Raw genomic sequence first — 123,653 nt, 5'->3', positions numbered from 1 at the left:
CTTTGTTAGTTACTTTTACAGGCGGTAGATGTCGGTAAGCTTATTGAATCATGAAAATTCTGAAATTGTAATTACGCTTTATAGCTTATAGTTAATCTACGAAGCAAAAGTCAAAATTTTATCACTAAGCTCAAATCAAATCAACCATTCTTTTCTCGGTATCTCTCGGTGAAACGGCATTTCCACGACAGAACGGACTTATTGGAGGTATTTCTTGGTCGATCTGTTCACGTCGGATCTCGCGTAGGTGATGTACATTCATACGTGACTGGCATGTCTCTGCCGTTGGTGGCGTTGTTGAGGCTCGTTCGTAGGCGGCACACTTACTGAGAAATATTGTATGTGTGAATCTACTTAGCATTTGTATTGAGCTTTTCTTTCCGTTTGTTTCGCTTTTCTGAGCCAGGAAGCTTTACACAAATATTTTTGACAGTTTATGTTTTTACTAGAAATGGTTGGTAAATTTAGGTTAATTACGTTTTCTTGATTTGTGTAGAGACTGCTCCCTTTGAAATCTTTGCAAATTTTGGGTCATTTTTGGGAAATCTTACGTGGTAGGCCAAAATTTATGGTTTATTTAGGCGAAATTCTATGTGCAATTTAGGTGACACTTTATGGCGTATTTAGAGGAAATTCTATCAGGTATTTAGATGAAAATTTATGGTGTATTTAGGCGAAATTATATCAGGTAGTTAGGTGAAATTCTATCAGGTATTTAGGTGAAATTTATTAGGCATGTAGGGTGAAATCTATGAGGTGAACCTCTACGGCGTACTTAAGCTATGGGTGATTAAAGCTTATATCTTTGAGGTATTTATTATAGGGTCTACGAGGTATTTAGTATAGGATCTAATGATCTACGAGGTATTTAGTATAGGTCTATAGGATCTAATGATCTACGAGGTATTTAGTATAGGTCTATAGGATCTAATGATCTACGAGGTATTTAGTATAGGTCTATAGGATCTAATGATCTACGAGGTATTTAGTATAGGTCTATAAGATCTAATGATCTACGAGGTATTTAGTATAGGTCTATAGGATCTAATGATCTACGATGTATTTAGTATAGGTCTATAGGATCTAATGATCTACGAGGTATTTAGTATAGGTCTATAGGATCTAATGATCTACGAGGTATTTAGTATAGGTCTATAGGATCTAATGATCTACGAGGTATTTAGTATAGGTCTATAGGATCTAATGATCTACGAGGTATTTAGTATAGGTCTATAGGATCTAATGATCTACGAGGTATTTAGTATAGGTCTATAGGATCTAATGATCTACGAGGTATTTAGTATAGGTCTATAGGATCTAATGATCTACTAGGTATTAAGTATAGGATCTACCAGGTATTTAGTAAAGGATCTAATGATTTATGAGGTATTTAGTATAGGATCTAATGATCTATGAGGTATTTAGTATAGGATCTAATGATCTGAGGTATTTAGTATAGGATCTAATGATCTATGAGGTATTTAGTATAGGATCTAATGATCTATGAGGTATTTAGTATAGGATCTAATGATCTATGAGGTATTTAGTATAGGATCTAATGATCTATGAGGTATTTAGTATAGGATCTAATGATCTATGAGGTATTTAGTATAGGATCTACTGATCTATGAGGTATTTAGAATATGATCTAATGATCTATGAGGTATTTAGTATAGGATCTAATGATCTATGAGGTATTTAGTATAGGATCTAATTATGTATTAGGTATTTAGTGTAGGATCTATGAGGTATTTAGCATTGTAACCTAAGGTGGTGCCTTGGGTATTAGCCTAGCTGATTATTATTATTATTTATTATTATAAGATCTATGAGGTATTTATTATATGATCTATGAGGTATTTAGTATAGGAACTATGTGGTATTTTAGCAAAAATCAATGGAGTATTAGAAAATCTATTAGGTATTTAGGTGGTGCTCTATGGGGTATTTTAGCGAAAATATATGAGGTACAATGACGAAACTCTTTGAAGTTTATAGAGGGAAATGTATACATATAGGTGGAACTTTATGACGTATATAGGTGGAAATATACTAAGTATATAGGGAAAATATCAGAAAAATTTATGTAGGGAAACATTTATGAGGTATATAGGGAAAAATGTATGAGGTACATAGGGAAACATTTATGAGATATATAGGGAAAAATGTATGAGGTATATAGGTAAACATTTATGAGGTATATAGGGAAACATTTATGAGGTATATAGGAAAACCTTTCTGAGGTCTAGAGGTGGAAATATATGAAGGATATAGGGAAAAATGTATGAGGTGTAAGTTCTTAGTTATTCAAACAAACAACGTTTTGTATCTGTTTCAATCACAAAGTGAAAACATGAAGTACTTTCAAGCCACGTCGTGTTGTTTATCTATCTTTTCTATCAAAAGGAATTTCACGACGAAAAACAAAATTCACTTTATCTTTTAAACCGCAGTTGTTGCGTTGTTGTCTGCTAAAGACTCCATTGCTGACCTCTATATTCCGTTGAGAATTTGAGAGGTGAAACTTGTTTTTATTTATTATTATTTTTGGCGTGATTAGGTGGTGGATTTTATTGTGTATGCAAATTACTCGCGAGATAACTTGATGTCTCATTCTTCATTGTAAATACACAATACTGTTGACCCATTTTCTTACTTTACTCAATAGATAAATATTTGAATTTCGCGTTTGGACGTAATTTTACGCCTTGTTACTTGAGAGCTACAATAAACCTTGTAAACGGTGGTAAATGTTGATTGTTCACGTGAAATTTATTTGAAATAACATTAGTTATATCTAACAGAAATATCGTAATCAAATAATTCTTGTAATGAAATTTACTTTAACTACATTTTTTTTCGTGATTATTAATTTAATTATACCGTTTTGTATTTAATTAAAATATTTGAATTCAGGGTTTTAATAATTGTTTGTTTAGGTTTCTTATATAGGTGTAATTTGAAACAAAACATTTAATCCAATTTATTTCTTAAATTAAATAATAAATTAGGATTTTATGCAGTAAAGGTAAATGTTTTAGCAAAATATTAAAGAAACAATTTTTATATCGTTCATAAAATTTATGTTATACCGTTAGTAAAATTCATATTATAACTTTGGTAAAATTCATATTATAACTTTGGTAAAATTCATATTATAACTTTCGTAAAATTCATATTATAACTTTGGTAAAATTCATTTTATAACTTTGGTAAAATTCATTTTATAACTTTGGTAAAATTCATATTATAACTTTGGTAAAATTCATATTATAACTTTGGTAAAATTCGTATTAAAACTTTGGTAAAATTAATATTATAACTTTGGTAAAATTCATATTATAACTTTGGTAAAATTCATATTATAACTTTGGTAAGATTCACATTATATGCATGATAAAATTCATATTATAACTTTGGTAAAATTCATATTATAACTTTGGTAAAATTCATATTATAACTTTGGTTAAATTCATATTATAACTTTGGTGAAATTCATATTATAACTTTGGTAAAATTCGTATTAAAACTTTGGTAAAATTAATATTATAACTTTGGTAAAATTCACATTATATGCATGGTAAAATTCATATTATAACTTTGGTAAAATTAATATTATAACTTTGGTAAAATTTGTATTATAACTTTGGTAAAATTAATATTATAACTTTGGTAAAATTCACAAAATATGCATGGTAAAATTCATATTATAACTTTGGTAAAATTAATATTATAACTTTGGTAAAACTCACATTATAACTTTGGTTAAATTCGTATTATAACTTTGGTAAAATTCACATTATATTGTTGATAAAATTTATATTATATCGTTCGTAAAATTAATAATATATCGTTTATGAAATTTATATTATATCATTGGTAAACTTCATATTATATTGTTGGTAAAATAATATTATATCGTTGGTGAAATACGTATTTTATCGTTGGTGAAATTGATATTATAGAGTTCGTAAAATTTATGTCATATTTTTGTATTAAAATTTAAAATAATAATTTTTCCTTAATTTTGTAACGTTTCGAAAAATCGTTTTAAATTAGGCAAATAGATGGCGACAGCATCTCTAAAATATATTTAACGATACAAATAAATAATGATCTATAAAAGTATGAATCCGAACCAATTATGCGCATAAAGTATCAACTCAGTTCCGCAAATGTAAGTGAATAAAACGGATAAAATACATATTTCAACATCAAACGACTTTAATGCATTATAAACCTCATTAAAGTAAATATACTCCATCGGAAAACCCCTTAAAAAAACCAGTACGTCGAAAGCGCCAATTAATTATTCAGGAATTTTTTGCAACCCTAAAAAAGCGACTTTGCTAAAAATCATGTCTCAACAGTGAAAAAAATTACTTAAAAAAGTTACCGAAATGTTTTAACCTTTCGGAAAAAAATGATTTTTTTTAATGTATCTTTAAATTTAAAGGCTCTGTTCACACCGGACAATTACTTTGGTCAAAATCAAACTCTGGTAATTAACGAAAAAGCGTGACGTCGGTGACCTATGACGTTAGCTTAGGCTTATCTTTGTTGTCACCATACAAATAGTTATTTTTAAAGCCGATAGATGGCGGAGTGGTTATTGCAGGGAGACGTGCACGCGATAATTTGTTTTCAAGTTGCGCATTTTTCTCGCTTCTCTTTTTGGTTATGACGTCTATTTTAATTGAAATAACTGACACACATATGGACAAATTATAGACTTATGATGGTACTAATAAGAAGTAGAAATTTGTAAATTGTTAAGGTAAAGTTAGTCGTATCTACGTTGTAAACCGAGAATCGGGTCATATCATAAGTAACATACTACAAATAAGTATGATAAAATGATTACCGAACTGATCGATGTTCAGAGGTACTACGGAACCAAGGACTAGTTCAGCACAGAGCCCCCTAGTGTCTAAATATACGAAAGATTAAATAAACTACTACCAAGGACGATAATGTACTACTCAGTTGAGTTGCGAGTCCTTGTCGGAACTAGACGTGAGTGTCAGTGTGAAAAATTAGCTTTAAATGTGTCGTACTAATTGTTATTTTTTATTATGGTACTAAATGTACGACTTACGTGAGCTCCAAGATAGGCTCGTACGTTCTCGTTGAAGTAACTGCACTCTTGGTATAATAGTATCAGGCCAAACCCCCTTATAACAAGTATTATCCCGTTCTATCTAAGCTCAAAATCACACGGTGCGCGGCGTACTTAGTTGGACGAAATCTTCATAGATGGCGATAACGTCTCCGTAAGGCAGCCCCGAATTTCGCGAAATGGATACGACGCGTTATTCCCCTGAGGATCGGGATTAAGGGTGCGGGATTGAGAGCCGATGAAACTCTCAGACTCTACCCTATCAAACCTATATATTATAAACCAACGTGGCCGAGGCTTGCATAGACGGGAAGTAAGGTAAACTCTACGTCCTATACAAATCCAGGGGTTTACAACGGCCCTACCTTCCCAGATATTGACGCGAAAAGTTCGGAATTGAGAAGAGGGAGTTCGTGGCAAACAGTGTCTCGAAGCAGCAAAGACCTAACTTGCTGCCTTCAAGCAATAACGCGTCAAGTCTAAAATACGCGTATTCCACTTGATTAGAAGTTCACACATACGCCGTGTGTAACTTCCATGTAAGGACGACGAGGAATGTGCTTAGCAAGTTAATTTTTTTCTGGAGACCAAGGCCTAATGAAAATTGAAACGCTATCATAATGAAAGTTGACGTACAGTTATGCGAAATAATAACAAATTATTGAATGGGAACGCAAAATTAACGATTTAAAACATTCGCTTCGTTTCTGAAGATACTTAATTATTATGAAGTTGTCATCAATAACGCTTATTTATCGCCTAGTTGTCATTGTGATAGGGCCATTAAATAATTCAGTTACGTATATTACTCTAGCAACCGTTACTGTTACAACATGGGGTTGCCATCATCGTAAGATTTTAGCATACCTCTTTTAGATGTTAATCAAATTACAGATTATAGAAAAGGCTTATCTTGTAGTTTCATCTAAACCGTTTAATTTCTATTAGAAGTATTGAAAATAATGAAATTTTAAAAGTTAACAACTTTTTTTTACCTTTTGTGGTTCATAAATAGTCTAGATTTTTTGGTTTAAATTTGACCTGTTTTACGGGCTAGTTTCCAGAATATGATTGGTCGTATCTGCTACCACGTGCTTAATTCGGGCTTAAATGGGTTAAAAGGGCACACATTTGCAGCGAGCTTCCATTTTGTGTAAAAAAAATGCTTTCAAAACACTGTATTTTTGTTTTAAGACTTTGCATCAAATCATCCATTCGTGGCAACCATGAAGCAGACGTTATTTTGACAGGGTTGCCATGCTTTTTTCATCATAAATTAATCATTTCCCTTTGAAAATGTATGACATCCCTGTTATCTAACGAATGGAAAACAGGGTTGTCATACACTTTCGACGCGAAATTGAAAAATTAGAATGCAAAATGCGCGGCAGCCCTGTTAAAATAGCGTCTGCTTCACCATATCCAGCTTTAGGATAGGAATAATGAGAACTGAAACTGTACCACTAGATGTGGCCAATAGTTTAGATTCGACGCGAAACGGTCAAAATAGGACTTGTCACATTGTCGCTTTGAGTGGCAGTGGTAACAAAGGCTGTGCAAAATAGAGGCAAAGCCGTAGTGAGATCTACATAAACCCCCATTCGAATCGGAACGGCTTTGCGTACAATAGCCATCGAAATTAGATAGGAGAGGTCCCAGTCTGTTCGTTTTTTTATACATTGGTTTAGGCCTTGGCCTTCCATGCTTGTACTGTTGTACATACATTAGCTCATGTCATCTCCGATTTTAGTCGTTTTGAATTGCAGTATTTGTATTCTAGATTGTGATTTCAGATAATCTTGGTGAAATGGACAACTTGGGTTAACTATTTGCGACCGAAAACTATAGCAACGCCCCCTTTGGTTCGCCATGAAACCTAGATAGGTAGCGGTTAAAGCAGACGCTATTAGTTTTTCCTCGTCGTTATTCGTAAATTTGACTTTATAAATAATAATACTTGCATTTTAATATAATTTTTGCATCGTGTGCTTGTATTTTGATAAGTTTATTTAAGAAAAAACGTTCTTATTACTTTCTAATTTGTCAGTTGCAGACGCTATAACTTAGGGGCTACTTCAGAGAAGCTAGTGCCGTTACGCCACCTAGACTCGTTTCGGTCGCGAATAAGGTGCAACTACTTAATGCTTATGTAATAACATGGGACGAATTCCGTTTTCTTCGCCATCTATCAGTTGTTAAAATAATTATTTGATTTATTGACGATAGTAATTAAGACTCAGATTACGTAATAATCTACAAAAGGAAATTTGGGAAGCGTATTCTGAAATTGCATGAGAATCACCAGATTTTGTTTCTATGGTAATTTTTACCATATCAAAAGTAATATAATAATTTTAAATTTAGGGTCCCACGATTTTTTAGTTAAATTTGTTTCGGCAAAACAGTATTTAAACCAATCTTCGCTGTTTGCGTAATGATTCATTCATGAACAACATCCATAGTGTCTTAGATGCCTTGGATCAGTTTTTAATTTAAAAATTGGGGGTCAGTTGTTTCTTGGGACCACTTTTTTAATTTGAAATTTTCATAAAACTTGAGATGTAGCTAATTCCTTTGACAAGTTGATTAATTATACATTTTCATTAAACTTGAGATATAGCTAATTCCTTTGACCAGTTTATTAATTATACATTTTCATTAAACTTGAGATGTAGCTAATTCCTTTGACCAGTTGATTAATTATACATTTTCATTAAACTTGAGATGTAGCTAATTCCTTTGACAAGTTGATTAATTATACATTTTCATTAATCTTTAGATGTAGCTAATTCCTTTGAACAATTGATTAATTATACATTTTCATTAAACTTGAGATGTAGCTAATTCCGTGGACCACTTGATTAATTATAAATTTTCATTAAACTGGTCGCAAAATAAAAATATACGAGAGGTAAGTTAGTATCATAGGGGACGAAAATTGGAATTATACTAGCGCCATCTTTTATTTCGTTAACATATAATTAAACAGATGACAGTCTCTAGAACACCGCAAGCTTGGAAAATTAACAGTTCAGCAATTAATATAAGGATGGCACCATGTTCGCCACGCGTTCTTCGCCATGACAGGGTGGGATGCCGTTTATTGAAACTCGCTTATTTAATATTAATTTAAGCTTTTAAACCAGTAGAATGAAAAATAATGAAATAGCCTATCAGAAAAAACCCGTTTAACGAATCAATTTAAATGAAAAATAAGGCGAAATAGGAAATCATTAATAACGAGGTTATAAACGAAGGGAATACGCTTAAAACAAACCGTGACTCTAATCGTTGCGGATATTTTTTAAGCGCTGCCAGAAGAAAAAAAAGCTGCAGTTATTAGCAAGATGGAAACTCATTTTGGTGGTCTTTCAAATGAACGCTCCATCTCTTAACGCATGGCCAACCTCGTCCCATCCCAACTTACCCCGTACAAATAGTATTTTTTTACTACGGACGCGAAACTACGAGCTTAGATGTTGGAGCTATGTTCTCATATTCGCCGTCTAAAACAATATTATTTAGGTGGTTTCTTCAAACTTAACTTATCGTATATACTATTCTCCACCACTCTCCCCCCTTTTTCGGCTTTCCGTTGCTATATGCAACGCGTTTTGAAATTTTTAATGTTTAGGCTTAGTTTCTCCTTTAGATTTGACAGTCGCCAGCCAGATTTCCCGCACGGTACTGATGAGTTCCAAATAGAACGAAACCGGTCTACCGTTGGAATTTCTGGCTATTTGATTTAGTTTTTATGTAGTGTATTACTCGAAGATCTATTTGATCCGAGTTTCGAGTTTTCTGCTCGAAGACCTATTGGTACGAGTTATTAGTAAGTTTTTTAATTTCTTCAAATTTGTTTAGGATTTAGCTATATTATCCCTTTTAATTATGGACTAATCTACTTTTTCGCGTATTTTATCAATATTATTTAGGAGGTTGAGATAACCATTTTTAATTAATTTAATTCATTTATTTTATTATTAAGTTTTAGTATATTTTGGAGACAAACATTTTGAAGGTATCCCCATCTTAAAGTCGAGGTTGCCGTTTACTCAAGATCGCAAATTCGGACATCCCTGCCCTATTTGCGATCTAATCGAATGTAGGTGGCTCTGCATCACCACGTTCTTCCGAGGTAGCGCTTACAATAAAAGATAATATCGAGTTGCGTAGCCTAGATACGAATTCGGTGAGCGTTTACCCACTTCATGACCTCCGAAAAATTGGCCTCCATCGATCGCTGTATTGTCCCTTGACGGCCGACTTAGATCAAAGTTGGCCGTGGTCTTATCTATAGTTGTTTACCATTATAACTATGAAGCTAATGTTTTCTGAGTTCTGGCAGGAAGTGGTTAATACGCTATTTACTATTTCGAATCTAGCTGTTTTTGTGAAATAAGAGAAAAATCCCAAATCTTAACTGATGTCGTTTATCATGGAGGAAACACAAAATAGCGTAAAATTATAATTACATGCAAATATAGAACTTTTACATTTTCTATTTAGGGTATTAACATTGGCTGTTAAACGCTAATAGTGTCAGCTAATACGCTATCTAGTTTTCGACGGCGACCAAATGAGGGCGTAGCGATAGATTTCCGTCGCGAATAGACTTTGTTTCGCGGTAAAACGTGGATTTTAATATGATTACTAAGAATGACTCGTTCAGAGGTTTAATTTTTGAACAAACCGTTGTATACAGGGCAATTCTTATATATTAATTTATTGTGTGAGAATACCATTTATAATATTGTTACATTTTGAAATATATTATCTTTATGTAGGCTACGGTAGCTATCTACACAAAAGTTAAGTTTTGTCTGTAGATTTCGATTTTACCAATTTTAAAAAGAAAATTACGTTTTCCTGCCTGTAACTAAGTATGAAATAAACTGTTTATTAACAAACAAAGAACGGTTCGAGGCAATTGAGTACTAATTATAGTAAATTCGTCAGGTCATTGCGTACTTCAAATTTTTAAATGATCTCCGTTGACTGAAAAATGAACTAGGTTGAAGAATCGCAGAAACAAAATTGACATTTAAGACGCTTGATTTTCGGAAAGGAATATATCTTGAAAACCAAGGCAGATTCGTTTTCGATAACTTAAAATACTCATTTAATTTTGAAAAATAGTTCAAAATATAACAACTAGATGGTGCCCCTATTTCTCCAATTCTAATTTCCGGTAACAAGGTTCGCGTCCGAAGTTGAATTTTCGTCTCTTCCGACTTGTCTGTCGTCTACCCTTTAGTGTAAAACGTAAATAGATAGCGGGAAATTGCAGAATGTGAAAAAGTAGCCCGTTTTGGAAACATCTGCGCTTAAGTTTCGAAGCGCCTGAAAATGGAGATCAGTAATAGCGCGGGCACGAGGACATTTTGCCCTTAGAGCGCGCTCTGTTTTTACCTAATTAGGCCCGCTGGCTCATTTGTCCCCGCCTCTGCCATGATGGCATCGCGGGGTATTTTTACGTTCCCACGTTACTCGTTAGATGGCGTTTGTCTATCCCTTTTCCCTTATAGATGATCTATCGCGTTTTACCAAGAATCTATTCATTTCTACTTGAAAAGAATGACTATCTTGGGGCGATCGGGGCCTAGCTTTCGCCCGGCGTGAGATGGGGGAATGAAAAACGACACAACCGCGTGCTTAAATCGCGTTTGAAGACTTCAGTTTTAGGGAACCAAGGGCGGATTTTACTGTTGGAACGTGAGGGGGATTGGAAGCAACGCTAAAAATCGTTCATAGTCATTCCCGCCCCACTACTGAGAAAACAGCGGTTTTTGGTTGGCAACAAATTAGTTTGAGGTCACGGTCCCGTGTCGCTCTCGCTTTTTGTTATTTTGGATCTATTTGTGGTTGTTTTTACGGGTCAGGATTTCCTTGAGCTTTTGATAATTACCATTTTAAAATTCGGTTTAATTTTACGCTAAGAACCCAAGTGTAAAGCTGCTATTTTAGGGGTTGACTTTCGGGTTGAAAATAATTAACAAAATTTAAATTAGGTTTTTAATCGAGTGGACCTTCGATGTTTCCAATTATTAAATAATAATTATTAATAATTCAGGGTGTTATGGATAAGTATTTAATACATTTTAGGGCGAGTTTTTTGGGTCCTAAAATGCTTGGTTTTAGAGTTTTAAACCTACAAAAACCGGGCCACAAAATAACGGAATAGTTAGTATTGTGAAGATCGGTATACTGCCTTGAACCCAATTGTTTCCTTTTATTATTCATTGTTATTTTCACGATGAAACGATAAACACAAAAGCGAATCCCAAAAGTTCATTATTGAACGAGCAGAAGTGTGCTAAATCCTACAATGATTTTATTAATTATTATTATTTCAAAGAAATCGACAATGTTAGACATGGTCTGAAATTTTGGAAATAAGCAACTTCTTATTTTGGAAAGCGGAAAACGGAATGGTACTTTTGCTGTTGAAGACACTGAATGGTATTTGTTAGTTAAAGTTTTTAAAGTATTTGTTAGTGTTGAATACGCGAAATGATACTTGCGAATGTTTACAATGACTTCCAATTAGTAATCATTGGTTTTTTAATGGTGAAACGATAATGACCATAACTGATGTCATTAATAGACTTGAGCATTAAAAGTCGAAAATCCCAAAAGGTATTTTATAACACTTAGATAAAGTTTTTTAAAGAATCGACAGAAATGTTAATTACTATTGAAGTTACAAATGCAAATTGTAACTAAACCTAGGAGCAACAAATACAAGAAGAACGCAACGCGTCAAAAGTCGTGTATTTTCTTGTGTACATTTCTCATTGGTTAGACGGTTTAGCGCCTGCTGCCGTTGGAAGGGAAAAAATCGGAAATTGTGTTACCCCCCTGCTCGTAAAACGATCAGCGTAAAGGCTCGTCCAATGAAATTTGTACACAACCCTGCGTTAGCGTGTTTAAACGCTAGCTGCGTTCTCCTTGTGTTTGTTGCTCCTAGTGTAAACTAAGTCTTTAAGATAACGGTACGTCTTCGAGTAGCTCGGGTAAATTATCTTGCAGAAATAGGGGAAACTATTAAGTCCAGGGGGGCTGAAAAGATGGTAGTCACGTGAATTTTTGGAGAACTGCAGCGCCATCTATAGTCACGTGACGTTTTGGAGAACTGCAGCGCCATCTATCCTAAGAAATACGAACTATTATTCATTTTATTTGGCTAATGACGGTTTAAATTTTGATCGATTCGTCTAAATTATCTATTTATTATTATTATTTAAAACATTTTATAATATAAAAGTGTAAGTTAATTAGCTGTCTGCAGTATCTGGAAGGAATATTTTTTTCTTTAACGTCGCACGGCCAACTATTTACACGAGTTACCGAATCGAAGTTGGCTGTGTAAAGGTAGTCACGTGATTTTGTTTTCCCATTTTAACAAGTTGGTTAAGACCAAATTTACTTTATAGTTTCGCATATTGTATGCCTGACCATTAAACCTAGGCGGAAGGAAAAAAGGACCAACTAAATGGTCACCAACAATACCCCACCAAAACTTTAGGCTTAACTGCACTTGATGAGATCTTACACTAGTCACGTGGGGGCTATCTTGACTTCACTGGTGAGTGTTGTGCAAGTTGAGTATACCATCCAGGGAAAAATTGGCTTTGTCCACAAACCACTGAGAAAGGTCAACTCGCATAGGATGGTCTGCGTCTTTCAGAGCTTGAACTTTTTAAAGGTGATACGGGCATTTAGTTTTCTTTGGGGCGTTTCTACGTTGTGAGTAAGACTAGTGACGTACAGCGGCAAAAAAAACAACTAGGGGCTCTACTTTTCGTCTTCATTTTCCAAATCTTCATAAACGAATGACTCTAACAATTGTTATATCAGATAATAATACAGAGTTAAGCAGATTAATGTAAATTAAGTATATTAAAAATAGTCTTCTATCACGCCTTGCGACTCATTTTTAACGTAATCAGCGCCAGTTAAGGGGGGTTAAGTGGCCATTGTCTACTTTCGCGCTATTTCAAGCTGAACTCTCTTAATTTTGTATTTTAACTTATAAAATTAATATTTAAGTGTAGAACAGCCTCTTGTTTAGTGCTTAAAATAATTTAGACACTTTTAAATTTTAAAAGTAAATAAGTTATTACGTTTTAATTCGGACCCCCGGAGCTAAACAAGTTGGGCAAGCTCCCAAACTACCCTTTAATTAGGACTTTATATCTCGTTAACTATTAATATTATAATTATCAGAATTATTTTAAGCACCAGATGAAGGTTCAGCCTAATAAGAAAAATATAATTCAATTATGTAATTGTTAAAACAGAAACGTTCAGCTTGAACGAAAAAGAGGCTTTTACTGTATTCTTCCCCCTTAACTTGTAGAATCGGTTAACAATGGTGGCGGGAATGGAAAGTTAATGTTCGTAAATACTTAATTCTGATTTTAAGAGCGAATAGTTAGATTTTGTAAATGTGGACGGCACTAAAGGGTTGTACCAGCTAGAACTAATAAACAAACTAAAACGAGCTCAGTTGAATAAGTAGTTTTAGCTTCAAAATTGGAAGAAAAAAAGTGAAACCCATTGCTATTATTTATAATCAAAACACTCTTTAGAGATCCAAATCAAATGTTCGTGATCAAAAGATAAACCTCTCCTATTGACCAAAACGAAACGGGCTTTAGTATTTAGGCTCCGGAAACTGTTGACGTGACCTTTGTTAATTTTAAATTACCAAAATTACCCGAAGCTTCGTTCCCACGCGAATCAAACCAGCCTCTTCATTTTCAATATATTCATCTCGGGATGATTAGAAAATATAAACATTTCAACATTTCGTATAATTATAAAATATAACTCTCGATTTTTATATTCTACGTATTTCGTGTAGTAACAATTCATTTTTTCATATAATTTTTATTTTTCACTTTTGAATCTTCGGAATCAAAGCGGGCCAGAGTTGTCCGCGCGCACTTGACTATAAAAGGCAGATCTTTTCAGAAAGGAAGATGGATGCGTTTGATGGAACGGTCTATATTTTGTTTCACTCGTTCTCAATGCCCGTACATCCTTTTTCTTTCGCGCTCAATTATTTTTTCATCGGTCTAAATACAAGAAACCATTGATTTCCAACCCCCGAAAAAACACCCCAGTCACCCCCCCCCCGAGTACAGGTAGCTTCAAATTGGTCTTTACTAAAATGTTTATATTTCTGCCAAGATTTTGTATTACATTGCTTAGCGGAAAATCTAACTACTTTCCACTATTATGTAGAAAGTGGTTAGCACATTCGCATCGCAGCTAGAGGAGCTGGGTCGATCCCAACTGGCTGTAGACACTGAACAACTACGGGGTATTCACTCGAGTTCTTCGGTTTCCCTTTTCTATAATTACTTGTTGAAGACTATATACAGTGGCCATTGTCTACTTTCGCGCTATTTCAAGCTGAACTCTTTTAATTTTGTATTTTAACTTATAAAATTAATATTTAAGCGTAGAACAGCCTCTTGTTTAGTGACTAAAATAATTTTTACAATTTTATATTTAAAAGTAATTAAGTTATTACGTTTTAATTCGGACCCCCGGAGCTAAAGAAGTTGGGTAAGCTCCCAAACTACCCTTTAATTAGGACTTTATATCTCGTTAACTATCAATATTATAATTATAAAAATTATTTTAAGCACTAGAGGAAGGTTCAGCCTAATAAGAAAAATATAATTCAATGATGCAATTGTTAAAACAGAAACGTTCAGCTTGAACGAAAAAGGGGCTTTTACTGTATTCTTCCCCCTTAACACGCGAAAGTAATTTTAACAGTAATAGCAAAAGTGACATAATTACCAAAAAGGTGTCAATGTAATCGTTTTTTTTAAAGGGACAACAACCACAACAATCAGCTTTGTTAATACCCAAGGCACCTAAGTCATCAAGCGACTTTTAAAGCCATTAATACGTCATTCGGTCGCATTTACAAAGTTACCCTCTGATGACGTTTCAGTGACGTTTTTGAATCGACCCCTCACACCTCCCTTGAAAGTCCCTTTAAACGATTGGTACACGCGAAGTGAAAGTTCGGAGGGTAAAGTAGAAATAGTGTCGCCTGGCGGGAGCTTCGGGAACTAAAGAAACACTCGACGGAAACGCTACCGCGCCATCTATCTGCGTTTTAATCCTAGCCTAGCCTTTTATGTTGTCTATCTCGATAGCAGCATTCATTAAATCTTAAAGCAACTGTCGGCTCTATCATTGCTACCTGTATTATGAAAAGGCCCCTGTTATTAGAGATGGCTATGAATCTATCCGAATCTTCGAAAAAAATGACTTTCGTGGAGAGCGTGGAGCCATCTATTAATGGAAACGGAAGCTAAAATTCAAAACAGCGAAACAATAACGTCGCCAGAGAGCCATTATAGAGTATTATATTTAGACCACTTTTACTCTTCTTAGTGAACTTTAACCCATATAAAATATATTGTAAACAATTACTATAATTGAAGTTATTGACCAATTTACAAACGAGCCAATCAACGCGAAGCATACTTTTATGTTCCGCCTTTTGGGGCAAAATGTAGCTTCAGCATCTTGTTTTGATTTCGACGCTAGCGACATCTGTTGAAAAAAGAGCTACTTCACCTAGAGCCGACACTTGTTTTAAGCATTGGAAAGTATAGGAATTCGCACACTTTTGGTAATTATGTTACTTTTGGTAATAGTGAGTGTAGTGAGCTATTAGCATTATGTTATTGTCAATAATATTAGCATTGCGTTATTGTCAATAATATTAGCATTGCGTTATTGTCAATAATATTAGCATTATGTTATTGTCAATAATATTAGCATTATGTTATTGTCAATAATATTAGAATTATGTTATTGTCAATAATATTAGCATTATGTTATTGTCAATAATATTAGCATTATGTTATTGTCAATAATATTAGCATTATGTTATTGTCAATAATATTAGCATTATGTTATGGTCAATAATATTAGCATTGCGTTATTGTCAATAATATTAGCATTATGTTATTGTCAATAATATTAGCATTATGTTATTGTCAATAATATTAGCATTATGTTATTGTCAATAATATTAGCATTATGTTATGGTCAATAATATTAGCATTGCACTATTACCAGTGATATTAGCATTGTGTTATTTTTAATTTGATTAGCATTTGTTGGCTCGCTTGGCCTAAAGGGCTTGCATCGTTACCCGGCCACCTGCATTAAAGACATTAAACGCCGCTAGATGACTTGGGACTAAGATGGTACCTTGCCTTAGCTATGGCGTTTTTAAAGCGCGGATACAACGCGTAAAAGAAACACCCTGTATGTGGCGAAACATTCCCAGGCTCGCGTTATTATTGTAGATTCTGTGTCGGTCGCTATTGTATTTGAGCAGAGGCTCTATTGGCGGTTTCTGCGGTGGCGGGAGGGGGTGGTTTGGGTTTCGGTTCGAAGCGGACGCGCCAGCAGACGACGCTCGGGTGGGTCAGAGGTCGCGCTACGTCGCCATTAATCAAAAAATGGCCGGAGCGTTGTTCTTCCTCTCCGGAGGCGGAGACGTGGCTCCTCCCAGCGGACAAAATACGAATTCATCTTCGTGAAGTTTAATGCACGTCGTTCAGCCAGCGGCTACCCCCCCCCCCCCACGTCTCTAGATTGCAACAAAAAAACCGGCTATTTTTTATATCGGACCCAGCGTCTGTCTTTTACAAAGAAAAAATAAAAATAAAATGAAACACTTTCAAATCAATTGTCATGTAAATCGACTTACGTGGTTTTTGACTTAAGGCGTTTATATTGACTAAGTTTTATAAACGTTATTTGTATCTTAAAAAAAATCAGTGAATGCAAGTTGCCATGTTGTGTTAAAGGGAATGTAGCATCTAGTCAATGATTTATCTATTTATAGTTAGGCATAATGCGATGGCTCGGACATACAAAGATTTCCCGTATACTTTATAAGAAATCCTAAATCCCGAAATCTACGATAAATCCTAAAATCCAACGAGGAATCTCGAAACCCGACGATAAATCTCGAAATGCGACGAAACATCACAAAATCCGACGAGAAATCCTAAAATCCAAAAAGAAATCTCGAAATCAAACGATAAAGTTTCGAAATCCAACGATGAATCTTGAAATCAAACGATAAAATTTCGAATTCCAACGATAAATCTCGAAATCCAACGATAAATCTTGAAATTAAACGAAAAAGTTTCGAAATCCAACGATAAATCTTGAAATCAAACGAGAAATTTCGAAATCCAACAATAAATCTCGAAATCCAACGATAAATCTCGAAATTAAACGAAAAAGTTTCGAAATCCAACGATAAATCTTGAAATCAAACAAGAAATTTCGAAATCCAACGATAAATCTCGAAACCCAACTAGAAATCTTGAAATCCAACGTGAAATCCCGCATTTCCAAATCCCCTACACATTTTTGGGACGATGGTGAGTTGATTCTGGAATTTTGGGTGCAAAGCTTTAAATCATCACCAAAAATTAGAATTATATTTGTATTCGTATTTCTATTTAGTGCTTCAGATATCTGAAGGTAATCGGTTAGTCAGATCAGATTTATCTTTTTTATTCCCTCCACCCAGTAATCTTATAAATTTCAAATTCGATCTGATTCATTATTTAAAGTTACCGATCTGAACTCCAAGGGTTCACTTAAAAATATATAAAAAGGTTAAAAACCCAAATTAAAAATTTATAATCTAGCGGTTCTAGCCTATTCTACTTCATATTTGTACGGTTTTGATTTATAAATTGATAATTCTGCAGTGTTGTTTATAAATAATTATACATATTATTATTATTATTACTATAAATAATAATTAAATGTTTATAAATAAAAAACCATATATTTGAAATCTGAACCGTTTTGGTTTTCAAAAATTGTTTTTCCAAACGCTGAAGGCTTTCCCTCAATTATTTAATTGGTAAAATTTCACGGGTGCCGCGGATTGGTTTCTGATAGCGAAACATAAAGGGTGAAAATCACTGACAAGTGAGTTAGCTGAACAGTTATCGACCTTTTACGTTTAGAATACGTATAAATAGTGTTGTTAATTTTCCGGAAAAATAAAATGCGGAAAGAGTTTCAGAAAATCTTCAGAATTGCGGAAAATTTTCTCCAAATCGGAGAAATAAAAAATTGAACCATAAATTACTTTTTAAGGGTTTTTAATGTTTTTAACTTTCTATCGATATAAAATGTTAAATATCAGTAAACATACTACAAAACATTAATAGGGTTACGTTGATAATCAGTTTAAACTAGTCTAGAGGTTTAGTTTTACTTTCAGATTCGAAAAAATGAGGCGAAAATGTCGCTTTATTTACTAATCATGGAATGAAACCTTTTTTATTTTTTTCGAAAAATACGGAAAATGTTCCGGAAAATTTTCCGACTTTAACACTACGTATAAACTTCTGGACAGCAAATCAAAATAAACAGAATTTGTAATTTCAAATGGAATTTGAAAAGGGTACGTGTGAAATCGATATCTTTCTCTCTGTCAGCTTACGATCAATTCGGATTAGTTTGAGACTTAATCGTATCAACTGATCAGATTTAACTCTGGGCGTAAATGCGGATAATCTGATATCTACGAGAAGCTCACTTACTGAGTTAGATGCTGGATTTCGTCCTACTATCAGACGCTTTGTGTTTTCAAAATGTCAATTCGTCTGCTAAGATATATCCTAAGCTCAAGCTCATATATATAGATATCCCCAACCCGACCGACCCAAAAAAAATCGATTTGCTCAACTACCAACTAATATCATATAACATCGGTTACCTGTATTTTTAATCAAATATTTTGTTTTCAACAAAGTCGAAATTCATAATTTAAAAAATAACAAAATAAAACCAATTTCGGTATATTTACTAATTTCAGGAGTGGGATTTAAAATTTACGATTTTTAGTATCAAGGCATTGGCGCCCACCCAAAACAGTTTGAGCGCCCGAGGGGCAGGTCACTTCCAATTTGGGTGCGTCTTAATCGTAGTAAAATTATTAAATCAGAATAATCGTGGTTCAATCAGGGTAATCAAGATTAAAAAATCTAATCAAGATTAGAAAATCTAATCACGATTTAACCGAAATTTAATCATTCTAATCAGGATCCAATCTTTTTAATCAGGATTTAATAATTTTAATCAGATTTAATAATTTTAATCAGAATTAATCATTTTAATCAGATTTAATAATTTTAATCGGTCGAATCGAGATTTTATAATTAAAATCAAAACTAAAGTACGATAATTTAATATTAATTTTTAATATTGATGGTTCTATCGCAATTGTGTTTGATTGAAATGATTGAAAAATAACCTAATTTTATTTAAAACATCGGAAAACATCACAGCTTAGTAGTTAAGGTAACATTGTAATAGGAACTACTTTTTTTCATATAAAATTATTATAATCCACTCGTTCTAATCACGCACAATTATAATCATTCCAATCACCAATATTATCATTCTGATTATCGTTCTAATTTCTAATCGCGATTTAATCATACCAATCATGATTTAATCGTTTCAATCAGGATTTAATCATTTTAATCAGATTTAATCATTTAATCATGATTAAATCAAACATTCTTATCATGATTAAACGTGATTTAATCAACAAAATCGTGATTAAATTGAATTTAATCAAAATAATCACGATTAAATCGGATTTAATCAAAATAATCACGATTAAATTGAATTTAATCAACAAAATCGTGATTAAATTGAATGTAATCAACAAAATCGTGATTAAATTGAATGTTAACAACAAAATCGTGATTAAATTGAATTTAACCAAAATAATCACGATTAAATCGGATTTAATCTTTCGAGGGGTACGTCGTTAATCAAGGAAGTGACCTACCCCTCGAAGCGCCCCCAAGTTTTGGTGGCTGGTTACGGGTCTGCCTAAGCTAGGAACGCGTAAGAGCAACTTGTAGGGTAACAGTCTGCGCCAAATTTCTATCTGAACCTTATTCGCATCCGTTATTTAAATTTCCGACTTCTTCTAACAAATTCTCGCGTCGCATTGTTAGGGAAGCGGGCTGAAGAATCTCCGTCATTCGATTCAATTAAGACTCTGGTGTACAGAAAGGGGTCGGGGTTTCGGTGAACCCTTTGGGTCAGACAGCTCTCCAGTTGGTATGCGTAAAACTCAATTGTCATATTTGGAATGTTTGGGATAACAGCGGGCTGTTCCAACCTCTCCCGGGTCTCCCCGTCTCGCGGTCATTCCAATCTCCCTCTGCCGGAAGACGTTGTAGTTGGTTTGACGGTCGATCACCGTTGACTCGCATGGACATTCTGGCCTTTGATTGCGTTTATATCGCTTTTAGGGAAATAATAATTTTTCTCCATTTGTATCATACTCTCTCTATAGTGAGATAAATTGGAACTACTACTTTTAAATTGTTATTATTTTAATTTTTTTTAAATGTTTGTTGTAGATAATAATAATAATAATCAGCTAGGCTAATACCCAAGGCACCACCTTAGGCCTAAGTCATCGAGTGACTTTTATAGCCATTAATTCAGGTGGCCGGGTTACAATGCGTAGGAGGGTGGTAGCAAGCCTTGCATGCCACGCGAACGAGCCAACAGCTCCCTACACTAGCTATTACCGTTAACGTCAACAAGTTTTTATGGAAGGGGAAACCGAAGAGCTCGAGGGAAAACCCCTCGAATCAGTGGGGAGATAACTTGCAAACTCAACGCGTAAGGAGTTGTTCCGAGTTTTCACCTAGTGATATACACCTAGAATTGGTGCGCTTACGTTAGAATCAATATGTCGTACAATTTCGTATTTTCTTAGATGATACCGTACTACTTTGCACTTTTTTACGAGCAAATTTTATTCAAATATATTCCACATGATGTTGGAATGTTTTTCGAGTTGGTAAACGTTTACTATGCCTAATTGAATCGGTGATAGGAAAGCTGCGCTCGCTACGCTAACAGAGGTTTTCCACAGGCCAGTACAAGAACGAAAGAAACTTTATCATTAATTACTAGTGTTGTAAGTGGGAAAATATTCCGGAAAATGACCGAGGCCTTTTTCCCCGGAAAATTTTCCGTATTTTTCCGCAAAAAAAAATAAAAAAAGGTTGCATTCCATGATTAGTCTAATATATTGTTTGCAAATTGAAATAAAGCGGCATTTTCGCCTCATTTTTTCGAATCTAAAAGTAAAACTAAACCTCTAGACTAGTTTAAACTGATTAACAATGTAACACTATTAATGTTTTGTAGTACACTGATATTAGACATTTTATATCGATAAAAAGTTAAAAACATTAAAAACCCTTAAAAAGTAATTTATGTTTAAAATTCTTATTTTTCCGATTTGCGGAAAATTTTCCGAATTTTATTTTTCAGGAAAATTAACAACTCTTTTAATTACGTTTAAAGCCGGGAGTAGTGGCTCACTCCTGTAATCCCAGGCGTCCGGGAGGCAGAGTTTGTGGATGGCCGTGTGAGGACGACCACCAATCCCCCAACGGGTGGTAGGAATACTTCCGCCACGGGTGTCCCCACCCCTGTCCCCACGTATCCCCCCGTTGGCGTGGCCGTTACACATATCTCGCCCTGATTAATCAGATGGACGAGAGGACTGAATTGTCCCACACGTTACAATCGAATAAAAAAAAATTACGTTTAAATAATAATAAATTTTTCGGGCAAATTAAATACGTTTTCGGACATACGATCCTGTTTTCCGGCATTCGGACATTTGTACCACCGTTCGGCTGCTCCGTAATTAAGTCTGGCACGTTACCCTAACTTACATTATGATTCATATGATATTTCTTCGGTGAAAACATTGCTGATGGGAGAATACTTACGCTTAGTATGTTACTTATACCAATAGTAATTTACCAATAATTTTTCTGCGGGGTAATAAATGCCCAAAAATGTGCAACCAGAAGTGGATACTCCCCAGGTAGTAAATAAAGTAGTAATTTGAAAAATAATTTTCCATTTGGAAAGTGAACCGGATGATAGTGTTCTAGGCTGACCGTGAAAGAATTTAAATTAAAATTCTTTCCATTTCCACATTATATTACCGGAATACCAAAGTCAACAATTTTCTTTAAAATTTTGAAAGCCGTAATACTTATAAAATGATAAGAAATTTAAGTATACACCGGTATTGCTTGCTTGACTGATTTCACAGGCTATATTTAAGCCTTTGCTACCTGATAGTATAGCTATAGGCACGTATAAAGGGAATATTTATCTACATTCCCGCCTTTAACAACGCTTTGAGCTAGGCCTTGCCTGTTCACAAAAGGTTTAATATGATAGGTTTAAAAAAAAATTGTAATAAAAATTAAAAAAAAAAACCTTTTTTTTTTCAAAGTTTTTGACACTGGTAAAATTGATGGGTAACTTTTATTTCGGTTTTGTACAGTGATTTCAATTCTTTTTCAGAGACAACAAAAATGAATAGACGATATGGCTTAGCGATTTATTTTTTTAAGGCGTTTTTTACTGAACGCTCTGCCGAACTTCAATGTAATTCTTTTAAACTTCTTTAGCATTTTTTTTTTCCTTGGAACATAAATTTTTCTTTGTTCAATTTTTTTTAACATATGTTTAAAAGCGGAAGCGTAAAAGTTTTTTTTAGTTTTTTTTAATACTTCTTTTTAGTGGTTTTTTTGTATCTTAGGAGTTAGTTTATTTAGGAACGAAATAGTTTTTATTATTATTATTTTTTATTTGTTGTAAAAAATGTTTAATTTAAATAAATTATAGAGTCTGATTTTTTTTACGATATGTGAATGGTTTAAATTAGTGGTTTATGCCCTTTAAACGCTGTATGACGTAAATAAAAAAATATTTTACACCAACCGAGCGCCTCTAGTGAGATAAATTTGAACTAGCAATTTGTTTGAAAATTTTCTTATTTTAATTTATTTCGACTATTAATGGGTGTTAGTAGATATAGACCTAAAATTGGTGCGGTGACGTCATACTGATACGTGGCTTAAAGTAGCATGACGTCATACCACACCGCGGTGGTTAGAATCATGACGTCATACAATTTCGTATCTTCTTGTGATATCATACTACTTTTCACCTTCTTGTTATTACAACGCGGCGCTAAGACAATTGTCTATTTGTACCTTTATTTATATTAGGTCTATATCTAATTAGCCTTTTCGGTTTACAAAGCGCCACGTAGCGGCCAACGCTAGAAGTTCTTTGACAGCTGGATTTTTCTCCGCAGTCACTTTGTGTTGTATAATAACCAATCGAAAATCCAGATGTTTCTGCACTTCCCATCTTGTCCGCTACGTGGCGCTATGGAAAGGCTAATTCGTATTGATAATTAAATTTAATACCAATTATCTTTAATGCAATTCCTATTTCCAGTGCCACTTTATTTAAAAACAAACGTTAAAAATAAGTTATTATTCCGGGTAGTAATTTTAACCAATTTTCAAATTCGGGTTTTGTATTTATAGATTTTTGTTCGGAATTGAGCACGCGTAACTTCTGACAAAGCTTATATACTTTTGATCATATACTTTTAGGAAAAAATGTACATCTCATAAATAAGCGATTTATATATATATATATATGTGTGTATAAAAAAAGTTGGTAAACGTTAAAAAAACGAGAAACACGAGGCCTATGGCTGAAACCGAAATCAACAAGGAAATTCCAATGTATTTACAGATATATTTTCCGTAATATGTGCCCTTATGGATTTCTTTTCAACTTTTAAAAACAAAACTTGATATGCCGAGAAAATGTGTCTTTACAATTGATATAATACACTACTTGAATTACAGTCCTGGCTCTAAATTCCATAGATTTCTATTTGTTTATACATTTAATTTTAAACATGGCATAAATTCGTTTTTATAGTCACGCTGTTAAATTTTTTGATGCTGGTCAATTAAGTAAATGCTAAAATACAATATTTTGGCCTTTTTCTCAAAATCCACACTCTGTTGACCAATCGTGTAGTCCAACTTGGTTGGGACAACATTTTAGTTCCAACTTCTTAGTAAAATCCAGTTTTTACTCGCGATTATTACAGAAAATATTACAAACCATGAGAATATACATTGAAAACAGGCGTTAATATTAAAATGCCAATTATTTTTATAATTATTGGTTTTAAATACATGTATAGGTAGCTAAATTTTGATTAAAATGAGCATGTTTTTTAGGTTTCCCGTCTCGTTCATAAAATGCAACTTAGATGGCAAACACGATCGGTCAACTAAATTAAGGTAATAAATTCGTTCTTTCGAGAAGGATTTGAAAATTTGTTTCACAGGGGTTAGGCCCTTAGAGGCACATTTTTAAATACCGGAATTCTTAGCAGATGGCGCCAACAGTCTAAAACGTTAAAAATTTAAATTTTAAAAAAAAAATGGGAAAAATATTAATTTTGTTCTCGCCAAAAGTGTTAAATTGGCGCCATCTAGCTAAAATAAAAGCATTAAAATCAAACCTCTAATGGCTTCACTCTAAACGTTGTATTTTCCTGTAAGCAATTTTCAATTGCTTTTCTTGACCTCAATTTGACCAACACCTAAAAACACTGCAACTATGACGACAGTCGCCCTGATTTCCGTCAACCCGAAAATTCTAAACATTTTGGTAAAAGGTTTATTTTTTGTAAATATACACCGAACTAATTCGTTTTTGATCGACTTTTGATATATACTTTGTTTTCCAATCGATTAATCGATTACAGACAATTCGGTTTACGTTTGATCGATTAAAGTGTATTTAAAAACAGTTTTATAAATGAAAAAATTTGCTTTCAAAGTTTGTAGCTAATTAGAGTGTCGTTTTGTTTTCCGCTAATTGGTAAAGTGGCCTAATATCACCAAACGGATGACGAGTCGCTGAGACTGCTGGGATGGGACAAGGGATTGTGGAACCCGTCTCCCTGTCCCGAGGACCGTTGTCCCGGACCGCCGTATCCGGAGTTGGGACCGTCGCCAACGGCTGACGGCAAGGACAGCACCGAATCCGGGCTCGATCTCTGGCTCATCAGGTCACCTCGAAGGTCGCTGCCGTGTGGCTGCAGGTAGGGTGCGTCGGAACCCAAATTTACCGGACCTGGAAAGAGAAAAAGACATTTTTACTTTTGCGATTTGGTTGGGTGACGAAAGCTATGGTACGATAGATGATGGCTGGCTGTAGTGGTGGTTTTCGTTTTTTAACTGGAATTTAATTGGTTGATTTTATGACCCAAAGAGATGGCTCGAGCTTTATTTTTACGTTTATATGGTTTTATATTAAATATAAAAATATGCTTTTGTATGTGATACATTTTGGCGATACCAAATTGAAATGGTCGGCCATTTTGATCACTCGTGTCTAATTCCGAATTTACAAATTTTAAATGATAGATCGAATATTAATTTAATCGTATATGCAAAAGTGTATGATTAATAATATACGCGCACAGTGGCTATTGAAGGGTAACAAATATGATTTGAAAACTTCACTACGAATTTTAGCTAGCTTATTCCTGGCACATCCGACCAATCATAAATTGGCATCTTTCTAGCTTCCTTTCCGGAGACTAGCGAAATTCCACTATTCATTTGATTTTTCAGCTCCGCTATGAGACGGCCAACTCTATACGTCGCATCTTATACAAGATTTCCTTTACTAGCCGCTAGATGCCATTCTTCGCTTTTGAACGTAAACTATATCCCAGAGAAAATCTCTCCGTACAACAACCGCATTTTAGGCCTTAAGCTGTTTACCCCTGATTTTACCAGTAGCAGATCCCCTCAAAGATGTTTACTTGGAAAAATCTCTCTTAGGTGGCGCTAGTCGCCTTCTTTTTAAAAATCTCTCGGATTTAGAAGCCGCTAGATGAGGCTTTACGCCTCTCACGGCCCGGTTTTAAAGTGGATATTTACCTTCCCTACGTTAGCGAGCTTTCGGCGAGTTGGTTGGGGGATTTCGAAGCTAACGCCACCCCGCGGCCGGTAATGGCGCTACTGTGTCTTTCTTAAGAGTTGATCCCTTAGCATCTTCGCCCGCCGACGAAATACGTGGATTTAAAAAGGTACTTTTGCAAAGAAATGGGATTTTCGAGCCGCGAGTCAGCACTCGCCCGTTTCTCAGCGTTAAGAGCTTTATGCCTGCCTGCATTCCTTTTTCATTTATTTGTACATTCACTCTAATGTATATCAACTATAGTGGCCTGTTTTAAGGTTTATTTAAAATAAGGCTTACTACTTAAGGCCGTTTCGTTTCAAAGAGTTATTATATGACTTACCGCGACTTTCAAAGCGTTTTAAAAAGCGCCATCTGAATTCTTAATTTGGAACTATATTCGCATTCAATATTAACGGATAATTTTCAAACGTTAACACATTAACGTATCCGACTTCAAATAAATGTTATTGTATTACTAAATGTTAAACAGTAAGTTATCAAGTTATAAATCATTGAAATGACAAGGTTTTAAATTATTGATTAAAATATAATATCTAAAAATATTTGCACTTTTTCCCGAACGATATTAATTTTAAATGCAATTTAATCATATTAATAAGGTTAATTTTGGAGGTCAGAGAGATATTTGTTACGTAATTAAGGGGTAGCAAGAAAATGTTCGGCGTATTCCCCAAAAAGCTACTGTTTAAAATGCCGTATTAACTCACGGCCGGGCCCCTGGACCTTGAGCCGCTTTGGGCCCCTCAACATCCCCTACCCCTTGTGACAAATGGGCCCCTGCTTGGCCCGCGCTATTGGTGGGCCCCTAGGCTTCAGCGTTGTAAGTCGAAAATTTCCCGAAAAAAATAAACTTTTCATTCCATGATTAGTCTATTATTGTTTGCAAATTTAAATAAAACGGAATTTTCGCCTCATTTTTTCGAATCTCAAATTAAAACTAAACCTCTAGACTAGCTTTAAACTGATTAACAATCTAACACTATTCATGTTTTGAAGTATTAGACATTTCATATCGATAAAAAGTTAAAAACATTAAAAACCTTTAAAAAGTAATTCATGTTTCAATTTTTTATTTTTCCGATTTGCGGAAAAGATTCTGGAAATTTTTCCGCATTTAATTTTTCCGGAAAATTAACAACGCTATATTTCACGTAGTGTGTTGTACTACACAAGTCTAAAAAAATAAGGCGTTTCTAATACGTCCTCTGCCGTCAAATTAAATGCGGATTTTCATCCGCTAAGCCAGCGGTTCCCAATTTATTTTGCTATGGAACCCTAAATTATCCAGCTAATTCTGGCGGAACCGCAACTAATTTTTTACTTTTCTTAAAAGACTCTTGACACAAACAAAGATGGCCGCGCTGCGAATTCTCGGAATCCCTGTGACCCTTCCACTGAACCCCAGGGTTCCGCTGAACACCTTTTAGGCACCACTGCGCTAAGCTAAAGGACAACTGAAAGGGCTAGTTCGTGATTCTCTATGAAACGTACTATAAATCTGGAGAATCCAAATATTCAATAAATATTATAAAAATCTGTTGCTTTCTTATTTGTCCAAATGACAACGCCGTAAAGTCGCTTTTCCTCCGTAGCACGTTGAATCGGGATTTTTTTCTGTAAGGTCACTCCGGGAACGGCGCTCATCTGGTCGAAATATCGACCGTTGTTAGCGCCCCACGCGGAGCACCCGCGCCCTATACGCTGGACCTCCGCCTTTTCCTGGTGGGCGACTTTTCCGTCCGCTGCTCATTTATTTTCCAACGGAATAGAACCGGATGTTGTACCGGGAGTGTTATGGGGAAAAAGTTCCGACGCGCGGCGCTGTTGCTTTGTCCGTCTCCCCTCCCCGGCGCGCGCAACACGCTTAAAGTATTAGAGCTTCCCCCCAAGTACACAAGGGATTGTAACTCTCATCCTACCTTAATTCCTTTCCTCCGTTTTTCGTTTGGAAGTTTTTCTATTATCTTCAATATTTTATAAGATTTTTTACACCCACGTTTGGTATTGTGACTGAGGAGTGTTATATTTAATTGTCACGTGGTATATTGAGCTTTTTTTATTGTGATTTTTATGTTGAAGTGGGAATCTTTGGAACTATGTCCAGCGGGACCAAAACGATCTAAATGGCATTAAAAGCTAATGCCAAGCATTTCTAAGAGACATTTGAAGCTATATGCCCATAATTTCTAAATAGCATATGAAGCTATATGCCCATAATTTCTAAATAGCATATGAAGCTATATGCCCAGAATTTATTAATAGCATTTGAAACTATATGCCCAGAATTTCTCAGTAGCATTTGAAGCTATATGCACAGAGTTTCTAAATAGCATTTGAAGTTATACGGCCAGATTCTCTAAAAGGAATTTGAAGCTATATGCCCACCAGCTCTAAAAACATTTGAAACCATACACCCAGCAGTCTACCATTTGAGGCTATATGCCCAGAAGATTCAGAAAGCATTTGAAGTTATAAGCCCGACAATTATCTTTTTTCAACTATGCCTATATGCCCACCGATTTTAAAAATTTCGAAATTATCCCTGCTAAAAATCTTTGAATCTACGCTCCAATAACAAAAAATGCTCTTCCTTGACATTCTTTGAAAAATTTTAAGCCAACTCTTATTTGATCTTTACAATCATTTTCTTAGCTATGAAAACCTTTGGCTTGATCTCGAATTTCTCAGAAAAATCTAAAGCCAACACTTGGAAGTTAATAATCTTTTCAATCGTATACTTAATACTAAAAACTTTGAAACCAAAATCCATCGCTAAAAATCATTAAAATCGTGCAATCTCTAAAATGCAATTGCCTGTGCTTCCAACGGCCAAATGAAACGGTTATTCAGGGGGTAATTTTCAGATATCCGAAGATAAACCTTTTTGCGTTTCTCACCCAGCAATCTAATTCATGATCCCAAGTAGCCGATCTCAACTGCTATAATTTTCTGGCCAGATTCAATTTGCTGATTTGTGAATCTGATAATCTGATATTTGAATTATCTTAATTAATTCCTCGGTTCAGGAAGCACTAGCAATTGCAAACTACGCGTATGAAAAATGGTAATGTTTCTTCTTACCTGGTCCGACCGTGGACTGGTCCATGGGTCCTCCGTTGTGCTGCGAGGGTCCGTCGGGGGGCCCGTGCAGCGGGAAGGGCATGCCTCCTCCGGGGCCTCCGGGCGGCGGCTGTCCCGGGAAGAAGTCGTAGAAGGCTGGCTGAGGACCGTAGCCGAAGTCGCCCGGGTTGCTCGAATCTGCGTATGACAAGAGGCCTAACGGACATCGGTTTCAGAAAGTACGACACCAGCCTGCACCACATTACCCCCACCAGTCTGCCCTCAAATACCCCACTAATAAACGAACTAAAGTAATCAACGATATGACTCTCTTTTCCTTGTAAATCGGTAAAAACGAAGGCCAAGTCAAACTCGAGAAAAGCGTCGCTTGTTGATTACTAGTGTTCATTTATCTCGGTGTACTGTAAAAGTTTTTCTAACTGGTGTTCAGGCTTAATAGCTCTCAAAATAGGCGAATAGGTGTGCTGTTTCAACATTCTTACTATTCTCACATTTGCAGCATAAATGGGTCTAGCACCAACAAGAAAAATAGTTGTTTTAAATTTATAAAACTTCCCAATACGCCTAAGTGTTAAAATTATAACGTAAACTCATGCTCTAATTATTAATATTCGCTAAACATTCCTTAATTCACAGTCTTATAGGTTTGGGGCTACAATTCCCCACATCGAAATACGGGGACATCTTACGAGAGAAGTAAACAAGGCTGGCAATGTTTCGCCCACTTCCTTTGCAATAATTTAAAAAACGCCCACCCAAAAACATTCGCGTCTAATTACGCGACACAAACGATGGATCAAAGACATCCTAGCGAGAACGGAACCAACATTCTTCGACAGATAAGGACAACAAAACTGGTTCGGGACATTCGTAAAACAACTTCTCGGTCATTTGTTTCCAATCGGTTCTCCTCCGGGTTCACTGGCAAAGAGAAATGTCGCCGACTAATTGCCAACACAACCAGAGATGGCGCTTGAGGCGTGTTCGCGGCCGCATTTGTCTCCGAGAATAGGCCCGGGGTGCACCCTTTACCATCTTTTACCACGTGTTTGTCGATCCTGGAATGCCTCTTTAAATAATTTCGGAATGGGCTCATCCATCGTGGCCCGTGAAATGGGGATTCCAAGATCGGAGCCGCGCTATGTCAATACAGAAAGAGAGAGAGACGCGGAACTATCAGCGCCATCTATTAATACACATCCGCGTTTCTTTTACATTAGTCATGGGGATTCGTGGGGAGTGCATTCTTGAGGACGCGACCATGCTGCCGAGATTTGCGATTGCCCGGACAAAAATGTTCAAATATTGTGTTTGCTCTCTGTAACAGGATCGAGCGGTTGGTATGTTTAGTTTATTATATTTTGGGAATATGAATTTCGAAATAATTAAGAAATTAATCCAATTTTTAAATTTAACATTGAGAACTGAAATTAATTTTAAACTTTTCCAATTTGTTTTTGGAAAATGATATTTCGTAGCATGGTGCTAAGAACCCCATTGTGATAAAAAAAAATCCCTTTACTCGCAATATATCCTAAGACACTTGACCAAGTAAACGGATATATTTTATTTGTTTATGTGAACGTCAACAATTGTTTGACAAGTTTGCTTTGTCTAAAATGGAGGAGAATTAAACGAAACCTTTATAGCGTTTGATTTGTCAGTTTTGATCGATACTAAATTGGTCTTAGTCGCTCTAAGATCACGCGCTATAGTGTGTCGGTAATGACTAATACGGCAGCCAGGCCCCATAAAACAACCTTAAATGAAGGCCATCTAAATTCACGAGAAAGCGGGGTCGGTCGGACAGAAGGGCGTCCAAATGACTATCCCGCGGAAGTCCCCTTCAATGGATCCTTTTTACGGGGAATCAAATTCTTTCTATCGACTGACAATACTTTCGGATAAAATGTTTTTCCGATTCACTGAGCGACCGAGTCCTGGCGCGGAACAGAAAGAGAGAGAAATGGGGTCCGTCCGGGATAGCACCATCGTCTCAAATTAATAGCAGCGGGATGAAGAGTTGAGTTGTATTCGGACTAGCCGACATTTAAACCCAACTTAGTCGGCCAACATTCCGAGTTCGTAAAAGACGATTCCAGTGGCAATCATATTTTTCATTTCGTTTTGTTCAATCGTTGAAATTATTCAATTTAAATATTTCTGTTCATAACAAAATATTATTCAAACCTTGTCGAACAAATGAAATTTCACCAGTTCCCTACGATAGTCTGACTAAATATTATTGGAAATATTATAATAACTGAGAACAGAACAAAAATCATACTATTTACCAGAAAATAGATTATTAAAATCTTGAAAATTCTAAAATATGAAATCAGCTCCCAGAAGTAACGTACAATAGCTCACTAAAATATAAAAATCCATTTTGAAATCTTAATATCAAATTAAAATTTTCCAAATATGTTTGGGATTCTATTTCATACCCAAAATGAAGATTTCCAAACTTCCTCATGTGGAAACTGTTTCTGTTTGACCAATTGCGTTGGGCAACCGAGTTGGGCTAAAAAGGTGTCCCGTGTGAATAGGCCTTCAGGGATGCTGGGGAGCTGATCGGCTATAGCCCAGCGGGTGGGCGAGTGGGCACCCTTCGGAAAATATGAGGATGGGGGGACTGGGAAATTCGGGGGTGATGGAGGGACCATTAGTTGGTGTTCGGGTTGGTTTAATTTTGCGCTTGGTCGCATATTTGCGGGGTCGCCCGACTGGGGACATCCATTATCTGTATAGGAATCACTCCACAGTGTCGCCATCTGTTACGACATACCCGCCACAGCGAGTCGAGCTTACAGACTGCACCCCCCTTCCAACCTATTTTCAACTATATGGTGAAATCTTTATCAACTCCGAAGGAATCGTTGAGGTTGAGCTTAACTGATACTTTAAGGCGAGTATGAAGCGTACAAACTATACCGAAGTTGTAGGCTGAACGCTACTGCTCATTTTGTATGACAATTTGGAGTAAATTTATGCCCAACGTCACTTTCAACTACATTTGGCAGAGTGCTACAAAAGCTGGCCGTAGTTTCAACTTCATTCCAGAACTAGCGTTACACTATATAGTGATTTTTATCAAAATAACTATTGGTATTGAAACATTAAATTGAGAATTAAAGTTTCAGCTATGTCGTTCTTGACAGCAGTACTAATTAATTATTATAATAGAATATAATTTAGACCATTGTTTGCCCGATAATTGTGATTTGAAGGCGAGATCATGACGATTGAGAGTTGAAAGGCTAATTCCAATGCGAACTCAAATTTAGGTCGGATTTCATTTAAATTTTCCCTTAAAGGGAATATAACCTGCAAAGCAATCTTTACGGAAGACCCCTTCAATTTTTCAAATGTCCCTGTACAGTGGCGCCAAACATTTTTAAAGCCGAAGGCAAGAGCGGCCAGAGCTGCAAGCGTTGGTGTTCCACACCAAATACCTGAGGTTATATTCCCTTTAAAGGGGCATTTAACTTACAACTCCATCTTAGTTTCTGTGAACTGGCGAAACATTTATTCGTGGAGAAATTACTGCCGGCTTAGGTTGATAATTGTTATTATTTTACCAAAGTTATTTTTATTCAGGAATTTCCCCTAAGCCTTTGCCTGAAATTTAAACAAGCGCGCGGTGGAAATTATTACGGCGTCTTTAGCAGTAAAAGTTTAACACAGCGCCAAATAGCGTTTGCGGCGTTTTTGGGAAGCATATTATCTAGCAACAGATGGAGTCAAAATAGTAACGTAGCGTCAACTTAACTTGTCAGTTCGTACATCTTTGGTAGCACTGCCAAAAGTAGCTGAAATGTAGCGACGTCCCGGCTATAAGCTTTGAATGGTGCGGCCGTCCAAGCGAAACTCGCCTCTTCATAACGTCGCGAATGAAGGCATACTTTTAAACGGGCGCCGGGCCAATTATAGGGGGCGCTGCTATTACACACCTTTTGTTTTATCGTCAATAACGGTTTATGCCCCCCCCCCCTGGTGGACACCCGTTCTACAACTATTAATGGCTGTATCGAGAATGACTTATTTTTAACGATAGGCGGCCGACTGCGTAACGGCACTAATGTTATTAACCCTTAATTTATAACTAATTACAAACACGTAATTGCGAATTGAGAAATAAAGTCATTTTTCAATGTAAATATCGAAGTCGATGTTCATTAATAAATTCAGCCGCCCAATTATACTTTAAAATGACTCTTAAAATGGTTATTTATTTGAAAGGGAGTAGAAATTAGAACGTTCGAAGGTGGATCAACGAATTTAACATTTTGGCCGCTTGGAGCGCTGTTGACTGTTAGGGGGAAAAGTCTTAGAAGCTTCTGTTTCTACTACCTTATGCGAAATTCGGGCGAGTGCGACTTTCCCGCGGGCTTTCTTGCCCGCTTTAGCGGAAAGTGATTCTTTCCAAGAAGATTCTGCTAAATTACTCACTGCGTAAACTTGGTCAAAACTTATATCATATTATGCAGATTTTGCTCGAAAGCCTTCGCTGCCTCGTGCACATCATTGAGTTCAGTGGCGGCGCCAGGAATTTTCGCGACGGTAGGCAAACCAAATAAATGGGTCCCCGACCCGGGACCCCCCTTTTCTCAACGAAATCCTTCAATAAAATAAAGTAGTGATGTACATGACGAACAAAAAAGTTCTAACAACAGTAAAACGAGTCCAAATATAACAGAACTGGTTTTATTTACTAGGAGATACCTCAAAAATTTCTAAATACATTATCGACATTTGTGTCATTGTTATTTATAAATAATTTTATCTCTTGGGACAATTTTGAGACCCTTTCTAGATCAATTTGGAGCCCCTTATAGGGTGATTTTGGGGCCCCTCAAAATTTTAAGGTAGGCAGTGGCCTACCTGGCCTACCCCCTAGCGCCGCCACTGATTGAGTTGGGAATATTAATCTAGAGATCCAATCAAATCTGCTCCCCGCGAATTAAGTTTTTGAAAATTACGAATGTGCCGTCTCCTCTAAAATGACGAGAAAACGTTATCATATGACCCGTGGCGCCATCCATTATTTTTTAAATAAAAATTTTGCCGGAAAACGCGTCTTATTTGAACGAATCATTGAGAGATAGACGGCGCCACGGGTAGAATGATAAAGTTTTCTCGTCATTTGGGAGCAGACGGCAGTATTCTTATATTTTAAAAACTTGTTTCGCGAAATACTGAAATCCGACGTTTTGATTGGACCTCTAGAAAGTCTAGATTAATATTCCCAACTCAATGGTGGACATAAGTGCCTACTGATATTATCAAACTTACACTAAAATGCATAGATGCTTAAGCAGCAAGATTTTAGTTTACGTTTAATAGCGTAAACACAGTTGTACCAAAAAGGTTTAAACCCTATTTCCTTAATAACACAAATACAAAACTTAGTCACTAAAATGATTTACCAAGAAAAATCATTTTCTTTACTCAAAAACGTCGTTTAATCGTTGTTATCAAATAAATTTATACTCTTCGAAACAGAAGCTCAATATTTTGGTTGTCGATTTATAATTCCTAATTATGTCACGCATAAGTGTTTAATTCACGAATAATCATAAAAATAATAATTTGTATTGGGCTATTTAACCGTTTTACGCTTTTTACTGTACAAGTGGAAATTATTACGAACTTGTCCAACTGTTTTACCAAATGCAAACGGAGTGGAACTGAGCTTGTTCAACTAATTTACCTTATAAGAAACGGATTTTATCTAACCTTGTCCAACTGATTTACCTAATGGGAAACGGAGCGGAACTGAGCTTGCCCAACAGATTTACCTAATGAGAAACGGAGTTGTACTGAGCTTGTGTAACTGATTTACCTTATAAGAAACGGAGTTGAACTGAGCTTGTCTAACGGATTTAACTTATAAGAAACGGAGTTGAACTGAGCTTGTCTAACTGATTTACCTTATAAGAAATGGAGTTGAACTGAGCTTGTCTAACTGATTTACCTTATAAGAAACGGAGCTGAACTGAGCTTGTCTAACTGATTTAACTTATAAGAAACGGAGTTGAACTGAGCTTGTCTAACTGCTTTAACTTATAAGAAACGGAGCTGAACTAAGCTTGTTCAACTGATCTACCTAATGTGAAACAGAGCGGAATTGCAACTTTTGCATCGGCTTTACCTAATGCGAAACGGAACGTGAACTGAGCTTATCCAACTGATTTACCTAATGCGACCGGAGATAGAACTGAGCATGTTCAACTATTTTAACTAATGCAACGGAGCCTAAACTGATCTTGCCCAACTGATTTACCTAATGAGAAACGGGGCCAGAGCGAACGGGGCTAGAACTGAACATCAATGGCAACTTCGAAACGCGCATCAGAGGCGCTGCTTCGTGTTCTAATTATAAGTATGAATTTGCGCGTAACGGGGCGCGTGTGGTACAGGAAGAAGGCCGGGCGCTGGCGGCCGCCTTTTCCACGTTCATCATCCAGACGAAAACTCTTTACAGCCATTGACGGCTTCTCGGGGCGTCATTCCTTTTTCGAATCAATTTCCCAGCGCCACTTGCCCCTACCGCCGATGAAGAGAGACGGGTACGGGCTGCGGTCGTTCCTCCTGCGGGCACCGTCGTCCCTCGAGCGCGCACTCGCGCCTCCAGCCACATCGCGAAATCTCCACCCTGGCCAAGTACAAAAAATGTACGCAGCTTTTCTTTTATTTTACTTTTTTCGGCGACTTTTTTCCCCGCATTACTTTTCCTTATTACATTTTTGGCAGGGGGGAGGAAAGAAGGGGGAGCTGGGACGTTTTTACGCCTGGCGGCGTTTCAGGGAACTATTTTTTATATTTCGCTTTTTACCCGGTTTGAGGTTGATGTCTTGAAAGGTTAAAATCAAACGGACGCAAAACGAAATTTTACTTAGCCTTCTGGACTCCACCGTTTCGTACTTTGGTCAATAATTTTAGGTTTTGGATTGGGACAATATGATATTTCATTGATCCATACGAAATCTTTAAGGTTTTAATAGGGCCAATAGAAAAACTTAGTTTTTTCATTAGCCCGATTTAAAAAATTAGTTTTTTTCACTGATCCGATGCAAAATCTCAGTTCTTTCACTGACCCAAATTGTTAAACTTTGACCCGATTGATATAATATAAAATCTTAATCGAACAAATATAAATCTTATTTTTTTGCACTAACCAAAGGTAAAAATCTTAGTTTTTCACTGACCCATTGCAAAATACTCTATATTGAATCAATGAAAAACGTAAAATATTTTATTTTACTTTCATTGACCTAATCAAAAACTTAACCTTTGACCTAACAGTAAATCTTGACCTTCGCGTATTAAGAGTTGACCTAGTTATGGATAATGGATTAATTTAATTACGGATTCAAGTGAATATTTAGTTATGGGATTTCGTACTACAATTAATATAAAACTTGAATTCTAACTTCGCAATATGGTCTTAACTTAAAACGAAACCGACGAAAACCAGATGGTAAAAATAAATGACCAGTATTGAGAGAAATATCCGGTAAGGAGGCCATCTGCGCGGGTGTAGACCAAACAAAAACAGGGTTCATAGTTCAACAAATCTGCAGAAACTGAGCCCGTCATTTACAGACCGGTACTCGAAAAAAGAAAAGAATAAAATGAGCGGCGAAAAAATGAATCAGTGTAGGCAGGTTTACGTGTCTTCTAAAGAAAAGTTTTTCTTACATTCATTCTTACATTATGTAAGTTCCTTTTCCTTTTCTCGGTGGAAGAGAGAGCTAATTAATCATTCGGGCTGCAATGCGTGCTGGAGACAGGTGCTAAGCCCCGTCAACACAAAACCCCGCGAACCTCCTCGCCAAGCCAGGCAGCTGGGTTCCTGCCAAATTTTTTCTCTGATTCCGCGGGTAGCCTTCGAGTGACGTCATCGTCTCTACGTTTGGAAGGCTAAATGTCCGTCACCCCCGCCCTTTGAACCGTGACCTCTATCTTGACCACGTTTGTTAGTGAAGTGTTGTTGTAGAAGGTGATCCGAATTGGGACCATGCCTCGATCAGATAACTATTTGTATTTAAATAGAGTGACTAATAAGGTCAGTGGCGTAGCGAGGATATTTGGCGCCCGGGGCAAAACGCCCAAATAGGCGACCCCGCACTCCCCCTTTGCCTCTGGAAAACCACATAATTTTGTTCTATTTAAAAAAGGGTACTTTTCAAATTTTAATAAAAATTAGTTTAATATATAATCGAACAAAATCCATTTTACATGGAATACTTTGGGCACCGCTAGCCATTGGCGCCCGGGGCCGATTGCCCCCCCCCTTCGCTACGCCTCTGTATCAGGCTCGTAGGAACGTTTTGGATTAAAGGGGGTACAGCTTGGATGCTAAATTTGGCACCCCCCTCACCGGCAGGCTTTTTGCGCCCGTTCCAATACAATCTGGCGCCCTTTCCAATTTCAAGGGGGTTTCATTGTACACTCTGTTCCAAAAGTCTTTGCCCGTGGGAGATTTCGAACATTTTCACCCGTCAGTTCTTGTATAGTTGCATCAAGTCGAAGCGGACATCGGTAAAAGATTAATAAAATGTTTAGCTACAAATTGGCCAAAATCATTTTCTGGATAGACTTATAATTTGGCCTATTTTGGTCTAAAAGAGGGGGTGTCAATTTTTTTATTTTTGATCTCAGGTCATTTTAAACCCGATTTTCGTGTTCTCCGGGGTTGATTTATATTTAGAAAGTGTTGGAATTATTCAAATCGACGCATTGGTTCAAAAGATATTCACCAAAGACGTTTTCACAGAAATTGAGAAATATCTAAACATCTCACCAAGCCATTTAAAATAATAAACGTTGGCGGGTTCTGTCGCCATCTATTGTTCCTAGAAGTAATCTTGTTAGTTTAATTCTAAATATGTAACAAATTGAAGGTTAATATAAATATTTTCTGGCGTCGCCCCTGTTAGTTTCTCAAATGAGCACATGAAAATATTTATGTTAACCTTCAATTTGTTACATATTTAGAATTAAACTAACAAGATTACTTCTAGGAACAATAGATGGCGACAGAACCCGCCAACGTTTATTATTTTAAATGGCTTGGTGAGATGTTTAGATATTTCTCAATTTCTGTGAAAACGTCTTTGGTGAATATCTTTTGAACCAATGCGTCGATTTGAATAATTCCAACACTTTCTAAATATAAATCAACCCCGGAGAACACGAAAATCGGGTTTAAAATGACCTGAGATCAAAAATAAAAAAGTTGACACCCCCTCTTTTAGGCCAAAATAGGCCAAATTATAAGTCTATCCAGAAAATGATTTTGGCCAATTTGTAGCTAAACATTTTATTAATCTATTACCGATGTCCGCTTCGACTTGATGCGTAGGGCATTCTGTTGAGACCACCGGTGTAGTAGGCTTTTGATTCGCTTGGGGCACCGGTATATAAATTCTGACCACCCCCCCTCCCCCGTTCCTACGCCACTGATGACTATGTTGACACGATTTTTGGTTTTTCTCCCAATCCCCCTCACGCTCTAACAGTAAGCTCCTCCCTTGAAGAGTCAATCAAATCAGCCTAGCATCTCATTGGTTCCCTAAACATGACGTCTTCCCATGATGCCCCCTAATATTCTCAACAAAGTTAATCTTCCTAAGTAGAAATAAAGACATTATTGGTAATCGTGAACCATTAATCAATTTTACCAAAGTCATTATTTAACATTAAAAATATTAAATATCCGCGGTACTTCGTTAAATAAGCGGTAGATGGCGATAGTCGTTTTGTGACATTTTCATTATTTCCCGTGGATGTGTACACCGCGTCACGTTTGAAAATTTACCGCACGTACCACTTTTCCTAACCATGTAAAATACGGAGGAATGTGTACTAGTTATAAATCAATTTTAAACTTTAATATTGTTAGAAACTCGCTATTTGATGAATTCCTTCCAAAAATCATTTTGAAAAATCTAGGAGCAACAAACGCAGCACCCCACACAAGGAGAACCCCACCCGTCAAAATTCGTGTATTTTCCTGCGTACATTTTTCATTGGTTAAATGCTTTAGCGCCTGCTGCGGTCGGAAGGGGGAAATTCGGAAATTGTCTTCCCCCTTTCCGTAAAACCTTCAGCGTAAAGGCTCGTCCAATGAAATTTGTACACAACATTGCGTTAGCGTGTTTAAAGGCTATGTGCACGTTCTCCTTGTGTTTGTTGCTCCTAGGTTTCATGATAATAACATTCGCAGGTTAGGCAAATGAATACTTCTTTCGTAAGATATACGTTATACACTTTTGATATTATTATTGCAAAACGGGGTCAGCCAAGGGGCATTTACGTCACACGTTAATGTAGTGAAAACAATCCGCCAGATGGCGATATAAACTCTAGCGTGCCCCCTTTCTTTCCATACCGATTATCTATAGTGGACCAATTTTTTTCCCACCCAATACTTTTAAATATTTTCATAGACTATCGGTTCCCTAACACTGACTTTTTCATCTGGCTGGAAAATCGGCCGCTTTTCAGAAGGTAGTTTTTTGCGTCGGCAACCGCAAAGCTCAAAGCGTTGAAAAGCCGAAGATTTTTTCATTGACGCCTTTAGAATTTCTCTTTTATTATTATCGAAAATCGATGCGTGTCCCTAGCTTTCTATCCTCGCGGGTTCTCGGATTTTTTTCTCTCGTCAGTGACATTTTTGTTGTTTTTGCGTAAGTTAGATAACACCTAGAGCGCTAAGCCTTGGTTAGGCCTTGGTTCGATCTGTCCCATAGAATTCCTCTCTCCCTTTCGTTCTCTCTCTCTCTAATAATACCTAAGAGTTGTTTGTTTAAGGGTGTAGCCCTAAGCAGACGACAGAGAACGCGTTTTGTCCCGCGGCGCCCCGCTAAGCCTTGCCCAAAGAATTCCGCTGTGAAAACAAGGCCTAATAAGAATCTTAAGTAAATAAGGGTCTTATATAATTCTAAGCTGTTTTTGCATAGATAACCCGTGTCTATTTCACGGATAAAGGTACGTATCTACGGATGTGGGACTTTTTTTGTCGGGTGGGTAGTTATTTTTTATTTGATTTATTTTAATTTAATTTAATTTTAATTTCTTTAGATTTTTTTAGTTGATGTAAGATGTCCCTAAGAACTCGTTCAACCCAAATAACCACCATCTAAAAAACCACAAAATCTTCAGTGAAAACCCCAGTCTTCTGTTTTTTCCCTTCAGATTTAGATTAAAAATTCTATACCAAAAACCTCTAGTAAAAAATATTCTAAACTATCCAGTGAAAAAATTCTAAAATTGCTAGTGAAACTATTTTAAAATATCCAGTGAAAATACCCTAAGATCCAGGCGCGATTTTAGAAAATTATTCATAGGTGCATGGGCACATCGATAAATAATAGGGGGTCGGGGAGGAAATCAAATTAAAGTTTATATAAATCATAAATTTTTGGGTGGGCACTAGTAAACTCTATGAAACTATTTTAAAATGTCCAGTGAAAATATCCCAAAATCTGAGGTGAAAATATTACAATAATCGCCAAATCTCGATTGAAATTAAAACTCAGCTAGGCTAATATCCGAAGGCACCACCTTAGGCCTAAAAAAATCACGACTTAAAATATCCCCAAGATCTGTACTGTACTTATCCCCATAATCTCGATTGAAAATAAATCAAAATCTCCATGAAATATCCCCAAAATCTGTACTGTACATATCCCCATAATCTTGATTGAAAATACCTCAAAATCTTTGACTATAACCCCAAAATATGAACAAAAAAGCACTCTATAACTGTAAGTGTGCGCAATTCTATTGCATATTTACCGGAGAAGTAAGCGAAACCTCCGTTGGGTCCTCCGACCATCTCCGGGCTGTCGTCGAGGCCATCGGGAGACATGCCCGGCCTCAGAGGCCGCATGGCCCGGCGAGGACTGCGGAAGAAGTGTCGACGAGCTCCCAGCGTGCTCAGCTGCTTCATCCGCCTCTCTTTAGAACGACGGTTTTGGAACCATACCTGACCAATTAAAAAGTAAACAATGAGGTTCATTTAAACGTACAGATTTCTAAATATACAAATAAATATATATTATCAGCTAGCCGAATACCCCAGGCACCACCTTAGACCCGAGTCAGCTAGCGACTTTTTGCAAAACGTAAATAAATCATTTATGCATATATACATATTTGTTGGAAATTTTATTATAAAGATTCTTCGTCGTTTGCCTAAGATTTAAAATTTTTGTATAAGGCGATAAAATAAAAATTATATATTTAAAAAAAAAAGAGTGAAATTTTTGCAATTTATCTGTTGATGATACCTTATATTGGCTGTCAACCCAGAATATACAGAAACTTTTGAATCGTCTTAAGAATTTAATTCAAGAAATTCAATCGAGATATATTTGATAAACATCTTGTAGCATTAACAAAAAAATGCATAGAAAATGCTAAGGCGTCATAATTGTGTTTACCTGACGTTATTTCATTCCCAAATTACGCGCACAAATTAAAGGCAATTTATTATCGCGCACCAATTAAGAAATCCAATATTTACTAGCTTAAGCCATTAAAAAGCTTCAAAATCGTCTTGTGCAATCTTAAGAAAAGCAATTCCTATATTTGCTTTTAATTTCCACTTCAATTAACTCGAATTACAATCTTCGGAAAATAAATAAATTCAAACAACTTCAACAAATAACGAAAAAAGTCGATGATAACAAAAAAAAAAAACACGCAGTAGGTATTAATTTCGGGCAGCTTCTCACACACGCCTGACAAAAGAAGATAAAAATTAAGTTTTCAAAAAGGGAACAATATCAGAAAATACTAGGGTTTTTTTTTTAACTTAACTGGCTTAGAGGGAAAATATTGTAAGTCCAGAAAAAACAAGTTTTTGACCCATATGGTTTGAAACAATCTTTGAAGGCAATTCGGTTCGTGAAAATCCATGTTCAATGTTGGGAATATAATGTATGATATTTTGATCAAAGATTGTGATATTTTCAGGGCATGTTAAAAGTCAAATGTCGACAATTTTAGATTTAACTTTAAATAAAAAACCGTCTGCTGTCACCCGTTATGCCTTAATTTTAAGCGCCATTTATATAAAGGTTATGGCCAAAAGTTCCAAATTAAACGAACACTTAGTGAAATTTAGTTTAAAGGTAAATTTTTATTGTTTACGTTTTCGTGTGGAAAAATGGGTTTTCTAAAATTTTAAGATGTTTTAATCTTAATAAAATACCTTAATAATAAAAATGATTCTTTCACCAAGCGTATCTGAATTTTATTAAATTAATATTAGACAAATTTTAAGCATTCTGTTCTAAGCCTCAAGATTAAGTTCCAACGAAAAATATTTTTTTTGAAATTATTAATTATTACGAAAAAAGACTCAAATGTGCATACTAAATCATACCCTGATAATATAAAAACTTAACTGTTATTATAAAAATAAAATTGGTGATCGAGCAAATTGAGACAGCGACTGAAAATGTCCTAAATTGTAGTTGACAGTCTTTCGCTTTAAGACACTACCGTGTCCGGGCAAATTTTGGGTTATAGTTGACAAAAGATAAACCTCCTACAACGACCGTGGACTCTATCTCGCGTACAGACTGTAGCGTATCCCCGCCTTGGCCGGTACCGTCCCGAGTGTTGGGTCTACATTACAGCCCTACTGGTAATGATAGTAATTTTGTGGGTTTGAAAATGTCGGTACCTACAACGTAGCGCGTCGCTGATGAGCCAGTGTGTCGCGGATAGAGAGCCAACATGTGTCGGCCCTATCATTTGCTTCCGAGCGCGGACCCTCGTACGCTCATGATGTATCATTTCGCGCTTCACTCCTCGAAAATATCCCCTTTTATACACTGCTACCTCCTTCTCACTCTCAGGCGCCGTCTTTTCTAACGTTCGCGGGAAAGATATTACTATTCTGTCGTATGTTAGCCGTTTTTGAGGCCAGAACATATTTAGCGAACGATAACTGTAGGGTAAAATTAATCGAACAGCTAAACTGGTAACGTTTCCATTATCATGTAGTTAAGGCTTAGCGAGTTTGTAAGTTCAATATGCGTTAGTAATTATGAGAGAAAAATAAAAACTTCGTTAGATTTGCATATTTAATAAAAAATGATATATATTTCCAATTTAAAAAGGACTTTTTAAAGTGTATATATATATCATTTTTTATTAAATATGCAAATCTAACGAAGTTTTTATTTTTCTCTCATAATTATCATGTAGCTCTACCAAATTTATTTTATTTTTGTAAGATCCAGATTTCGCCATTTATTGATCGATATTGAAATAATCAAATAAGAAATTATCTAATTACGTCTAAATATACTTTTGGAAAATACTGTAACGGGAATGTTAAATCTAAAATGAGTACTTTTGATACTATTAATCATTAATTATTAAAATTATATCATAAATAAGAACTACTAAATAATATCATATGCAACATAATTACTCATAAGTGTGCCTCTGTTTAACATCTCTGTTAATTTAAATGATACCTTCTTTCATAGCCACCAAAGAAAATACGGACTGATGTCGCGTAAAACTGGTTTTAACTTCCTTCCCTCCCCGCCAGAACTAGTTTTGATGACGATAAAACCGTTATAGCCTGGGAAGCGACGTCAATTACGTCATATCCTGGCAACAAGGTCTCATTGAGAAAAAGTTATTTCTGGCACACTTATGAATAATATGTATGAAATATAATTAATATGTATGAAATATAATTAAAATGTATGAAATATAATTAATATGTATGAAATATAATTAATATGTATGAAATATAATTAATACGCTATATATTAATATCATAAAAATATATTTATAATAATTAATTGATTGAATAATATTTATGAATTATGTTTCTTATTCCGTTCAAGAGAGGGCGCTCTAGACTTATAATCAAGATGGAGCCTGAAATGGGGCGGGGCGTCGGTATAGCAGAGTAACACCGGAGCTAAAAGCTGCAGTCCCAGGTTAAATCGGTCCTTGGAACTGGTGCATTTCGCAACAGTACCGTGTAATACAATGTGTAATATATGGCAGTACGGTGTAATAATTGGTAATACAATCAATATTCAGTAATACGTGTAGTACAAATAATATTTCTGTAGTACCAAGTAATCTTAAGTCCGGTGTACACTAAAAAACCTAGTGGTTACCCCCTCGCAAAAATCTCGGCTGTAAACCACGCCGTTTCTACGATCTAAGTACATGCAGAGATAATTTCTTGCTAACACAAATAGCATGAATAAAAAGTAGAAATATATAACATGTTGAACAATACTTTCGTTCTCACCAATTTGACGCTATTTCAACCCGGAAAAGAGAAATTATAATCACAATTCTTTAAAAAGATTCACGTTGAATGTAATAATTCGGAAGACACAATAATTGAGGCTCATAAACCCCTTTTGGTAAAAAATAAGACGATCTATGTGTCATCGCTTTAGCAATAACCAGTTTCGCTTCAATTAAATGAAGTCGTTTAAGAACAGCAAATACTTTGCAGGGTTTTTTTTTAAATATACTTGCCAATTTAACATTATTCTTTCTGTAAAAATGTTACCAGAATTTTTATAAGACTTTCTTGTCATCTTATTTATATTTGCTAACGTATTAATAATAAATAAATAATAAATAATAAATAATAATAATAAATTAATTAATCCAAGTTGAATGTTTTCTTTGGTTACCATGGTCGATTATTAATATCTAAATAATTTTTTATAAAACCATGAAGTGACAGTTCTTTTATAAAAATATTTTAAATATTTTTTATCTATTTATTTTTAGAAAAGAAAGGGAACAACAATGACATTTTAAAAGTGCACAAGAGTTTTAATTTAAAAGTTATTTATATCGGACCGTCATCAGGGGTCCGATAACGTGTCCAAAACTAGTCGGGTTAAAAAACTTTTAAATTAAAACTCTTGTGCACTTTTAAAATCTCGTTGTTGTTTCCTTATTTTTCTAAAAATAAGTATATTTGTGCAAGTCGCTAAAATGTATTTATTATTATTTATCTATGTTTAGATCTTTAGCGTTGGTTCGAAACCACCTCGTGCTCGAAGAGTAAACTCCTCCCCCTTAATGCGTCACCCATGCTTTTATCAATTGGAAAAACAAGCATACCAGCATGGCAGCCATAACCAAAGGTCACGTCATGCTGCCAAGTCCCTATATGTAAAAACACACGCTTGTTTCTGCGTAGCGGAGTTCTTGGCATTTCGGTTTTGTGGTGCGTGAAGCATCCATAAGTAGTGGCCATCTTGTTCAGTGTCGGGCCAGGGGGGTACGACGTCCCATAGCGTTTGCATGCGTTAGTAGGAGGGGGTGTATTTCCATCCATAATTCGGAGGATGGCCTCTGTTATTACGGCGAGCGCAGTTGAGAGCGTCCTTAATGCTCCACGCTCGCCCAACCAAAGTATATTATCAAGGATGCCCTTTCTTAATGTCCCCTCTTATGGCCGGTGTTGATGTCTTAATTCTAGGCCATTTCGGAGTCTGTGGACGCGTCGTATTCCGCGTGAGGTCCAACTCGTCGTCAGCCCACACATCGTTCGATTTTTTGCCTGGAAAAAATTTCGCTAATATTTGTTCGTGGGAATATTTTATCATTTTTACAGTTTTTTCAACTTCGCTTCTAGAATGTTATGGCTTACAATGATTACGCCATATTGTAGACCAAGAACTCGTTTACGTAAAGGAGAACGTTCCCGCGCGAAAATGGCGGATCAAAGTGGAGTGCAGTGGCAAAAGGACTCAAGGAGCCATTCGATATTTTTTTTCCTTATTTTACCCAAAAAGTGATAATAATTAACCTAAAAATTGTTCCAACAAGGAGAGTACCCGAGGTGTTTATTGTCAATTTTGTTCAAAGTCGGATGTAAAATGTAGACTATATGAAATATGAAATTTTCCAAAGGAGACGTTGCACTACCCATTCAATTTGCCATGGCAACCGAAAATGGTTTTGACCATTTAAAACAAAAATATTTTTTTTCCCTTATTTTACCCAAAAAGTGATAAAAATTTACTCCAAAATTGATGAAATTTACCTAAATGTGGTCCAAATTACCCATTTCGTGATTTTCAATTTAAAAAAAAATCGCCAAACCGAGAAAATCCCATGCTTTTTTAAATGGAGATTTTTTGTTTTAATTGGTCAAAAACATTTTCGGTTGCCATGGCAAATCGAATGACTTATCCCATTCCACAAAAACTTAAATAGGTAAAACGTTATCGTGAGTGTAGGGAGCTGTTGGCTCGCGTGGCATGAAGGGCTTTCCTCCACCCTCCTACGCATTGTAGCCCGGCCACCTGAATTAATGGCATTAACAATCGCTAGATTAAATTACCAAGTGTGAAATTCAATTTTATTTCCTATTTGTACCAATTATTTGATCCAATTAGAATTATATTCCAACTGGATGTGTCTTGATTTCTGTTGGGTCAAATTTGGCCAAAGGATCTAGTAATTTTCAGCATCGTTGAAGTTTGTGGTTTAGATGTTAGAATCGAAATAGCAGACAACAAACCAAATCGAAAAATCGTCGGCTACAGACGCTAGGGTATGTTTTTAATGTAGCTAGCGCCAATCACCTTATAGCGGTAGAAATAGGAAATAGTTTGTTCCACCAATAATATGCAAGCTTATACTCCTTTACTATCACACTTTATACTATTATGCAAAGTTTACATAATAGTATAAAGTGTGATAGTGCATCATCGAATTTCCTGTTTCTGCCGCCAGGAGCGTGGTTGATTGATATTTAGGTGCCTTAGCTTAGCGTCCAAGATGATTCGTTCCAGAGAGTCTACTAAGTAACTCACTGTGCAAACATTCAAAATTCTCCTGTAGTAATACACCGGTGTGAAAATTGGTCCGAGTGTGATATGTGAATTTCATAAAAATGACTAACCCCAATTTTTAAATATTTATATTCTCTTTAACTGGAATCGCTGGGCATTTAATTAGGTAGTTGGTTAGTTTAAAAAGTCTTGTTTTTAGGACGAAGAAATGCTATAGCAAGAATAATTAAATATAAATATCAATTTGGAAAAATAACATACTGCTATATCAAAATAGCTCCATTAGAGATATTTGTAAAGGGAAATTAATTAATTAGTTTGGAAATTAAATAAAAATTCCACCAATGTAATTAATATAAATACATGTAAATAAGTATAAATATGAATAAATAGTAAATATAACCAAAAAATAATAATAAAAATAAAAATATTCAGATAACTATCGCATCTTACAACTAAAACAACTTTTATAAATAAGTTGAAATATCAACAAGAAAATAAATACGCTAAAATTATCTTTAGTAACAAAAAAATAGTAGTTAAACCTTAATTCCATTGTTCAGTCTTAAAAGTAAACGCGTTAGACAACTGACAAAACAAAGGAGATCTTATCAAGGAAAAGCTCGACTTGATGCCGACAAAGACGCGAGACTACCGCACCCAATTTTTGGTAGGCACAGCCCATTTTCTTTATTTTTACCCAATTGGAAACCTCCCCACTGCCAAAATATACATTATACATTTTTTTCCCCTTCTTAAGAAAGTTTTTTTGGTGGGGAGAGCACCTGCAGGACTACGATTAATTTTGTCAAGGTAGCTTTGGTGGGTCCCACCCATCCGCGAAGCCCCTCCCTTCGTTTTAGATACAGAACTGGTGCGCGGATTTTGGGAGAATATTTAATTCCCTTATCTATATTCAGCGTATCAATTCGCCAGACTTACAACTCTCCGTCTAAAGCGGCCGTTACGCGCTATTAGATACATGACTTTGGGAAAATTTAACGGTTTCGTCGATTAAAATTCTCGTGATTAATCGGTGTCATCCGAAAATATAGTTATCGATAGGTTAATTAGAATTGGTCGATTAAATTAACAAATTATTCGGAAATAAATCGATTAAGTAAAAAAATACTAGATTTAGATTTCTCCAGAAAAAAATCAAATTCTTGGACTGTGACCCTTTATGCGTGCAAAGTTAATTTCAATAGAAATTTGCCACAAAAAGGTCGTCACATAATTTTACAACCCTCCAAAAAGTGTCGCCCGGTTCAAGTTGTCGGTGAATTGTAGTTTACCCATAATTTTTTTAAGATCATAATGGTCTCTTTGGACTTGTTAATTTTTTTATTTTTATCTAATTTTCATAGGCTGTTTAGACGTTTGCTAACGCTCAATTAGTTTCGCCTTGCACGATAGGTACTGCCACGGCAAAGAGTAGATTTTCAATTGTTTATTAACATAACTAGCGCCAACCACCCCTAGCTTCTGTTTAACCTGGTGAAATTCATTTGTGGGGTGGCAGAGTGGTTAGCACTTTCGCCTCGCAGCAAGAGGAGGCGGGTTAGATCCCAGCTTGTGGCACTGGGTGGAAACTCGGAACAACTCCTTCCGCGTTGAGTTTGCAAGTTCTCTCCCCACTGGATTAAGGGGTTTTCCCCCGAGATCTTCGGTTTCCCCTTCCATAAAAACTTGTTGAGGTTAACGGTAATAGTTAGTGTAGGGAGCTGTTGGCTCGATCGCGTGGCATGCAGGGCTTGCCACCACCCTCCTACGCATTGTAACCCGGCCACCTGAATTAAAGGCTTCAAAAGTCGCTTGACGACTTAGGCCCAAGGTGGTGCCTTGGAAGTTAATTCACATTCAATTTTCGCCGTGTTTTTCGAATACAAATAAGTTTTAAGAAAAAATAAAATTATCTCAGAAAATCATCTAATAGTCAGAAAATAATCAAAATACCCCCTTTTCCTAAATATATTTTAAGTCGGATAATGGTCGGCATATCATACCGACCGTAAATAGTCAGAAAAAAGGATTTACGGTTTTAGTGTCGAAAAACGTTCGGACGTTTTTAGGTTGGCATTTTGTCGTCGACTATAAAGCGACTTTTCGACCGTACCCCGACCCTAAAACGACTTCATGCGCTACAGGGGGGTGATGCAAATAGGGGTCAAAGTTCGTGTGATGTCTATCAATAGCAGTTTCCTCTGTTACGGGGTGTCCTAACTAATCAATATTTAAAATTTAATTATATTTAATCAGATTTAATCAGGGTATCCCAATGATCAGCCCCTCGTATTGGTACAATTCAGCACGCGAGTAGATGGGTCAAACTATCGAACGCATTTTATCCCGATATAGGTTCATTGTGTAACAAAATCGTGATTGATTGGAACCCTAAAACAAAGCCGATGGATAAATACGGTTCCATATTTGGGTGGCCCTTTTAAAAAGGGCATCGGCCCTGGAATACCTAAAGCAATAAAACGGGCCAGAGTCGGTAGAGAGAAGAATAAAAAAAGGCGACAAAAAGGCAGTTGGCGTATAGGCCTTCGCAGGGCCTTATAATAGTAAGCGATCATGGTCTTACGGGCGAGCGGCGCGCCGGGAAAGTCGGCTTATCAGGGTTACCCAGGCAGGGTGGCCGCCTTTCGCGAGCTACCTCCCACGCCTAGCTACTAATCCCACCCCCGATCACGGAGCGCATGCGCGGCGGAGCCTCCTTCCTGGACGAACTTGAGAGCGCAAATATTGTAACTGAGAACTTCGAGATGCCTATTGATTCTTAGGTATGCGTTCGTTTTAAAACATTGAAGTAGATCAATGAATTAACTATCAACCTTTACCTAAAATACTTGATCCAATGTCTCCATTTCGATCCAACTGGAATCAAGACATATCCAGTTTGAATACATTTTTGTTTGGATCAAATAATTTTTACCTAATATAAATAAAATTGAATTTCGTACATTGAAATTTTCGACCAAATATGACACATTTTGAATTATAATTTTCTGCCAAATATAAGACATTTTGAATTATAATTTTCTCCCAAATATAACACATTTTTAATGTTAATTTTCAACCAAATACGACACATTTTGAACATTTATTTTCGACCAAATACGACAGATTTTTAATGTTAATTTTCGACCAAATATAACACATTTTGAATGATAATTTTCGACCAAATATGACATATTTTGAATATTAATTTTCGACCAAATAAGACATATTTTGAATATTAATTTTCGACCAAATAAGACACATTTTGGATTGCAATTTTCAACCAAATATGACACATTTTGAATTGTAATTTTCGATCAAAGATAACACATTTTGGATTCCATATTTCGACCAAAGATAACACATTTCGGATTCCATATTTTCGATCAAAGTCCAAATTACAAATACGACACATGTTGGATTACAATTTTCGACCAAATGTGACACATTTTGGATTACAATTTTCGACCAAATATGACACATTTAGAATTGTAATTTTCGATCAAAGATAACACATTTTGGATTCCATATTTTCGATCAAAGTCGAAATTTTGGAATCAAATACATACATACATCATAGGGAAAGCTCTGAAGTTTCAAGTATAAATTTGACTACCGAAAACCTACTTATCGGAATGCTACGTTATGAGAATTAAGTACATTAAAATTACAACATATCTCAGGTATCAAAATTATACGATTACCAGTCGAATTTTGTTTAACCTAAACTATCATAAACTGTCCTTACAAATTTTATAGAAATTGATCCAATAAAACGGATAGGTTAATATTAATTTCGAACAAAATGGTCATTAGCCACTTCACACATGGCTCAATTTTTTAAACGAGGCTTGTTCATGATGGTCTGAAGAGGGTACAATTCAATAAAATTAATTTTCAAGTTCAATTTCCTCTTTAAACGGACGTTTTTAAGTTACCAAATTCTTGTAGGGAGGTGGACCTTTTGTCAAGCCCGCACTAGAGGAAAACCCCTATATGTCCGGAAGGCTGGCTTCCCCTCAAAGTCAGCTTACCAGTCCGCCTTTTGTCGGAGAATACAATGGCCTGGGGTTACATGCTAGTGAAAATTCAGAACTTCATGGTTTATACTTTAAACGCTTTATAAAATTATTTGAAAATTCACCAAAATTACACACCCTGTATACTTTATTTTCGTAGTGATACTCTATACCCTAGTCTCATATGATATTAAATGCAATTTTTATCGACAAGGTACTTTTGGCCAAAGCAGAACATTTTATCACTAAATTACTAGGAGCAGATATTTTTATAGTTTACGTATAAGGTTTAAAACATTGCTTTATAAAATGTGGAGTTTCGATTTATTCTTAACCGAAAACTATCGCTACGCCCCCTTTGGTAAACTAAATAGGTAGCGGCTAAAGCAGACTCTATTAGTTTTTACTTATCGTAAATTACACTTTATAAATAATGATACTTGCATTTTAATATAATTTTTGCATCGTTTGCTTATATTTTGATAAGTTTATTTTAGAAAAAAACGTTTTTATGACTTTTTAATTTGTCTATAGCAGACGCTATATCTTAGGGCTTACCTCGGAGAAACTAGCGCCGTTACGCCACCTAGACTCGTTTCGGTCGCGAAATGACTTATGACAATACCACCACCTTTAATTCGTTCAAGTTCTACATAATCATGAGCAATATACTGATAAAATTTCAGTTCTTCTAGAGTTCTAGTCCGTAAACAGTTTCTAAACAAGTTTGATTTATTATTGAATCAGTAAAAAAACTACTCCCTAATGGTTTCTTTTCGCCTGTTCTCGGACTAAAATTGTACTCTTTTTACCCTAAAACGTTTTATTCGCCCGTTCCGGGGATGAGAATTACTCCGGCCCATAAACTATCCGCTTGTTCCGGAGTATTAGGGCTACTCTTTTTACTCCTTCTGAAAACGAGGTAAAAGGGAGTAAATCGCATTTGGTCCTCTGCTATAATTTATCTGCTAAAAGGCCACACCATTTTGGAAAAAAGGGTTTTTCTCCGACTCGAGCTATTCTCCGCCACCGAATCGGTGTAATCGGTGTAAAATGACGTCATAGCTCGAGGGGTAAGACACTCTGCGAAATCGGTGTACACTGCCGTACCTTTGACAGTACTAAATGGAACTCGCGAACTCTTGAAAATAAGTACCTTTAACAGTGCTAAATGCAGAACCGTCCCTTGAGTAGGGCGAGCGGGGCAGTGGCCCAGGGCACCAAAGTTTTAGGGGCGCAAAATCGAAGATTTTCATTTAAATTGGATATTGAAAAATTAAAAATTTCTAAATAAGGTTCTGGGGGCGCCATTTTGTTTTTTTGTTTTTGCCCAGGGCGCCATTTGGGCTAGGTACGGCTCTGGCTAAATTCACGAACTCGGTGTACAGCTTATCTGAGACTGTCTTACCCCTCGTCATAGCCTTACTCTTCTTACTCTACTCCGAAATCCCGGAACAAGCGAATAAGAAACCAACTAATGTTTAAGTTTTAAACCAGTTTTGCGTCGAATTTAACCACCTAAACCTAAACCAACAAATGGGATAAAAATATGTGTTGTTCCTAAAGCTAGCAGGATCGCGTAGACGACGTTTCACGGCCATTTAATTGAAACGAAACCAAGTCGCCGTATATTTCACTCGCATTACAAAATATATCGATGCACGAAGAACAAAAAGGGGACGCAAAAATGCAAAGACGTCGAAAGATAGATCAGCGGAGTCCCAAATGGCGCGGAATCTCGATGGAAACGAGAAAAAGCGGGCGAGTCGCGGTGTTGGCTGATAGAGGGTTTCATCCTGGCGCGTGTGAAATATTTCCCACGAGGTAAAACTTCCACGTGATCTATTTCCAATCCGACAGCGGCAACCAAGGCCCGCACTCCCCCGCGTATGAATCTAACGCGGATCTAACGTAAACAGCGCCGGGAGGAAGCGCCGAGCCCTCTCCGCACATATCATCCCTCTTCCACAAAAGCTATTCTTCTCCGAGTATATATACAAGGTTCCTAGCGAAGCCGCCTGACGAAGGATGGGATTAACCGGGTGGTCGGGGGTGGACGCCGACGACCCGTTAGGCCTAGTTCGGGGAAAACCCGCGTTGGCCAAAGCTACCCGGCTTACTCAGTCGGGCACAGTACCGTCGCTGATTTCCGCCTCTAGCTCCTACCGAGGTTCAACTACGGCGCGCTTTCGCTTCACTATGCGCTAAGATTGACGAGTGGACGTAACTTATCGGACGTTCCTATAAAGTCGCGTTATACTTGGGAATAGCTGGTTTAGGATTGGCAGCGCTATCAACTACGTTTGAAACGAAACGAAAAGAGTTTTTGGACAATTTCAATCCTTCCCGCAAGGTTAAGCTTGGTTGCTTTAGGCCGAGTCTGTTGATGCTACGGTTTGGGTTGCGGGAAGGTACGGGTTGTACGGTTATGGGCCCGGGGTGAATTGCTAGCTGGGCTGGTTTGAGGGAATTTTTATAGCCTCGGTCGTCTCAACGGGCGCTGGTGCGGGCGTAAAGTAGCCCGGAAGATGGCGTTATCGGAAAACGATTGCAGCAAACGCCCGAGACGCTATGCTATAGGACGACAGTGACATCTCGGGGACAAAAAGACGTATCTTCGGATTAAGCGATTTCGAATATACCATAAAATTTAGTTTTATCACGTAACTGAGAACGTGTAAGATCTTCCTTTTTCCTAAATAAATGGGCGTGGTTCAAGGCGATTTTTGATTTGGTGAAGATAAGCTTTGGGACCATTTTAGGACCACTTTAAAGAATTAAAGAATTTTTGTAACCATTGGAACGAACAGTATTTTTGCGAAATTTTAGATACCAACGATATTCGAAATTTAGGTACCGTACCATAGGAATGCTGTTTTTGAAACTAGAAGGGTTGTATTGTGGCCATTTATGGACCACTTTGAAACTATGAGGAGTGACTTGTGAATATTTATGGACCACTTTGAAACTATGACGGGTGACTTGTGACCATTTATGGATCATTTTGAAACTATGAGGGGTGACTTCCAACGATATACGAAATTTAGGTACCGTACCATAGGAATGCTATTTTTGAAACTAGAAGGGGCGTATTGTGACCATTTATGGACCACTTTGAAACTATGAGGAGTGACTTGTGACCATTTATGGTCCAATTTGAAACTATGAGTAGCTTTCGACCGTTTATAGACCACTTTGAAACTATGAGGGGTAACTTGTGACCATTTATGGACCACTTTGAAACTATGAGGGGGTGACTTGTGACCATTTATGGTCAAATTTGAAACTATGAGGAGTGACTTGCGACCGTTTATGGACCACTTTGAAACTATGAGGGGTGACTTGTGACCATTTATGGACTACTTTGAAACTATGATTGGTGACTTGTGACCATTTATGGACCACTTTGAAACAACAAAGGGTGTTTTTTACCATTTATGATTCGTTTGGAAACAGAGGTCTATTATCAGGCCCGACGAGAGAGGGGGAAGGTGGTACAAATTAGCGGGGGCCGTGTATCCAAGGAGCTTGGAATCTATCCAGTTTCTCCCTCAAAACTAATTACTAATTCCAGTAATAAAAGGCCCGAAACCCGCTCTCTGTGACCCTGTCTATTATGAAATCAATGTACACTTTACACTTTTCTAAAATGTTGACCGAAATGTCTCCAAAAAGAACGGTACGCGGAAAAAAACACTACGGCAGTTACGACGTTCTGGCTCTGCGGGCGCGACTTACGCTTATAGCCGGCCCGGGTAATAGGCAAGGCGGGGAGGGGGAGTGGAAGGGAAAGAAGCCGAAGTTCTCCCGCCGCGCGCGCTCTCGAGAGAAGCGATAGTCCTACTAGATTGCGAGTGGAGCGCCATCTAGGAAGGCGGAAGACAATGAGAGTTAGCCTGGCCGCCCGCGTAAACGGCCTTTCTCTTTTTGGCTGGCGCAGCATTTCGGGGAGCACCCAGGCCTCGCGCTATGGATGACTATAAAAATAAAGAGAGAGGCGTGTTCGGGGGAAGGTGGACGCGAGGGAATCGCTCGCTCCCTTTAGAGAGAAAATAGCCTTTGCTCGAGATACATTCGGCCAGGCCCGCTCGCGAGCGAGTTTCAAAGAACTTTTTCCTTTTTTTAGGTTGCCCGGACCAGCTATTTTGTTTTGCGCCAAGAAAAACTTTGTACGGTCGAATTTCCCTATTTTTCTCTAAAGCCCAAGTTTTTCGAAACTTTTTCGTTTTGACTATAATACCAACGTTTTTCCAAAACAGAAACCATATATTCTAGTTTATTTTTAGCTATTTTCAGTTGTTTCAGATATAGTTTTTCAGTGGTTTGAGCTATAGTTTTTCGTTCGCACAGGTATATCAAGAAGAATATAATATATTTCTTAGAACAAAAGTATCCATCGCAAGGCTTTATAAACGAAAGGTTCGAGGTGAGTTCTATTCTATGGCAAATCACGGAAGCTTACACCACTTCTCGGACGGCTCAAAATATACTTCGCTTGGAGATATAAAATGCTAAAATTAATTTACAATTTATTTTTTTTTTCAATTAAATAGTTTTAAAAAATCATTATAATAATGGCACTATTTTTTTCAATGAAATAGTTTTAGAAAATCATTATAATAATGGCACTATTTTTTTCAATGAAATAGTTTTAGAAAATCATTATAATAATGGCACTATTTTTTTCAATGAAATAGTTTTAGAAAATCATTATAATAACGGCACTATTTTTTTCAATGAAATAGTTTTAGAAAATCATTATAATAATGATAATGGCACCATTTTTTTCAATGAAATAGTTTTAGAAAATCATTATAATAACGGCACTATTTTTTTCTTCCAAATTGTAATTTAAGAAATCAGTCGGAGGTTGCGAAAGTACTAGTTTCAAGCGGGATAGGAAGTTCTATATTAGCAGACGCTACTAGCTTTTATATGGAACGCAATAGCCTTTTCAGCTAAGCAGAGGCTTTGTAATTTGACAACTGCTTAGCAGACGAAAATCTAGCAGTTTATGAAATTCTCGCGTTGGCCGCTACGTGGCTCTATGTAAACTAAAAAGGCTAATTAGACGTATTTGGGGGTTATGATAGATTAAATAGAAGATATTTGCGACCGAAAACGATCGCTACGCCCTCTATTGAAACCTAGATATGTCGCTCCTAAAGCTATTAGTTTATCCTCATCGTTATTCCTAAATTGACTAAAAATAACACCCTGTACTTTATTTTCATAGTGGTACTCTCTACCCTAGTCTCATATGATATTAAAAGTCATTTGTTATCGACAAGGTACTTTTGGCCAAAGCAGATTGTACCAGCGAAGACTATTATGAAGTAGCAGGTTTTACTTTCGAAATCATTGTCCAATCACAATGTATACATTTTATCACTAAATTACTAGCAGCAGATATTTTTATAGTTTACGTATAAGGTTTAAAACATTGCGTTATAAAATGTGGAGTTCCGATTTATTCGCGACCGAAAACTATCGCTACGCCCCCTTTGGTTCGCCATTGAAACCTAGATAGGTAGCGGCTAAAGCAGACTCTATTAGTTTTTACTTAACGTAAATTACACTTTATAAATAATGATACTTGCATTTTAATATAATTTTTGCATCGTTTGCTTATATTTTGATAAGTGTATTTCAGAAAAAAACGTTCTTTTTCAATTTGTCTGTAGCAGACGCTAGATCATTAGCACTACCTCGGAGTAGTTAGAGCCGTTACTTGACCCGTTTCGATCGCTAATAAAATGTTAATATTTGCAGTTTTTTTATAATTCTACTCTGATTTGCGTTTCCTCTATTGTAACCTAGATTTAGACATTTATCTAATTTAATATAGATCTTGGACGAGCGCGTTGACGCAGCGCCATCTAGACACGTTTCGGTCGCGAATTATATATTTCTTCTTACATCAAAACTACAACTGATGTCTTGGAATGTACTTGAAAAGAATTCAACAAATAAAATAATACAAGAACGAGTTTCTATTTTACCAAAAAGTCAAACTTAAATTCATTGAAATGGCTTGACGTCAAGTGTACATCATTTTAGAAAATTTCGCTTCAACGAAATGAAGGAAAAGACAAGTGTTAAAGGTCCTTCGTTGTTTTACGTTTCCGGTCTCTAACCGAATGAAATCCCAGTGGATAGATTTTTTAAAGTACTCTACTACTCCAGCGCCACGCCGCGGTGCAACCTTTTGGCCCTGTGGCGCCCCGCGGCGGTGGTTTGATTCTGATGGGAAATAAGTCTTCCGGTTTCACTGTCGATTTGACTGCGCGCGATATAGCAACGCTTTCGACGCGGGTCAAAGGTCGGCGCGTGACTACGTGACCTTTGGGTACCTCTACCCAAAGCGTGTCACAACTCGTGCTGTTGGTGCTACGTTTGTAGTATCAACTTTTGTAGTGGAACGAAAGTTAGGCGTGTTTGTAGAAAAATTGATGTTATGTCTTTATTTAAAGTCTGCATTATATTGTCGCAGGAATCCATACCTCTACTTGGAATGCTTATCCTGCCGTATCGCGTATGGTAAGCTCACTCTGACGGCTTTGACCCCGCCTACGTTGTTGTTTGTTAAGTTAACATAGTGACGTCAAAAAAACCGCCAGCCACATCGAGACGAAATTCGGCCGTGATAAGCATTCCAAGTAGAAGTATGGATTCCGGGTTATGTACATGAGATATAGTTTTTACAACCTAAACAATTTAAGCTCAATGATTTTCATATTTTTCCACCAGGTTTAGTAATAATCAGCTAGGCTACACGAGGTACCACGTTAGGCCTAAGTCATCAAGCGACTTTTAAAACCATTAATTCATAGTAGTATAAGACAAAATAGCATAAGTAACTATTAAATAATTAATTATGTCAGAGAAATCATGGATGTTTCTTTAAAAAGTTGATCCTACGTCACAAGACACGCTTAACAGACGATGACGTAAGAGGTTCCTTAATTTAAAAATTAGTATAGTATAGTAACAATAGAGTTATACCGTGGACCAGTACGGCTTTTTCACGACTTGTAATCTTGCGCGGTGGATTATTAGAAGCGTAGGTTTAATTTCGTCGATTGCAAGGTCGCCTGTTCAAATCCTGGTAGTGACCGGACTGAAAATGTGTGTTTTCATTCAATAATTAATTGATGGTTATTACAAATATTAATAATTAAATTATATAATTATATAAATTTAAAATAGTCATGATTTTAGCGAATAAGAGTTTAAATCTTCAATAGGCCTTGGCCTCAAGGGAAAATTACCTTGCGAAGCAGATTTCTACCCGTCGTGACCTGGAAGTTACATACAGCGCCAACTTCGTTTGCGGCGTATGTGTCAACTAGGTTATACCCTCTATAATTAATTCATCGTGAGAGTGAAGCAACCAAACAGTAATAAAATTGCCGCGAAATTTAAGTGCATTGTACTTTATCCAAAACAGCTCAATAATATTTAATTTTAAAATTAAAACAAGACGCGTCAATATGTTATTGAATAAGGCGACAAAAGTTTAGCATTAAACTTTTAATCGGCGATGTTTGTAAAATTTACGTTACGGTCGATCCTACTCGTCTCACTATCGTGATTTCTCGTCACACTGTATAGAAAGGGTTGATCCTACACGTCTTAAGCGCGCTATCGATATCACGCGGCGATTTGCGAGGCACGAATTTGGGAAAAGCGTGGGTCAGGACGACAAGCTCGAGCAGTTGAACAGGTTAGGTAAGCGAAGCGAAGGATATTTCGTTTTCACAATAATTGGACGTCTGCAAATATTCTCTCCCCGTGAAGTTCCGCTCAAAATCTTCGGGCCTACGCTTAACGATTTTTTCATTGAACAAGTTAGAAGAAAATATCGAACCCAGCGTGAGTCTGCGCGTGGCAACATTTCAACGACTACAAATTCCTCAATGAATTTTGTTCGAAGCCTACACTCTTTCTTTTTGGCCAAAATATACAAAATGTAAGCATTACTTTTTCTCTTTTTTTCTTGCCAAAACGTTTGACTATTAATCAAAAGGTTTATCGTGATGTCATTCAATTGAATGATTCTTTTTCCTGGCGGGTTTAGACTCTTTAAATTTAAATTAATGGAAACGTTATGTTGAGTTTGCTTCAATGAGGGTATTGTGATCGCGCTGAAAAGTGTTTTTCCAAAATAATATTCCGAGTTTTTAACACTTTTTCTTCCAAAAAATAATTTTTTGTTATCAATTTTGTAGGATTTTATAGAAAATATAACAGCAACCCCAAATTTTAAAACTACCACATCATTAATCTTTTAAGTATGATACTAGAATTCAAAGCAAATATGAATTGCCGTTACTCATTTGAATATTAAGTAGGATTCAAACCCATAATATGCATATTTTTCAGAAAATGCTATTTGAGCTTTTGAAAATTGGACCTTGAAAAATTCAATAGTAATCTGTTGTATAAGAATATCTATTTTTTGAAGCTTTATTGATGTTTAAAATTCTATAATCAACGTTTCGAAAATGAGTGGAAATATTTCTTATCGACGCCTACTTGCTTCAATGTACAGCGCTAATTTGTCAATAAAGTACAATCATACGCTACCGTGCTACTCTTAGGTGGTCAATAAAGTAAAACCAATTCATTTTTAATTGTTTGTTTGCACGGACATCCGACAGAAGTGAAACAGAATGAATGTATGTTGAATCATTAGAAAGATTTTCTTCCTTAATGTACGCATCCTAGGCTTAATATTAGGGTTAACTAATGTTTCAAAAACGCGTCACTGACTGACATTCGGACATGCGTTTAAGTATACAAGAATATTCTACATAGAATTATTGACTTCTAAAGCGAATCAATGATAAACCTTTCAGAGGTGTTTAGAAGTTTAGAACCAACTTTCAAAATTCGTACAACCAACACTTAAATATCAAAGAACCAATCCAAAATAGAACTGTGTGATTTACGACCCATTTTCATGGAACAAGTTTTATCAGCAATTTAGTTCGAACCGATTGAAACTTGATAATTTTTCTTTACTATCAAAACGTTTAACAAGAAAATCTCTGCATTGGGGTTCGGGAAAATTCTTAAATTTTCATTTATAATCAAACTTTTTAGAAGCTTATCTCAGCGATAGAGAAATTAACACATTTTGAACACTTACATACTAATATTTGAATACAATAGTTTTAAAGTTAAGGTCCCCAACTGCGTTGAAATTTCGACGGGGTACCGTCGATCGTCTCAAATTGTATCAGCCAGATCGCATTTCTTGGACCCGCGTAATCGGGCACAAGGGGAGGAGCCCCACTAGAAATTGAGCCAAAATTTCGGAACACCGATGAGGACCTTTATTAAAGAATTTCATGCGCGCCCTTAATTGACTTTTTTAGATTGAAAAGTATGTAAGACCGCCGTTTCTACCACCTTCTGCCAGGTTCTACTAAGCAACTCACTGCGCAAACTCGGGAAACCTACCATCATACTATAAATAAGTACATATTTGGTAGAGTGTGGGGATTTGAATTTGATTTTTTGGCTCCAAAATTACTACACCCAATTTTTAAAATAATTTATAATGACTGAAGAGAGAGGGTATTTACCTGAATGACCCTCATGTTGAGTCCAGTTTCTTGAGCGAGTTGTTCGCGAATGTGGCGCGTGGGTTTGGGAGTGGCGGCGAAGGCCGCTTTCAAAGTTTCCAACTGTTTGGCTTTGATGGTCGTCCTCGGGCCGCGTCTCTTAGTCCCGCCCGGAGTGTTCTCGTCGTTGGCCTGTCCGCCGGAACCCTGTCCGGGTCCCGAACCACCGCCGCCGCCGCCTCCGCGCTCTCCGTTGGGGCACGACGCCGAGTCCGAACTGCTCGCTGGCGTCCCCGGGTTGAGTCCTCCGGCGCTCGGCGGCCGAGGCCCGACCGACGGCGGCCCCCCGACCACGCTGCCGGGGCTGCCGAGGCCCGCCGCCAACGACGCGACCACCGACCCGTTCGCGCTGGAGGGAGTCCCGCCGCCCCCGTTCAAGTGTCCCAGCGGGTCCAACGACGTCCCGTCGCGCTCCAAGTCTTGAAGCAGCGAGTCATTCTCCGTCTGGCTGCAGTCCGTCGCTTCGTCCAAGTCCGGACCGTCCGACGGAGAGTTCCCGGATAATACTGCAACGACAAAAAATTAACATCAGTGTGTGCGAAGATAATAGATAAAAATGGAGAATCACAATATTAATTAGACCAGTCTTGGAAATAAGCGGTGGTCACTGGCTCAAAGACCAGTTTATTAATTGCTCGGACCAGTTTTTTTATTCAAAAGCTAGAGGTTCACTGGTCCAGTGTCCAGTTTATTAATTCAAAATTATCTACCGTATTATTAACAAACTGGTCTACGTGACCACTTAAATAATTCAAGAGTTGGGAGTCACTGGCCAAATAGACCAGTTTAGAAATAAACCTTATTTCCAAGCCTGAATTAGACGATTGGAAAATCGTCTGCTAACACGCGTTACAACGTTTTTTAACGACCCTAGCCTCTGTTAAACCTTTTTGGCATAAATTTTAAAAAGGCGATCCATTATAAATATTCATATTTATACTCAATTTAATGTGAAATCGTTTATCGAATGCGTTTAATTAGATCACGTTAAGCCAAGCGCACACTGCTCTTCGTAACGTCTCCGTCCTACCTTTCACAAGCCTTTGCTTCATAACGGAGACAATGCCTTATGGAAGGCAGGACGGATACGAAACGGAGAGCCAGTGGACGTCTAGCCTTAGATGACAAAAATAAACTCAGAAAACTATGAAGTATTCGACGAGTTTTTCTACGCCTGATTTACACCTTTTCTTAGCTAGATCAAGAAATTTGCGTAATAATATGCTGGATATCTGCGACGAGAATTAGCTTTAAGATCTTTACATTCAGGAATACAGCAAGGTTTTCAATGGAATCTGTTTTTGGAAAAGGCAAAAATTTACATGCAGAAATAAAGCAAGGTTTTTGGAAAAAGCAAAGATTCTGCAGACCAGTTCCAAAAATTGCGAGTGTAAGTTTCAAAGCTATTTTGATCCGTTTTCTGTAAAAGCAGGCTTCTAACGCAGTTTCAATGTAGCATTACCAAATAAGAGTGTGCGTATAAATCTAGTACGAACAAATCCTGAGTTGTAATAGTAGGCCTAGAAACATCCAACTCATCTTTTGAATTTGTCATGACGGTTGCCTAGACACTCCGCGCGTTCAATATTCCATCGTTTCATCCCCCCGTTTCGCTATTGTTTGCGTTTCACGGCTCGCTCAGCCCTCCTCCGCGTTTACGCACCCCCGGTCGCGCCATCTCTCTCTGAATCTAATTATTCCCGCGAATAACTCATTCATAGAGGGCGCTATGAACTTAACCGAGTGGACAAAATTAAATGCATGGCGGGAGAGTAATCGAGGTGAAAAAGGGAACACGAGGATGGTGGCGCCTCCCGCCGCCCCGTGACAAACCCCTCGCCACCATTTGTTTTCGTATGCCTCCGGATACAAAAAAACCCGGCAACAATGCCGAGTTGCTTGACTCTGTATTAGTTTTACTTGAGTGTCTTTTAAATTTATTAAAATATGTTTGTAAATATGGTTAGGTATTAAGTAGGAAATGATTAAGGAAAGTTTAAAACAACGAGTTGGTTCGGTGGTGGCGCCATATAGACAAATAAAGTCCATTCATTTGGCGGGAAAGCCCTAAAGGCGCTAACATTTTTGATAAGGCGATCCCATTGCCTAGGCTGGTAAAATATACTAGAGATTCAATCTACTGTACACTCTTGACCTAGCAGACAAAACTTCGTTATTACCGTATCGCCATCTCTAGATTAGCTCATGAACCACCATTTAGTAGACGACAATCTCTAGAATCCTGAGATCGCTTCTAATTAATAGTTCAGCAGTTAATATAAGGATGGCGCCACGTTTGCGACTAGTCACCATAGCGGGGTTAGACTGGTCCTGAAATCGTAGAAACTTTGAGATAAGGTTCGGATCTTTGAAGAGCCAGAGAAGTATTAACATATTAAGCTTAAGACTTCAATCTTCGAAATAAAATTATTTTAAAATTAACGTTTATTCGTCTAATACAAAATCACAACTACAATATTCTCCAGAAGAAAGACCTATAAATTACCTTTTTCATTTTGCATAGAGCCCCCAAGTACTTAGTTAGCCAACGCGAGGAGCTCATAAACCGCTGGATTTTCGTCTGCTAAGCAGACGCATTGAGATTTCCGCAGTTTATGAACTTCTCTAGTTTGGCCGCTTCGTGGCACTATTTAAACTGACTACAATTACTCGAGAAATTCCTATTTTCCAAGTAGAATTATAAAAACCTTGACGCAGCCTAAAGCCACTTTAACGACTATATACACGACTACTTTAACGGTTATATACGCGACACCACTCGTACCGGGGATACTTAATTGTAGTTTCTCTCATTTCTCGGTGAAAACGCGGCAAAACCCGACAAAGAAAAACTGTATTTTCTTCCGCGCGACACACAAAAGACAATCTTAATATTTGACACCGGTGATAAATCGGGCTCCTGGAAAACTCTGAAAGAGCCATAACTCTAGCCGCTAGAGAATCGCGCGAGATCGGGGCATAGAAATCGTATAAAACAGGGCGCGCTATTAAAAAGGGAAGCGCGCGCGCGGCGTCGAGGTTGGGTCGGCGACTGACTCGGGCGGGAGTCGGGGCAGACGCGATGGATTGCCACGCTGAAAACGCTCCGGAGAGCCAAGGCCCGACTACATCGATTGTCCATCGCTCATTTCAAGAGATCCCCTCGCTCTATCTTCGGCCTTGATCACGTGATAGTTTACAGGAAAAGCGGGGAGAGGGAGTACGGGCTGAACCGTATGGGGTACAACGTGGAGGTCAGTTGACCCACTACCAATAGTTATCCTCCTGAGCTTCTTCTATTCCATCCCGCTCGTGAAAGCGCCGTGGAAAAATTCCGTATCTCGAATAATGGGGAAATGTTGAGTCCGTATCTTAAAGGATGGGAAAAACTAAATCGAAAAGTCTCCTGCTTGTTTTTTAAACTAACTAGCGCCAGTGTTACCCCTAGCTTCTTTTATACCTTGTGGCACAAATGTAAAATTAGGCGATCCACTGTAAATTTGGATCTTCACAATCCGTTTAAAAAAGCGTTCAAATTCGTCTGTATTGGCGCCTAGGTCTTAAATTTCGAAAATGAAACGATCGTTTATAATAGTCAACTTTTATTCCTAAGCATGCTTTTTTCGCTTTTAAAATCGTATTAATTACATATAAACCTTGGTAAAATCTAAACAAAGGGGTCGAGAATATATCTCAAGCTATTGTACTCTGGGAGTTATACACAGCACCAAGTTCGTTTGCGGCGTATTTGTGAAATTATCTAGTTGATAATTCAAAATGAGTTCAGGTTTACGCCCTTTTAATTTTAAAACAAAATGTTCGGAGTAGAAATCAAAATCGACAACCACGCGCTTGTGTTATTGTTTCGTGATATCAGTTCTGGATTAAAATCTACCGGGTAAGAGGTTTGAATTTTGGCCTGGTTTGGTAATAACAAGCCCATCCCACCCTGTCATGGCGAATAACGTACTACAAGTGGCGCCATCTTTATATTAGTGACTGAACTAGTAATTCGAAGCGCTCTCAGAATTCTATAAATGGTCGTCTGCTAATTAGTGGTTCAGCAACGAATCTAAAGAGATGGTGGTATTTTAATTAAAAATTTCGTACGCAATCACCGGATTTTACACTAGGTAGAATATCTGGTCTATTTTTACTAACCTAGGCAATGGAAACGTTTTCTGCACAAATCTCGGCACTCTTTCTAAAAGAGAATTTCGGAGATAGCCTCTTTTTGCAACTGGAGTCGCCTATCGTATCCTGCTATCTGCCGGGCTTTCGGATCGGCGTCTGCCGCGACTAAATTTCCCAAGCAGCGCTGGCTGCGCAACCCGGGCTATAGATCGGGGAAGGGACGGAACGTAAGGCCCAAACGATTGCCCTTCTGGCTGTATTACACGAGTTTATAGCCCGGGTGTAGATTTGGGAAGGAGGGGGAGTTGTGACAAATTAAGCGCCCGTCCACGGCACGGCAACAGCCTATGAATCATAAATGCTCCGCAGGCCGGGACCGGCTTCTGCCCCGCGGTTCCCGCTCGCGCGACACCGACACAAATATTACGGACGGCCTTCGCGGTCCCTCGTGTGTCTTTCTGGCTGAGTGTGCGGTGTAGTGCGCCCTCCCGACTTCTTCATAAAACGCTACTACCCACGAAACGCGCTTAATAATGGAAGACGCCGCCACCGCTATTGCAATATGGAGCGATTTTACCGACATTTCTCACTTTTAAATCTTTCGGTGATAAGGTGGCGCGATCTGACGCGTTTAGTATACCCTCACAAAGATTATATAGCGCTACTTCAGTGGGATTTGCCGCTGTTACTATTCTTTGTTTTTAAAAATTAGGCTTATGTTCAGTCCGTTTGGTTGGTATTTTTTAAAAAGCCAGGCGTAAGCAGGGCTGGACATAAGGATATTTTTTTTTAATAGTCAGCCTGACTAGTGAGCCTCCTATCTTAATTTATTTTAGTAGTCACTGACTATGGGGGTAAAAGGGGGGTATAAAAACAAGAAGGACAGCCAACATTGGCTTTATCCGTCAGAATTAAAATAGGAGTATTATCACTTGAGTTACATGACTTTGGCCAATCACATTTTTTTGGGTAAATTTTTCACTAGTCAAATTGACTAGTGAGCCCCCAGATTTCGATTAATTTTAGTAGTCAGAGCATTTATTTTAGTAGTAAAATTCCGTGACTAGTGCCTTATGTCCAACCATGGGCGTAAGGTCGATTTTTCGGGTATAGCTAAGGTAATAAAGGTATCATACGTTAAGATTGCATTTTTCAAAATATAGCAATATTATAAATGTAATATGTACACTATTAATTTATGAGTTATCGTTATTTCATTGTGCGTAGTTTAAATTTGGGTAACAAGTATCGCCGCCTACCGACCGAGTTTTAAATTGAATATATGAAAGCTGTCTGCTCGTTCAAAATGATCTCAACAGCTGAAAGTTTCAACCGAAAAACGTAGAAATTGAAAAGTCGTCTGCTATTTCTTCACATAATTAGTTGACTGATATTAAAGCAGATGGCACTCTATTTCCTAGGCTCGAAGTCTATTGTTTATTTAAAACAAACAACTTGGTTTACAGATTTGCCAGATAAGTGAGATAACTGTGATATATTTTGTTTCTGAGCCTTCTAGGTTCAAAATAAATCTATTCAAACCTTTGTCTTCACATACTTAAAAGGGGGAAGGTACACGGAGTTAAAATATGAAAGCTGATGAACTTATAGGCCACTTTGCCTGTACCCCGATTTCTCGAACTACACCGAAATTACGTCAAGAATACGCGCAAGTAGATTATATGCAGTTTACGCCGATTTTTGGTACTCTTTACGGGGAGCTGATCTTTTTCCAGGCAATAACAACAACATCAGTTTAATTTTTCAAGGTAGTTCCTGTTAATAGAACGTCGTGTTTTTGCTAAGCCTTAATATGCCAAAAAAATCTACTTGGTTAAAAGGAAATTGGTCATTTCAATGAAACATCGTCAAGGAAATTGCCAAGAAGTAATATTTCCGAGATCCAGGACCTGCAACTCTCTGTTTATATAGTGCTTGTTGAAATAATGGAAACTTTTCCCTCGTTGCATACCTTAAAAGTGAAAAGTTTCCATTATTTCAACAATCATTATACAGTATAAACAGTAACTTGCAAGTCCGGGCTCTCAGAACTATTACTTCTGGGCGATTTCCTTGAAGATGTTATATTGAAGCATCTATTGTGTACCATTAAACATCCTTACGCTACTGGCTGCCAAACGCCAATACCGCGTCTGCTGATACCTATCTAGTTTTCGACGGAAACCAAAAGATGGCGTAGCTTTCGGTTGTAAATTGTACAATATCTGTCACTGAATTCAGTGACTAGTACTAATGGTTCTCAATAAGAATTTGACGCGGACCAGGAGTTTCGTACTGACAATTGTGAGTGAATGCTAATTGGAAGTTCGTATTGAGTTACAAGTACATGATTTCTAGCAAACATCGCGGGCTAATTCGTTAATGGGATTATGACACAGGAAGTACGAACATGTTTGTCTACCGATGCTCGCAAAATTTTTATAAAAAAATAGCAGGGGCATAGTAACTAGGTGATTTACCATCTCTGAGTACTTTTGTCCTATTAACTTCCCAAATATTATTAAAGCTCGATGAACTCGAAATATATTTACAGCCTTGTCACGATAATATATTGTATATTTTCTATCGTGGGTAACAGGAATCCATACCTCTACTTGGATTGCTTATCCTGCCGTATCGCGTACGGTAAGATCACCCTGACGGCTTTGGCCCCCCCTACGAGATAAAAAAAATCCCCTCTGCTCGCGCTCCCCTCTCACGTTGTTGTTTGTTCAGTTAACATAGTGACGTCAAAAAAACCGCCAGCCACATCGTGACGAAAATCTGCCGCGATAAGCATTCCAAGTAGAGGTATGGATTCCCGTGGGTAACTATTTCTTTAACAAGTAAGATTCCGCTAAATTAGCGGGGCCGCCGAAACCAGGCCCGGGCCCCCGTAAAATAAAAGTTCAGGGCCCCAAGAGAGCCGTTACTACTGGAGATAGCTATCTTTCATAGAGAAACCCGGGATAATTATACCTCGATTATTCAAACACGGGCCCATAGGCTGCACGGGCCCCGGTAATTTGTACCGGTTTCCCACTCTCTTGTCGGGCCTGTAAATTACTCACTGAACAAACACAGAAAAAATCTATCTACCGTATCATGATGGTCTAGAGTAAATTTTTATAGAACATTATTATAGTTAGTTGATTTATTAGTTTAGAACAAAAATGTCATAATCGGTGATACCGGCAACAAAAGTTGGCGAGGAAAAACGCTATTTAAAACGCTATTTATCTTGGCACAACGGTTGTCACGTCTCAAAAGTGTCCGTGTCCCTTTTCGCAGTCCGCAGCTCACTAAATCTACGCCTAATAACGTCTATTAAGAGGGGGGCTAGCAAATAGTCTGCTGCTCTGGAATCCAAACAGCGTGACACGTCGTGGCCACGTAATGCCCCGCACCGCCGTGGACGCGCGTGGCACTCGCGCGCGCGCCTCGTACCCCCTCCTCATTCCCCCTCGGCCGCCTCCTAGTTTCCCATTAACTCCCTCGCGCCACTCCGCACGCGCGCTCGCACGGTCTCCCATTCCCCTCCCCCGCTGCTGGAGCCTATTAAGAGTCTCTCAAGCCTGAAGATCGTCCGACCGTCTATTCCGGGGGACAGTGAGGACAACATGCACCAAAAAAAATAAAAACATTGTCATTGACTAATATTAGGAAGAAATTTAATATTCTTTTGTTTGAGACTAAAACAATTAGTCTCGACGCTCTTTTCACGTGTTGTTGAAACACGGGTGATTTTATTGATTATGTAATTATGACTTTTGAGTGCGTTACTGTCTACCGACAAATCCTTGCGTATACTTTATTTATCGGCTTCCAAATGAGCTGGTTGAAGGTTAACTTTTAAAATTGATATTGTATTGCATCTGTTGTGTTATAGAGATGTCATAGAGTATGGGATACAAGTTTGTTTTGAGCGTTGAACTCTTTTTTTTGTTGGTTTTAATTGATTATAAGCTTAGCTGTAGACATAGACGCGTAAAATGTAAACTTTTAGAAATTTATGTATTTGTTTAATCCTACTGAATTGAGTTCAGTTTTCCCAAATGTCCATAATTTCATAGAATTACACAGATTTCTACAACCTCACAGATTTCCATAATTTTATAGAATTGCACAGATTTCTAAAACCTCTTAGATTTCCCTAAACTCATAAGATAATAATAATCAGCTAGGCTAATTTCCCAGGCACCACCATCTAGCGACTTATAATGCCTTAAACAGGTGGCCGGGTTACAATGCGTAGGAGGGTGGTGGCAAGCCCTACATGCCACGCAAGCCAACAGCTCCCTACACTTACTATTACCGCTAACCTCAACAAGTTTTTATGAAAGGGGAAACCGAAGAACTCGAGGGAAAACCCCTTAAACCAGTGAGGAGATAGCTTACAAACTCAACGCAGAAGGAGTGAATCCAAGTTTTCAACCAGTGCCACAAGCTGATAACGAACCCGGCTCCTCTTGCTGCGAGGCGAAAGCGCTAACCCCTCCACCACCCCACCTTGTCTAATAGATTTCCATAATCTCATAGAATCTCATAGACTTCCATAATCTCATAGAATCTCATTGACTTCCATAATCTCATAGAATCTCATACACTTCCATAATCTTATATTTCCATAATATCATAAAAGCTCGCGAATTCCATAATCTCATAGAATCTCGTTATTTCCATAATCTCATAGAATATAATAATTTCCATAATATCATAAAATTTCATGATTTCCATAATCTCATAGAACCTCATTAATTTGCATAATCTCGAAGATTTTCATAACCTAAAAGAATTAAATTTATTCCAATAGACTTCAGAAATAAACTGATAGCATTTGACTTACAGAATTTAATCGATTTCACACAATGCAATTTCTTGATCATATATAGGGCACTCTGAATGTATATATCAATAAATTAGTTCAATTTGAAAAGGTTCAAATGTTAGCTTGCTAAGGTAAGATTTATTTAGGGTCGATTGTTTAAAGGTACTGAAACAGCCTACCTTATTGGCAATTATAACCATTTGAATGTACGGTTTGAATTTAACGTATTTCTATATTTTGCGCTTAAAAATGAATCTATTTTCGGATATACCCAAAAGGATTCAAAACTAAACACAAACAATAAGCCTTAAAGTAAAAAAAAAAGTATCCATTTCTGTCAACGCAAACATTTCAGCCAAATATTTACACGGACGAAAATTCCGGCTTATTTAAATATCAGAGGTTAACGAATCAAACAAACTATCTTAGAGCATATCGTGGTTTATTTTCTAAGATTCGGCTCGCCGTTGAGAAAGGTCTAAGCCCTTTTAATTGCGCGGCCAACTCTTCAAGCAGACACAGATCCGAGTCTCGGCATGATAGGGTCCGCGATGTTTTGGCTGAACAGAAATATCAACGGGAGATCTGGGATGAGTGATGGCCCCAAACCAGAATGGTCCGCGGTGGCCGGGGCGCGCTCAACAGGAATGGCCCAGCGTGGCGTCAACAATCGGAGGGCGGCGAGGGAAACGCAACAGGGTGTCACCCCACCCCTACGCCATGACCCCCTAACGTCAACGGGTCGACAAAAAAACGCGTACATAAACTTACAACCCAAAAAATACAATACTTTCCGTTTGAACGAGTCTGATTGTAAGACTAGTGGCTACTGACTATTGTCATCATGAAAATCGATTCCGAAGTTATTTTATTTCGGGAGATTGGGGGAATTAGTTCTAGGGGGTTGTGGAATTAGCTTATATAGGGTTATGGAATTGGTTTTAGAGGGTTATGAGTTGGAATTAGCTTATATAGGATTATGGAATTAACGTACATTGGCTTATGGAATCAATTTTATCGGGTTTGTAATTAACGTGTATCGGGTTTGGGAATAAAGTTTATCAGGTTATGGAATTAACGTATATCGGGGTTATAAAATTAACTTATATATCGGGTTATGCAATCAATTTTATGGGGTGATGGAATTAACTTATATCGGGGTTATATAATTAGCGTATATAGAACTAGGGAATCAATTCTATTGGGTTATGGAATTAACGTATATTGGGTTATGGAATTAACGTATATCGGGTTATGGAATTAACGCATATCGGGTTATGGAATTAACGTATATCGGGTTATGGATTTAGTTATATCGGGTTATGGATTTAGTTATATCGGGATATGAAATTAGTTCTATCAAGTTGTGGAAATATCGTATATTGGATTTTGGAATTAACGTATATTAGGTTAAGGAATTAACATATACGGGTTACGGAATTAACGTATATTAGGTTAAGGAATTAACATATACGGGTTACGGAATTAACGTATATTAGGTTAAGGAATTAACATATACGGGTTACGGAATTAACGTATACGGGTTATGGAATTAACGTATATTAGGTTAAGGAATTAACATATACGGGTTATGGAATTAACGTATACGGGTTATGGAATTAACATATACGGGTTATGGAATTAACGTATACGGGTTATGGAATTAACGTATACGGGTTATGGAATTAACGTATACGGGTTATGGAATTAACATATACGGGTTATGGAATTAACGTATACGGGTTATGGAATTAACGTATACGGGTTATGGAATTAACGTATACGGGTTATGGAATTAACGTATATTAGGTTAAGGAATTAACATATACGGGTTATGGAATTAACGTATACGGGTTATGGAATTAACGTATACGGGTTATGGAATTAACGTATATTGGATTATGAGATAAAGATGTATCGAGCTATGGATGGCTCGCTTACGGAATTAACATAGGGTTCTAGAAAGCAATACAATTGGGTCCTGAAAAATAATTATATCGGGTTGTGGAAGTTACTTTGATATTAGCTTACAGAAATAGGTTCTCTATCGGGTTACGGAAATGAGTTCTGTATCGGGTTATGGAAATTATTTCTGTATCGGGTTACAAAAATAAGTTATGTATCGGGTTACGGAAATAAGTTCTGTATCCGGTTACGGAAATAAGTTCTGTATCGGGTTACGGAAATAAATTCTGTATCGGGTTACAAAAATAAGTTATGTATCGGGTTACAAAAATAAGTAGGAATACATATATTCGTGTTAAAATTAAAGCAGTTAACTTGAAATGCAGATAACAATACTTCTAACGTTAGTATAATCAAGAATGTATTTATTTATTCTCAGGGAGAATGAATATATCGAGATTATTTTTGGCGTTTCTCCAATTCCACCCGTTGGGGCCCCCGGTATGCTCCTCCGCTTTAATAAAATCAAATAATACTGCAATCTCATTGGTTCTTAAAAATTACGTTTTTCGACGCGATTAACGCTGCTGCGAGGACGCAAAAATAAGACCGCCTCCTTTTTCCCTCCCCCCCCCCCTTAGCGTGACGGGGTTAGGGCCTCAACGTGTCCGTCGATAGTCTCGACATATTCATTCTCCCTGAGTATAAATAAATACATTCTTGGTATAATTTTGCGTTTCGATAAAAACGCAGTTTCTCGAATAAATAAAAATGTCAATGACTAAAGGCCTGAAAGGTAGTACAGTTGTGAAAGATAAAATCCCAAAACAGATTCGAAAGTAGAGAAATAGTTCCAAATGTTACGCGAAGGAGATGAGGAAATTTCCAAATTAAATATTCAGACTGGTCACGTTCCCGCTATTTGGATAACAAGCAACTTACATTATGTACAAAATAGCTATCTTTTTAAATCATATTCGTTTAACTTTACGCCATTATATTTATCGCTGTGTATAATGTAATTTCGGTGATACAGCTATCGTCCATCAATTTAGGCTCGTCCTCGGTACTGGTACATCAACCGCTGCCTAGCCACAAACGACAGCGTGTGTTACCGAAAAACACCTGAGCGTTTTAGTATTTTCCAGAGGCGGTGTAAAGTTGTAAACCGACGCTTTGTTGTAATCTTTGAAATGTCAGTTACCAAACGTAGTGCGCGAGCTTGGTTATATATAGCATAAATATACGTGCCTGCAAAGGCAGTCTCGTAGCACGTACCGAGTATTGAGGAAATTATTATACCTGTGCAATGAACTCAATGTCATACTACCGTTTAAGCATTTTTGTATCCGCACTCTCATTATAGCCCTAGCGAAATATTGTGACTCCTACCTCTGCTTTTGGCGCGAAAACTAAATCCCGCCATTTTCAGTGTTTGTCAAACCACGGTCAACTTTGATCACGCGCTGTTCACGCTACAGCGGCCAACCCACTCGTTGAAGTTTCTATGTTAGCTTATGAGCAAAAGATATCTGTATGGTTTGAGCGCCCCTAGCGGGATATTTTTTTTAGAATAGTTTTTGCATTGAAGCCAATATAAAAACGAGCGTGGTGCTGAACTCCAACATATTATAGTACAGTAGGGGGAAAATCCTCGCTCACGGAATTTCGATGAATGCGTTGGCCGCTGTAGCGCGAGAGATCAAAGTTGGTCGTGGTCAAACAAAGTATCCTGAGTCAGGCAACACTGCTATCTGTTTTTTTTTAGCTAGCTGAAAAACGTTTTTCTGGCAGCGCGGCTTCTCCAAAATAAAAATGGTGGACTTTTATGGCGTCGAAAATGTATCTGGAAGTGTTCCTCAACTATTTCTACCAATGAGGTTATAGAAGATACAAAATCACGAACTTCGAACTTGCTGTTTCGCGGCACAAAATATTCTGACAAGCAAACTATATCGTATCGTTTTGAGTCAAAACGATACGATATAGTTTGCTTGTCAAAACTTTTGACGCCATCGCTCGGGTTACTGAAAAACTATATAGTTATGTCGTCTGCTTATGTATTGAAAATAACGCGAAACCTCGAACTAAAGAATCGAAAATTAAATATTTCATATTTACGTCTATCTTAAAATAAATTGAGTTTGATTTTCTCGTCTAAAAAATATAATTTTAAATAAACATAAATAAAGTAATATAATTATATAAAGAAAAATAACATTTGAACAATTATTGAACTTGATTATTGGTCTTGGAACAATATCAATTTAGTAAGTTGGTTTTCTTTGGGTGTGGCTTGGAAGTATTGTTCTAAGCTATTAATATTTCAGTATACCATGCTAGTATTATATTGGCTTTAATGATGTATAGCCTTTTTTATTGCCAAAGTTTCAAATAGTTTAAGACTTCTTTAATAGGTCAAATGATAACTCTGGAAGGCTTCCAGAGTTATCATTTGACCTATAAATCGAGTTCAAGTACGTACAAATCGATTTGTGGGTCCCTGATGTTAATTAACAAAGGTAAATTAAGCATTTTTTGTCCAATTTTAAGAGTCATTATTGTAGAACAGGTTCTATATTCTACATTTTAAAAAGACACAACGCCTTAATTAAAAATTATTCTTCTGAGATTTAATCAATTGTTAAACAAAATTAAAAATAACAGAAACTTATTAGTGATGTGTTGGCGAGCGTATTAGCAAAGCTTTTAAAATGCTAGCCCTATTGGTCCCTTCTGTACTTACCTAAATTTTAATTTGATATTTTGTGATATTCATTGGGTAAAATGACCACTACAAATATAACTCAATGCAAAGCCCTGTTAAGAGTGTAACCGGTTAGTTTGCTAGTTTCATTTATAATTAGAGCAGATCGTAAGGCTTTCTAACTGGGATATCATTGTTGGCCGATATGTTTTTTTTATATAAATTGGTCCTAGGTACTAATGACCAAATCTGCGTTTATCAAACTAGTGCTAATTATAACGAGCAACTCGACTTGTACCAAAATGGGCATTTCGAATAACCAAGAAAAAAAAACTAGTTCAAGCCATTAACAAACTTAATCACTAAACGACCCTTATTTTCCAGACTGGTGTTCGGGGTTGTCACTGTTTGAGGCTAGGGACTTAATGTGAATGGTCAGGAAACGATGACACCCTCCCCTCGGTGAAAATTTGGATTGTATGAACATAATTATGGTTATTAATTTTTAGTAAATGCGGATAAATCCCCATTGTGTGGCACCTAGAACTCTGACAAATCACTGCGTTTTCGAATACCTCACCGAGTAATCTGTCGTCCACTTAAGGCCACCGTTGTAATCCTTTTATGGAAGTTGACCCCGGTTCTCTCTCTCTTAATGAAGTTCAAAAATATGTCGCCCAATTCGCAGTGACACATTCTTAAAACCCCGAATGACGTTAGTTTATCACGTAGGATCAACTTTGTGGGGTCCGTTGTCAAACGGCGCGCCACGATTTTATAAACCCCAGTATCAATGACAGACTTATCCGGAGAAATATTGTGACTAGGACTTGGCCTTCTCCCGAATCCTCCTCCCCGGTGGTAACGCGACACAATACTAGAGGGCGCTCGATTGAGAGATCCGTTCGTGGCTCATTCGAGAGTTAATCAGTTTTGGCAGACGCAAAAGTACCCGCAGAGCGGCGCTCTTATCTTTTTTCGTGATTTCCCTTCTCGCGGGACGTTCGAGATGTTCTCCCGGCCGCCTCTCTTCGCCGGTTTAACTATCGAACACATAGATGTCGCTTCTATCGCGTCCTCTGAAGGGGAAAAGCCCCGGCGAGGACTGGCGCGCTGTCAGAACATGGTGACGCGGAGGCCACTCGAGCCCCGGCGACGCATTCGAGCGAGGACCGATGTGACGTGACGTCTTCACGCGATAACGGGCTACTTTTTAAAACCGTCTCTTCCGTAGACTTTCGCTTCGACTGTCGCGATGTCCGCTACCTACGCTCGTCTCCTCTTTGAAATAGACACGAAGTTGCCATAATTTACAAATTTGATACTGCGGGGATCTGTTTCGGAGACACTCTTTGGAAGGCCTACGCTATTAATTGGCCATTTCAATAGACGCTTCAATAAAACATCTTCAAGGAAATTGCCAACAAGTAATATATCCGAGAGCCAGGACCTGCATGATACTATTTATATAGTGCTTGTTGAAATAATGGAAACTTTTCATCTGTAAACTGAACGTCGTGTTTTTGCTAAGCCTTAATATATTGCAGGTCCTGGATCTCGGAAATATTACTTCTTGGCAATTTCCTTGACGATGTTTCATTGAAATGACCAATTTCCTTTTAACCAGGTAGCTTTTTTTTGACATATTAAGGCTTAGCAAAAACACGACGTTCTATTTACAGATTAAAAGTTTTAATCATTTCAACAAGCACTAAATAAACAGTAAGTTGCAGGTCCTGGCTCTCAGAAATATTGCTTCTTGGCGATTTACTTGAAGATGTTTTACTGCCGATCGGATTTTGAAATCGAAGAAACGATGCTGCTGATTCATACAGTAGGATTTTTCGTTGGTGTTAGTGGTGTATTGGTAAGAACGCTGCTGACGACCAGGGTTGGACATAAGGCACTAGTCGCGGCATTTGACTACTAAAATAAATGCTCTGACTACTAAAATTAATCGAAATCTGGGGCTCACTAGTCAATTTTGCGTAGTGAAATATTTACCAAAATATTCATAAATAATGGCGAATATGGCGTATCATAAATTCATCAATCCCATTTTATTTAAAAAGAATTGTGATAATAAATTCAAATTTTAATTCTGACGGGTAAAGCAAAATGTTGCCTGCCCTTCTTGGTTTTATACCCCCATTTTACCCCCTAGTCAATGACTTCTAAAATAGGAAGTTGGCTGGCTGCATAGCTCGTATGCCACGCAACCAGCCAACTTCCAGTGAGAAGACGGAGTAAACAGAATGATCAACTATGTAGTCGGTCATTAAATCAGGTGGCCGGGCTACAATGCGTAGGAGGGTGGTGACAAGCCCTTCATGCCACGCGAGCGAACAGTTCACTACACTGAGTTTTACCCTTATGACCTTAACCTCTACACGTTTTTATGGTAAAACATTGAAATTGGAGTAGCTAGCATATGTCAAATAGAAGGATCTTTTTCGTATAAATACTGAAATTAATTGGAAATTTGTCCGCGCAGATTTTAAATGAGATCGTTTGAAAAAACGACAATGGTTACATTCAACTAGATATAAAGCCACGTGTTATTTACCTTGTCCATGTCTGCTGTGCAGATAATCTTCTTTGCAAATGAATCTGTTCTCATCGAGAACGTACAGTTCTTCCCCGGTGGACAACTGTTTCCGACAAACCAGACACGTGAAGCACTTCAAGTGGAACACTTTGCTCCTGGCTCGCCGTACCAGGTCCGATGGACTGATACCCTGAGAACAGCCCGCGCATTTGGTGCCGAAACGTCTGCAATAAAACACAAATTTCATTGTTAGCACCAGCTTTGTTATTAATCGTAGGATAATGAAAATGGTTGTTCATGATTGTGGTAATTAACCAGCTGAATTGTGTTATGATAAACCTTTATCATAATCAATTGTAAATAATTAGCAGTGAGGGCCATTAAACGCCATCTGCTTTTCAATACATTTTTGCCCAAAATAGTTTTATAAATTTTCCCATTTACGTTGAGGCACATTTGTCATTTAAGTTGAGATAAAATTTCCCATTTACGTTGGGGTAAAATTTCCCATTTACGTTGAGGTACAATATCCCTTTTACGTTGAGATAAAATTTCCCATTTACGTTGAGGTACAATATCCCTTTTACGTTGAGATAAAATTTCCCATTTACGTTGAGGTACAATATCTCTTTTACGTTGAGGTAAAATTTCCCATTTACGTTGAGGTACAATATACCTTTTACGTTGAGATAAAATTTCCCATTTACGTTGAGGTACAATATCCCTTTTACGTTGAGATAAAATTTCCCATTTACGTTGAGGCACATTTGTCATTTACTTTGAGTTAAAATTTATCATTTACGTTGAGGTAATATTTCCCATTTACGTTGATGTACAATAACCCATTTTCTTTACGATAAAATTTCCCATTTACGTTGAGGTACAATATCCCATTTACGTTGAGGTAATATTTCCCATTTACGTTGAGGTAATATTTCCCATTTACGTTGAGGTAATATTTCCCATTTACGTTGAGGTAATATTTCCCATTTACGTTGAGGTAATATTTCCCATTTACGTTGAGATAAAATTTCCCATTCTCTTTGAAGCATATTTCCCATTTACATTAAAATTTTCCAATTTCCAATTTATATATTTTTCTAATAAAATGAATACAGCCATTGAATGAAAAAGTAAGTATAAAAAGGTGTTATTTGTCCACCCAAGAGGTCCTAATACCACTATTGGTGGTCAAATATTTGGGACGTAGACATAAGATATAATTATTTAATCGAAAAAGAAATCTTCTCCTTATATTTTTCTCCATGGTAACAATGCTCAAATATTTTATTTAAAGAAAGAGAAAATGCTGTTTCCATAAAATAAAACCTAGGAGCAACAAACACAAGGAGAACGCAGCTAGCCTTTAAACACGCTAACGAAGGGTTGTGTACGAATTTCATTGGACGAGCGTCACGAGCCTTTACGCTGAACGTTTTACGGGCGGGGAGGAAGACAATTTCCGAATTTTCCCCTTCCGACGGCAGTAGGCGCTAAAGCGTCTAACCAATGAAAAAGGTACACAAGAAAATGCACGACTTTTGACGGGTTGCGTTCTCCTTGTGTGGGGTGTTATGTTTGTTGCTCCTAGATAAAACACTAAAAAATTAAGAGTATAAAATATTTTTCTCCTTGTTACGAGCTTAACAGTTTTACTGGCACGCGCGTTTCGCACGTGGACTTCAAATTCCAAATTTTTTATCGACTCGAGCGTGCGCTCTTTATCTTCAATAATTTTAGCTAGTGACGTTAAAAAACATTTACACATTACCTCCCGTATTTTACAGAAACACCTATTGGACGAAAACACACTGTTTGCCTACAATAGTTGATTCTATTAAATAAAAAATAGTTTTGCCCAACTTGTTGAAATGTTGCTCTTACGTCACAAGACATAGCTTTATTAGTATATTCTTCGCGCGCTAGAAAAAGCTACATTTCTCTGGCGACTGTAGCGCGTGACGTAAGAGCAACAATAACTATAGGAACAACAAACACAAGGAGAACGCAGCTAGCATTTAACCACGCTAACGTAGGGTTGTGTACAAATTTCATTGGACGTGCCTTTACACTGAACGATTTACGGACGGGGGAAATCAATTTCTGAATTTTCCCCTTCTGACGGCAGCAGGTGCTAAAGCGTCTAGCCAATGAAAATTGTACGCAAGAAAATGCTCGACTTTTGACGGGTTGCGTTCTCCTTGTGGGGGCAGTGCTGCGTTTGTTGCTCCTAGCTTGAATATAGAAAGAACTATTCTGCCGTACAAAGCACAAAAGCATGAACGACCATGTTTTTGATTTACAGATTTTGGTTTTATTTCACCTTATTTTATACGTTAAATTCAATTTTGAACTAATTTTCGAATTTAAAATTTTTGTTCTTGGAGAAATGACTTGTTGCATTATTTTAGGTTTTTGTATTATTTTCAAACCAAAAACGCATTAATGTGTTTATTTTCTTTAAAAGTCAAATTGTTTAGTACCAGAATATAATTTGAGTTGAAAAATCCAAGTCTACTGTATAAACATTAAAGAAGTAAGTTGGGGTATCTTAAGGCAAAGAAAGTTTGAATTTCGCGGGTTTTCTCCATATTTTGGTTTTGGTCGTTAATGCTTTTGTGCTTTGAATAAAGGTACAACGAAACATTTATTTAGAAAATAACGTTTCGTTTGGGTAGAAATAAGATTATCATAGGAATGTTTTGGTATTTTTTGTCGGGAGCGGCTCGAAATGTAGAAATTGGACCATAGTCAAAGCGAGTTCGACCATTGAGGGCTGATTTCTATTCTTGAGCGAAAGCGTATCACGGTGGGCCAGTCGCGGTAGGTCGGGCTCCGGAAGGTGACAAAGGGTAACGGGCTCAAGTTGTCACCTCTTTAACCGCTCGTTATTCCCGCTTCCAAGTACTTTGTCGTTTGTGAAAAGAGCTTTTTGACGTAGTCTCGTTTTTCCCAGACCCCAACCGCGGTCTCATCCCATTGTTACAGCCACCTGAACTCGGCAACTTGTGATTATGGAGTTACAATACGGGTTTTGTTAGACACGTCCAAGTTGACGCGGTTATTGTAGCCAACCGGAAGTTAGCTATTCTTTCCATAGAGATGTTCGGTTTGTTGCGTTTAGCTACAACAAAACTGCGAAATAATAGTTTTGGATACTCTACGCAATTATTTATATTAGTGAAAACCGTGTGGAATTTCACACGGTTACACAGTGATCTAATAATCAATATTAAAATGTATCGTAATTTAATCATGATTTAAGTTTTTTACAGTCTAAACTACAGATCTGATTTTCATACTAGGGTTTCCTAAAAATGAAATGAGTGATCTGCCCCTTGGTTAAAACTCAAATTGATTAAATAAAGAGTATTTATTTAGTGGTTTGAAGATGTTCTAGAAAATAAACCACTGACAATTTTAGTATAGCATCCAGCGACAAAAATATTTAAAAATTACAAGATAAAATTTGTGAAATTTGGTCGACATTTACAATCCAAAATGTGTGAAATTCGTCGAAAATTACTATCCAAAATGTGTGAAATTTGGTCGAAAATTACAATCCAAAATGTGTGAAATTTGGTTGACATTTACAATCCAAAATGTGAGGAAATTCGTCGAAAATTACTATCCAAAATTTGTGAAATTTGGTCGAACGTTACGATCCAAAATGTAAGGAAATTTTGTAGAAAATTAATCCAAAATGTGTGAAATTTGGTCGAAATTTACAATCCAAAATGTAAGGAAATTTAGTAGAAAATTAATCCAAAATGTTAGGAAATTTCGTCAAAATTTACAACCCAAAATGTATGAAATTTAGTCAAAAATTACAATCCAAAATGTGTTAAATTTGGTCGAAATTTACGATAAAAAATGTGTGAAATTTGGTCGACATTTATAATCCAAAATGTGAGGAAATTTGGTCGAAAATTACAATCCAAAATGTGTTGGTTGACATTTACAATCCGAAATGTGTGAAATTTGGTCGAAAATTACAATCCAAAATGTGTTGGTTGACATTTACAATCCGAAATGTAAGGAAATTTGGTCGAAAATTACAATCCAAAATGTGTGAAATTTGGTTGACATTTACAATTCGAAATGTAAGGAAATTTAGTAGAAAATTACAATCCAAAATGTGTGAAATCTGGTCGAAATTTACAATCCAAAATGTAAGGAAATTTAGTAGAAAATTAATCCAAAATGTGAGGAAATGTCGTCAAAATTTACAACCCAAAATGTATGAAATTTAGCCAAAAATTACAATCCAAAATGTGTTAAATTTGGTCGAAATTTACGATAAAAAAAGTGTTAAATTTGGTCAAAATTTGCCTTAAAAATGTGTGAAATTTGGTCGAAAATTACAATCCAAAATGTAAGGAAATTTCGTCGAAAATTACAATCCCAAATGTGAGGAAATTTCGTCAAAATTTACAATCCAAATTAGGTGAAATTTGGTCGAAAATTTCAATGTACGAAATTGCACATAATATCAAATTGATCCAAATTATTTAATCAAAACAGAATGTATTTTAAACTGCTTATGTCTTGATCCCAGTTAGATCAAAAATATTAGCAACGTTAATTATGATCAAAACATGAAATATGATAGGCCGGTCTTTGGGAATTCTTATTTCGCGGGCTGATTGAAAAGCGGGCGATTGTTTGATGGCCAATGGAACACCTCGCGTCGGCTTCCTTTGGCCAAAGCGTTGAGTTATTTCACGTCGGCCCAGAAATCGGCAGCCATTCCTCGTGTCTGCGTGGTACGCCATCGTGATCGGTGGTGAATTTGTTGTACACGAATAGGGGTTCGTGTTCTTCGGCGGCGTTTGAGTGCAATGACCGCTCGCTCGGGCTCGAGATCGAAAGGATTCGCACTTTCTTCGACCACGCGTTTTTATCCGCCTTTCTGAGGAAGAAATTGAATCTAATGTTTTGTGGCTGAGACGCGTCTTTCCAAGATAAAACCATTCGACGGTACTGGCCGTTTTCACGCGCTCAACAAATCGCCTTTAGCTCACAACCGTTTTGAATCCCCTTATTTTTGTACTAGTAGAAGTATTTTGGGATTCGTAAAGGTATTATTGTAGTAGTAAAGGTTTTTTTTTACTATTAAAGATATTTTTGCGTGAGTAGGGGTATTTTTGAAATAGTAGAGGTATTGTTTTAATAGTATACGTATTTTTTACTAGTAGAGGTGTTTTTATAGTAGTAGAAGTATTTTTGTAGTAGTAGAGGTATTATTTTAATAGTATACGTATTTTTGTAATAGTAGAGGTATTATTTTAATAGTATACGTATTTTTTACTAGTAGAGGTATTATTTTAGTAGTATACTTTTTTTTGTAAAGTAGCATTTAGATTTGTACGGGATATTTTGTTCGGGGCTTAATCTCGTTAATATCAGAATTTTAATAATAGTAATAGAAAAATTATTTTAATAGTAGTAGAAGAATTTTTGTAGTAATAGAGGTATTATTTTAATATTAGTAGAAGCATTTTTGTAGTAATAGAGGTATTATTTTAATAGTAGTAGAAGTATTTTTAAGTAATAGAGGTATTATTTTAATAGTAGTAGAAGCATTTTTGTAGTAGTAGAGGTATTATTTTAGTGATAGAGGTATTATTTTAGTGATAGAGGTATTATTTTAGTAGTAGAGGTATTATTTTAATAGTAGAGGTATATTTGTAATAGAAGAGGTATTATTTAAATAGTATAGGTATTATTTAAATAGTATAGGTATATTTGTAATAATAGAGGTATTATTTTAATAGTATAGGTATTTTGGTAATAATAGAGGTATTATTTTAGTAGTATACTTTTTTTGTAATAGTAGCATTTAGATTTGTACGGGGTATTTTGTTCGGGGCTTAATCTCGTTAATACCAGAATGTTGATAATATATCTCTTAAGAGAGAATGATCCGGTCCATAGACGACATTAAAATGAAACCAGGTGGTTCGACGCGGATTCTGTTGGCCGCGAATTTCCCGCCAAATCTCGGATGTGTAGTGATAAAATTAAATAACAAAATTTACTATTACTTAGCTTAAAGATGCAAAATGTAAAAATTACATCGCGTAGGGACATTAACCTATTGATAAACATCCATGTTTTACCAATGAAATTGTATTTAAAAATTTTCAACTCGCCCAATTTTTTCTGCCCATCTGGAATCTGCTTATTTACTTGTTTCAAGCAAATAAAATTGGCATAATACGTCGTTGAATACTTCTTTCGTAATTGTTATATAATATAATAATACTCATAATAATAAGCTTGACTAATACCCAAGGCACCACCCGAGCGACTTTTATTAGTCTTTTATATAGACTTTTAATGCCTTTAAACAGGTAGCCGGGTTACAACGCGTAGGGTGGTGGCAAGCCCTTCATGCCACGCTAGTGCTCGGCATTCGATTAATTTTTATCCATGAATAAAATAAGCTCGGCGATATTTAAATAATATTTATTTAAATAAATAACCAATAGTTGAATAAAAATTGTAAAATGTTTAAATAATCGAAAGTGAATAAGCCTATTATTTAAATAAAACAAACAATTATTTAAATAAATGCCACTTTTATTCAAATAAATGCTTGGTTGCGTAAAAAAATATAATTAAATAAGTTAAAATGATATTCTTTTTACCAACGTTTTTTTAAATAAATCGGAAAATTTGTGGATAATGAATAAACAATTCCGGACACTATGCCACGCGAGCCTACACTTACTATTACCGTTAACCTCTACAAGTTTTTATATACTTCTGGTAATACCGAAATTGGTAACTATGTCAGTGAAAAGTCAAAGTAATACTTCCGGTATCCAGAAGCGGATTTCCCGATTAGACCACCGAGTCGAAATTTGCATAACAACTGAATTAGACTCGTGTAAAAACTTCGATGCGGAAAAAAAGTTACGAATTAAAATGGAGGATTGACGATCAAGCGCGTGGAATCGACGCGTAAAGAGCGCGAAATGGTCGAATTTGGCGGCGAATGTAAACAGACATTTACAGACATGAATCGGTTTTGGGGAGCGGTCATTAAGGAGTCGTAATAACTACAATTACCTTTTCGGCGGGTGAGACTGGTTTCGCGCCCATTAACGCGCTTCGGAACGGCCTGGAAGGAATACCCGCCTGATGGAGGGACGCCATTGTAATCATCCTCCTTCTCAGCCAGCCCAAAACCACCCGCAAACGCATCGAGTACAGGGGGTTACCCAACTGCTACTGATCTAATCGGAATCAACGATCGCGAAGGATTGTTTAAAGGGGCAAGCTTTTCCAAATATCGCCTTATTTGCGCATCAAAAGATCAACAAGACGTTCAATATACTTACGCGTACGTTATTTTAGTTTTTGGCCTAAAAAGTTGAAACGCAAAATAACGCCAAGTATTGACGACTTTTAAAATTCATTTTGCGCGTGAAAATACCTCTACATGTTATGGTCAAAAAAGCACGCAAAGAAGGCTGTGTGCCCAAGACATGTACCTGTAGTGTCGCGCGCTAAAACGTCATTTCAAAATCCGTCAATTTGGGTTTGAATTTTCGCCGCCATCTTAAGGTGTATCGCCAGCGTCAGCAGCACCTTAGTGAGCGATTTGCGAACTATCCTAACTTTTGAAATCGCGCAATGTAAGCTTAGGTCTCGTATAACTATAACGCGCCGCGCGTGCAAAACAAATTTTTCGCGTCTTCAGCAGCACGCGCTTTTATGTTTTTTTTTCTGTCTCACCGATTTCTCACCAGATGTCGCGGCGGACGCGCGCTTTTCAATTTCCCGAAATTTCTTTATTTTATTAACCACTTAATATTTTTTGATGCAGTTTCGACATAAATTTTTAGTTTTTAACGGCTTATAGGGCTATCTAACTGGTTAAAGCTTGACCGTTCCCCTTTAAACGGGTAATATCTTCCACAAATTCAAGATTGTAAATAGCGGCAGTCAAGCAGTCCAAAACTACTTTAAAATTCAATTATACCGAATATACCGATAAAAAAATAGATATTAGTTGAATCATAAGTAACATAATAACTATAAGTATGACGCTTCCTATTGTTTCAATGCTAATTTTCTAACCGAACCTTTTTTCAACACTGACCCTCCGACTCGCAACGGAACTGAGTAATAATAATAATAAGCTCGGCTAGTACCCTAGGCACCACCCTAAGCCCAAGTCAGGGTTGCCACGAAATTTTGAAATTCAATTTCCCGGACTTTTCCCCGTTTTCCCGGACTTTTTAAAGCCAAAATTGTTATTTTATATTTTACTTTTATCAGAAGTTAATAAATTTTAATGAACTAATATTTCAGTAAAAAGGTTATTGCAATGTTGAAAAAATCAGCCAAACTTTCAAGTAAATAAATGATAATCATAGAATTGGTCATAACATTACCTTCAAAAAGTGCCATTATAAAATTTAATTCCCTGACATTTCACTGACTTTTTTGGCCCATTTTTAAATTTACAGACTTTTCCCTGATTTCCCTGACGTGTGGCAACCCTGAAAGTCATCTAGCGACTTTTATGGCCATTAATTCAGTATTAATTTAGCACTTTATCGTCCTGGGCATTAGTATATTTCTATTTGGGCACTAGGGGGCTCTGTGCCGAACGAAAGCGGTATTGCGCAATAACTGTGAAGATTAGTTCGGTGATAATCTAGGCTATTTGTCATACTTATAGTTATTATGTTACTTATGGTTTACTTATGGTTTACACCCAAATCGGTTTAAATGGAGTGCAGCAAGGAGGATCAAGCTTCCATCAATACTCATTGCTTAAAACTTTCAGCAAAATCTCAATTGAAATACGTTTCTTAGCGGTATAATTGCACTAAATATTTTGTTTTATGCAAAGAAAGGACTTACAATGTTTGTATAAAATTTTTGTTTTGAAAATTTTATAATAAACTTCATTGTTTGGCTGAGATCAAAGTATAGTAATTTTCGTCATTTAATTAATTTTATTGACTTGGTAATAAAGTACCAAATTTTATTCCATGACGTACCCAGTCTTTTTAACTCTCATTATTAAATTTTAAAACCATGGATCATAATTTTAATATCTATAATTTCTTATAATTTAGTTAATAATAAGCTTTTTCTTAATTTGACCAAGATTAAAGTGTAGTATTTTTCATCATCAACAAAATATATGACTTCGTAATTCGTATTATTAATTTCTTTTAATTTAGTTAATAATAAGCTTTTTCTTAATTTGACCAAGATTAAATTGTAGTACAAAATATATGACTTCGTTATTCGTATTATTAATTTCTTTTACTTTAGTTAATAATAAGTTTCTTCTTAATTTGACCAAGATTAAAAGTAGTATTTTTTGTCATCAACAAAATATATGACTTCGTAATTCGTATTATTAATTTATTTTAATTTAGTTAATAATAAGCTTTTTCTTCATTTGACCAAGATTAAAGTGTAGTATTTTTTGTCATCAACTGTTAACTATATCTCGGCAAAATCAACATTAAAATTTACTGTACCTGTAAGATAAATCCTTGTTCAGCGCAATAAATATATCATAGTTTCTTGGTGGTAAGATTTGGTAAAATAGCAGTGGTTCGATGCACCGCCCTGTATTTGGGGAAACAAGCGGCTTCTTTCAACACGAGGAAATCATGAAGAAACGCCAGTAGCTGCGAAACTAACCTCTCTTTTGCGGCGATAATGACGCCATCCCAAATTATCTCCCACTTTACAGCACCATAATTAAAAAAATCGCCGAAAAAACGCGTGTTTTAGAACTCCCACCAACATTAGCGAGGTTAAGCACCATCACGCCTAGACGTGGCCCAATCGCGCCCGTTCTTCCCGTTTCTCCCTACACGTCATGTTGGAAGGGTTCTTAACCTCCTCCTATATAATTCCAGACGCGTTTAATGGGCAAAAAGCCACCGTGTTGGTTGTTTGTTCAATGGTAATTGATTTTCATTTATTTTTTAAATATAGGTGAAATGTGTTTAATTTTAAATTATTTCCCAGATGGCATGCGTAATAGGGGTATTTAACCGTTCGGGGTGGGGGAATTTAAATGGCGTTAAAAAAGTTAAAAAATAAAATAGTAACATATTTAATAAAAAGGTAAAATAAAATAAAAAGTAAAATAGTAACATAAAATAAAAAGGTAAAATAAAATAAAAAGTAAAATAGTAACATAAAATAAAAAGTTAAAATAAAATAAAAAGTAAAATAGTAACATAAAATAAAAAGGTAAAATAAAATAAAAATTAAATAAAATAAAATAAAATAAAAAAGTGAAAAATAAAATAAAAAGTAAAATAAAATAAAAAGTCTAATAAAATAAAAAAGTGAAATAAAAAAAAGTGAAATAAAATAAAAAAGTAAAATAAAATAAAAAAGTGAAATAAAATAAAAAAGTGAAATAAAAAAAAGTAAAATAAAATAAAAAAGTGAAATAAAAAAAGTGAAATAAAATAAAAAAGTGAAATAAAATAAAAAAGTGAAATAAAAAAAAGTAAAATAAAATAAAAAAGTGAAATAAAATAAAAAAGTGAAATAAAATAAAAAGTCTAATAAAATAAAAAAGTGAAATAAAATAAAAAAGTAAAATAAAATAAAAAAGTAAAATAAAATAATAAGTAAAATAAAATAAAAAAGTGAAATAAAATAAAAAGTAAAATAAAATAATAAGTAAAATAAAATAAAAAAGTGAAATAAAATAAAAAAGTGAAATAAAATAAAAAGTAAAATAAAATAAAAAGTGAAATAAAATAAAAAAGTGAAATAAAAAAAAGTAAAATAAAATAAAAAGTCTAATAAAATAAAAAAGTGAAATAAAATAAAAAAGTAAAATAAAATAAAAAAGTAAAATAAAATAATAAGTAAAATAAAATAAAAAAGTGAAATAAAATAAAAAGTAAAATAAAATAAAAAGTGAAATAAAATAAAAAAGTGAAATAAAAAAAAGTAAAATAAAATAAAATAAATAAAAATTGAAAATAAAATAAAATAAAAAAGTGAAATAAAGTAAAAAAGTAAAATAAAATAAAATAAATAAAAATTGAAAATAAAATAAAATAAAATTAAATAAAAAAAAGTAAAATAATGTTGTTTGTTAAGTTAACATAGTGACGTCAAAAAAACCGTCAGCCACATCGAGATGAAATTCTGCCGCGATAAGCATTCCAAGTAGAGGTATGAGTGGATTCCTGGTTATGTAGATATATAGTTTTTACAACCTAAATTTTGAGTTCAAAGAATTTTACATTTTTCCACCAGGTTTAGTAATAATCAGCTAGGCTAATACCAAGGCACCACCTTAGGCCTAAGTCATCGAGCGACTTTTAAAGCCATTAATTCAGGTGGCCGGGTTATAATGCGTAGGAGGGTGGTGGAAAGCCCTTCATGCCACGCGAGCCAACAGCTCCCAACGCTAGGTTGATTGACACTAGTTACGTTAACAGAAAATCGTTTTAACAGACAATTTTTTATTGTCATAATTTATAATCAGATAGTTTCAGTTTAAACCTGGTGGCGGAAACTGAGACAATCCACGGTATCCACCATAAATATTAAAAAAGAATTGTGTTTAACGACTAAGAAAATCTTTGAATAAAAAAATCAATCGAAATTAATCAATGACGTTCTCCGTACGCGTTTCGTGTTGGACTTAACCTCTCTAATTAGGAACAAATGCGGCGCATCAAAAATGCATAAGCCATACTTTCTATAAACGATTTCTACTAGTTAATTATGCTTATTCAAATTATCCGAGTAATATTTGAGGCAGCGAATGGTTCGTTTGGGGGTCCCGTCCCCACCCCCGAACGAGGGGACACGAAGAAATGAAAAGACAAAAAGGTCGGGCTAATCTCAATATCGCAATATCCGGATTGAGTCGTCCACGAAAGAAGCCCCCGCAGAAACAACGAATAAGTCGGCGACATATTTTTGCCAGATTGTCGCGTGAATATTTGATGAAGTCGGCGGTAGGCGCACGATAGTCAGCGCCGTCGGCACTAGGTGGCGCGGCTAGAGAATGGCCGCCGGGCCCTAATTGGTTATGAAAGTTTAATTTAGCGCGCAAGAGATTTTAAATATTCACGATCGGGAAAACAAAGCTCGGGGTATTCGCGGGCGGTAGCGTGATTACGGCGCCCTGCGAGCCCTGGCGTCCCTGCCCTGGCGTCCCTGGCCACGGCATATACTTAGTAAGTGCCCCGTGTCACGATTTCATTCATAATTGAAAAGTTCTTCGGGGCCGGACATTGCCCAAGCGAATAATTGTTTATAGATCTCGAGGACGCTTTCGGTTTTGTGGACGCGATTTTGTCAAATTCACAGAGTGATTACGATAAACAAAATTATCTTTTTTTTACAGTACAATTTAGTTTTACATTTCCGGTACGGAAACTGATTTTTTTTCAACTGAATTTTGAGATTTTAAACTGCATTGTGACAATTGTTACTGTATTTTAAAATTTCAGAGGGTATTTTAAGATTTTCAAATGTATTTTGAGATATTTCACTGAATTTTAAGCTTTACAACTGTATTTTAATATTTCCGAGTGTATCTTAAGATTTTCAACTGAATTTTGAGATTTTCAACTGAATTTTGAGATTTTCAACTATATTTTGAGATTTTCAACTATATTTTGAGATTTTCAACTGTATTTTGAGATTTTCAACTGTATTTTGAGATTTACAACTGTATTTTGAGATTTACAAATTAGATTATCTATTAGACAATTCGGAAAAATTGTGAAGACGGGTTTTCAGTTCAAACTTCCTGATATTTCAAATTTTTTGTTTAATAAACGTAGCAAATCTGAAGTCGTTTTTGAAAAACTTGTACTTGTCAACAGGTAAAATATTTCTGAGGTATTCTGCTCATTATTAATATTATTAATATAATAGCTATTATTTCCTCTCAAAAATTTAAAAATTACACTGCCTAGGGTGTATTATTAAATAATTTTATTATTAATATTATATTAATAAATAAACCGTATTTTGCCAATGAGGTAATTTTAGAAAATCAATATTTTGAAATATTAACGGAAGCCTGTGAAGATTATAACATTAGCTAACACGGAAATGGACACTTATATACTTCTATACTATATTAGGTACTTTTGCTAATGCGAGATTGCATTTTATAATAGATATAGAAAAAAATACAGAGTAAAGCGTTAGCAAAGACAGCATTAACTTTTTCTGTAACCGGAAGAACTCGATTTGAGAAAGTAAATTAAATAATTAATTAATTAGTTAATAAATTAAACATTAACGAATTAGAATGTATTCGAGTAGTGAAAATTAAATAATTAAACATCAACGAAATAATATTTATTCGTGTAGTGTAAATTAAATAATTAATTAATTAATCATTAAGGAAATATAATTTATTATTGTAGTGCATATTAAATAATTAATTAAACATTAACGAAGTAAATTTTATTCGTGTATTGCAAATTAAATAATTAAACATTAATGAAATAATATTTATTCGTGTATTGTAAATTAAATGATTAATTAAACATTAACGAAATAATATTTATTCGTGTATTGCAAATTAAATAATTAAATATTAACGAAATAATATTTATTCGTGTATTGCAAATTAAATAATTAAATATTAACGAAATAATATTTATTCGTGTAATTAAATTTACCCATTTTACGTGTTATCTGACTTATCTCTACTGCTTAACCCATGCTTTATTAATTTCGCCTACTTCCCACCAGGTTTACCAGCAACTAGTTATGTTAAAAACACATCGCGGAACTTGTTAGCATAGGAATTTTTTTCGATTTACAATATAGTTAAACACTGTAAGGTCTTTAGTCTTGATGATTGTTTTAGATGCGTTGGGAAAAAGTTACAAATTGGATGACATGATTTTAACAGGTGAGCATGTTGTCACGTACGCCGAACTTGCAGGGGGAAAAAACCTTTGCCCTGCACATGCGCGCTTGTAACTTAGCTAAGCCTATTTGGCCACCTTCTGCTAACAGAACCCAATGGGGACGTCGTCACACGTTTACCAAAGAACAAAATATTTATTGTGACAAAATCCTCAAATACCGAAATGGTTGTGGGTTTCTTGGGTTGATAGTTAAACTATGAATGGCAAATGAATATATCTATAGTATTTACCATATTTTGGAAAACTTTCTTGAAATAATACTATGAAAAACTGCTATTTTTGCAGATAATTATGCTATTTTGTAGCCTAATTTTAATGTTATTGTAATAAATTGCAGAATTTTGTACCTATAATACCACATTTTGTAAAACTTTTTTTTAATAAATGTTGTATCTTTGAGAAAATAATGTTTTTTTGCAGATAATTATGCTATTTAAAAACAAATATTTTAGAAATAAATTTTGAATTAAATTTTTTGCAGGAAATTTAACATTTAACGTTTTTTTTTACGATAGACAGTTATTTTTAGAATCAACTCCGCGACAAAGCAGAAGTTATGTTCCTTTTAAGATTCGAAATGTTCTTGGAAAATCACGCTTTTCCCATAGAAACAAAAAGCTACTGGGTGTTTTATAATTTTATTTCTAACTAATGTACAGGGTTGCCACTATTGGAATTCCCCGAATTTTCACTATTTTCAATGAACGTGTTTGGGGATTTTACCCTGAATTTTTCAAAGTCAAAATTATACATTTTTTTACTTTATATATATTCAGAAAAAAATATTACTTTTATTTTATTACAAAGCTTCGTGTTTTTATATCGACTTAATAAATTCTTCAAGATAAATTTAAATTCCCCGACTTTTTTTTTAAGTTTTAAAACTACCCGACCAGCATTCCCTGATCTGTGGTAACCCTGTAGTCATGTTTTGCATTACAGCGTAAAATATTCGCGGAATGTCGAGTGAGTGTGATGCGCTGTAGAGTATAGTTTAATTGACTATAACCTCATAGAAATAATTGAAAATTTGAGTTTTAATTATGTTGAAAGTAATTTGGCTATAACGACAGCGTAATTGAAACACTGAACCAAATTCCTTAGTGGATATATTGTGTTGATTTTAAATACTGGTTAAGCCGTTGCGATAAAACGTCTACACGGTGGCTAATTTTTCAATATTTCTAATGCTAAATTTAAATAGAATTTTCTATAAAATAGTGGTATATCTTTTATAAAATTATAAAAAAATTTTCTTCATTTATGAAAACCCATATTAATCATGATCCGTTGAGAGATTAAACTAACGCGACAAAACGTGTACGGATAACGTGTAGGAGTGTAGACGTATCATATTGCGCGTAAAATCTACATTTCTACACGTTATCAAACGTTAATTCAGAATCGTTTTTGTGTATGCAAATGATTATCGGCTGATGTATAAGTTTTAACGTTAAAAAAGTTGTGACGACCTGTACACTAGAGTACACATGTTAAAAATGAATGAAACAAGAATACAGTCGTAAAGTAAAGGATGAAAACACGAATATCAAAAATACCTGAATTTATAAAATATTATAAGTAATTAAATAATTAATATAACAATCGTATTTACATAATTATATCTCGTGTTAAAACTTTAACAAAAAAGTTGGGTGTGTGCTACTATTTCGGCAATGGTTAAGTTTAATTTATCGTTATAAACATGAGTTGTCATATAATTATACTGATATTTTTCGTTATAGCCTACGATTTGTGCACCTGATTCCTTAAGAGAGTATACCCCTCGCCCGGACCCCATATTTTTGAGATTTCTACGAAAATGTTTCACCTGAGTTCGTAAACTGTATTTGTACGAGGGTTTTCACCTGAGTTCGAAAAAACATTGGGTGAAGGTTTTCACCCTAGTTCGTAAAATAAAATTTATACTAAGGTATTTACCCGAAATCGTAAATTGAATTTCTATACTATAGGGTCTTCACCGAAGATATATTTTTTTAGTGTTTCACCCCAGTTCATAAAATGAATTTTTACTAGGTTTTTCACCTCATTTCGTAAAATGAATTTGTACTAGGGTTTTTACCTCATTTCGTAAAATGAATTTGTACTAGGGTTTTTACCCCATTTCGTAAAATGAATTTGTACTAGGGTTTTTACCCCATTTCGTAAAATGAATTTGTACTAGACTTTTCACCCCAATTCGTAAAATGGATTTGTACTAGACTTTTCACCCCAATTCGTAAAATGGATTTGTACTAGAATTTTCAACCCAATTCGTAAAATTAATTTGTACTAGGGTTTTTCCCCGAGTTCGTAAAATGAAATTATTTTAGGGTTTTCAAACTTGTCGGTAAAATTATATTGCGGTACGGGTTTAGAAAATGATTTTTCGACGGGGTATTCGTCGAAATTCATTTTTAGGACGGTAGCGTTTACACGGCTGGTCCATAAATGCGATAGTTTGGAGGATTTAGGGTTGTAAGACGAGTGCGTATACCAACCAGCCGCGTTGGTGGGGACATTGTACTCACTTGAAGAAGTCAGTCCGGCAGTAGAGCTTGCCTTCCCTGGAGAAGCACTTCTCGGTCAGGTTGCATTTGCACTCGCAGCACTGGACGCATCGGGCGTGCCAGGACCGGTCCAGGACGTTCAAGAGGAATCTGTCCAAGATGGGGCGGTCGCACCCCGCGCACCGCACCATCTTCATGGCGCCTGCACCCGCGGGCCCGCAACTCTGCACCGACAACGAAGACAGCTGCTGCAAACTGCGCCTCCTGTTGTTGGGGCCTCCGCCGGGCCCGCCGACCGGGTTGTAGCAATGCTGCTGCTGCGTCCCCAGATGGTGCGCGACGTGCCCGGAAACGTGGCCCGGATTGGGGCCCTGCAAGTCCGGCAAGTACACCGACCGGGTCGCCGTGTTGCCCGCGTAGTCGGCCAAATTGGTCCGCCGGCTGGTCGGACTGGTCCAAGTTTCGCAGCAGTGTTCGATGGAGAGCAGGGCGGACTGGCCGACCGCGCACCCCTCGCACCGACTGTTCGAGCCGAAGCCGATCGAGTCGAGCTCGCCGCCCAAAGAACTGTCGCAGTCGGGCTCGTGTTTGATCTCCTCTTTGATTCTCAGCACGCCGGGCGACCTCTGGGCCCGTTTGGGGGCGTCCGCGCCTCTGCGACGGGGGCCCGACGGGCCGTGCCCGCCGACCTCGCTGAGTGCCGGCCGGTTCGTTACAATGCCGGACTGGGACGACGCGGAGAGTGGGCCGCCGTTCTTCCTTCGCCGGGCGCCCGACGACCGGCGTCCGTTCCGCGTCGGGAAGACGCCGCGAAAACCGCCTTCCTCGTCGGAACCGATTGTCGACGTTTTAACAAATATTCACTTTATTATTCGTGACGAACCGCTTTTAAACCTCGCGTGAAATCGCGTAGCCTTTGAAAACGAACGGCTTCAGTTGGCGCGACATGAGAGCGGCGGGATCGACTGCGAGACCCCGCGGTAGTTAGCGACGAGAGTCGGAGGTTGGCGCGGCTGGTGTCGGCAGTCGGCTGGCAGGCGTCGGTATAGCGGCTGGGAGTCGAGCGCGCGCTCGCCAACCTCGCCTCGCGCGGTGGGCGGGGCCTGGCGCCTGTCCATCACTCTCTCCAGAGGCGCGCTGCCATGGCAACGTCGCCCGATTTCGCGTAGATGCAACAGGAGCGGCGAAGGAACGCGTCTTCTGGCTGCTTCCCTCCTCGGCCCGGGCCTTCAATCTTCGTCTCCAGCCCGCCCGTTTCGGAGGGCTTCGAAATGACTTTTTAGGCCACGATCGCTCCGGTCAGTTACGCTGGTCAGTCGTTGGTTTCGCCGCTCGCCGATACCGTCTTATCCGTATTGTAGTATTGATTTCCCCCCGGATTTCAAAATGAGCCTCTCGCTTTGAAGTTTTAAATTGTTTCGATGGTTGCGTTCCGTCGATCGTTTCCTGAAACGGTTCAAAGAAATTGTTTTACTCAAATGGAATCCTTCGCAATCTATGAATTGTAAATCATTTTTACACCATAAGCGCTGGGTGGTGTCTTATATCTTGATATTCTCACGCTAAATTTATCTTCAATTAATTGACCTACGAAATAAATTTTATTACGTTGCGAAATTTATCTTCATTTAGTTAATTAAACAACGAATTAATATTTATTGGTATAGAGTAAATTAATCAATTTACTAAACAACGAATTAATATTTATTGGTATAGAGTAAATTAATCAATTTACTAAACAACGAAATATTATTTATACGTGATAAGTAAATTATTTAATTTATTAAACAACCAAATAATATTTTAACATTGTTAAATTTATCTTAAATTAGTTAATTAAACAACGAATAATATTTATTCGTGTAGAGTAAATTAAATAATTTATTAAACAACGAAATTATATTTATTCGTGTAGAGTAAATTAAATAATTTATTAAACAACGAAATTATATTTATTCGTGTAGAGTAAATTAAATAATTTATTAAACAACGAAATAATATTTATTCGTGTAGAGTAAATTAAATAATTTATTAAACAACGAAATAATATTTATTCGTGTAGAGTAAATTAAATAATTTATTAAACAACGAAATCAAATTTATTCGTGAACTTTAAACATTGTAATGTGACATTTTGCAATAATTTTTTTTAATTAATTAATTTAAACGAAATATATTCGTGTAGTGTTTATTAATTAATTAGACGACTTAGGCCTAAGGTGTTGCCTTGGGTATTTGCCCAGCTGATTATTATAATTATATTAATTAAACATTAACAAAATAAAATTTATTCGTGAACATTGTTCCTAACCAAGTTTGATTAATTTCACCTTTTTGCCACCACGTTTAACAGCAGCTGGGGTAACTAGCGCTAATTACTTTAAAAACACGTTGTAGCGGACGTTTTGTCGATTTACAATATTGTCCCTTTAAAGTCTATATAAATTAGTATTAGGAGTCATGCCACCAGTAGCGGCGCCAGGATTTTTGGGGAGGTGGGCCAACCATTTGGAGGCCCCACCAAAATTAGGGAGCCCCCCCCCCACCACAATTTTTTCAAATCCGTCCACGTGGATTATTTAATTTTTTGAAGCCAGTGGTGAAATTTTTGGATAAAATGGGTACGCCACGAAAAAATGAGTTAATTATGAATTTAAACAGTACTAAAAACTGAGTCTGTGTTGATAACACTTAACAAAGGAGTGGTTATTTACTTATTTCTACGACAAGTCTATCCATTTACATTCATTCCTTCGGTACTTCGCATGTACATCCCTTACATCAGAACTTACAACTTTACGAAACTTAATGTACGTAGGTACACTAAGTAAAGTAAGTTTAAGAACCATTAATTTGTAAAGGTAAAATTAAAGATACAATTTCGATATAGTAGCGCTCGCGAAATTTAAAACTAAAAAATAAACTACTGTCAAAGAAAAGTTACTCGTGCATTTGAAAGGAATAAAAACAGCAGTGTCGTTAAGCGAATCACTCGCATTAAATATTGGAAAATTAATAAACAAATAAATTATTTCGCAAACAAATTATAGAATTTTTTTATATTAAATAATTTGGAGGCAAATAGATTAAATTTTGGAGGCCCCTTAAGACCACTTTTGGAGGCCCCTACCAAAATTTCACGTAGGTCCAGGCCTACCCCGGTCTATTGCTGGCACCACTACTGCATGCCACGCGAACCAACAGCTCCCTACACTAACTCAACTCGTGCGATGTAAAAGTTGAAATTTAAGTGGCTATAGTATTTCAACGTGACTATATACCGTACATAATATGACAAGTTCTACTCAACTTTACAAGCCATTAAAAAGGATCAAAAACAAAATCTCTTCATTTGTAATTGAACACTTGCATAAAATAGGTTACATATTTTTATGTAGAATTATTTTAGTAAAAATAATTTTACATAATTATGTTACTTAAAATAAATTAGGATTTTAGGAAAGTAAGTGAGATAAAATTTATTGCAGATTTTAGTAATTTAAGTAAATTACACTTACATTTTATACTATTCTATTTTTAGGTGCAATTAAGTCTCCAATTTGATTCTTGATTCCCAAATAGGTAGGCAATGCTATTAGTAATCTAATTTTCAACATACAATAGTTGTCAAGTGTATATTAATTATATTTAGAAAATTTAGAATTTAATATTTTATATCGTAGTTCAGTGAGTATTCGCAATTTAAACACGATCAAAATATTGTGGGTGGTGATTTCGGAAAATTCGTTCCATGTTCTTACAGACTTCTGCTAAAGTGCTTTTTGCTTTTTGTATTTTCTTGCTTAAAACATACTAAAAAAGGAAATTGAATTTCCTTGCTTAAAACATACTTTAAAAGGAAATTGTATTTTCTTGCTTAAAACATACTAAAAAAGGAAATTGTATTTTCTTGCTTAAAACATACTAAAAAAGGAAATTGTATTTTCTTGTTTAAAACATACTAAAAAGGAAATTGAATTTCCTTGCTTAAAACATACTAAAACAAGGAAATGGTATTTTCTTGCTTAAAACATACTAAAACAAGGAAATTGTATTTTCTTGCTTAAAACATACTAAAAAAGGAAATTGTATTTTCTTGTTTAAAACATACTGAAAAGGAAATTGTATTTTCTTGCTTAAAACATACTAAAAAGGAAATTGTATTTTCTTGCTTAAAACATACTAAAACAAGGAAATTGTATTTTCTTGCTTAAAACATACTAAAAAAGGAAATTGTATTTTCTTGTTTAAAACATACTGAAAAGGAAATTGTATTTTCTTGCTTAAAACATACTAAAAAAGGAAATTGTATTTTCTTGCTTAAAACATACTAATAAAGGAAATTGAATTTTCTTGTTTCAAACCTACTAAAAAAGGAAATTGTATTTTCTTTGTTAAAAAAAATACTAAATAAAGGTAATTGTATTTTCTTTCTTTAAAAAAATACTAAATAAAGGTAATTGTATTTCCTTTCTTAAAAAAATACTAAATAAAGGTAATTGTATTTTCTTTCTTAAAAAAATACTAAATAAAGGTAATTGTATTTTCTTGCTGTAAAAGAAATTTACAGCCTACTAACAACCAAACTGATATCAGTGTTGCTGATCATGTAAGTTTTTCACATTGACGATTCCCACAAAGTCTATTAACTTTGCTTCTCATTTGGATTTTTGTCATTACAATTTTTTCCATTTTTCGTACCAAAACTAGCCAAAACTAAAGGCCTTTTCACACGAGCCAACTTTTTGATACAACTCGATGAGTCAACTTGAGTTGAGTCAAATAGTTGGTTCGTGTGAATAAAAGTTCGATGAGTTGATCCACCAAAAAAGTACGCGAGAAAAAAATGGATCACTGATCCATTTTTGCTGACTCAGCATTTTGATTTGAAAAGTTGGCTCGTGTGAAAAGGTCTTAACTTTAAGCTGAAAATGCAACGTTGATGACCGCAATTAAAATTTTCATTGAAAAATTAATAAATAATTTAGTGTTGTAAGTCGGAAAATTTTCCGTATTTTTCCGAAAAAAATAAAAAAAGTTTTCATTCCATGATTAGTCTAATATATTGTTTACAAATTTAATTAAACCTGAATTTTCGCCTAATTGTTTCGAATCTAAAAGTAAAACCTCTAGACTAATTTAAACTGATTAAAAATGTTACACTATTAATGTTTTGTAGAACAATAATCATAATAATAATAATCAGCTAGGCTAATACCATTGGCACCACCTTAGGCCCAAGTCATCTAGCGACGTATTATGCCTTTAAACAGGTGGCCGGGTTACAATGCGTATAGGAGGCCCTACATGTCACGCGAGTCAACAGCTCCCTACACTCACTATTACCGTTAACCTCAACAAGTATTTATGGAAGGGGATACCGAAGAATGATTACTGATATTAGACATTTCATATGGATAAAAAGGTAAAAAAATTAAAAACCCTTCAAAAGTAATTTGTGTTTTAATTTTTTATTTTTCGATTTGCGGAAAATTATCAACACTAAAATAATTTAAGCTACGGCGCAAATACACCCGAAAAAATCAAAAGATACAGTTCACTAAGATTCGATATTTTACATTTTAAGCGCCTAAACGTGACCATATTTGTTTGTCGTACGTCGTTGTAGGAAAACACGCCAACGGGGGCCGGGGGGAGGGAGGGGGGGTGTTATCGTGGGAGGTCGTTTAATAACGGACTGTCGTCATGAACGTACGTGACACTTCTAGACACGTCAAGAAGGGACTCTCAGGACCCTGCTCCTCGAGTTGGCCATTTTATAGTTGACTGTTTTGACGCTCGGGGTCGCCGCGGCGGTCGGTAGGGTTGACGCGCGTGTTTATCCCGTTTTATAGCCCACCCCCCTTCACACTTGGCGCGATATACTAGTAATAATAAACAGAAAAAGTATTAGACATTTTCTCTGATTTAGCTTTTTTTTTGTAGCGTCGTTGTTATTTATTTATTTTATTTATTATTTTTTTTTTAAATCAATGCGAGTTTCAGTGACGCAACTTGTACATGTTTTGGGGAAACTTGACGCATGTTTTCAATTATTTTGTAGCTTTTTTGTAACTAGCGGTTACAAAAATACAGGTTGCTGGGATGTGAAAAACATTATCAGGCTCCAAATTTTGAAAAATAATCAAGCTCCAACTTGTGTATAATTATCTGACTCCAAATTTGGTAAAATTGTCAGGCGCCAAATTTTTTGAAATTATCACGCTCCAAATTTTATATAATAATCAGCCTCCAAATTTTGTAAAATTATCAGCCTCCAAATTTTGTAAAATTATCAGCCTCCAAATTTTGTAAAATTATCAGGCTTCAAATTTTGTAAAATAATCAGGTGCCAATTTTTTGAAATTATCAAGCTCCAAATTTTGTAAAATTATCATGCTCCAAATTTTGTAAAATAATTATATACTGGTAATCGTTTCCCGACTTGTAAATTGGTTAAATTACCAAACTATAATTTTTGTAAACTTATCAGACTCCAAATTTTTTAAAATGGTCATATACTGAATATTTTTCAAAATTTGTAAATTTGTTAAATTATTAGCCTAGTTTTTTTTTGAATTTGCAGACTGGAAAATTTGGCACATTATCAAACTGGAAAATTTAACAAATTATAAGGCTCGAAAATTTTACAAAACTTTAAGACATGTAGATCTTTTAACACGTGAAAATTATTATTCTTGAAAATTTGTAAAATTATCAGTCAAGTAAAATATTACTATCATAAAATGTTACAAATTATCAGACAGTAAATTTTTTCATTTATCAGATATATAAATTTTTTACAAATAAACAGGCTTGAAAAATTTGCTTCCGCTTCATTATCTGCAGCGAGGGGTCGGACATTTACGAAAATCCCGTACACTTTGTCTAAAATCGCAAAATCTTTTAACTCTCACTATAGTAAATTAACATTGAAATCCCAAAATCACTTCCAAAATAATGATAAAATCGACAAAATCTCTACGAAATCCCGAAATCCCGTACAAAATAATGGCAAGTGTCCGATCTGCAGTATACATTCCACCGCAGGATTGTGGATTTCCTCAGATCGCATCACCCTGTATAAGCTCCCCCCGAGATCCTTCCTGGAATGGAAATGTATCTGCAGTACGCGTAGACGTTAGGAGAAACCCGCTGAATCTCATATCGATTTCAGTTATTCGTTTACAAAAGATATGTCCAATATATTTTTAATAACTTTTTATTATTAAAAAAACGATTTCTTGGATCTCTTATTGCGTACCATAATGAAATACACAGAAATGTCCATGCATTATTTACCCTATTTATATCGCATCAATATAGTACCTGGCTAAAAAGCGTGCTGTGTTTATGTAATGATCAAATTGAGCCCAATCTACTTTAGTACCCCCGAAAGCAAAGTTTCAAATCTCAATTTAACCCTCTTGATATTTCGAGTATAATCTGCATTATTTATTAAATAAGGGATACATTTGAAATAATAACATTATTTTTAATTAGAATTTTTTACCATAATTTCACTCTAAAAGCTATAAATTTTATATAACGTAGCATTTTTTATTACAAGGAAATTCAAACGCGTTGTCCATAAACCTAATTACTCGTAAAAAGTGTATAAGCTATACTCCAAATATCCCATAAACTCGTAACTTCAATTAGGTATAATCTGAAAAATATAAACAAAATATCCAAAAAAAAGGTGTAGGGTTTTATCTACACGTTTTTATTGTTTTATCATAATAATATCAATCCGTCGCGAATCCCACTATACCTTATTTGTACCTTATCATTTGGTTCTTGATATACATGGATAATTCTAGTATTTTTGTCATGTATACACTAGGTTTTTTTCGAGCCTAGAGTGTCTATTACCGTCTAAACTTCTTGCAAAGCCCGTAAAATGTCGGCGGGCGTGGGAGACAGTCCAGCTGCCGGCTATTCTCTGACGGCGGTGAACCGTCGCTCTGGCCACTATCGAAAGTCTGACCCTCAACCCCTGATTGCCACAACTCCCACTCCCTTAAAGCCACAAAGGGACAAGTACAATTTCGGCCTTTTTTGAAAATGTTGGTCTACACTGGAGCTACACTCTCAAACTAATGTTACACGAAATAACCTTGGAAGAATATAAATTATTCGTCAGTGTATTATTGCTAAATTCGTAATCTAACAGAATGCAATCGTTAAGCCTTGGCTATTTTCTGAAATTCATTAAAATGACCATTTTGTGTAGGTAGAATCACGTCTAAGAATAAAACTGCGGTAAATGTTTTACAGTAATCAGTGCCGGATTAAGGACTAGGCCTATGGGCCCCCAAAACTGATTAAATCAATGGATTTTTCTTCGGGCCATGCGATTTTCCTTACATGGGCCCTCCCCAAAACCTGCCTAGGGCCCCACCTAGTGTGACTTGGTATAATATATTTGCGGGAATGTAATCGCGTGGCTTGTTTTATTTTTGGGGTCAAGGCTTAGTCAAATTGAAGCTTAATAACCCGAGTGTAGCCTAAAAATCTTCAACTCGATTTTGGAAAACCGTCGTTTTATAACTTAGCACTTTTTCGCTCTAAGGCAGAGACTCGTGGCTCACCTTTACATCTAATATTGATCCCCTTAACTTAACCTGATAGTTGTATCACAATCCGAATGACTAAACTTTGCCACTCGCGCCGCTTTCCTTCGCCGTCAGGTTACCCTTCTCTTCTCGGCTATAAAATATTGTACAAATTATATTTTCAAAAATGACTAATTTCGCGTTAAAACTATAATGAATAAAGTTATTACACAATCTAGTTTTGCATATTTTTAAGCGTAATGGTGCTAACTTTTGCAGCGTACCCTCGTAACTTCCAGGTGTTCTATCAACGCAATATGAATGTCGTTCTAAAAATATTCACAGAAGCTGTTTTTCGAACTTTTAATGGTTTTTCACCGAGCTTTTCTTAATTAGTTTGTCAATTTAACCTAATAGCGCTGTTTTATGGAAATTTTTAATGTATTTAATACGCAGTCTTATGAATTTTAAATTTTAGTTATCCTAACTACATATTTAACTATACAAAAGTTCACTTCAAAAGAAAGTTATAATAATACTTTTACTTAATTAAAATTTATATGTAATATCAATATTAAAGCTAAGATATTGGAAAAAAAAATTGGTCGTAAAATATAGTGTGATTCGCGTGAATAATGTTTATAAATAAATCCTAAAATTTAAAGTCGTTGAAATGCTAAATATTTAATTTTAAAATAGTCAGAAATGTCTTAAATTCTATATATTTAGTCGTAAAACCGTCTAAGGTGTTTTGGGTATTAGCCTAGCTGATTATTATTATTATTATTATTATTATTATTATTCTTATTATTATAATAAAAATCTTTGAATTGCTTAATATTAAAACTATCAAAGGTCTTTGAAATGTGATATATTTAGTCTTAATTTTTGAAAAACTCGCCCAAGACATTGCAATTGACATTTGAATGGTTCAAATTTGATGTAAAGTTGATAAATACACGTATTTGGCTGCAAAATAGCGATTTCGGCAATTCTGAAACGACTGTTAAATATTTGATCAATGCCTGGTTGTTTTGAGGTTGGGCTATTGCCGCAATATAACCATGCATTTGCAAATTTGATGAGGGTTCCGGAAATTTGGGTTAATGCATTTATAATAGTGTTGTGATTTTGTCGCTCGTCACGAGTCCACCCTCACCCCGAAGTTCGAGACGGGCCGAATTCAGAGGAGCTTGCACGTGGATAATTTAATCCCCAGAGGGTACACTTTATCCATTTTTACCCGTAAATGATCCGCTGTGAGTTAGCGGTATTTTAAACTCAACTGAGAAATCATCGTATCAAGTAGGGAAAGAGAAATTCGGGTTAAGCCACCCTTCTAAACGTGAACGGGGAACTGGTAGCTGAGTGTAGATTGTACGGAATAGAGCTACGTCTACACTAAGCTACACGTTCCCCGGTTCACGTTTTCAAGCGCTGGTCTAACGCGTCTTTTATCTCAAAATCAAATTGAATTATTTTGAAGAATTTTTACTATAACATTTTCACAATTTTTTAGAATTAGAATTTATGCACAATATTTTGGAAATTTTTATGAATAGACTAAGCGTTAATTCAGTTGTTCTGGGACTGGTAGAATGAGGCTAGCTTTGAACAATTTGGGTACATTTGTTCGAATTTCATTCGTCCGAACGGTGGTACAAATATCCGAATGATCATTTGTCCGAATGCCGGAAAACAGGATCGTATGTCCGAAAACGTATTTCATTTGCCCGAAAAACTTATCACAACTTTTGTTGGTGATTTAGTCGTTCAATTTATGTTAACTTTACCGGCGAATTTCATTTGTTTGAATAATCGTTTGTCCGTTTTTCGAACATTAGGAATTGGTTGGTTTTTTTTAAATATTGTTAATATAAGAAAATAGTAACATTAACGTGAACCTAACCTAACCTAACCTAACCTAAAATATCCACAACATTCAACGCAATTCCCACTTACTATATCGGCCAAAATAAAAAAAATTCGGATAAAAAAAACAGCAATAAGAAATACTAATTTAGCGACAGAATTCGGACAAGTGATGCTACCGATTCGGACGAATGAAACAAACAAGTTGTCCAATTCGAACAATTGAAACATTTGTTATTTCGGCGGTTCGGACATTTGTTCCACCGTTCGGACGATTGAAATTCGAACAAATGTACCTACCCCCTTAGAACAGTACAAATTCTAAAACCACCGTCGCGTCGGACTAATGACATTTCAAACATTCGATTTGTCTACAATTTAAACTATTTCCAGTTAATTTCAATTATGAAATCGTGAATTTCAAAGATATTATATAATTTTAACGTTCACCCTTAAAATTCTTGGGATAGTCGAATTCATTTTCGTTATTGTTACAGTAGCGTAGCCAGGATTTTGTTTCGGGTGGAGGGTAAGGTGGAACACAATTAAAAAAATAATAATCCCCCCCCCTCCCAGGCCCGACAAGAGAAGAGAATCCGGTACAAATTACAAACGCCCCTGAACAAACGAGGTAGACTTCTCCTATAGGTTTATCTCTGAAAAAGTATTGCTATCTTGAGGCCCGGGCCTTATATTTTAGTAGGGCCCGGTCCCGCTCTCGATGGCCCTGCCCTTTCTTTTTATCCATTCATTAATATAAAAATATGATTTAAATCACCAACCATTTAAACCGGATACAAATTAAAGAAAATGGCGCTGCTTCCGGCGGGTCTAGGTTAAGTGGTCGCTGGGCAACTGGTCGCCGGATAAATCGTCATCGGACAACTCGTCGTAGGTCATTTAGTCCCTTATAAGTAGGTCATTTCGTCGCACTTTAAAAATGTTAATAAGTATATTATATATTTTTTAAACGGCCTAAACTACAATTTAAATTTTTAACGGCTTATATAAAAGGAATTTTTAACCACAAACATGGATTTTAATTCTGAAGAGTCGAGTATCGTAGAAATTTGTTCGAAACGCTGAAAGATAATTTTTTGCCAGGATGGATTCACGTACACTCAAAACAAAGTAGATTCATCATCTGCGTTTTTGACAATTTGAAATTGAAATTTTCCCATTGAAAATAACATGCGATTTTGACCGATTCCAAGGGTCCCCCCCGTGAAACATTTTACAAAATTGAAAAAAAATTAAAATACCAAAATTATAAAATTTTTTATAAAAATTGACGAAAAAAATCAAACTGGTCAAATTTTTATAAATTTTTAAAAATATTTTTTCACAGGGAAATCGGTAAAAATCCCACGTTATTTTATGTTGTCAAAAACATTTTTCGTTGCCATGGCAAACCCGTTGCCCATTGAATAAAATTCCTTTAGGATTTTTCAAGTTACATGAAGGTCTACCAATCCCCCGAGTTTGAACAAAATCGGTGTGTAACACCTCGGGTAGTCTCCTTGTTAGTAATTAATAAAAGTTAAAATTTGCTAAAAATAGCCCCTACTGGCAGCAAAACACAAATACTAGAAATCTCGAAAAACAAAATAGTAGTACAATGAAATTTTCAAAAAAACAGCGATGTGAAAAACATGCCGAAAATAGTTGTATTTGAAGAATGTATTTATGTTTTCTCGGCTAGTCTATTAACCGGTAGGGCACTGACTGTCTCTATCATTTACCGTCTTTAAAAGACTAGACACGGTAATTGCCGGTTTGGTACCGACTTGGAAATTTCCTTTTTTTCAGAAACATACTGCATTCTCGATACGCCCATCTCTGAATACTCATATTTAACCTTTTGACAATTGAATAGAGGCTAAGCAACTCGCGTTACCAACGGGAAGGTCTAAGACCTCCAGAACGCTCCGACAACGACCCGTCAAGTTAACTTGAAACCGTTATTAAACGGTAAAACTTTTCGTTAAAACTACGGGACTTCGCTTAGCCTCTCAGTGTTGTATGTTGGAAATAACTTTTTTTGCCGAACTCCGAGGGTGTTGCTACTGTATAACAATAGACTGTAATTTTGACTGTTATACTTGTCAGTTTGATCTAACCTTAGTGATGGGTTTAGTTTGTACGGTTTTTTATATGGAGTAATGAAAACATACCGAAATGATAAAATGTATAATACGGTTAACACTTTAAGTATAGGGGGTACTGTAAAAACGTAAATTCGATCCAAGAACCCATTGACGCCACTGAGAACACGCGACTCTATACCTCAGGGTTAACTATTCTGTTTTAAGAATATGCTAGCGAAGAAAACAATAACGTTAGTTTACGAAGAAAATAATAATAATAATAATAATTTCGTTTGTATTTAACATAAACTGAAATCGGAACGAAAACGTTGAATTTCTGGTCTTGAGCTTTAGTGTTAAAGGCCTAGGTTTTCTTCTGCCGGTCACTCTTTAAGTTTACTTCCCGCCAAACAAATACCCTGGAGGTAGGCCAACAGCGGAACACGTTGGCCTACCACCAGGGTATTTGTTTGGAAGGAAAGTTGATTTAAAGGGTGACTGGCAGAAGATAACCTAGGCCTTTAAGTACGTAAGTTGTAAGGTCATTGTAATTTCAAAAGTCTATAAAGATTTTCAAGGTCAAGATGATCTATTTATCTATCTAAATGAAATTTTATAAAAGAGTGCTACATCGTGGAGATTAAACAAAATCGATGTAGTACGCAGAATTTATTAGAATTGTTTAACGATCAGCTGAAGAATGTCCGAAAGCTGCGGTAACGTTGTAAATAGAAGTAGCGCTCTATTATCAAATTTTATTCAGATTTAACATATACCATGGATGGAATTTTTTTAAATTTATTTATGTTTTGTTACAAGATTTTAGTGTGTTTTCCATGGAACGTTTTGAAGGTCGAGATCGGCATTTTCAAGGTCGTTATTGACATTTACTAAAGATCGCGCGTATCGGAAACAATGGTCTATTTAATATAAATTACCTAAAAGCGTTTGTGAGTCAAGTTACTAAGAACGGTACCTTGTTAGAATTCTTGCCAAAAGCAAATTACATAAGTAACATAACATATTAAGCTGGAATTATGAATAAATACTCAACTTTTAAATGTAAAACACAAACAGTTTAATAATTAAAATTATGAATAATATTTATTTAATTAATTGATTATTTCAAGTATATAATTATATGCACATTTGAATATTTTCTGTGTGCGTTAAGCCTAAGCTTAATAGTCGACTAAAATACCATTTTGCATTTTGAGGGTCGATTTTGAGTTATGGAGAAAGTATTTGGCATTTTACATTTTGAGTTTCTAGGAAATAATTTTGTATTTTGTGGGTTTGATATGTGGTACCATCATCGCAGCTCTTGCGGAGAAAGTTCGTCTGCTATTTACTATAGATTACGATACATGTGCTAGTACACTCAGAAGCAGACGAACATTCGTACAGTGCCACAAACACAAGGAGAACGCAGCTAGCCTTTAAACACGCTAACGAAGGGTTGTGTACGAATTTCATTGGACGAGCGTCACGAGCCTTTACGCTGAACGTTTTACGGGCGGGGGGGGGGGGGAATACAATTTCCGAATTTTCCCCTTCCGACGGCAGCAGGCGCTAAAGCGTCTAACCAATGAAAAATGTACACCAGAAAATCCACGACTTTTGACGGGTTGCGTTCTCCTTGTTGCTACTAGGTGCCACCACTTTATTTCGCACGTTGGCTTGGGAATCTCTACGTAATTATTATAAATTACTAATGAATAATAATAATTAACTATTAATTCATTATTAATTAGTACAAACTAACTGTACATTTGTTAAAACAATTGTCATTTTTAAAAACCATTTTCAAAATGCATTTTTTATTTTGCATTTTGAGTTATGGAGAAAGTATTTTTCATTTTACATTTCGCATTAAAAAAAAGGTATTTTGAACAACCTTGTAAATAACTATGTAGTCGGCCTTTAAGCATTTCTCAGAAAATTACATAAACAAATTCTGTTGTCCGCAAGTAGATGGCGACACTTGGGCAAACTTACAAGGAGACGACCCGAGGTTATTTTCACCGATTTTGTTTAAATTCGGGGGATAAGTAGACCTTTACGTAACTTGAAATTTCCCAAAAGGAAAAGTTTCGACGGGTTTCAGTTTTGCCATGGCAACCAAAAATGTTTTTTATTACTTAAAACCTACTTTTCCCTATGGAAATTAACATGGAGAAATCATTGATTTAATGGTTTCAAAAAAAATTAAATATTAAAACAATAAACTATATTACAGAAATTGTAAATTGGGTAAATTCAAGAAAATTGGTTAAATTCAAGTAAATTGGGTAAATTCAAGTAAATCGGGTAAATTCAAGTAAATTGGGTAAATTCAAGTAAATCGGGTAAATTCAAGTAAATTGGGTAAATTCAAGTAAATCGGGTAAATTCAAGTAAATTGGGTAAATTCAAGTAAATTGGGTAAATTCAAGTAAATTGGGTAAATTCAAGTAAATCGGGTAAATTCAAGTAAATTGGGTAAATTCAAGTAAATCGGGTAAATTCAAGTAAATTGGGTAAATTCGAGTAAATCGGGTAAATTCAAGTAAATTGGGTAAATTCAAGTAAATGTGGGTAAATTCGAGTAAATCGGGTAAATTCAAGTAAATTGGGTAAATTCAAGTAAATTGGGTAAATTCAAGTAAATTAGCTAAATTCAAGTAAATGTGGGTAAATTCAAGTAAATTGGGTAAATTCAAGTAAATTAGCTAAATTCAAGTAAATGTGGGTAAATTCAAGTAAATTGGGTAAATTCAAGTAAATGGGGGTTACATTACTTAAAATGGGTAAATATTAGTAAAATGTGTAAGTTAGGTAAATGCAAGTAAATTGACAAAATATTACCCAAATTAACCTGAATTTACCAAATGTACATTTTTTTAAACATAATTTATTTTTTTCATATTTAAACCTTTTTCAAAGGGATGACCCTAAAAATCTGCGATTTCTCCATGTTAATTTCCATAGGGAAATGTAGATTTTAAGTTTTTAAAAACATTTTTGTTTGCCATGGCAAAACTGAAACCCGTCGATACTTTTCCTTTTGGGGAATTTCAAATTACATAAAAGTGGTGTTGTAAATCGGAAAAATTTCCACTCTAAAAATTTTCCGTATTTTTCCAAAAAAAAATTAATTCCATGATTAGTCTAATGTATTGTTTGCCAATTTAAATAAAGCGGAATTTTCGCCTCATTTTTCGAATCTGAAAGTAAAACTAAACCTCTAGAAGAATTTAAACTGATTAAAAATGTAACACCATTAATGTTGTGTAGTATGTTTACTGATATTAGACATTTTACATAAATAAAAAGTTAAAAACATTACAAACCTTTAAAAAGTAATTTAGGTTTAAATTTTTTATTTTCTGGAAATTTTTCCGCATTTTATTTTTCCGGAAAATTAACAACCGTACATAAACGTCTACTTATCCACCGAATTTAAACAAAATCGGTGAAAATCAGCTCGGCTCATCTCCTTGTGAATCTCGCCGATGACACTTCTTATATAGTCATTAAGATGGGGACCATTTTGTTACGGAATATTCTGTAGGGCCCCTTATTTTCGGGGCCCCGTTCGCGAGGAGGTCCCCTATTTTGGCCACTGGCAAGATTTATTGTCGAAACCGGAAGAGCTGAGATAAGATACGAAACTTTGAGTTTAGTTTACAACAAAAAGCGCCAGGTATACAATAAGGGGATTTTTAAAGTCGTCGGTTTGTTCTTTGTTGAAAGTTCCCGAATCTCGGTGGCCCCTTTCCCGAAATTCATAAATTAGGCATTAATCATGAAACTAAGCCAGCGCAGAAACAATAATTTGGAGCCCCCGTCCCGAAGAGAACAAATCCCTTTGGCCCCCCTCGCCGCGCTGAAACTCTCCCCGAAATCGTGAACAGCGCGAGTCGTGACTTCCCTTGGCCCTTGGCTCCCCCCTGTACCAGTTTCTTTTCGTTCTGCCGAATTTCGTTTTTTGGGCTCCATCCAACTCATTGGCGAGTCATTTTCCGCGGACGGACGACGAAACTCCGGATCGTCCGCGTACCACCTTCCAACAGCCTTTGTTTCCCCGTCCAAGGAAAGGCTTACGGCGAGCGAGTGTTAGACGAATATGAGTAGTTATTTTCCGTCAGTTTTCCCACTATTCTACTCTTTTATTCTGGTTCAAAACGGGGCCAAAGGTGAACTAGATCGTCTGCCGTTTCTTAAAGGGACTATATGAACATTTTTATACTCGATCAACAAATTTCATATTTTCGTCACCAGCTTTAACAGAAGCTGTTTGTCTCCCATACAAGTGAATACCCATTCGAACCACTCCTACAAATTTGCAAGATTTAAAATACATTTACCAAATTCATACCCTAACCCTAACTCATAGGAATATATTACTTTTAAAATATTCGGTTGAATGAGACCCCGGCAACTTGGTGCTATTTTCATATACATGTATATAGTAATAATAATAATAATAATCAGCTAGGCTAATACGAAGGCACCACCTTAGGCCTAAGTCATCTATAGAGACTTTTAAAGCCATTAATTCAGGTGGCCGGGTTACAACTCGTAGGAGGGTGCTGGTAAGACCTTCATGCCACGCGAGCCAACAGCTCCCTACACTAACTATTACCGACAAGTTTTTATGGAAGGGGAAACCGAAGAACTCGGGGGGAAACCCCTATGGATTCGGTTTAATGGAAACTCGTTTATATGAAAGAGCACCGGAGATTATTGGTGCTAGTTACGTTAAAACGCGTTATAGCAGACGATTTTTTGATTTCGAATTAGTTCATACTAACTTATAGGCCTATTCGAGTTATACATCTTGGTTGCCAAACGCAGTTGGACAACCGAATTGTTTCGTATCGCAAATGGAGGAAAAATTTGAATTACAATATAACTTTTTGCGCAACTAATTGAACAGTCGACTTTCTAAACAACTTTTCCGCATATTTAAATATAATACTTTTCATACTCTTAATTGGGCTGAAATATATAGAGCCAACTTTTTATTCCAACTTGTTTCGCCAACACAGTTGGACGACCGAGTTTTTCCGTGCTATGAATGGACAATTTATGCAAATTATCGGGCTCGTAAATATTAAAGCTTTAATCTTGGGAAAAACGGTCATTTCTTGTAGCTTCAAATAATTATTTCGATACAGACGTTTTCGGTTGAACAAAAATAAATTGCAATATTATTATTGCACCAAAGTCTACAGTTTCTATGTTTCTGCAACAAGAGATATCTCGGGTCCCTAACGGGGTATTTCTCTGCAATACTTACAAGGAGACATCCCGAAGTGTAACCCACCGATTTGGTTCAAAACGCGGGATTGGTAGACCTTCATGTATCATGAAAAATCCTAAAGGGAATTTATTCAATGGGCAACCGTTTCGCCATGGCAACGAAAAATGTTTTTGACAACAAAAAATTTCCCAAAATACCCAGATATTTTTAAACTCGTTTAAAAAATTAAACTAGTAACCAAGGCGTAAAACTATTTCCTTACTAAATGAAAGTGAAACCAGAAATACAGGTACACCGTAAAAGTCGGGTAAAGTACCTGACCCTAACCCTGAGCACCAACCATATCAGGGCGGCAAGAACATCACCCATTAGATACTGTCCAGGGAATAAAATGTGCTTAAAGGGAATATAACATCCAATGATAATAAACCCCACCATTTAAAGGAGTATGATGTTAAATATTGATTTGACTTTTTGCCGCCTAGTAAAACAGAAGCTATAGATGATTGGCGCTAGTTACCTTAATACAAAGTCGTAGCGAATGTTAGCAGACGATTTTTAGATTTAGTTAGTTTTACCTTTAAGTAATTAACGCCGCGACAAACTACTAATTAGCGGCCAAAATTGTCAAATGCCGTAGAAAAACCCGAGCTGTTTTTCCTAAAAAAATACCCTACTATTTTGGAAAGTGTAGAAGCGCACTTTTTGAAACCCAGGAACAGCGTGTGGAATAATTTGTAAAGTTACAACTTACCGTCCCAGTTAGAAAAATAATCGCTTCATTCGGGCGACGTACAACCGTGAATGGTAGGCGAATCGTTTTTACCGGAAGTTCTGGCTCAGTTTTGGAAAGCACATGTTAGGCGCGAAATCGTGTACGAAACCTTGCTTGTGATTGACGTTTGCGTGCGCGGCTAGAAATCCGCCAACAGCCGGCTCATTCGCCGTACGCGGAGACTGTACGCCGGGCCCCGACCGAAAACAAAGGGGCAAACTCGGCTCGTCACGACCCGAGAGCTCTCGCGCTCCGCCGCCAAGGCCTAACGTTCACGACGTTGCGTTTTCGCGTCCCCTCTCGCGCCACGGCGAAAGCGTTGTTTCGACGCGATATTTTACCTTTCGGGGAGGATTAGTCGGCCCAGGTACGTGAAAAACGTTTAAACACGCGCGCAACCGACTCCCCCACCCCACAACCCCCTTTCTATCTCTTTAGCAGACGCGTTTTATACAGAGTTGGCGCGATTGTCATTTCAGTCTGTTTTTAAGTAGTTGTGCGATTTGGTTGAAGTAGAACTGTTGCTTTTACAGCGGCCCCGCGTTGGTCACAGGGGGGACCGTTGTCGCGCCGTGTACCTGATTACTTATCACGAATTTTGATTTCTCACAGATTCTAATTGTACACGTTTATTAAACTTTTATTTTTATTTACGTTGAGCCGGATATCTCTTATCGATATATCATTTAGGCAGTTATTTTTATCGTCTAAGGGAAATAGATTCATCGAATATGAGGTAGAGGAATCGATTCATCCATTATGAGGTGGAGTAATCGATTATATTGAGTGGATACAGCGATTATGAGGTTGTGTAATCGATGTATCGACTCAATATAATCGATTACTCTACCTCATAATCGATTACTTTACCTCATAATCGGTGTATCGACTCAATATAATCGATTACTTTACCTCATAATCGGTGTATCGACTCAATATAATCGATTGCTTTAACTCATAATCGGTGTATCGACTCAATATAATCGATTGCTTTAACTCATAATCGAGTAATTTGCCTCTTATTAAGAGGTAAATTACTCGATTATGAGTTAAAGCAATCGATTATATTGAGTCGATACACCGATTATGAGGTAAAGTAATCGATTATGAGGTAGAGTAATCGATTATATTGAGTCGATACATCGATTATGAGGTGGATTAATCGATTACATTGAGTCGATACATCGCTTATGAGGTAGGGTAATCGATTATATTGAGTCGATACATCGATTATGAGATAGCGTAATCGATTATATTGAGTAGATACTTCGATTATGAGGTAGAGTCGATACATCGATTATGAGGTAGAGTCGATACATCGATTATATTGAGTAGATACTTCGATTATGAGGTAGAGTCGATACATCGATTATGAGGTACAGTCGATACATCGATTATATTGAGTAGATACTTCGATTATGAGGTAGAGTCGATACATCGATTATGAGGTACAGTCGATACATCGATTATGAGGTAGAGTCGATACATCGATTATGAAGTAGAGTCGATAATTCGATTTTATTGAGTGTTTTTATTTTATTATATTTCTCATTTGAGTGAATAAAACTAATAAGTCAGATGTGCGGAATCGATTGATCGTTTACTCAAACTGTGAATTTTTTTGAAGTCAATTTAAAGCTCTTTTTTTATTTAGGAGTCGATAAACAGTTTTTTTAGAATCAATTTATCATATTTTTATTTCAAAGTCGATTTATAATTGTTTCAAGAAAGTCTTTATATGGTTTTTATTTGAGATTACGATATGTGTTTTTTTTAATTCGGGGTCAATATATAGTTTTTAATTGAAGAGTCGATATTAAGATTTTAATTGGAAAGTCAACAAATTGTTTTTATTTGTAAATCGATATATCGTTTTTATTTGAGAATCGGTAGTAGTTTTTTAATTAGAGGATCAATACATCGTTTTTATTTAAGAATCAATAATAGATTTTAAATAAGATAATAAAAATATCGTTTTTATTTGTAAGTCAATATATAGTTTTTATTTGTAAGTCGATATATCGTTTTTATTTGTAAGTGGATATATCGTTTTTATTTGTAAGTCGATATATCGTTTTTATTTGTAAGTCAATATATCGTTTTTATTTTGAAATCGATATATCGTTTATATTTGTAAGTAATATATCGTTTTTATTTGTAAGTCGATATATCGTTTTTATTTGTAAGTAATATATTGTTTTTATTTGTAAATCGATATATCGTTTTTATTTGTAAGTAATATATCGATTTTATTTGTAAATCGATATATCATTTTAATTTGTAAGTTGATATGTCGTTTTTATTTGTAAGTAATATATTGTTTTTATTTGTAAATCGATATATCGTTTTTATTTGTAAGTAATATATCGATTTTATTTGTAAATCGATATATCGTTTTTATTTGTAAATCGATATATCATTTTAATTTGTAAGTTGATATGTCGTTTTTATTTGTAAGTCAATATATCGTTTTTATTTGTAAATCGATATATAATTTTTATTTGAGAGTCGATATATCGTAAGACATTCGTATCGTTATAAAATCGAATAATCGTTAGTAATATTTTTTGCGATTACCGGAATTGATTAAATCGATAATCGTGAAATTTTAATCACTCGCCCTTAACCGTCAGTGTAATAAATGTAAGCCATGTTCGTATTTTCGAGTGTGAGAATGTATTTTTTAAACATTTTCTCCTCGTGATATCTGCGGGCATTAAATCATTGGGGATTAGACATCTGCTGCGGGCGACAAAACCGAGTCTGAAACATGTTTCTCAATGTTTTCTTTCATTTCAATAATAATAAACAGCCTTATTAAATAGATGAGTCACCCGCTAATTCCACTCGGGGCGGGAAGGGGGTGAGGTCTACGCGATGTTAATGAGCACACGACTCCCGTACTGATGTTACGATTAAAAAGCGCTATCTTTTTAAGGATTGGGAAAAATGAAAGCTTTTTGATTTTATTGTAATTTGTTTTTGCGGCCGAGACTTCCTCCGTTGTCAATTGAGAGGCGTGCCCTTCATGCAAAAAGGTCATATTTACAAATGGTCATTTATGTTTTCACAATCTTTTTGAAAACTGGTCTTACAAACGCTTTCTATAGAACTTAATATAGAATTTCTATAGAACTTAATATAGAATTTCTATAGAACTTAATATAGAATTTCTATAGAACTTAATATAGAATTTCTATAGAATTTAATATAGAATTTCTATATAACTATATATAGAATTTCTATATAACTATATATAGAATTTCTAATAAAATACATATAGAATTTCTATAGAACTGTAAATAGAATATCTATAGGACTATGTGCAGAATTTCTATAGAACTGTATATAGAGTTTCTGTAGAACTATGTATAGTTTCTATAGAACGGTATATGTCATTTCTATATAACTGTGTATAGAATTCATAAAGAACTGTGTGTAGAATTTATAAAGAGCTGTATGTAGAATTTATAATGAACTGCATGTATAATTTTTATAGAACGGTAGTTATAATTTCTATAGAACGGTAGTTAGAATTTCTATAGAACGGTAGTTAGAATTTCTATAGAACCGTTGTTAGAATTTCTATATAACGGTATTTATAATTTCTATAGAAATTAAGGACATATTTTCTAAAGGTATTGAAAAAATAGGTATATTTTCTATAGTAAAATTTCTAGAGCACTCGATATAAAACTTAAGATTTTTTATCAAATATATTTCTATATTTCAATGAGTTTTCATAAAAAGTAAATAGAAATGTTTTATGAAAAATAACCGATTTAAAAATAATATCAGTAATAAAATAATAAATATTTGTTTTGGAGTATGTACTATATTATTTTTTTAAATTATCTTTTGGAATTTATTTCATTAAAGACTTAACACGAATTAAATGTTTCTTAAGCGAATTTGACCTTACCTTGAAGTATTTTTTGTTGTATGATTTCGCGTTCACAACCTTGTTCTTAAAACAGCGTGGAGTTTCAACCACTAGGAACGTCAGAATTTGTAGATAATGCGTTGTGGCGTTAAGGCAGACCTTTTCGGTGCGTAGATCTTAATCTTTTCCCGTTTGGCAGAGTTTTTTATTTATCCAATGTTTCCTCCATTTCTTATCCGCTCGCTTTGGCTTAGTGTCAAATGGCTATTGTAGCTGACGTCCAATATAAATCTCTTTCGTTTTCTCACGTGCCGCCAAGAAATGTCAACTTTGTCAATATTATCATTTCTACAAGTAGCCGATTTTGTCTCTCAAGTATTTTTTTATCCTAGAATGTGTGCAATAATTAGTTGTGTAACATGAATTTCCTCCTGGGGCTAAGAATCACGAGCATTTAGAAAATATTCAGTAAAGTAAAGAAGCCGATATTTTACGATACCGATTTTCGAAAATATTTTCAGAAAAACATTTAAAAATAAGAAAATTCTCGATGAACTAACTAATGATAATATTTTATTTGATTGACCGCGCCACGTACGCTAGACTTCAGAAGCTAGATCATACCTTTTTTAGACTGGGCGTTACGAGTGTAAACAAATAAAAAACAACGATATTGGATTTGTGATAGAAAATATGTATCACGTAAAAAGAAAACATATTCGGATATGCTCTTGTTAACTTTTTTAATGGAAAATTATAATAAAATGGTCTTTTACAATGATTTTATCATATACACTACACTGTTATGATAGATAACTTTGTTAACGGTAATAGTTAGTGTAGGGAGCTGTTGGCTCGCGTGGCATGAAGGGCTGGCCACCACCCTCCTACGCATTGTAACCCGGCCACCTGAATTAATGCTTTAAAAGTCGCTTGATCACTTAGGCCTGAGGTGGTGCCTTGGGTATTAGCCTAGCTGATTATTTTTTATTATTATTATTATTTTTATTATTATTATTATTATTATTATTTTTATTATTATTATTATTATTATTATTATTATTATTATTATTATTATTATTATTATTATTATTATTATTATTATTATTATTATTATTATTATTATTATTATTATTATTATTATTATTATTATTATTATTATTATTATTATTATTATTATTATTATTATTATTATTATTATTATTATAATATCGGCCGATATATCGACCGATATTATCGACCACGAATAGCCGATATATCGGCTGTACCCATATCGGTGCATCCCTAGTTGAAACCAGAATTGGACATATGGCACTAGTCACGGCATTTGACTACTAAAATAAATGTTCAGATTATTAAAATTAATCGAAATCTGGGAGCTCACTAGTCAATTTGACTAGTGAAAAATTAACCTAAATATTCATAAATAATGGCGAATATGGCGTATCACAAATTCATCATTTATTTATTCAATTTTTAAAAATAAATCACATCATGTAACTCGAGTGATTATAATCTAATATTTTACTTCTGACGGATAAAGCAAACTTTTTGGCTGTTCTTGTTTTTATACTCCCCTTTTTACCCCTATTAGTCAGTTACTACTAAAACAAATTAAGATAGGAGGATTTGGGCACATTTGTTCGAATTTCATTCATCCGAACGGTGGTACAAATGTCCGAATGATCATTTGTCCGAATGCCGGAAAACAGGATCGTATGTCCGAAAACGTATTTCATTTGTCCGAAAAATTTATCACAACTTATGTTGGTGATTTAGTCGTTCAATTTATGTTAACTTTACTGGCGAATTTCATTTGTTCGAATAATCGTTTGTCCGTTTTTTCGAACATTAGGAATTGGTTGTTTTTTTTAATATTGTTAATATAAGCAAATAGTAACATTAACGTGAACCTAACCTAACCTAACCTAAAATATCCACAACATTCATCGCAATTCCCACTTACTATATCGGCCAAAGGAAAAATGGACATAATAGGATAAAATGATTAGACATTATAAAAAACAGCAATAAAAAATACTAATTTAGCGACAGAATTCGGACAAGTGATGCTACCGATTCGGAGGAATGAAACAAACAAGTTGTTCAATTCGAAATATTGAAACATTTGTTATTTCGGCGGTTCGGACGAATGAAATTCGAATATTTGTTCCACCGTTCGGACGATTGAAATTCGAACAAATGTACCTACCCCGATAGGAGGCTGACTACTAAACAAAATATCCTTATGTCCAACCCTGGTTGAAATCGATTTTAGCGTTGCTCCAAATCCCCTTCATGCTCTAGCAGTAAGCTCCTCCCCCTTAAAGTCAATCAAACCAGCTCGCTAACTGATTGGTTCCCTAACACTGACATCTTCCGACGTGATTGAAGCGAACGACGGTGACGTTTTTCCTTCCCCCTCACCTTTCCCCCTCTCGTGTCGGGGAATAAATCGAATCTGTTCCATTGCGCCGAATCCCATTCAACCGAAAAAGCCGCACTTCTCCGGGTTAAGAATTCGGTTTTATCTGTTTTAGCATCTGTCAGAACAGCATGCAGTGTTACCTCACCTAACCTAACCTCACCTAACCTAACCTAACCTCACCTCCCCTCCCCTAACCTAACCTAACAGACTTAAAAGTATATTAAAACGCTTCCATAAAAAATCAAAACGAGTAGAAAGAAAAACTATTTTTTTTTGCGGTCGCTCAATTGTTAATATTGTGTCGGTCGATTAGAAAATACAAAACCTGCCTTTGGGCTAATTTCATCAAAAACATTGGCGGAATTCGGTCTAATGGGAATTCGGTCGAATGGGATTCGGCGCAATGGGAAGATACCAATAAATCCATTCTTTATCTCAATTTTTGTTGAAATCCCTCCGCAACCATATTATTTTTAAGGTCACTCATGCAAAACGAAAAATCAAAGAGTTAATCTGCATAGAGAAATCGGGTCTATTTTATACTCGTTGGTTCCGCTTGATATAATTCGATGGGCAATCTACATTTTACATGGGAATTAGACTCGGAATTAGAATGTTAAATTGTATTTAAAAATAGAAGTGTATGGCATATCTCTTTGATGAGTGTTTCGTTCTTAAAGAGGCCATAAACGTCGTTAATACGTAACATAATTATCGAGCTTAGTACGTAGTTCACAAAAACGCCGCAAACGAATTTGGCGCTGTGTGTAACTTCCAGATAGCTACGGCGAGGAATCTCCTTCATCATCTCATTTTTGCTTGAGACCAAGGCCTAAATAAAACTTTTATATAGATAAAACTGATGCTTAATTCGGCGAAAACATTTCAAATTATTGAATTAAACTTAACTATTATTAACTATCGCTTCGTTTCTGAAGGTATTTATTTTAAAATCTCGGATAAAAAAACGCGATTTCAATTCTGTTTATCGATATCAACGTAACTTGGTAGTCATTGTTCCAATAAAATTAGATACACTATTTGCTAGTCCTCTGTAGTTGAAGGGTAATGGTTAGTCTATGTACACGAGGTGGCACGACGGTGGTCTATGAAGACGTCGGCCAGGGGAAAAGCGTGGTTTGCGAGGAGCGCTGCTCCCCTATCATTTCGTCTGCGGGCGTTCATCTAATGACTGGTTGCACGATGACCTCGTGGATGCTCCAGGCAGCCCTGCTACCACGATACACCCCTTCTCACTCATTTCCCACAGTAGGGGATTATTTATTACTACTAGGACTGTGTTAAAGCTGCGATCAAGAACCGATTTACGCATGGGAGAACCTGGGACTGTAGCTTATATGTGATATGATGTTATACCGACGCCATCTTGATATTAGGTCTAGAGCGCCATCTTTGGAACTTGCCATCGTAGGGGATTATTTATTACTACTAGGACTGTGTTAAAGCTGCGATCAAGAACCGATTTACGCATGGGAGAACCTGGGACTGTAGCTTATATGTGGTATGATGTTATACCGACGACATCTTGATATTAGGTCTAGAGCGCCATCTTTGGAACTTGCCATCGTAGGGGATTATTTATTACTACTAGGACTGTGTTAAAGCTGCGATCAAGAACCGATTTACGCATGGGAGAACCTGGGACTGTAGCTTATATGTGATATGATGTTATACCGACGACATCTTGATATTAGGTCTAGAGCGCCATCTCTTGAACGAAACATGATGCATTTTTTATTATTTTAATTATATATTTTTTAAAAAATACGTTATATTTTATAATTTTTGTATATTGCGAATAAATTAAATTTATTTATGAATAATTTCGTGGTTTTCTTATTTATAATTGATGAAATTTTTTAATTATTAATTAATATTATAAAAAGAACTCAGTTTATGAAAATGATTGTTACAGCATTTTCCAAAAGAATAATTAGAAGTAGGAATAAATTTATAAAATTTTGTAATTGTGAAAGTTGCCATTATTAATACTTTGGATTCCGCTCACTAGATGACGTCATCTGACTCTTACCAAAATAAAACAAATATAAATTTTAATAAAACAAATTAGTAGAACTGCATGGAAATGAAAACTCTGCCGGCTTAAAGTTCTTCCTTGTCTAATTGGTTCTTGCCACGATACAATTATTATGAGTGCATTTCGTATATATCGATTTAATTTTAATGCTAGGCGATGTCATTTCGGAGCTGATGCGAAAATATACTACACTTGGATCTTAGTCAAATAGTAAAGAAGCTTTTGAAAAAAAATGTATTTTGTAGGAAACGAAATATGAAATATGTTAATATCTATACGAATGTTTAATTTAAGGTTTTAGAAAATAAAAATTTCATATTTTTTAATTATTTTTTTAAATCATTGAGGTTAACGGTAATAGTTAGTGACTTAGTGTAGAGAGCAGCTGCTGTTGGCATGCAGGGATTGCCACCACCCTCCTACGCAGTGTAACCCGGCCACCTGAATTAAAGGCTTCAAAAGTCGCTTGATGACTTAGACCTAAGGTGGTGCCTTGGGTATTAGCCTAGCTGATTATTATTATTTATTATTTTATTATTATAATTGAAACTAGATATAGTATAGAAAGACTAATTTTTCTCATGATAAATATAATTAACTGGAATTTTTTATTTAAGTTATAGAAAACTTATATAAGTACATTTTTTGATAAAATGTATTTCAATTGTAAAGTAGTATAATATAAAATTTAAACACACTTTATTAAAAATTATACTCATGTAAAATTTAAATACACTTTATTAAAAATTATACTCATGTAAAATTTAATTACACTTTATTAAAAGTTATACTCATGTAAAATTTAAATACACTTTATTAAAAATTATACTCATGTAAAATTTAAATACACTTTATTAAAAATTATACTCATGTAAAATGTAATTACACTTATTAAAAATTATACTCATGTAAAATTTAAATACACTTTGTTAAATATTATACTCATGTAAAATTTAAATACACTTTGTTAAAAATTATATTCATGTAAAATTTAAATACACTTTATTAAAAATTATACTCATGTAAAATTTAAATACACTTTATTAAAAATTATACTCATGTAAAATTTAAATACACTTTATTAAAAATTATACTCATGTAAAATTTAAATACACTTTATTAAAAATTATACTCATGTAAAATTTAAATACACTTTATTAAAAATTATACTCATGTAAAATTTAAATACACTTTATTAAAAATTATACTCATGTAAAATTTAAATACACTTTATTAAAAATTATACTCATGTAAAATTTAAATACACTTTATTAAAAATTATACTCATGTAAAATTTAAATACACTTTATTAAAAATTATACTCATGTAAAATTTAATTACACTTTGTTAAATATTATACTAATGTAAAATTTAAATACACTGTATTAAAAATTATACTAATGTAAAATTTAAATACACTTTATTAAAAATTATTCTCATGTAAAATTTAAATACACTTTATTAAAAATTATACTCATGTAAAATTTAAATACACTTTGTTAAAAATTAAACTAATGTAAAATTTAAATACACTTTGTTAAAAATTATACTCATGTAAAATTTAAATTCACTTTGTTAAAAATTATACTAATGTAAAATTTAAATACACTTTATTAAAAATTATACTCATGTAAAATTTAAATACACTATTAAATATTATACTAATCTAAAATTTAAATACACTTTATTAAAAATTATACTCATGTAAAATTTAAATACACTATTAAATATTATACTCATGTAAAATTTAAATACACTTTGTTAAATATTATACTCATGTAAAATTTAAATACACTTTGTTAAAAATTATATTCATGTAAAATTTAAATACACTTTATTAAAAATTATACTAATGTAAAATTTAAATACACTATTAAAAATTATACTCATGTAAAATTTAAATACACTTTATTAAAAATTATACTCATGTAAAATTTAAATACACTTTATTAAAAATTATACTCATGTAAAATTTAAATACACTTTATTAAAAATTATACTCATGTAAAATTTAAATACACTTTATTAAAAATTATACTCATGTAAAATTTAAATACACTTTATTAAAAATTATACTCATGTAAAATTTAAATACAATTTATTAAAAATTATACTCATGTAAAATTTAAATACACTTTATTAAAAATTATACTCATGTAAAATTTAAATACACTTTATTAAAAATTATACTCATGTAAAATTTAAATACACTTTATTAAATATTATACTAATGCAAAATTTAAATACACTTTGTTAAAAATTATACTGATGTAAAATTTAAATTAACTTTATTAAAAATTATACTCATGTAAAATTTAAATACACTTTATTAAATATTATACTCGTGTAAAATTTAAATACACTATTAAAAATTATACTCATGTAAAATTTAAATACACTTTATTAAAAATTATACTCATGTAAAATTTAAATACACTTTATTAAAAATTATACTCATGTAAAATTTAAATACACTTTATTAAAAATTATACTCATGTAAAATTTAAATACACTTTATTAAAAATTATACTCATGTAAAATTTAAATACACTTTATTAAAAATTATACTCATGTAAAATTTAAATACACTTTATTAAAAATTATACTCATGTAAAATTTAAATACACTTTATTAAAAATTATACTCATGTAAAATTTAAATACACTTTATTAAAAATTATACTCATGTAAAATTTCAATACACTTTATTAAAAATTATACTCATGTAAAATTTAATTACACTTTGTTAAATATTATACTAATGTAAAATTTAAATACACTGTATTAAAAATTATACTAATGTAAAATTTAAATACACTTTATTAAAAATTATTCTCATGTAAAATTTAAATACACTTTATTAAAAATTATACTCATGTAAAATTTAAATACACTTTGTTAAAAATTATACTCATGTAAAATTTAAATACACTTTGTTAAAAATTATACTCATGTAAAATTTAAATTCACTTTGTTAAAAATTATACTAATGTAAAATTTAAATACACTTTATTAAAAATTATACTCATGTAAAATTTAAATACACTATTAAATATTATACTAATCTAAAATTTAAATACACTTTATTAAAAATTATACTCATGTAAAATTTAAATACACTATTAAATATTATACTCATGTAAAATTTAAATACACTTTATTAAATATTATACTCATGTAAAATTTAAATACACTGTTAAAAATTATACTCATGTAAAATTTAAATACACTTTATTAAAAATTATACTCATGTAAAATTTAAATACACTGTTAAAAATTATACTCATGTAAAATTTAAATACACTTTATTAAAAATTATACTCATGTAAAATTTAAATACACTTTATTAAATATTATACTAATGTAAAATTTAAATACACTTTGTTAAATATTATACTAATGTAAAATTTAAATACACTTTATTAAAAATTATACTCATGTAAAATTTAAATGCACTTTGTTAAAAATTATACTCATGTAAAATTTAAATACACTTTGTTAAAAATTATACTCATGTAAAATTTAAATACACTATTAAAAATTATAC

General features: G+C 35.4%; 1 protein-coding gene across 2 annotated transcripts; it reads right to left on the bottom strand.

Moving 5' to 3' along the window:
- Positions 1–22,924: 22,924 nt before the first annotated feature.
- Positions 22,925–94,013, bottom strand: Lim1 (LIM homeobox 1). Of its 2 annotated transcripts, none has more exons than XM_090164055.1 (6): positions 93,219–94,013; positions 76,784–76,989; positions 60,605–61,149; positions 40,973–41,162; positions 29,165–29,359; positions 22,925–25,225 (listed from the first exon to the last, which is right to left on the bottom strand). In XM_090164055.1, exons 1-6 carry the CDS (start codon positions 93,392–93,394, stop codon positions 24,987–24,989), a joined length of 1,551 nt encoding a protein of 516 aa, XP_090020181.1. In that variant the 5' UTR covers positions 93,395–94,013; the 3' UTR covers positions 22,925–24,986. The 2 variants fall into 2 exon arrangements, with proteins under 2 accessions (XP_090020181.1, XP_090020182.1); XM_090164056.1 differs by having other exon boundaries at positions 29,165–29,341.
- Positions 94,014–123,653: the final 29,640 nt, after the last annotated feature.

Source organism: Leiobunum rupestre, chromosome 11 (assembly GCF_980474605.1).
Source record: "Leiobunum rupestre chromosome 11, qqLeiRupe1.1.hap1, whole genome shotgun sequence".
Lineage (NCBI taxonomy): Eukaryota > Metazoa > Arthropoda > Arachnida > Opiliones > Sclerosomatidae > Leiobunum > Leiobunum rupestre.
Note: the sequence above shows the minus strand (reverse complement) of the source record. Positions and strands in the feature narration are given on the sequence as shown.

Bases quoted from the DNA above. Each gene is read 5' to 3' on its own strand.
- Lim1 (XM_090164055.1), bottom strand. From the start codon at position 93,394: ATGAAGATGGTGCGGTGCGCGGGGTGCGACCGCCCCATCTTGGACAGA. The intron at 76,990-93,218 runs GTGAGTACAATG...GTTTTATTGCAG, and splicing joins TGCCGGACTGACTTCTTCAA to ACGTTTCGGCACCAAATGCG. The intron at 25,226-29,164 runs GTAAGAAGAAAC...TTCTCTTTCCAG, and splicing joins CCAGTCCACGGTCGGACCAG to GTCCGGTAAATTTGGGTTCC.